We start from the raw sequence: 105,274 nt of genomic DNA on the forward strand, positions 1-105,274 counted from the left end.
TATATGTTAAGGCGACCGCACACCTTACGATTGGTCTGCGACTCAGTTTTGAAATAAAACGTAGTAGAATTTGATGCTAATATTGAGACTTGGAATATCTTACTGTGTAATGTCCGAAATCATCGTACGAATACCTATATCCAAATATGTGACTATGCTATCATTCTTCTTATAACAAAAGCAAATTTAATATCTAGTCGTCATGACGTCATAGCAGTCGTACGATTGGCTACGATTTGAAACTTATTTGGCCTTTACTCCAAAATAAAGGCTTGAAATCTTTCAAAATGGTTATATTAGTATTCTTTCAATTAATTTTAACCTCAAATATAATGATATGTTCCATTCACATTTTCAGAAAATGAGCAAAATGCGATTTGTTCCAAAATCGGATCGCGAACAGTCGTAAGGTGTGCGGTGGCCTTTATACACCTGAGGAAGCACCCTCTGGAAATCAGGTTGGTGGGCTAAAATTTTACTGTAATTTTGAAGCGATTTTTTTTTTGTTAATTGTTCGATCGTGCCCGCCCCATGCCATGACCCACAGTATGACACTGATCTGACCCCAGTCATCGTGTGCATGTGTATTTGAGTTTTGTCAGACGTGTATCAATCAGATATGATTATTTACGTCTGGGACCGACCTTTAACGTCACCATCCGAAAGACGTGACCAGGGCTCGAACCTCGAACCTCGAACCTCTGCATCAATTTATAACTTCCCCACATAGCTTGGATTACAAGCGCACGCCACAACGCCCAGCAGGGCCGTAGCCAGAAGCATTTTGTTGGGGGGGGGGGGGTGTACCAGCTAAATTTGCCAACTAAATTTGGCGTGACAGCGCCAACGTGAGCACAGGGGGAGTCTGATGGGGGATGTGCCCCCCCCCCCCACAATAATCACATGCTAAAAGATTTTGAATTTTTAGAATTGAATTAGTGGCATTTGGTGAATACTTTAAGGTAAATTATACAAAGATATACAAAGATATTTGCACTGCAAAAATAAACATTTTGGATCAAAATAGAAAGGCTAGTGTGCCGTAGTTGCTAACTTGCAGTATAATGCCCTATATGCATTAATAATATCAAAATCAAAGATTTGTTAATTTTTAATTGACCTTCTGTGCAAGATGTCTCAACTAAAATTTCAAGAGTGCTACTGCTAACAGTGGCGTACCGTGGGTCACGGCATTGGGGGCGGCACCAGCAAAAAATTTGATTCATTAAGTGGGCGCGCGAAGCGCGCTCAATTGCCAGGTATACTGACCTAATAGAGACATTTTAAGGACTGTGCCATAAAACGGATACGTATCTTAGTGATCAAATAATGCGAGTGCGAAGCGCGAGCTGAAAATGTTTGATATTCAGTCCTAAAAAGGGACATTATAAGTAAAGTTTTGTAATCACGATATGTACCTGTCTCACAAAACAAACAATGCTAGCGCGAAGCGCGAGCTGAAATTTTTGGTATAACTTAAACCTAAAAAGGGACATTTTAAGGACTATATGGAAAACTAGCGGACAGAAGGTCCTCGCTGCACGCGCGCACCCTTATAACACGCAGAATTCCCTTGCATCATACCCTTTTTTCACAAACAAATGTGTATCAAGGACAAGTGTTGATTCATATAGAATTTCCGCCCCCCTGATATGAATGTTAACAACTTCTTCTATTAGATGACCATAATTTTTTTTAAATTCAATTGGTGGGAAATGTGGCACTTTATTACATTAAAATCACTCAAAACCATCCATAGTCAGGAATATGTATTGGGATAATGGGTTTGGGGGACATTTTTATAGTACCCGGGTGGATTATATCCGTCGTCACATCGGTGGGTGATGGTATCAAGAATTTCCGCCCAGATGATAATAAAGGGCACATTGTAAGGCAAATACTCATTAAAGAACCACGGAGATTGGTTAATAAGGAAATAGTGCACTTTTATCATCAAATCAGAGGAGATTTTCTTTGTGATAGTGATGTCCGAAGAGCAATCCTACACTCGACGTGCATTCAACATATAGGGCTGGACAGAGTTTTTGTGTACGTCGGTGTGTTGTTCGAGTCACAGCGGTTTTCTAGCTCTTTCCATTGCAGTGCTGAACATTTTATTAGGTATGTATAAATATATATACATTGTCAGTCCGAACTATAGATATAAATATATCAGATACCGTTATTTTTGCCAACAAAAATCAAAGTTGGATATGTCTCTGAAAACTGTGACGGGTCAATTATGTATACGAGGGGTGCATCCTAGCTTACCACTGCATAGGTAAGTCTGAAAATTAAGTTGTGCTTATTCCTTTCACTTTATAATTATGTTTTAAATGTTCAAACAACAATAATTTATGAAATCGACACAAAATATTGTGAATCAACGCTGAAACATTATTTGTGTATACATTTTATCCCTCTGTAATGCTATCTCCCCCATAAAGCCACAATGGAACATTCTGCACCGCTAGTCATACGATGATCGCGAGGTCTGCAAACGTCGTCTGCTATGTTTTTACATGTCCGCTACACTGTATGCAAGTTTTCGATATGCGGGAGTGATCTTTTGCAATTTATGAAGTGCGTACGTATCTCATCATAGTCATCTAATGCGAGCGCCAAGCGCTTGCTGATTTTGTTAGAATTACACTGGTACATGAAGCACTTTTTGTGGTCATTGTAATCATGAACATGATACGTATTTCACTAATGAAATATTGCGGGCGAGAAGCGCGAACTGACAATTTTTGAAATTCGGACCTGAAGAGGGGCATTCTATGGCTTGTTTGTAGGAATTTACTATTTCACTAATTAAGTGATGCGAGCGCGAAGCGCGAGCTGAAAATTTGTTATAATTAGATCAGAAAAAGGGACATTTTAAGGACTGTCTTTAGGAATTCGTCTACTGCAAAAACGCCAGTGTTGATTTAACACCACTACCAGCCCGGTATCTATATCGGTCCACACCAATGCGAAGGTAAGCACAGACTGGAAATGTTTTATTATGGCCTTAAAAGGGGGCAATCACTAAGTATATAGTCATGAAAAAGGCATAAGTACATAAAACAATAATAACTTGAAGTGCGAGGAGATAATTTGATGCATAATCTTTATGGACTTAAAATACAACAGGACTATATATCTCATTAGTCATACAATGCGAGCACCAGGAATGATGCAACCCAAACCTGCCCCCACTCCCACCCATCCCCACCCCAAGCACATTCTGACACCATAAATTAAACAAAATTCTTCGGCGACAGAATTTAGTAAAAATAACTTAGAACATTTTTGTGTTTTTTGCTAACTGCAAACTTGTAGACAAGTTTACAAGTTGTAGACTTGTCTTCATGAATTTGCCAACTGCAGAGTTACCAGTTTTTAAGTCTTGTGTTCTGTTCTTTTCAGAGAAACGGGGCAGTACTTGTACATCACTTTGCTGACTGGTAGAGCGTATAGTGTTCTGCCACTTTAATAGGCCCACTTTATTATTTGCCAACTATTCTTTGGCTTTGATTATTTAACTTATACCTTGAAAATTCACCCCACTCCATATTTATGTACCTAGTCTTGCCTCTAATTTTACAAAACTAATGTGTTTGTTAAATCGTCAATAATTGTGGTATAATTTGCAAACTCACAAGCTTGTTTATATTGGGGAAGGACCGGGGGGCTTACTTTGTGTGTTATTATAGCTCCATCTGTTTTGTCCTTTGTATTTTGCTGACTAGTAGGGCTCTAAGCCTGGCTACATGGACTTGGATTTGCCAACTGGTTGTCAAAGTCGTAACCTTCTTCGAAGTTAGTACCCCTATTTTTCTTTCCTTTTTTTTTCTTTCTTTCTTTCTTTCTTTATTTCTTTCTTTCTTTCTTTCTTTCTCTCTCTCACCCCCCCTCTCTCTCTCTCCTCTCTCTCTCTTTCTTTCTTTTTATTTCTCTCCCCCTCTCTCCTTCTTTCTTTTTTCTCTTCCTTTCTTTCCCTCTTTCTTTTTCTCCCCTATCCTCCATTTTGCCAACTGGTACATGATTTTGCCGACTGCCATGAATGTTGGGGGGTGTCACACCCCCCCATACCCCCCCCCCCCTCTAGCTACGGCCCTGACGCCCAGTTACTTGGTCGTATCAAAGGCATGTACAAATACTTTAACTCGTGAAATAATCATAAATCGATGAGCTTCCCCCTTTTTTGTAATTTTTTTCTTGATGCATGAACAAAACCAAATAATCACTACCCCAATGTGATTTAAATAGATGCCCTGCTAGTGCATGCAGTAACAGGGTGTGGTTCATTGTAATCACAAGCTCATTTTACCGGACTTTTCCCTTCTCAGTTTTACTCAGAAGCCGTACGCGAGTCCCGCTTCGCGAAGATCCCTCCTAAAGTTCTTTTGTTATTAAAAAAAAATCACAAATATTTAAAGGTCAAGTCCATCTAAAAAAAATGTTGATTTGAATCAATAGAGAAAAAAATCAGACAAGCACAATGCTGAAAATTTCATCAAAGTCGGATGTGTAATAAGAAAGTTATGACATTTAAAAATTTCGCTTATTTTTCACAAAATAGTTAGTTATATGCACAATTTAGCCACCTGCAAACGAAAGAATCAATGATGTCCCTCACCCACTATTAATTTATTTTGTTTTTTATTGTTTAAATTGCACTAGTTTTAATTTTTACAGATTTGACAATAAAGACCAATTTCATTGAAACATAAAATGTTAAACAATGGTAATTCAACATGTTCAGGGAGAAATAAAACTTTGTTTCACAGGACAATGAGGGGAAGACAAGAATATTTCATATTCTAAAATACAAAAGAAATATAGTGAGAGTGAGTGATGTCATCAGTTCCCTCATTTGCATACTCACTTGGATGTACATAACTGTTTTGTGAAATTAAGCGAAACTTTAGAATGTCATAACTTTCTTATTTTACATCCGATTTGATGAAATTGTCAGTGTTATGCTTGTTGGATTTTTCTATTTTTATTCAAATCAACTTTTTGTTGGGGTGGACTTGTCCTTTAACAAAAGCTCAAACTACTCAACAAGGGAAGCATTTTCCTGTGTTTTTTTAAGATCACATGACCTCTCCCCTAGATGCGTGTCAGCTGGTTGGATCTTCGAGTCCCTGAAATCTTTAAGACTGAAAAAAATCCCATAAGGAAACATCCCATTTAGGACAAACTCATCCTAAAATGTAATCCCCCATATTCAAACCTGACATTGCTTTCACTTTTTCATATTTCAAATGGAAATAGTCTTATCACTGCTAAAATACACAAGTGTGTGACATATTTATATCGGGCCTTTCAGATATTTTTTTTTCTTTTTGAGGGGGAGGGTGAAACTCTCAATTTTTTAATGACATTTTAATGTAATTACATATTTACCCTGTCACTGTTTATCAAGTTGATAATAATTATATATGTTGAAATGATAAACAGGATACAAGGGCTTTATCCTCATATACTTTGTGAAATTAATGTAAACAATAATGGAAGGAGAAAGTGATTTTGGAAGGTGGGCATAAACGTGTAAGCAGAAATTTCTCCCGGGTGAGGGAGCAAGATTGTGAAAAAAGTTTGAAGGGTGTATCGAAACAAACGGGCTAAATACCTTGGATGTCCATGAGTGTATTGCATTTTCAAATTCAAGGATTTTGATATTTTGTTTCCTTTTTTTTTGTTTTTGGGAAGGGGGGGGGGGCGCAAGAGCCTACGTTAAATCCAAAGCTGATCCTGAGACAAACCTAACAAGATGTTGAGCTATCAATAATGTGTCTTTGATCATGTTTGTAACCTCAGATTAGGTCATTGGCGTATGCAGTAGGCAGTTACAGGGGTTCAACCCCCCCTTAATTTTTTTTGATACCCACCCCCCCCCCCCTCTTAAAATCATTTCCTGAAATTCTTCATATCATAAACATATGAGTATATATTTTTTTACAAATCTAGTCAATTACAAATTCATTTTGTAGTCCCGAATTCACTAAGGTAGTTTCAATTGTACCATGGTAGAAAACTATTGACTATAATGCAGATTTTGTGACATTGCATACAATAGGAAAAGCCCAATTATAAATACGCGTTTTGGGAAAAGTGCGCTAAATTCATGCAATTATGCAAGAATTCCGCAATTTGAAACTACCTCAAGAATTCGGGACATACTTTACGACAAATTCTGACAAGAAACGACCAACCTCAATGAAACATAGTAAAGCAGCAGAATGTAAACAGAATGTAAAGGTATATATATATTTTGCATTTATTTCAATTCATGAGCAGTCTTGATTCAAGAGCTGAAATGGTAAAGATTTTATTTCTGGGCTAGGTAACATAAAGACGGGTGATTGATCGTTGGTCTAAATTTCTATGATCATTTGATTGAATATCGAGTACAATCAATTGTAAAAATCACCCTCATTATCAATCGCAAAGTTTTATGTTACAGAGCCCAGGTCATAAACCAAGGAGGCTTTCACAAGGTATAAATATCAAACATGTCTCTGTTAACCTTGAATTGACAGAATATATCGAGTTACTTGATAAGAGGTGGAAATACTTCATTTCATAAATCATGAAATATATGTTTTCAATCATTGAATAATCAAGATGGACAAATCATTGATGAAACACATGGGGGAAAGAGCTTTTCAATAGAAATCATACCAAAAAATATCATTGACAGCAAACAGACTTTTTACTAAAAGTGTTTAAGTCTAATAATGCTAAATTTAACAAAAAGGAAATCCCGAATTTCTGGTTAAAAGGATATTTTTACTTTAACAATATTCTGAAAGGCTACAACTCTGTAATATGGTTAACAAACAATATTACAAGGTATTTGTATTGTGAATCTTTTCTGGTACAGATTTGACTTAAGCATTAAATAATATATGTTGTCTCCTTTTCTGTGACTTTGATATAAGAAAATAATTTAGTACAAAAAATACTTTTATTATTACCAGTAATCAGTCTGAAAATGCATTATGAGTACAATTTTTCTTAAACAATATCTTAATGACAATTCATTTTTAATGTGGATTTGGAAAACAAAAGTCAAATTACTTTTTATCTTCAGTTGCCTTCAAAATTAATATTATATCAAGATCAACATTCATGTAAAATATTTAGCAATTAAAATAGACCATCAGCATGTATTTCTTCATTTTATGCATTGTTCTGGTCTAATATGAATTTCATACACTTAAAACTATAGTACCTCATCCACAAGATTTTTTTTCAAATTTCAATATCATTACAAAATGAAAAGATCAATAATTATGGGAAACTGCATTTTTTCCCTTTTCTTTGCAACTTAACTTACACAAACCATCAGTTAATTTTACTTTTTCATGTTAATAGTTAGGTTCTCTTGCACAAGGTAACTATTTCTTTAGAATCAAAGAGTAAACCAAAATTTTGAGTAACTTAATACAACCAGGACCAATTAAAGATCATGTACATGTATATCTTGATGTATTTCAAAACAAGACATGCACCAATGTTACATCAAGTGGGTGATAAAGACAGTGATGTTACTCAGGGAAAACAGAGCCAGGAGCACAGGAAGGGGGGCACTGAGCCATGACCCTTCCCAAACCTTACACCAATAACATTATCAATTTTCATGAAAAATCCCTCCAAGGTTTAATTTATTGGGTTTCTTTTAGAGCTTAAAATATTTATATATTTGGCCTTTTTAGAAACCCTTGCAAGTGGCACCAGGGACATGTGTCACTCTTGCCTATCCTCCAGATACACCACTGCATAAAAGACAATTAGGAAATGAAGGCTTCCATACTTTTTATTGGGGAAGGGGGAGTAGGTGAGGTGATCAAGTATAGGAACTTCTGTTTTACTTTTTATTACTTATTGACCATCTTGAGAGCACATAATTTATTAGATTAGGGAAATATATAGGATCGAAAGCTTAGGCCCCTTTTGACTTTCTAATTTACTCCATTGGCTCTCTTTTACTAGATAAGCAGTTTTCAGCAGCTTCTTTTTGCCATTGCTAGGGAAATATGTCTTAATGCAGAAAACAAATAGCAGTTCCTAAAATACAAACGAATAACGAGTGCGTGACATCACTGATTCTCTTATCACTGTGTTGTGCAATGTGCTTATAAAAACGGATTGAAAATGTCATGGGAAAATAAAGCTAATGTTAGAGTTTAGACAGCCACCTGATCCTGATCCCAATAGGGTACCGAAGTGATGGTGTCACAAAAAACTCTTCTTTTTTAAAAAGTATTTCAGCATTTTTGATACCATATTTTGGTAGAGCATGATAAAAAAACTCACTACCAAAATTTGGTTTGAAGTGGTCTATGGGGGCCTTAGATATGACCTCATGAATACATAATTAGCCCCATTGAAGTCAGTGTATTATTGGCCTGGTTCAAAATGTTAGGAACCAGGCCAATGATAGATTGGCTTCAATGGGGGCTAATTATGTATTCATGAGGTCATATCTTGGGGCCCCCATGAACTGATTCCAACCAAATTTTTGTTGTGGGGGCTTTTCATCTACCAAAAAATGGTATAAAAAACGCTGATATGCAAAAAGTGAAAATTGATGACATCACACTTCGGTACTCTTATTTCTCTACAGCAACACAAACACTGTACTTTAAATCACACAATGAAAACCATTTCTAGATAAGTTTAGGATAAGTGTCCCAACCATTCTAGCCCATCCGGTTCGAGAGGGGGAGGGGTGGTCATATTTATAAAGCTTCTTGGCACAAGTTCCAGTGTTTGGTCAATCAACAATGATAAAAATAAAAATAACAAAAAGATTTATTTCACTTTCACTTCAAAAGGGTTGATTTGATGCTTGAATCTATTTAAGATACTAAACCCTGAAAAAAAAAATCAAATTCTATACGAACTTACAAAAATAAATACCACACATATGTTCCAGATTTACACGTATTATTTCATCAGCATAATCTCCATTGAAAATTCAAACGCTGGAATTACTAATGGGTTAAACATAGGTCATAATTCATCATCATCTTTGATTGTAAGCTGTCCATCATCATCACTAGAATCACTGTCATCGCTCTCAATGTTATTCTGGGCATTGCCTTTGGGACTCTCTATTTCTGAGTGAGTTCTCTTGCGAGCTGCATTGTCAGTCGCGTTACTAACCACCTGAATCTTGGGAGTGGCAATTCCTCCTTGGCTTGTAGCAGAGGCAGAGCTGGGAGTCGTTATGGTCACGGTGTTACCTGCAGCTTGTAGCACACCCTGCTGAGCAAGAAACGGTGAGAAAAACACATTGCCGGTGTTTGGTAGAAGAAATGGCGATATACCTGCCAGCTGACCTGCAGCAGTGGCATCCACTGTTATAGTCCTAGGCAAGATATTTTTCTTAACGTCCATCGGACTCGAATTCGTCTTCTTCTTTTTCTTTTTTGGTGACGGGGAATGAGAGACATTGCTTGAAGGCACACCAAGCCCGGAAGCAGAGACAGATATCCCAGTGGGAGACGTGATCTTCCCCATCCCAACCCCAGTAAAAGAAGCAGGAAAACCAATACCACCCATAGGACGTTGACCAATCTGACCAGTGACATTTGACCCAGAGAGGCCTCCTATCGTCAGCTTGGTGGGGGCTGGAGCGATGTTTGGCTTGATCAAAATGTGACGAGACTTGCCTGTGGCTACTCTGTTCTTCAACTCATCTCGTAGGTAACCCTAGTAACAAATATGAGGAAAAAAACTTTATGATTAGCATAGACGGATTATCTACTCTTTACACACAAACTGAAATATTTATCGGTGGTTAATATTGCTCTATAACTATCCTCAAATTCAGGACTGGACCATTATCCCAAAATACTTAATCCTGTTAAGATAAAACATGTTATCAAACAAAATTACAATAACCGTTAATGTGCTTGATAAACAATTTCACATAACAGGGGCCCGTTTCATAAAGAATTTTGATTATCATAACTTTGCCATTATGGTAATTGTCATAGAGCCAGATGCACCCGATGGAAAATCAAGTTTTCTACAGCAGTTATCAAAACAACAAAGTTTCCATAATCCTCAGGAGAAGTTTGAAGGTTCATTACTGAGCTCACCTTAGTCTTGACAATGTTGCCCCATTCCATGGCCACGTTGTAAGATGGATGCTTGACCAGCCAGTCCGAGAGGTTGACCAAGGAGGGGCAATGCTTCCCTGCCAGTCTCTTACCAGACTCCCTTGAGATCATCCCAACCTTCTCCTCACCTGTGATGGCACCTTCATCCAGTCGGACAGGATTCTTCAAACGCTTTCTCTTCTTGACCGGTGTGGTTGAGCTGGGTGTGGCGGACGTTGTGGCTGCACCAGAAGCTCCATCGTCCTGAGATTCCTGAGACTAAAGGCAATATACGATAGATTCAGCTTGGGGTATACTCATAGCAGTTTTTATGTCAAGCCTAACAAAACTTACTTCACAGTTATATGTGGTGCTTGTTGCAACTCATTCACCAAGGTCAGGAGCCTGTTTCATAAAAGTTGTTATTATACAAATTTGCAATAATTCGATTTGATTGGCTGATAGAAAAAATTTTAATTTGTTTTAACAAGTTCTTATGAAATTGGATATTCAACCCAGCATTACGAAGTGCCCCCAAAAAATTATTTTGCGACCAAATGGGAAAGGTCTAAGTACAAAATAAACTTTGATTAGTTCTTTGGTATATTAGCTTTCTCATGAATAATGTGCCAAATTCTTTTTAATCTAGCCTCATAACCCAAGTCACATTAAGAGAATGATATCAGGAATGTTCTTCTATATGGCACATACAAATAGCCACCTGACATTTTCTCCTGCGACAGCTGTTTCCATTTTGATTTCTCTGAAGTGATACTTTTTCAGTCAAGGATTATGTGAGGATTAGGGTAGGGAACGTCAAGGTTAACATGCCTATTTTCAATAGAAATTATTGTCGCCATAGCAAATATGGATCTGAATCTATCTATACTTAAGTATCATTTTCACTTTTAAATAGATCAATTAAATCATTTCAAATTCAGCTCTTGCTGCAACTATAATCAACTGACAAACATGATACATACAAAAATACACAGTAAAATTTGAATAACTTCTTGTTTTTTTTTAGTTTTTTTTTTTACTAACTATTGCCCTCTAGAATTAACCTAATCACAAGAACCAGCCAAGATACAACTTGAAATTTTCTCAGCAAGATAATTTTCGTTGTGAAGGTAGCTTTGATGACTCCTAACACAGGTGAAAAAGATGGCTAGTTTTTTGTTTACAACAATTTTCAGCACTGTTGGAGCACTAATTGACATTATAAGTTGTTGAATCAGAGTCTACTGTACTTTGCTTTCTTCAGAACACTTCCAGTGCATTACTTACTTCTGAAGCAGCAGTAGATGTGGTTTGCTCAGTCGACTGGCCACTTCCAGCACCAACTTTGTGTTTGTGTTTCTTCTTCTTTTTCTTCACCACTTTGAGAGGAATGTTAGGATCCTGAAGAGAAGAGATAAACAAGAAATGTAAATTCCACTTCTTTCACAATCTCATTAACATGGATTTCAATATATTTATCAAGTCATATCAGTTCTTAGTGACTTCTTTATGTTACTTGGGTCAATCAACTGTGAATATAAGAAAAAGGGCATACAGTAGGATAGTCTGATCTGATGGTCTGACGGATCTGAATCAAGTGATCCATCTAATTCTTTTTAAACATTTATAATATATAACATTATCATTTGTAATGCTATTTTATCATAAAAATGTATGATTTTTATATTCATGCAGAAAATAAAACCAAAACATATTTATCTCCTTAGGGTAGTCAACTATTATATTTGTATTTTCATCCAAATCAACAAATATGAAACAGTGAGCTCCTGATTTCAGAGTCAATTATTTGCATCCCTGTACTCCAAATTGTGAATGTAATTGTTTAATGAAAGCATTGCAAAAAAGATAATGATGTGATTTTTTGGATTAGTTTCGAATTAAGATGAATTCTGATCATTCAATCATTCTGAAATTTTGTCTAGGACTTAAATGACCTACAAAGAGTTTGCTTTTTACTAAGATTACTGAAATGATTTGTAAAGACCACCCTGCTTTCTGAAAATAAACTATAATACAATGAAGACACCACAGACGTAGCAAGCTAAGTAAGGTCACTTAAAAATAGACTGGGAACTATTCTTTTGTACATGAGTAGCGTCCATTCAATTTTCCTTAAAGTGTGACTTCCCTATTCAACTACATCCAATAGGATACAGCAAACAACAGCACAGAACATAATACAGTCCTGGTTTAATCTGATATCAAACTAAGAGGATGGAACAAAGGATTAGCTAAGCTATTCAAAAGATAGTGCTACTCAGTGTAAGCTTTTGTGTGTGTGGGGGGGGGGGAAGATGGCTAATTTTCTTTCAATATTGACTTTGAATTGATGCATAAAGCAAGATGTGGGCTTAATATGTGAGGGTATGTCCTTTTCTCTACTAAAAAGTAGCATAAATTCCTAAACTCTGAAATAAAGTCCAGGAAAGAGCAATATTCTCATCAGAACTTTCAAATCCTTGTTTTTTACCTCCAATTTCTGACACAACTGCCAAAATGGCATGTGCTTGAGCATGAATGAGCAACCAAAGGATAAAATAGCTTTATAGATGAAATCCACATTGGGGTCACATTGATTTCAATGGAAAAGTGAAATCAACAGCAATGAAAATTTCATAATTAAATCAAATTCAAAATAAGAAGCATATTTGAAGTGTGCATTATTTTTTTTAATACTATGGACTAGGACTATTTTCCAAATGAGAAGGATGACAAGCCCATTTTTTCACCTTTTGTTATTGCGTATGAACCAACCCTCCCCTCTCTATCAAAGATCTTATGAATGCGTGTATTATCCTTGCTATTATGGAAGTTACAAAAGGGAGAGCCCTGCATAGTTTAGAATGTTAATAACTCTCTTCTCTAATTTGTTATGCTCAGCCGTCAGTAGAATGAAAAATATATCACAAGTCTGGTACTACTCGACCAAGGAATGAAACCACAATCTTCTGACCATGAGAAAGATGATCTTGGCCATCTTGCCAAATCTCAACAAACATGATATGAAAGAAAAGTCGTCCACTACTAAATGACTGGAGCAGGAAAATCCAACACAAGACAGAACAGCACACAAATGTGTTAGCAACATACAAAACCTACTATATAAGACTAAACTTCCATTGTTGCTAGTGGTAATGGAATATCTGTGGTTCAAACAACATAGATAAATTCATAAAACTGAAAAAGAAATCTTCTCACCACAGGTTTCTTGATCTTAACCAGCTTGCCATCCACCTTCACTGTATGAACCTTGACTTTCTTTTTCTTCTTCTTCACCATCCCCTTCCCACTCATGTCCAACACGCCCACCACACGCCCCTCCGCTGGGCCACGCCCTTCCCTCACAAAGTCTGGCACTGCCTTGAAGACTGTATCATGGATGTGATAGCCGGAGGAAGGGGTGGCGCTGGGAGGGAGGGAGAGCATGGATGTAGACTGGGGTGGGGTGTTGTTGGCCAAATCTGCGATGGCTGAAGGGTCTTCTTCCATGGATCCAGGAAGAGCACCTCCGCTCGTGAAGGCGGCCATCATGGCTTGGTTCTGTCGCATCAGAGCTGCAAACTGGGCGGCTATTTGCAAAACAAAAACAGAAGCATTATAAATCCTTGGGGGTATATATATATTTTTTTATTATTTATATATTTTTGTTTTTTCTAATGATGTTATGATTACTTGTAAATAGTTCAATTATGTTAGATCTGTTATTTTTGTTTATACTTGGTCTCTGTTGACCTAATTATAAATACAAAACAAATCCTTGGGGTAAAAGAAATGGGATAATACAATAATGCAGTAGTCAGTAATGACAGTAAACAATTTAGATATTAGATCGAGGGTGTTTCACTGATTTGCTTGTACAGCAGAACCATTAGAGTGGTTGGAAAATGGGAAACCAAATGCATACTATAATAAATGCATGACATATAGTTGAAATGTGCATATGCAAAGTACTCTCCAAAGATACAGCAAGGAGTAAACTCCGATAGCTTAGGTAAACCACATGAAATGATTAATCAAAAGCTATCATAAGAAAATAAAATTAAAACTGAATTTTTAAAATCACATGGGTATTCTTCATCCCTTACAATATAAAGAACAGTATCCTGTTATGGGTGAGAAAAGCAATTTGGGAAATGAGAGAATGATTAACATAGTCTCGATATAAGGTTTGCTATTCATGGAAACAATGAATAGTGTGGAATCATGAATAAATTCATAGTTACAGAAAAATTATAAAAACAAAACTCACCTCTTTGTGCATCTAACATGAGCTTCTTCTTCTTTTTCTTCTTCTTCACAGTACCATCAGGATTCTATAACACAAAACATCAAAAACACATGATAAAGGGTAACAACATTCTCCCTCTCGTTGACATGATAATCATCACGATCATTAATCATTATCACCCTCATAATTAGGCAAATCATCAAGATCTAGAACTATGTCATCATCATCACCATCATCAGGACTATCATCATCTCACCAGCACCAGTGTAAGCAGTAGGAGTAACAAAAGCTCAGTAGAGTATATTTATATAGTGGCTGTGCTATAAAAATTTATCATTTTATTTATCATCATAATTATCTTTTTTTAACGGACCCAAAAGGTAGAATTCAAGCGAGATGAAGTAAAGAAAAAAAATACAACTCCTGTGATAAAGGAACATCCTCTTTTCCAACATCGTTAACCACTATTTCAAATGCATTCAATTTATTTTCCACAAGCATAATGTCATACAGATAGAAGTGATACAAACAATTAATTTTTTAAAGTCATATATCAATTGTAAACTATTATAGTCTGCTTGCCAGAGGTTAATGCACGGCACTAACCATAAACAACATTGTTAAGAATCCAATAATACTAACCAGTGCTGGTGCAGCTCTCTTGCGACCAGAGCTCATCCCTCCAGCATAGTTGTGCTCCAGACCTCCCCTAGGACCAGGGGAATCATTGTCATCGTAAGGTGGATCAAATAGGACTGGATGATGATGACTCCTACGTCCTGGCCACTCATCCTTTAACACCAGGTGACTCAGCTGCTCAAGTCTATGGACAATCACACGATCCTGAAGAAAGAACAATAATCATTAGCAAGACGTCTTTGTATTGAAAAAAATTGAGACCCTTTCCGGGACGTGCATTTGAGTTGGGTAAAAGGAGAAAATTAGAAAAGCCATACAGACTGACTGTAAAGTAAGATTATTTGCAATTCAGGAATCAATCGATCATAGGTTTTTGTTTTTTTAGCATTCGTCTCATACATTTCAACACAGACACTGTCACAATGATCACAAGGTAATGTGCCTTAATATCATACTAATGGTCATTTCATCAAGACAAGACTATCAAACTTTAAGGTTTCTAAAGATTATCTCAGAGCCATATCAACAAGATTCTTGCTAACCACCAGTGTAGCTCTGAGAAAGACGAGCTGAGATACCAAAGTATGATTACAGCTTGTACTTTCTAACATATCAACACATCGTTTGTTTTCATATTATTTACCTTTGGCCATCTGAATGTTGGAACAACAACTTTAGGTACACTTTCCTTCTTCTTAGTACTGCTCGGTTTGGCACTCTTGCCTTGTGGCTTTCCTTTGCCTTCTCCACTCTCCTGTTTGACCAGACCAAAGTGGTTCCCATCACCACCTTTCATGAGGACTTGCTGAAGCATAGATAGAGGTGGCGGCTGCATATCCATTGGCTGCTCAGGATCACCTAAATTGCTGTTGTCATCGGACATGTTTTCATATTTTGTTTCTGTCTTAATCAACTGATCACCCACATTGCTATTGTCATCAGACATATTTTCATACTTTTCATCCGCCTTTGCAAACGGCTCACCCAAGTTGCTGTTGTCATCGGACATGTGTTCATACTTCACCTCTTCTTTAAGCAATTGCTCTTTTGATTCATAGTCATCATCAAGGCTTTCCATTTTCACCCCAAACAAGTTTGACCCTTCATCATCTATCCCTGAGACTTTACTTGTAGTGTCAATGTTATCATAAGGAGGGTCAAGAGCTCTGGAGGAGTCATTGATCTTGTGCTCGTCGTCATCGTCATCGCCAGAGCCAAGCCCCTCATCGAGGTCATCATTGATACTGTTGGCATCCTGACTCATGTCTGCACTGTCAGGTCGTGATTCCAGTTCGTCCTTGATAAGCTTTGAGGTATCCAAGCTGTCCTCATTGGTTGCTTCCAATCCTTCCACCTGGCCCCCCGTAGTCCTTTCATCATCATCCTCTAAAAATTTCAATGGACCCTCTGCTGCCTGAGGTGCAGAGTTCCCGTTGTCTAAACCCTCTTTCCCTTGCTCACTTTCCAAAGGGTTGTTCTGACTGGTGCCCTGGGCAGCAGCACTTGCTTCATCAGGTTTATCTGGTGGGGGTTTCTTCTTCCTGGGTACACCCTTCTTTGGACCAGGTTTCTTGAGACCAGGTCTCCTCTGGAAGGGACCCACTGCAGTGCCTGGGGTGGAAGGGTTGGTGACAGGGACAGGCATGGTTGCAGCTGCCTCTGGAAACTTCTCTTTGAGTTCTTTGAAGCACAGGTCTCCATCGTTCATCATAGCATGTTGGGATTCCTGCCTGTTGATGCCATACCTGTAAAGAATGAGAATCAGTAATGCACCGGGTGTTAATAACTAAGAAAACACATCAACTTTAACAGCAGCATGGGACATCCAATAGTGTGAAACTAACATTACTATGAATGACCACCTTTATCTTGAAACAATGTCTCAAGCAGTCATTTACGGCAGCATTACATAAATATCAAGGAATATGCGATCATCATATACTGTTGAATAACTATGGCATTCCAACATAGAATGAGGCTTTGGTGAATAGAAATTAACCTAAGTTCATGGCAGCAAGAATTGCTATTCTAACCTGCATGTTGTGTATTGCCATCCATACAAGTTACTCTAGTATCACAACATTTTTCTGACTTACCGGCAGACGCCTACTATGAGATCCTTGTCATGTCGACCAAGCTGCCACCAATCCGGAAGCTCCATGCTAGGACGGCACTTCTTGAGCCTCTCATCCAGATCAGGGTGGGGCAGGATCTGGGTGCGGATCTTATTGAGGAGGTCTATGCGAGAGAGGCACTTGCTGGCTCTCTCCTCCGTGATGTCCTCGATGGTGAAGTTATCAGGAAGCGGTGTGGCACCTGTACAGATGGAGATTTAAACATACAGTATTACAATGCCTTCATTTATCTAGTGGAATATATCTGTTTAATAGGAGGCCCTAACTGCTTGCAATAATATAGACTAACTAAATTTTATCTTAGCATAGAGGAAGAAAAATCTACATCCTAGCTCAATACCACCATGCAGGATTATGACTGGCACCTTTGGGAGCTCTGACAAAAATAAGCAAATAAAAACACAACAGAAACAAGGAGCTTACTGGCTTAAGGGGAACTAAGGTAACATTTTGTCAACCATCTCCAGCATTAACAATACCATAATGATGATGATGATCACCATCATCCCCATTGTCCTTGCATTCATTATCCTCACCATGCCAATCATCATCAATGGAAAAATAAACAGGTAGGGCACACATGCACCCAAAGGAATATTCAAAAGAATGAAAGGACAGCCAAGAAAATCAATGAATTTCTTTAAAAAAGTAGAGAGACAAGGCACTCATTATTTCATTTTTGTGTTTATATTGATTTCTAAACAGGTAAAATGAGCTGTACTTCACACAAAATGAGATCAACTTGTCATTTACATTGCTATTAAATCCAAACTAAAGTGCCCCCACCGCCGAAAAAAAAATTGTCAGAGCCTAAGGCAACAAAATGTGGGCAAAAAAGCGGGGGGGGGGGGGGGGGAGAAATCAGAACTCACCATATCCTTCTGGAATTTCTTCAGCCTTCTTACACACCTTGAGACACATGGCATAGTAATGCTGATAGAACTCTGTCATCCTATCATCATACTTCCTATCTAGCTTGGCTAGTCTCTTGAAGCGCTCCCAGTTGAACTTTCCAGTTTCCTGGTCCTTGTCAACCCCAAAGGCCGTCAAGATGCGATAGAAGTCAGCCTCCTCTCGTCTCGACCATCTGTAAATGGAAAATGGAATGTAGAGAGTTCATCATAAAATCTAGTGATGTCGGGACTACTCACCTATACTGCACTAAATTAAGTCAGTAAGTTAGAATATGATTAGTGTGCACAGCCACAAAGCCAAGAGTGCATATATTTTTAATGGGAAAGCTAGAATCCCATGATCAGGGTTACAATATATGTAAAGTGCTCATAGAATAAAGAAGTAACTTAAAGGGGAATCCAACCCAAACAAAAACTTGTTTTTATAAGGAAATGAAAAATTAGACAAGTTGATAGGTGAAAATTTGAACAATATTGGACAAACAACAAGAGAGTTATGAATTTTTAAAAGTTGTAAATATTGGTAATCACTATACCCATGGAGACTTCAAATTGGCCGCATATGGGATGTCATAGTGATGTAAGGCAAGGACTACTCTTTCATGTACTCCAATACATATTATGGCTAAAATGTCATTTTTCCCAAAAGTTTGATTTCAAATTATATTTTTATTTCATGAGGACATAAAACAATATACTACCTGGATTATATTTAGATTACTGCCCCAGGGGAATGGGTACTTAGGAGAAAACCACAAATCCCTGATAATAAAGTACATGGCCTATGGGAAAGTTGTCCTTGCCCCTTGTCATAATTTACTTACTCAGTTGCCAATTTGAAATCTACATAGTATTAATGATCTCAATTTTTAAGCAGCTATAACTTTCTTATTGCTTGTCCGATTTCTTTCAAACTTTCACCATTCTTTTTAATTTATTTTTCTCCTTCCCAACACAACATTTTATGGCCAAGGCTGGATTCCCCTTTAATGCATCTAGGAGATTCATGTTGGAAATGTAGATCCTTGTTATTCGATTTCATTTCAGTTGTAAACGTGCTTACAAATTCAAGAAAATTAATCAAATGCACATATCCATACATACATTGCATATTACGTTAGTTGCATATTTTGTATGAAATATTACAAGCATTTTCATGTAACACTGAAATGATAAATGGGGAAATGAAAATTAAAACGTTTCGTACGAAATATAAAAAGCATTTTCATGTAACACTGAGATAATAAATGTGGAGGTGAAAATTAAAACGTTTCAACTGGCATGTACATACATTTGTGTAATCAAGATTGTGTTATTATTGACATGGAGGCATATGTCTACAAATATACTAATACTCACACTAGAGTCTGTATTCAACTTACTTTTGAGCATTTTCAATCTTTCTCAGCTCTCTCTGTCGCATCTGTTCTTGCAGTCTCACCATCTTAACCTGTTCTTTCTGTTTTTTATGAGATGAATAAAAACCAAATAATAAAACAAATAACCAATCTAACTGTACAATTATTAATTCAAATGTCAATACTGATCACAGAAAAGTAATAACAATTAGATATTTCCATTATGAAATATGACAGCATGTGAATATACATCTTTGGACCATTTCATGCAACCAATTATGGGTAATATTTCACAATGAAGCTACAATGAAGCTTACCTTTTCTCTCTTTTGTTCTTTGATTTGTCTTTTCTTGTGTTCTCTCTGGTAGGCAGCGACCAGTCTACGAAGTCTGGTGTTAAGGTCTGGTGCTGTAGGAAACAGGAGCTTGCCAGGCACAGCAGCTAAGGGGGGGGGGGATAACACAACACCAAATGTGATTTCAAGTTTAATATTGGTGTCAAATGCATGAAACAGGCTGTTGGGATGAGATCTGAAATTAACTTTGGGTGTTCGGAAACACAAAGATTTACTTCAGGCTTAGTGTAAAGAGCTTTGAAACCAACATAAAGATAAGAGAAACAAACAATACAACACCAAAGCTAACTTCATATTTGGTGTTAGTATTGAAGGTATGAATCAGACTGTTGAAATGAACTATAAGTGCCTGGACCTGAGGTGAAGTATGTTTTTCACTGGGACTGCGAGTCACTGGCTATACAACTGTAACTGCATTGGCATCAGCAAATCATCTCTACTCTCCATGAAAGCCGACAATAATACATTCTATAAGGTTTCCAGTTAGGATTTCCCCAATACCCTCATTGCCACTTAGTTAATCTGAATACCATGGGCTAACAATAAGCATGTTCTTACTTGGTATGATGATAGAGGATATCTTTAGCTTTGGTACTGTCTTGGCGGTGGAAGTTGGTGAAGAAGGCCGGGTACTTGATGGTGATATAGAGTCATCCTGTATATAGGATTATTAGAAGAATGGTTAGTAAGAGATACATGTACATGTATGTTGATATAGGAATCAACAAAGACTGAGGGGACTATGTCACAAATAGTTCAATCATGGACTTTGGGGATATTGCAAGAACCTTGCAATCATTTGCAAGTTGATTTTAGGTCACGAAACAAAATTGTTATTCTATAGTCAAAAGTGATATTACCATCTGCTAATTTGCAATTGTACTTAATTGCACATTTATTTCTTGGAACAAACTTGATAAAGTTTGACATGTAATTTGTAATTGCATTGGTCAGATCAAGCCCAAGGTTTCAATGATAGAAGAAGTCATTAATAAAATATGCTACTAAGCATGATTTGAATTCAAACGAAACTCTCTGCAGTTAATGAAACATCCACCACCCCCCATAAACAAAACTCTGAATTTGAATGCTTTATCAAATGATTTCTTTTGATTTTATTTTTCATGTCTTAATGAATTGGAGAGAAAGTTTATCTATCTAAGCTCTTGATCAGCATTGCAGAACACCATCATGTAGTCAGTGGGTTGAGATGTAATATGTCATCATTTCAAGAGCTATTCCGTATATGGGTAATAACATCCTTCGTTGAAGGGATAAAGAAAAATTATTTGACGATGAGAGCGATGGTGGTGGTGTAGAAGCTGATAAAGATGAAGTGGAAACGGAAGGTGGTGATGATGAATACCATGAAGATGGCGAAGATGACGATATGATAATGACGATGATGATGATGATAATGATAGTATTGATAATCAAAGAGTAGAGAACGAGATACTTACATCAGGATCTTCCTTGAGATGCTTTGGTATGGCTGATGGAGCAATCTCCATACCCTCATCCTTACTACCCTGGGAGTCACCTCCTTCTCCTTCTCCATCCCCTAAATCATCTCCTTCTCCATCATCTACATCTAAACCATCTCCTCCTTCAACATCCAGCTGACTGTACATGCATCACAGATTAAAAAATGATCCCAGTTAGATCTACAGGCTTACACTCTAAAAAATAACTACACCCAATTGTATAAAAAATTTAGCTGTAACTTTTCACTCGATGGTAACTACCATGATAACATTGATTTGGATTGGCTGTTTGGTATGGTTACCATGGTAGATAGCATTGATGGTAGATTTGCAATTGATGGTTGGTTGTATGCAACTATGCCCCAGGTGTGGCCCTTCATAAACACAGCATTTTCTTTTTAAACCTCTAACCTTGGAGAGGAAAAACAACATAATCTCATATTTGTGAAATCATCAAGTGTATTTACATGATTCTTGAGTCATTGTTCATGGGAAATTCCCCTACAGCATAATTATCCATTTACAGGTGTTTTTAATTAGAGTGGAATTGACTTGTACAAACACCCAAGTAAGGTAAATGGCACTTCTTTTTTCTGCTCTGCTAATTGGATATAGTCATTATCTCCCAATCCCTGGTTCAAAATTGGTCAAAAGGAGCAGCAATGGGATGATTGTGATTCAATTTGATAGTACAGAAGAAATAGCTGAATCCCAATTATGTAGGTGAGTTACATGAATGTAACACACATTGCTTTTCACCAATCTGATGTCATCAAATTGAATTTCTCATCAACAGTCAAGACTTACTGATTATAACTATACTAAGAAATGGCTGATCTGATTTGGAAGTTTGTAGATGGAAAAGGAAGGTAATTACATTTCCCCCGAGAGTGCAAGGTTTCCTAATGCTAAATTGTGTTCTGTGATCAGTGGACCGGAGACTACACGTCTCCTTTTGTATGAAGAGCTTTCAACTCACAAAGTTCAATGAACCCTGGAAAGGGCAACAAACTTTCAGTATTAGCATGGCATATCATCATATCACAGAAATTCTAAAAAGGATATTAATATTAACAAATCTAAAAACAAAATTGATTTTGTATGATCTCCAATGAATTGTTAAATTTTATTATTTTGTAACATTGAATTAATTCAAGTTGAGAAATGTTGCAGTTACCCCCCCCCCACACACAAACATGAACTATTGATACTGAATGCAAAATCACTTATTGTAGTAGGTGGAATACCTTTCATTGAAGTCTTCATTCTCCTTGGCCTGAGCAGCCATGATTTCTCTGTGGTCAGGCACACCACATCTCTCCCTGAAACACAGGCAGGGGTCAAGACGGATTCCTGGGTACTTTTCATAACCTACACACAGAGAGATAAATAACGAGGTTACTACTGAGACTTTGTGGTTATAAAGAAGAGCAATTTAGTAAACCAAACAAGTGGACTTTTGCTATATTGTAAGTTTATAACCTGTTAGAGCTCTAATAATATGCCCTCTAACCGGTGAGGACTAGTGATTTTCATCAATTATTTCAAATTTGTTGTATGATTTGCACTTGATCAGCATTGCAGAACACCATCATGAAATCAGTGTGATACAAAACAATGTCATCATTTCAAGAGCTACATAAAGGACAGAAAAAGCAAATGAAGAAAGAGCAAAAATCAGAGAATGAGAGAAGTGAGGAGAGGGTGTGCAAAGGAAAATGTGAAGAAATGAGTGAGAAAAGAAAGCCTTTCCTACCCCTCCAAGATAGAGAAAGACGAAAATGGTTTTAAAAATGAAGGTACTCTTTGAATAGATAAAAACGGAAAAGCTAATGAAAATGGAACGATTTCTATAGTACTCGGGGGAGCAAATAAAGAGACCAATATAGATCACAAGACAGCAGACAGATAGAAGTGAGAGAGAGATTGAGGAGTCATACCATGTTTGTAGACACCAATCAACAAGGAATGATCAGCTTCTTTATCCCACCAGCCTACAGGTGGGTCACCTTCCGGTACAGGCACCTCCAGTGGTAGCATCCTGCAAACATCAAAAGAACATTCTTAATACCTCCCTATTCAATATCATAATTTTCCATGAACAGATCATAACTTCCTTATGTTAATGGAATTAGGTTTTAGTGTATTAGACTTGGTCATCAATTCCCACTTCTCTAGAGAAGTGCTTCATTGTCATTACTATCATCATCAGTGTTGTGAACACTATGAGCGGTGCCAGTCTATACCTTCTATCACTAAAAATCCTGACCTACACTCAAAGCAAGATCAGTATCACACCTGCCCAATCAGCACTACTTTCCAAACTGACAAAGATTATTATATAATATTGATATTGCTAATGTATAAGCTTTAAAAACGACTAGTTTTTATCTCCCTCAACCCCAGTGGCAAGGCTTCAGTGATAAAACTTCCACCATTCAATGTGTTAACAACACTGATCATCATTATGAACACTGCAATCATAAAATCCATCATCATTAGCAGCAGCAGCAGCACCACCACAACCATCACCAACGCTATCATCAGGACCATCAACACCATCGCCACCATCACCACTTATCAATTTAAGTAGCGTGACTCTTGGATGGCATGCAATATCTGTTTGACTTACTTCACATGAACCATGTTTTCAATCTGCTCAGCAAAATCTCCAATGACTTCTTGTTTCAGGTAGTAAAGTAGTCGAACACGTAGCAGTACCCTGTAGATAAACAATATAATTTCAGGTAAGGTCCACTGAATGATTCAATGCTGTACTGATTTAAATGAACATACAACTATTTCTCATTTTCAACTTTGTATCATGATATCTGAATCTTTCATTTTGCACGAGACATCATAGCAGGATCGCACAATATGTGAAAATTTATGACAGATTTTGAAGTAATTAAAGTAGCTCCTGATCAGCATTGCAGAACACCATCATTAATTCAGAAGAATGTGTTATGTAAAATGTCATCATTTCAAGAGCATACATAAAAAGTAACTTTTAATAAGAAGATGTGTGGAAAAGTCATTTGGGCACTTCACAAATGTCTGGGGCACATCCCATAGCAGAAATCCTACCAAGCATCTTTTAAAATGGCATTCCCGCATTCTTCATTATATTGTGTATGGTGAAGTAGGAGGATTGTGAAAAAATTGATTGCACGATTTCTGCTGAAAGACTTCGCTTAATTTTATCTTGGAGTCATTGTCGATTTCAGTGACATTGCAAACTGTCCGTCCAGGAAGAGAAGTACTAGTTTACAGGAAAAGACCCCATTTGCACTTGGTTCAACAACTGGATCTTGAGAGAAGGCTAGCATAAAATCAGACTTGATATACCAATATAAAATACAATCCCGGTAGTCTGAACATTCAGATCACTATAGATGTTTTTCAACAAATGTCTGGTGGGACAGCATAGTATATGGCCGAGTACGACAGGTGCAACTACACTACAGATACATGTATTCCCAATGCTACTGTGGTCACTGTAACACAACACTTGGCAATTGATTGTAAAATTTACATGATTGATTGCATTTACTACAATGGACAACAAATAATGAAAATCAATCGCACAATCATGTGTTACGGGTCCCAGGTGACAACAAATCATGCTCTACTCCTCCTTGAAAGTTAAAGACAGGCTGACTATACTCACTTGTTACAGTGTCTCTTGAGGTGATTCTTGTAGCCTTGGTCTGTCAGTAGGTTATCCAGGTTATGATCCTTGGCGGTCATGTCATAGCTGATGTGAGCTGCCTGGGGATCCCTCTTGGGTTTCTTGCCCTTCCTGCCTCGAGGAACCGGTGCAGAGAGTCCTAACAATAAAGGAATACATTCCAGGTAAATAGATTTAATATAAATCTTGACAAATCTCAAGAGACAATGTATGAAAACAGTACCTATCAATCAATTCTTCTTATTTCATATTTATAATTTCCTCTCCTACCAATAAATACACAAATCCTCTGTTTATAAGCAATCTCAAAAGTCCCAACAACATTTTTTGTTGGTTTCAGAGTGTTCAGTAGGTACAAATGAGTATTTAACTTGACTTCATTATTTTACTCATATACTCATAATGTTACCTTACATCTCAAATTGATGGTCAAGATTTGACTGTAGTAATGCTTCTGATCAGATAGAAGGTATCATCCAAATTGAATCAGATTTCAAATGTCTGCAAAAAATTACATCATTTCAGAAGCAGCCTGCCAGACTATACCTTGGCCTTCTTTCACAACTACATATACATTGATGGAATCTTTGCCACCAAAAGTACCAATGAAATATCAATTTGCATTCAAATTTTAAAAAGCATTAACAAATGGGATATGTGAACAAAATTAACCATTCCTATTGGTCAGGAATCTGATGACAACCTTTTTTTCTGAACTTTTAATGAATCATGGGAGAATCTGTGATGAATTAAATGAATCTGTTGCTCACTTGCTCTGTGTTGTTCTTTACAGAGTGTATTAGTGTAATGAGGCTACTGACCTTTGTGATTCCTGCAGTCTTTGACCGTTCCATCGGGTGATGGGGTGACCAAGTCCCAGATGAAGCTCTTGATGTTCTCATCACCCTTGTAATGTTGCAGACAGTACATTAACTAAATAGTGAATGGATGAAAGAGATAAGCATCAATAAGATGTTTACCATGTAGAGTACATAAAGGAGGGGATTTGAAAAGATAGAAAAATAACAAAACTTGACAAATAATGCATGATCATGCATATTTATCATAAATCAAGAAATGCCAGACATGCACAAGACCAGGGTGAAATTATATAAGTGATAATAAAACAATCACCGAGTCCACTCTGTAGAGTGCTCAAGGTGCCCATGAAGCGATATAGTTACAAACTGAAAAGGGACTCTTTCAGGTGAGTTTTGATACCAGACATGAGAAAAGGGGTCTTCTAATGGGTGATTGATTGATAAGTGAAAATCAGCCACCTGTCAACAAAGTTAAAGATTTTTAGTTCAGACAAATATGTCACAACCAGACAAACAAAACGTATGCACATACAAAAGAATGTATGATCATTATTTCACAAGAAAACAAATTACCAAAGTTGTGAAAACAAGTGAAGGTTTCAGTTGGCTTACCATAGTTCTTGCAATGGATTCTACATCATTCTCACCAAGTCTTCTCTTGAACCTTGTTGTTGCAAGGATATCGTCCCATCGACCCCAACTAGGTACAAATTCCAGAGAATGATAACAGTATCAAACAAAAGCAATTGCACATTGACAATCTCTCTTTACTTTTTCTTTTGCACAATGTATATATGACACCTACATTCATGTCCTTGTGATGATAAGTGGTTAAAAAATGTATTAATGTTCAGAGCCCAAATTTACAATTTACTATCTTGAATGTTGCCACTTGACGGTAACTGCCATGGCAACAATGTTCAACGGCCAATCAACATCAAGGATTCCATGAAAGTTACCATTAGATGGCAAAGTTACCATTAGAAAATATATCAAGTTTTAGGGCACATGTTATTTCATCAAAGTTCATTTCATACACTCTCGATGACACATCTAACATAAAAAGTGCATTATCAAGTGAATGTAATACCAAATGGAATATCGCACAAAGTGAAGAATGAAATATTAACATCTCTAGAAGTTTCTGATCAGAAAAAAGAAATCATCCAAGCAAAATCAGATTTCAAATGTCTGCAAAAAGTAGCATCATCTCAGAAACAAACCGGCCTTAGTTTAGCAAAAACCCATAACTCCCACACCATCCATAACTCAAAAAGATTTTATTGAATAAATACTGTCAGGGACTGATCCAACTCACAACAGTCCTCCAGTCAGCTTAGGACATAAATGAGAACCACAGGCAATTTCACCCTCATCAAAGTACAAATCACCCCTAAAACTTCCCACATGCCACAATTTGGGGCAAATGTCTTTTCTAGAATTGCCAAAAGATCTGCCACAAACATTATTTAAGAATATTTTAGAAAATCATACTCTAGTTGAATTCCTACAAACAGTAGAATAATATCTGCATTCACCACATCATTTGTCATTACACCAAATTTCTCAATTCGAAATTCCCCCTTACTTCATCCACCACATCTCCCCTCTTATAATAATACAAGAATAATAATATAAGAACAGATCATACCCAAATGTCAGCAATCCTTTCTCCACTCTGAAGCACTCCAGACGAGTCCATCCACATGGCACCTGTTTCTTTGGTGGTCTCTGTGAGGGCTCTCTCTTTTCTTTGGTCTTCTTAGTGGTGTTTGTCTGATGCTTGGTAGGACGCTCATCCTCACTCTCATCTGAGGTCATGTCAAGGACCTCGTCCATGCCTCCAAAGCGCTTGGTCTTTGTACGTTGGCGAGGGACGTCGATAATGAAGTCCTCCTGGATATTAAGAATGTCACAATTACAAAAATGTTATCCTCTGGTATTTATGAAACTGAGAATTTAGAAAAATGTCAAGATTGGTTTTCTTGAAAATTCTTAAAAACCTTCTTATGATTTTTTTTTTGAAATTTCAGTTTGGGGATGTAAGCAGGTGACTTCACTGCAATGGCGATAAAGACTAATTGCTTGTAAAAACAATCGTTCTTGTGTCAGTTGGGTGATCTACATATACAGGTTTGACTAGTGATTGAAAAGGGGCATGTTTGTCCAAATTTCTTGTAACCTAGATTGCTTTGTTGAGGGGTAATAACTTTGAGCAAGCATATGAAGTATTTGACATACAATGTAAGTTTGGACCTTGTTTTGAATTAGGTTTCAAAAAATGTTGTTGCATACGAGTACATTTGAATCCATCAAACATGTGTATCTTTCAATCACTCACCTTGCCTGTTTCAGGATCAATGTCTGCTCTCTTTGCCCACTTATGCCAGAAATCAGGATCATCAATCTTGATGTCGGTATGATCAGAATCTGTAGTGAAGCTTGCCTGCCAGAGGAAACAAGATGTATTATTGAAGCATTTTTCAAAAAGAGATATCAGAGGTCATACACATTTCATCAGCAATTTGATGAAAATATTCTTTGAGTACAAACTGTATCAATACCAAAAAGATGAAATTTGAATGCCATAATTATTCAATTTTCAGTAACTACCTGTGCACACTTTTTTAGAATGACAACAAATGTAAAACTATACTAACCACTGTATCATTATGAAAATAACATGTCTATTCCATAAACAATAAATACTTTAAGGACCATCAGAATGCATCAATGCATATGGGGAAATTACAAACAAAAGCATACTTCACATAGAAGAAAAAAGCTTTATGAACAGTGACAGATGTACATCTGTCACTGTAAAGAGACCTCTCTGATCCATTCAATGTTCATACATAACACAGATTTGAAAATTGAGCAGCTTATTTGCCAGGTTTGTTTTCCTGTATGGTAAGCAGTTCCCTTGCCAAACAAGAGGTTTTGCCTGAAACACTATGCCCTAGTCAATAAAAACCTAGAGCATGTGAACCCACTCACCTTGGCAAAAGATGAACCCTTCTGGCCAGGTTTGTGCTTGATGACCTGGGTACGTCTCTGCAGAATCATGTCAATGTCTTCAGCACAGAACTGTGATGATTGTTCGTCGTCGTCCATGATGGCCCCGTAAGCTCCTCGTCGTAGCAGATCCTCTATCTCCTTCTTGGACAGGGCCTGCTGCTGCTGCATTCAAGTTCAGAGAAACAATCTCATGAAAGGGGAAGTTTCAAATAATGGTGAAGCTAACACCGTCAATCTATTCTAACTCTTGCAACACTAAACATTAAAAAAAGGTAGATAATACAACACTTGCTCTTGTGCCATATGCTCCTCCTCTAATATCTCTGAAAATATAGTGAGGGTAAAGGCAATGATAGGATTTTTGGTTCAAAATGATGTCGAGTATTAGGATTAAGGTTAGGATTAGCTTCGAGGTTCAGCTTATGTTTGGCTAAATGAGAGGAGCACCAAGCTTGAAAACAAAGGTGCTACTGGGAATGAACTCACTAGGTGGTGAGCGATTGATATTATTTCAATACACCCATGTTCAGTGTTCAGGCTTAGTAAGACAACCCAATTCATGCTCTCAACACTACACCAACACTCACACCTACACCCAACTTGTAATCTGCAATGATTTACTTACAGGGTTGTATGATGAAGCTTCTTTATCCCTCATGGATTGGAGCACAGCTTTATCAAGACCAAGTTTCATGCTAGCCTTATCAAACATCTCCCTCTCATAGGAGTTTCTTGTGATGAGGCGATAGACTTTGACAGCTTTCTGCTGGCCGATACGATGACATCTCGCTTGAGCCTGGAAAGGCAAAAGAAAGTAATTTCATTTGTAATTAGTGCATATTTGAAATTGACGAAGAGAAAGATAGAATAAAGTGGAATAGAATACTCATCCTTCTGCTGATTTCCCCATAGTCTTTCAAGGGGTGTGCTTATCATACTCTCAAATGAACAAACTCGCCTTTTCTTCTTTTAACAATTAAATATAAGGCCTTGTATACCTTTTTCTTGACCAATTTACAGGGAGAGTGGCTCTGATGCAATATCTAAGTCCTCTGGTAAACCATAGAATGATATTTCACTTGCTAAAGGTAATACCATCATCCTCATAATCATCACTATCAACTTTTAGTCAAGTCAGGTCATCACATTCATGTCATCATCATCATCATCAAATCGTTGTCGTCGTCATCATCATCATCCCCTTCCCCGTCAACATTTACAGTTATGTCATCACATTCGTGTCATCATCATCATCATCATCACCATCAAGATTTACATTCATGTCATCATCATCCTCACCACCACCACAATCACCTCACCACTGCCATCACTATCATCAAGATCACCATCGATAATATAACACTTTACATGGTTTCTTGTCTTACCTGGATATCATTCTGAGGATTCCAATCCGAATCAAAGATGATACAGGTATCAGCAGCAGTCAGGTTGATGCCTAAACCACCAGCTCGGGTGCACAGTAAGAACACAAACCGATCCGAGTCTGCATGAAGGATAACACAATCGTTCATTTCAATACCAACTGATCTATTGTATAAGCTTTTACTTTCACATGATTTTTATTTTGAAAACATTCAATGTGGGAATATAACAAGACACAACATAAACTGAATGGTAAATGTGTCTGATAAAAATGAATGGTAAATGTGTCTGATAAATTCAACAATAACTGTTTGCATGCTGTAAATTTTAGAGTGTAATGCTGTAATCCTGTCTGGAGTATCCTGTCCATTACATTGAATTGCACGTATACATTGGTCCACAGAGTCAGTGATCAGGTGATCTTTGTTTTCACTATTTGAAAGCATCCGAGAATGCTTTAACCCGACACACAACAGTGCTATGTATGCTTATATTAATGAATAAACAAAACTTATCTGATGTAAAGAAGGTAAATAATATTCATGACTGTGCAATGAACACTGACCTGGTTTGCTGAATCTATCAATAGCAGCTTGCCTCATGTTGCCTCTTACCCTGCCATCAATCCTCTCAAAAAGATATCTGTCAAAAATTAAAATTAAAAACAAAGAATTATTTAAAACACTCCGGAATTATTGTATGTTACCTACATACAAATATTTATATATGCTTGCTAACAACTAAGCAAGCAGGAGACCAATTAATTATTTTTCTAAAGTGGACCTGGGGGCTGTATTACAAATCATAATGCACAACTTTTATGACAGAGTATACCATACTATACCACACCACTAGTGCACCAGCAAAATGTGCGAGGTGTGACTATTCACACATAAAATATATTGAAAACACATCTAAAATTTCTTTTGTTTGTAGTATTTGTTCTTGATCAGATTTGGTGGAGAGTCACCAGACTTGAAAGTAAGGGCGATAAACATCATCATCTCGAGAGCAATATTCTACACAGTACTACATAATAAATTACAGACACAACCTGATACTTCACAATGTACAATTGCAACAGATATGCACTTGAAATAACAAAGTCGCACTTCTTCAGGATGTGGAGGTTTCTATGATGTTCCATTGAAAATAAAGCCTCAGGATTGTCATTGAGGTACCTACGTAATCTGCAATCCCAAGTTTTCTGCTTTTGTCGCGAAGACATTAAATATCCAGTCAGCTTACAGGCTGAAGCTATTGCCTTGCATGTGTTTGTGATCTGCAGCTGGAGCATCTCTCTTTGCGCACATTTGCTTGTTTCTCTATCCAATAGACCTCATGCCGTCATCTTAGAGGCTGAAGCTATTGCCTTGCATGCGTTTCCAATCTGCAGCTGGAGCATCTCTGTTTATGCATATTTCTATATCCTCTAAGGGAGGGCGCTATGAGATTTTGACGTCATACGCACAAGGTCTACACTTCATGTTTAATACATATCTACTATCACACTTGGAAAAATTTAACAATTTCCCATTTTTTTAATGAGGTAGTCTTACAAGACATCCAGAATGACAGTTGATTATCTGGGAAAAAAACTAGATCTTACACCCACCTACTATTATACTTAAAAGCTAAAACCATTCACCTTTTCTGGATGAGGTAGTCTTCGAGGATATCCAGACAGCGGATCATCTGAGAGAAGATCAAGACCTTATGGCCACCATCCTTGAGCTTTGGCAAAAGTTTGTCGAGGAGAACCATCTTACCAGCTGACTGGATCAGAACCTTCATATGGAGCAGGGGATTCACATGAACGCTGATGATGGTTTCATCTGGCATTCGTTCAGCTGTTCTGAACTCCTTGATGATCTGCTCTTCACCACCTGCGAAACATATACAACCATGACATTAGATTTGATACAAACAAATGAATTCTACATGAAAACCACATCTTCAGAAATTAGAACCCTATCCAATATTGGAACAAGCTAGTCATGAAAGGAATGAAGACTCTACCTAACCCCTTCGTCAAACACCTGCCCCAAGTAATCTATTGTACAATTTTACCATATCAGCACCAATATCATAATTTACTTAAGTCAACATTTTGCCCATTATAAAATGTGTACTATAAATATCGTGCCATGACAATAAATTGGTGTATTTAATTTTTTTTCATCAAGAGTGTCTTTCACAACCACATAACCCCAACAACGTACCTTCTCCCTCTTTTGAATTCAGGAACACCTTCCCACATTCTGTATACGTATTTCAAGACCCCTTTAACCTTGTCTTCTTTTCGTCTCATCTACTTCTAGATCCCATGCTGTGCTCATCAGATTATCTTTTGCTTTTCTCAGGAAATTACCAATCTCAAATCCATCTCTCTTTACAACTTCCATCTCAAATGCTTTTCTGATCCATGAGCTTCTTTGTATCCTTCCAATTTTACTTATACTTTTACACATTCTATTTATAACACAATTGCATGAAAGTTATTAACTGATCTCCATCAACCGTCCTGTCAGCATGAACTTCGCTCACCATTGATGAGGAATGGATGATTACAGCATTTCCTCAGCTCCATCATCGTATTCATGAGGTTGGGTAAGTTTGATGTCGACCCCGCCCCTTTGGTCAAGAAGCTGAAGTTCTTCTCCAAGATGGCTCGGTAGTAACGCTTCTGAATGCTCGTCATCTCAACCTACAGACAAATATATGTGACAGACAAGACATATTTTTTACTGTGTCTAGAGTATGTACATACAACAATATCTAAATAAACTTCGTGTGTCTTTCCCATGAAAAGAAAGTACATTTCATATACAGATAATTTTCTACCTACTTCTGTCCATTCACCCCCCCCCCCCAATTTTCTTTACAAAACTTTTGTAATGAAAATAAAATTACACAATAGAAATGTGTGGATTGTTATGTAATTTACATACCATATTTTTTTTTACTTTGAGGGTGAATCACCCTTGGGCTATGTGTATTGCTTGTCTGTCATCTCTAGAAGAAGTTTGGCAGACATTAATCACACTTACAAGCATAGCAACAAAGCATTTTAATTTGTAAATTAGTTGTTATTTCTGACAACCCCATGATTTTACATATTATTTTTTCTCGCACAAACTGGAAGACAACTTGCAACATTGCATAAGCGGAAGAGTAAGGTGGTTAAAGCTTTTTTTTATACACATAATAAAAGCCAAACCCTTCTTTGAATGTTTCCATGTTGATAAGAATAACTATTCATAGGTGTTTGATGGTATCACCATGATGTTATTTTTCTTGAACAAAGAAGAAATAGAGACAGATCTACAAGAACTGAGAATCTATTTATTTTGATCTTCTGTTGGATTTGTAGTAACAATATTTCATTAAGAATGCACTTGCCATCATTAGAAGTCGCATTCTCTAACGCAGCTGGCAAATTCATAATTTTCTTAGAATGGTGAAGCTACAGGGGATTTTAAAGGAGAATGAAACTCTTGGAGCAAGTTAGCTTTTGTGAAAGCAGAAAAATCAAAGAATAAGATCAACAAAACGTTGAGTAAAATAGGACTAGCAATAAAAGAGTTATGAGCATTTGAATGTCGAGATCACTAATGCTATGGAGATCCTCCCATCGGCAATGCGACCAAGATCTGTGATGTCACACACGTACAACTCTCCCATTTGGACACTGAAAATATACCCCAAAACATATCTTTTTGCTCATTCTAATCATATGACAAACGATTCATAAATGATATAATGTTGTGAAACCTCTGTACTTGTCATCTCATAAAGAGAACACCTCACTTTGTGATAGACTCTATAAAAGTGAGAATATACGTGAAATAAGTACTAAAGTAATGAGGGAGTTGTACGTGTGTGATATCACAGATCTTGGTCGCATTGCCGATGGGAGGATCTACATGGCACTAGTGATCTCAATATTCAAATGCTCATAACTTTCTTATTATTCATTCAATCTTCCTCAAACTTTCAACAATATGTTTCTTTGATTTTTCTCTTTGATATGGATTCAGCTGGTTTCAAGGGTTTCATTCTCCTTTAAGCTGTGCGTCGAATGACAAACAATCATTACATCATTCAGTACCATGTGTAGCTTTGTTCTTGATCAGATTTGGTGGAGAGTCACCAGACTTGAAAGTAAGGGCGATATAAATCATCATCATCTCAAGAACAGTGATACATACTATACTGATAGTAAATGAAGAACTGCATAGAAGCATTGGCTTAGAAGTAAGTCAGTATCCAAAAAATTTTCAATCCAGTACCGGAATTCACCTCACACTAACAGCAATTACCCATACCCCATCTCACAATGCTTGGCAAATGAAATTAATATTCATGAATATATTCTCACCTCAATGATCGTCTCTTCCTTGGGAGCCAGATTCTTCTCTACATCTTCCTTCAGACGACGGAGCATCATGGGTCTCAGCAGCTGTTAAGGTAAACATGTATCAGATGTTTCATATTTGCTTACAACAAAAATTAAAGTAGCTGTAGAAACCCATACTTCTACTGGTAGCTATTATCATCACGTAAGTTGGACTATTAAGCAAAGTGACTCATTTATAAGGATTTCATATATAAAAAAAAACTCTTTGAAATAATGAATTCCATAAATATATAACTGGATATCTTCAGTGATGACTCAAACATTATCAAAACTGAAGATGAGTACAATTTTAGCATTTTTAAAATGTCAGATCAGGAGCTTCTTGCAATCGCCCCAAATAGTTTTTCATAAACCCATTCTTTGTATTGACGTTGAAAAAGAGGGTATTTTATTCCCTACCTGTTGCAGTTTCTCAACCTGCCCCTCTGTCTTGAGATCACCAAAGTCTTCAAGGAATTGAGAGCTAGAGCGGAACCTGCCAGGCTCCAGGAAATTTAGCAAGCTGAAGAGCTCATCTACATTATTCTGGAGTGGTGTGCCTGTTAAGAGAACACGATGCTCCTGGAAAATAAAGGAAAGGATTACAAATGGATCAAAAAATGTTAACCCTGCTTCATTGCTTTGTCAACATGTTCCCTATAGAAAGACATTTGTTTAAAATTTAACATAATCATGATTGAAAATAGCATCCTCAAACAATGAAAAGGATTGATTGTGATATGTGATTGATCCTATACAGTGTCTGGCCGTGCTTGAATGCCAGAGATCTCAATGTTTGAAATATATGCTGCAGAGATGCCAACCTAAAGGGATGGTTGTCAGGAACATTTATCATATTTGTCAGGAACAAATGGGAGTTTCTCAAGAACATCCCGCCAAGTAGCATCGTTTATACAGGGATGCCACTAGGTGTCCTCCAAAAATACTGAAACTCATCGCGGGCCGGGACAGTGTCCAAGAAAAAAAAAATTAGGGGGGTCCACCTTTAATTTTGGGATGGACACATGTCACAGGTAAAAAAATTGGACAAGCAAAAAAAAAAAAAAAAAAAAAAAAAAAAAAAAAAAAAATTGGGAGGGGGGTCTGCCCCCACCTCAAATTTAGGGGAGGGGGGGGGGGGGAGGACCAAGTGGCTTCTTACCTTGTTGTGATCGATGACTTTGAATTCAATTAGGTTTGAAAAAACTGACGGTAGTTAGTTGTGTGTTTCTCATAGAACGCTAGACCAAAAGCTTCAGTCTCTGTATTTTGGTTGTTCAGCTGAACCGCGTTGGCTCCACTCACCAATACATAGACTGAAGAGTTGTTGGCCCGTACATTAAGACAACGTATCAGCTAACCCAGGGAGCTCTGGGCTAGCTGATACGTATGTAACCCAAGGAGCTCCGGCCCGCTTTTCGGGCCGGAGCTCCCTGAGTTCCGTATCAGCATGCAGCAGTAACGTTAGATCTAACATTCGGCGGAAACCCGATTTTCGGATCGTTTTTGGTACATCAAATGTCACATTATGAAAAAATAATTACATCCAAACTTACGAGAAAATATATAAAATTCAGAAACATCGTACCTTAGACCGCAGTTACCGCTAATTCCTTTCAAATGATGATAAAAACTTAGTCATCCTCGATTCCTTCGTTGGTCATCGTAAATTGCCATCTTGGATGACGTCATCATCTTTACAGTCGTATTTACCAGTCGCTATTATACCGCGATTCGTGCCGCTGATTTGTGCTTGTCTATGTGCATGCGTTCGGAACTTGTCGCTCGCATTGATTGGCCAGGATATCGATAATTCTAATCAGAAAGCCTTGATAAAAGCATAACTCAATGAACGTAGTAGGCAGTGCGCGCGTTTATAAATTATAGTAGAGAAACTCCCGTTGGTTTACCGTTGGCCACACACACGCTGCATGCACGATACATGTATACACAATACACGCATATACATGCACAATACACAATAGACGCATATATACACATGCACAGCAAAGCAATACACAATACACATGTATTGTAGTTGTTTTTTCCGTAACCTTTTTATTGTTGCCGGCTTGCCGTAACACCGTAATTGGAGGAATAAAATCGGAACAAATACGGCGAATCCGTAACGGTTGGCATCTCTGTATGCTGCATTGTCAAAATCATCTCATATTAATGTGGTCAAGCTTCCCAGTTTGCTGACCACACATACACAATATCACTTTTTCTGTCTGAAATCACCAAGTTGTTCTCTATATTCTTAGCGATATGAACCACAAAGGCTGCCAGATAAATACTTACATGTACCATGTGGAAATCAAAACCTTAGATTATTTATATTCTTGATCAGATTTGGTGGAGAGTCACCAGGCTTGAAAGTAAGGGCGATATAAATCATCATCATCTCAAGAACAATAGTAGTGCTGAGTAACTGAAAAAGAATGTACCCTACTACTAGGATCACTAAGTTACACTTGTCTAGGTTGAACCAAGATACACCTCTATACCATGGAGCAGAACAAGAAAATTATGCAGCATCAAATACAAACAAGTGGAATGCCTCTGGCCGTCTCACCTGCATCACGCGATTCAATATAGCAGCAGTGCTGATTTTTGAAAACTACTATAACTCGCACAAGATGTTCAGTGATACTTGGTTACTCTTATTTCCACGTTTTATGAACTAGACCAATACACTTATAGAGATATGATGGCAATTCAACAAATACCCCCAACGTGGCCAAAGTTCTTTGACCTTACATGACCTTTGACCTTGATCATGTGACCTGAAACTCGCACAGGATGTTCAGTGATACTTGATTACTATTATGTCCAAGTTTTATGAACTAGACCAACACACTTTCAAATTTATGGCTGTAATTCAACAATACCCCAATTTGGCCAAAGTTCATTGACCCTAAATGACCTTTGACCTTGATCATATGACCTGAAACTTGCACAGGATGTTCAGTAATACTTGATTACTATTATGTCCAAGTTTCATGAATCAGATCCATAAACTTTCAAAGTTATGATGGTAATTCAACAGATACCCCCAATTCGGCCAAAGTTCATTGACCCTAAATGACCTTTGACCTTGGTCATGTGATGTGAAACTCATGCAGGATGTTCAGTGATACTTGATTAACCTTATGTATAAGTTTCATGAACTAGGTCCATATATTTTCTAAGTTATGATGACATTTCAAAAACTTAACCTTAGGTTAAGATTTTGATGTTGATTCCCCCAACATGGTCTAAGTTCATTGACCCTAAATGACCTTTGACCTTGGTCATGTGACATGAAACTCAGGCAGGATGTTCAGTAATACTTGATTAACCTTATGGCCAAGTTTCATGAACTAGGTCCATATACTTTCTAAGTTATGCTGTCATTTCAAAAACTTAACCTCAGGTTAAGATTTGGTGTTGACGCCGCCGTCGCCGTCGGAAAAGCGGCGCCTATAGTCTCACTCTGCTATGCAGGTGAGACAATGAGAGGACTTCTTAATTTTGGAGTTCTACTTCATTCAGAGTCCATTGTATTGTAGAGGTGTTGTAGCTCATCCGATAAGTCTCTGAACTTTGAACCACAGGGTCCAGGGTTCGAATTCCACCATGGCACTCATGTCCTTTTTAAAGGTGTTTATCTACATTTGCCAATCTCCATCCAAGGCCCTGTTGCATAAAAGTTACTATTATAGCAACTTTGCTATCCAATGGTAACTACCATGGTAATGATGATCAATAGCCAATCAGAATCAAGGGTTCCATGCAAGTTACCATTGCATGGCAAAAATACCATAATGGTAACTTTTGTGCAACGGGCCCCAGGTGTAGCAAATTGATACCCAGTAGGTAGAATTACCAGATCAGGGTAGTGTGCAGCACTTAAAAACATTGTGTTAAGTGCTATTTAAATAATATCATTACTATTATTTTAAGCTTTTCTCTCACCATATCAAGGATCTTGAGTCCCTCTAACAACTTGCAGTTCCTGTTCTTAAGTCGATGTGCCTCATCGATGACCAGGACCCTCCATTCAATCTCACTCAGTTCCTGACAGTCTGCGAGCAGTATTTCGTATGTAGTGATCAAGATCTGGAATTTGTAGACATCTGGAATCTTCACACCCTGTTGTAAAAATGATTGAAAATGAAGATATCAGTGACTACGACATCTTAATCATTTCAGTAATGTATATTTATATAGTTTTATTCTGATAAGGGAAATAAACATTATTGACACTTTTGACAGGATAAAACTGATCCAAAGATTCAATATAATGCTTCTACATAATATGTAACTTTGTACAAAAATGAGGAGGAATCTGCATTCATATTACAGTCTGCATATTACAAAACAAGCAATTTTGTTCCTAATTTGAGGTACGATTGTTCACAACCCACAACCCCTGGAGCGTTGTGGCCCAGTGGATTAGTCTTCAGACTTTGAAACAGAGGGTCGTGGGTTCGAATCCCAGCCATGGCGTAATTTCCTTCAGCAAGAAACTGATCCACAGTGTGCTGCACTCAACCCAGGTGAGGTAAATGGGTACCGGTAGGAAGTAATTCCTTAAAAAGCTGTGTGCGCTATGAACGCCTAGCTTAGCCGGGTAATATAGGAGCGCCTTGAGCACCTAACAAGGTGGATATGTGCGCAATATAAATACCCTATATTATTATTATTTAATTCCTTTCTCTCCAGAGTTTGCAACTTCTCTCCGGCTACAAATTCTCATCATGTTTTCACTGTTCCGACAAAACAAAATTCACTATCCTATACAGTAACCACTGTATATCAACATCATACATGTACTAAATAGGTTCATTATTGCGGACTGAAATAATCGCTAGAGGGTATTCATTTGTCTCGCAATCTACTTTGGTCAACAAGGAAATTTGTGATTACTCTCGCAAAAAGTGTTCACTAGCTTTCTAGGAAATTTGTGATCACTCTCGCAAAAAGTGTTCACTAGCTTACAAGTTCACGAGCTTTTGAGTGCCGCTGCAACTCTTTATCAAGTGACGTAGTCTATTTATACCAATCCCCAGGACCGTACGCACGAACAATAGGTGGGTACTGATCCGTTGTGTGATTGGTCGGGCGTTTCACCAATCAGTGCGTCGATGTATGGTGCGGCCGGTGATTTGTATATGCAAATAAGCCTGAGGTATATGCAAATACGCCGCGAGTCGGCAATATGCAAATAAGACAAAATTGGCGGGCTCGCTAGTTTCCGTGGGTGGGGGTTGACTAGCTGAGCGGTCCCTCGCTCAGGGCCGGGAACGATCGGGTCGGCGTACACTGCCAGGTAAGGGGGCATTGTGCTGTCGGATGGTTCGCATCCAGAAATCGGGGATGTCGATCCCGCTGTCTCTGTTGAAGTTGTTAGGACAAAGACGTATACTAATAGCCTCCTTAATCCTGCGTGTATACCAATGTCTCTCTTTGGCAATGCAATGTACATCCTCCCAATCTGGGTGGTGTTGCTTCTCCCAAGCATGTTCTGCCATCGCGGATGTGTCGGTTCGCTGTAACCGAACATCGCGCTTGTGTTCAGAAATGTGTTCAACTATCGGTCGGGCTGTGTCACCGATGTAAGACCTGTCACATCCCTGGCAAGGAATGTTGTATACTACGCCATCACGTCTGTGATCAGGGATGGGGTCTTTGGGTTGTACAAGCTGTTTGTGTAGGGTGGCGTCCGAGCGGAAAACTGTTTGGATACCGTGACCTTCTAATCGGCGTTTGAGTTGTGGTGAAAGACCATCTATGTATGGCAAGACTGTGCAAGTCTTGAAAACCTTCTGATCCCTTGGCGGATGTTTCTTCTTGAAAGTGTTCTCGATAAAACAGCATGGGTAGCCTTTGCTGTATAAGGCGCCACGTATGTGTGTTCTTTCTTTCGGGAGTTCAGGTGGGTGAGTTATAATACGTGCTGCTCTGTCGAACAGGCATTTAACAAGACCCTTCTTTTTGCGAGAGTGATCACGAATTTCCTAGAAAGCTAGTTAACACTTTTTGCGAGAGTAATCACGAATTTCCTTGTTGACCATAGTAGATTGCGAGATTGCGATCATACATGTACTTTCACCGACAACATAACCGATAAGACCCTCCACAAAGTTGAATATTTAGCTTTTGACCTACTGATGCATCTTTGAAGAACATTTCATACTCTGCTATCATATGCCTGCTCTGGGAACCACCATGGTACACAACGCAGTTCATGTCGGTCCAAGACTCCACCTCCCGCTGCCAGTTGGTGATAGTAGAGAGTGGGGCCAGGACCAGGAACGGTCCTTTGATGCCAGTCTTCTCAATTTCATGGAGGAAGCCAATAGTCTGGATGGTCTTGCCGAGACCCATCTCGTCAGCCAGGATACAGCTTTGACTGTTACGGGGAGAAGGAATAAATACATAGGGAGTTGACCCTAAGAAGACTGGGGGGAAGGGGGGCTGATTCAGCCCCCCCCCCTCGACTTTTTACTTTCAAGTCTCGCGCAACTTTTGAGACCAGAATTGTGACCCCCGAGTACGTGGTTCCGAAATTACGCAACATTTCGTAAGTGCATGCAGACCCAAAATTGCTCAAAAACGTGAATTTGTGTACAAATCCAATGCAAATAGTGTTTTTAGCCAAAATTCATAAAATGCATCATATTTTTCCTTTTACTGCTTAAAATCAATTAATTTTATCTTGTTTATGGTCAAAATAAAGTCTCTGACAATTTCCATTGAAAAAACAATAAAAACGTAAAGTCGAAAAACAAAGAAATACATAAGAAATTTAGAAAACAATAAAATACATAAAAAAATAAATGTGATGTTAACATTTTTAAAAAATAAATTTAATCAGATGTCTATAAAGAGTATGTGAAACAAAAATCAGCATTTTAGGGGCATTATTTTGTTAATTAGAGCAAACTTACGAATTTACGCATAAATTAACATAATTAATGAGCAATGAGATTTTTCGCAGAATTTGATATTATAGTTTTGTAGATAATGCCACGGGTAATGTGCGTGTCAGATCATAAGGGGGGGGGCTGAATCAGCTCCCCCCCCCCAGTCTTCTTAGGCGTCGAAATAGCCCAGTCTATTTAGGGTTAATGATTAACAATTGGTTGAATAAGACACTCAAGAAATGGCTGCATTTTCTGAGGGTAGAACTCATCAGAATGAGAATTATGAATATAATATTGAATATTTATTACATATTTAATGGAAGTCATACTTATAATTGATTATTAGGGATTTTCCCAGTGAGTGGATGAAAATGGCATGTTCACTGATCATGTGTGCCAATAATGAATACACATACTACTTTTTAGATTTCACTTGATATGTATGGCCACGGAAAGTGACCATTTATAGTATGGAAATCAAGGTTTATGCATTCTCGATTCCAGTATTCAATGAGGGAGAAAACATGCACTGAAATGACATCATTATACAGCGGTTTGCTGTACCAATTATCAAATCAAACAATTAATTGATTTCAAAGTCATTTCAAATTAAATCTACCCCCAATTTAGTTTAAATATTTACTTACCCTGTACACCAACTAAATGTGAGCCAGTTGACCCCTTCTAACTGGTATTCACGCAGTACATTGTCATCCTTGTAATTGGGTGACTTGCTAAGCTTCTTCCATTCACTCTTACCAGGCCTGGATTTGCGCTGCTCAGGAAATAAGGAGTAAAACAATATGAGAATGAAGGAATGGGCAGTTCAACTTGCCAAACAACTTTTGAATATATGAATGCTATGACTGTAGAGCAATACGAGTACACATTTCCTCAGAGGGACCTATATCCAGTTGCACAAACAGCCACGTCAAACACAACTTTCAAATCAAATGCAAGTCCCAATCCATTTTCTGATTTACTGAAAAGTTACTAGCAGTATAGAATTAATGCCTTATCAAAGGCAACGCAGACTTTATTTATTGCACCAGTTGCAAGACCAAATAGACTGCATACATAGCAACCCATGTGGTTAGTGTATCCAGAGAATAGAAAAAGTGATGACTTCAAAAGGATTTGACTCATATCAGAAACCTATTTTATGGAAAGGGTTATAGTAATAATTATGGCTTACCAACTGACAAATTTCTTTTTCAAAACCATAATTTCACTTTGGATGAAACAGTATCTTACAGCTTACTAAATACCTGATACTGACAAAAATCCAAATGCAAACCAAAAAAAGGTCAGCACTAATTATATACCCAACACAAAACAAAACTGCAATTCTAATCCAACAGTAAAATGAGAGAAAAATTTTAATCGATAACCAAATTACAGTCTCTTAAACCAAATCATTTCTTTGATGGATATAACATAATTGATATTGAAATTATCAGGTCTCCTTGAAATATTGCACCGGACCCCAACTCTAATTCATTGAACTAACTCCAGACAATCGCATTAATCACTAAAAGGGACCACATTCTGGGCAGTGGGCAAAGATGGAACAGTATTAAATTTAGAACCTCAATAATGCTAAAGAAAAATAACCGACAACATCCAAGAAATAGTACAAAAACATGTCTTGCAACTACAATGTACATCTCTTTACCTGTCTCTCTGACTTGGAAGGTAGCTTGCTGAACTTCTCATAGATCTTCTTCTTACCCTTGTCCACGTCTTGGGCCAGTTCCCAGGTGCTTTCCTCGTAAGGGAGACTGGCCCACTTGACCAGGTAGTGAGTCACCATTTCATCCGAGTCCTCATCCTTGGTGATAGCCTTGTCCAGGATACGATCCACAACAATGAAATCAGGGTTGAAATACTCCCCTTCATCAAACTGAATACACAAGACAAGATCAAAGTTGTTGATTATGAATTCAGTTAATCACATGATAAATGGACTTGATGTATCACTTACACTAGAAAGATAAGTCAATGTGATATGTACTTCTTTGATAAAAGTGTATAGCCATGTATACTTTCTTGGATGAAACTAAATCACACTATCCTGAGCAGGTAAGGCTTGATCCGATTTGGTTCTGAAAGATAGATACATCCAGATCAATTCGGTACTACATTCAGGGGCCTGTTTTAAAAATTAGTACAGTTAGAAATTAAAAAAAAAAAAATTTTAGTTACTGAAATACTTTGATTTGATTGCTGATAGTAGACTTGTTATTGAAATTGTGTATTTGAAATAGGACCCTGGACGAGCTTTCAGACCTTCGTCTTTTCAACATTACTTTTCATTTACTCAGCAAGCGTTGGACAATGTATCACTTCCCCTTGCTCCTTTTTCCAGTCTAGACTTTTCTTTTAATTACAAACAATATATAATAAGAGGACTGAATTGGTTTCTTGATGGATGGCAATTACCTCTGAAACAAGGCCATAATTGGCCTGCTGCTTGAGCCGGAAGCGTTTGATCTTCTGAAATATTCTAGGATCAGCTGATAACGTTTCAATTGTAGCCCATTCACAATGAAGGTACGAACTGAAAAAAAATGGCAAGAAATTACAACTTATTTCATATATCATTATAGAAAACATTCAGAGCTCAAAATGTACAGTACAACTTCATGGGTTTCACAAAGGGAGAAGGAATTATTTACTTATGCATTATTCATATTTAAAAACAACCAATTTTCAATTTTTTTTCTTCAAATAAACTAACTCAATTTTCCAAGCTTCATGTCTAATAATTCATTCATTCCTAAAAAAAAGGCAGAGGTAAAACTGATTAACCAAATATATTTTTAGATTCCAAAATAATATCCTGATACAACTTTCTATTTTCAAATTTGTATTTATTCTGTTGTACCCTTTCTTGTATTTCAAATGTATTTTTGAATCTTTTTAAACTACTGTTATGTTTATTAGAATGAGAAAATAAATTTGAATTGAATAAATAGGTACATGGGTACTAAGCAAGATTAATTCCTTTAGTGCACTAAGTGCCTTTAGCAGCTGGAGTTATAGCCAGGGTAGTATAAAGTGCACCAATGAATATGCAACTAGGTAATCAGCGCCTCATAAATGCTATATGATATTTGCATGATCATGATATTTGCATTATCAAATTTAATGACTTACAAGTTCCTGTACTTGACATAAAATTCCTCAATCTCTCCGACCTGAGCTTCTCCTGGTATCTGAGGTTTCTTGGTGATCCTGGAAGCCAGGATCTTCTCAACGACATTTGCCTGTGACTCATCAGGGTTATCCTGCAGTTTTAAAGACCACATAATAAAGACATGAGGAAGCTCTTCAAATTTAACCCTTATTAAACGGGGGGGGGGGGGGGGGGGGGGGGTCAATTTGACCCCCCCTAAACAACTTTTGTCACTACGCCGTCACACGAATTTTTTTGACTGCGCCGCTCACTGACTTTTTACTTTCAAGTCTTGCACATCTTTTGAGACCAAATGTGCGACGCCGGGTACGCACATTTGGTCCAAAAGTACGCAACATTTTGTAAGTGCATGTCAGACCAGAAATTGCTCAAAAACGTGATTCCGTGTAAAAAAACAATGCAAATTGTGTTTGTCGACCAAAAATCATAAATGTATGATTATTTTTAGTTTTGTTGGTTTAAATGGATTTATTTTATGCTATTTATGATCGCAAAATGGTCCTTGACAAAATTCATCGGGAAAAACAATAAAAAACAAAGGTTTGAAAAAACAAAGAAATACATAAGAATTAAAAAAACAATAAAATACATAAGAAATTAATTATATTTTTGCTATTTATTTGTAGATATTTGTTAGAAATGTAATAATTGATACTCCCACCAAAAATTAGCATTCTACTCGCTATATAAATTGAGTTAAAGGCAAATACATACACAAAAAACCAAATTTATAGCAAATTTCATATGCTTATTTGCATAATTAATAAAAAATATTATAAATTTTTTTATTTTAATTTTACTATACACTCTTGTAGTTTAAATCTGGCTCTACGCGCTTGCAAATTTTCGTGGCGATTGCGCAATCAGCGGCCGAGATCTGAGGGGGGGGGGGGGGTCAAATTGACCCTCCCAGTATGTACTGGTCCGAAATAGCCCAGTTAAGATAGGGTTAAAGGGGATTGTCATCTGTTTTCATGGGGAATTTGATACCATTTGGGGTGTGTTTATGCTTCCATTGCGAGGACAGAATCTGCATTTTCAAACGTCGATTCAAAACGCCGATCGTAAACGTGGTTCTGGGAGTGCTGTTAATGCTTAACTTTTCAGAGGCGAAATCACGATCTCCAGCTGGCTTCGCATCGTAATTTTCGTTGAGCAGGAAAGCAAGGTCAAATTGGGCGCGCCCTTTTTCGAAAATTTCCGATATTTTAGTCATTGCATGGAGCTTCTTGTTATAGCCATATAAATTCCACAATGGTGAGGGTAATAGTAAGAAAAAATAAAGAATACTAAGTATACAAAATAATAAAATATTTATTTGTTTATGCTATACTGGGGCATCTGGCGATGTCTCCTCATTGTAACTCATGTTCCAGGTTTTATTGTGTAAATCCCTCAACGTGCATCGTGATGACAAATTGGATGAGTAATACTAGTTAAATAGTACTACACATGCAAAACAAGAGAGATGAGAGGTAATTCCGAGGTAAGATGCGATCACGGAGCAATGCGACTGTATTTGCCCGCGGATTTTTATCTCACCAGAAGCATGTACCAAATGACATCATTTAAACACGTTTACGATCGTGGTTCTGTTTATACTTCCCCAGAAAGCCTGATTCTGGTCAAACGACGTTTACAAACGCACCTTTTGTGAGTTTATGATCAGCGTTTTGAAACAGCGTTTAAATGAAAATAAGCATTGACGCAACCGTGTTTTGGACTAATCACGTTTGGAAACGCTGATTCTGGCCTGAAAAGTGGAAGCATAAAAGCGGCCTTGGATATAAATCACACATGGTAAACCATGATAGATCAAGATTATGACTAGCAGGCATTATGTAATGCCACTGGAAAATGGCTTACAGTAAATTCATTTTCTCTGGCCCGACAGTTGCCAAGGCTAATCAGACATAGTTGAAGAATTTCTCGCTGGTAGAGTTTGCTTTCCCAAAAGGTGACTCTGTTACAGGTACTTCTACTGGTTTCCACAAAGTCAGGGGGGTCAGCAAATAATTTAATTTCCCATGAAAGCTGATGCCCCTCTGACCTAAAGGTGCTAAGAGAGGCATATTTTAACCCTAAGAAGACTGGGGGGGGGGGGGGCTGATTCAGCCCCCCCCCCTCGACATTTTTCGCGATAAATTCGCCGCTCGATATTTTTTTACCGCGTCGCTCGCTGACTTTTTACTTTCAAGTCTCGCGGAACTTTTGAGAACAGAATTGTGACCCCCGGGTACGTGGTTTCGAAATTACGCAACATTTCGTAAGTGCATGCAGACCCAAAATTACTCAAAAAACGTGAATTTGTGTACAAATCCGATGCAAATAGTGTTTTTAGCCTAAAATTCATAAAATGTATCATTATTTTTCCTTTTACTGCTTAAAATCAATTAATTTTATCTTGTTTATGGTAAAAATAAAGTCCCAGACAATTTCAATTGAAAAAACAATAAAAAACATAAAGTCGAAAAACAAAGAAATACATAAGAAATTTAGAAAACAATAGAATACATAAGAAAATAAATGTGATGTTGAAATTTTTGAAAAATAAATTTGATCAGACGCCTATATAGAGTATGTGAAACAAAAATTAGCATTTTAGGGGCATTATTTTATTAATTAGAGCAAACTTATGATTTTACGCATGAATCAGCATAATTAATGAGCAAAGAGATTTTTCGCAGAATTTGATATTATAGTTTTGTAGATAATGCCATGGGTAATGCGCGTGCCAATTTTCGTCGCGATCGACGGCCGAGATCATAAGGGGGGGCTGAATCAGCCCCCCCCCCCCAAGTCTTCTTAGGCGTCGAAATAGCCCAGACTATTTAGGGTTAATAAGCATGCATTAACTCTTCGGTTACATTGTCATTTCAATGAACTTGGGGAATAATTTTGCTTTATAAATTTGAATAGCAATTTTGGTCATAAGAGAAAAGTTCTCAACGAATTAATGTAAAGTCCTATGTAAAAATATGCTATACAAAGACTTTATGCATAGCAGTCTTTCAAACATGTGGAGCAAATTGCTATTCGATACCAAGAAAATTATTCCCTGGGACTTACTGTCCAAATAATACAAACTTACAACAAAGAATTTTGCTGTTTCTGATGGCTCAAAAGACACAACATCAATCTCTGAATTGCCTTCCACATCAACATCTTCATCCTGTTTATCTTGCTTTGTTTTTATCTTGATCATCTTTGGTACTACTGGGACCTTGACATCACTTTTAACTTTCTTCTTCTTCTTGTCCTTCTCCTCATCGGATGAGGAATCATCGTTGGATGTGATGTTGAAATCGTAGTCCTCAGTGTATCGCTTGCGGTTGGTGTTGCGGGCGGATCGGCGTTTCTAGCGACAAGGAACAGGGGTAAAAGCCAAAGTAGTCAGATACAACACAATACTACAGCATTCTGGTCTTACTATCCAAAATAATCAGCCCTAGGGTTGGTTGCAAGAAGATTTCTATTTTAAAAATGTCAGTTTTTCTTTTACGAAAAGGGCCCCTGTTGTCCGACATCCATACTCATATTATCTAGTACTGTTTAGGTAAACATTGGGAGAATAAAAGAGGACAACCGGGGGAACGTTTCATCAACAGTTTTGTCTGACAAGTTGTCAGACCTGACAACTTTACTTGATTTTGCTTGGCTGAGAAGCACTGTTACTATGGTCGGATAAAATGGGACTTGTCAGATAAAACATCCAACAAGTCCTTTCATGACACACCCCACTGATGATTACCTAGAATTAGATCTTTGTACACACTAGCACTAAGCACCCCCCACAATAAACACATCAGGGAACTTACCTCTATACCAGGCCCACTGAATTCGTCTGGTGGAGGTGAAGGGGGAGGCGTCTCATCCAGGTCTGAGCTCTCACCACTGAACTCACCATGCTTACGCTTCTGCCGCTTCAGCTTGTTGATGGCCGCTGCTGGTAGCTTCCTAACAATAGAAACATTAACATTGACAGTGATATTGTTACTTGACAGAAGACAGAAAAGTAATTCATGAATTTGTAAATAATATTCACTGGCAACTGTAAAAAGCTCCTGTAAACCTTTCATTTGATCGGCTGAGAGAAAACTTGTCAGTATGAAAATTCACCTACAAGGTTATTCATGAAGCGATTTGTCAATAATTTTCACTAGCAACTATAAAATGATCCTGTAAAACTTTCATTTGACCGGCTGAGAGAAAATTTGTCAGTGCAAATTCACCTTCAAGATTATTCATTGTCACTAAGTATCTGTTGTATTTTATAAAATTCAAATGGGCAGTGTCGAAGACTCACTTGATATGACCGCTTTGAGAGGATTTCTTCTTGATTGTGAACAACTTTTTCTCCTTAGCTTTCTTCTCTTTGGTTTGCTTAGAAGATTTCTTTGACTTGGAGCGATCCTTCTTGTCTTTTTTCTTCTTCTTTGTTTCTGCCTCCAACTCTAATTCACTGATGAGCTCTGCAGATATCTCTTCATTGTCAAGGAAGACCTAAGTCATAGGAGATTTTAAACCAGGATATATAGGGGTAATATAGGGGTGCCTTGAGCACCTACCAAGGTTGATACATGCTCCATACAAATCCTATATTATTATTATGAATAAAGAACATTTTATTTTTAAATACAATCAAAACAAAATCACTATACAGAAGTCAGTGCTAAAATCATTTACACAAATGCATTGTAATATCAACTGCAATCATGAGCTTCATCTTATTCAAAATATGAATTATGAACATGTAACAATTGAAAACAGTAATTGAATGCAGTACCTCTACAAAACAAAAAAAAAACCTAGAATTGTCAACTATTTCACATGATTTATAAAATTATTTAGTTAAAGGGCCATTGTTGCTCGAAGATAATTTTATATTATACACCATTACATTCAATTGCGCTAAGAATTGCTCAGAAAGCCTGGAGTACAACTAGGAGAGGCTATTTTGTACACAAATATGCTTTTATCTGTGGCCTGAAAATATTTGCTAGATTTTGAATTAGACATATGCCTCATATGCTGTAGTTTTGAACTTTGTGTTCTTATATTCTTTTATAATTTTCCATTTTTAGTGATCATTTGCAATGTGGAAAGATGCCTGTAATACCGGTGTCCAAGCTTACTTGAATCAAAATATAAAGTTCTCATTCAGTTGATATCATACCTTAGGAATGTCCAACTTTCCAGCAGCTCTGGCCTTGGCTACAGCTTCAGCAATAATACGATTGGCCTTGTCTTGCAGCTTTCTTTGTTTGACAGCCTTCTTCCTCTCCTTCTCATTTGTAGGGAGAGGCTCATCGGCATCTTGGTTCTGTAAAATTACATTAACAAGAGTAAGGTTATACAATAATAAAGTCTGATAATACCAAAATGCCAAGTTTTAGGTAAAGGTAAGTAAATGTGGGTGCTTGCCCCTCGACGTGAAAGGACAATTTTGAATACAGGGACAGTAGCAGATCTAAGGGGGGGGGGAGGGGGTTAAAACCCCACCTCGGGCTTCCTCAAAATAATTTTAAAGAGCAGTGTGGGATCAAACTCCAACACCCCTTCCCTGTCTAAGAGAGTCGCACAAGCATAACAGTGGCAGATCTACAGGAAGGGGGGAAAGGACACATTACGTCGCAGCTCATCATTACTGAGTCAAACCAACTTGTCGACCCCCCCCCCCCAGCAAAAAGGTAGATTCGCCACTGAGGGACTGGAGATAGACCTTGTCTGTTTTGTCCAAAGCCTTTTTTAAAGAACCGTTTGTTGCCAAGTCAAAAAGGAAAAAAAAAGAAAATTGGAACGGCTCTGGTATTCTTGCTCGCTTCACACTAATCAATATACCAGCAGTGCTGACTTTGAAAACAAATATTGAATAACTATTCACAAAAAACACTGTTCATATAATAAAACTGTTCATTAACCCTCAATGACCTTTGACCTTGATCATGTGATTTAAGACCCATGCAAGACGATCAGTGATTACCCTGATGTCAATGTTTCATGAACTAGATCCATGAACTTCCATAGTTATGATGGCAAATTTTCAACAAATATCCCAAACATGACCAAAGTTCATTGACCTTGGTTATGTGACCTGAAAATCATGCAGGATGTTCACCGATACTTGAGTACTCTTATGTCCAAGTTTAATTAACAAGATCAATAAACATTCAGTTATGGCAATTCAACAAATATCCCCAACATGGCCAATGTGACACGAAACTCACACAAGATGTTCAGTGATACTGTTGATTACTCTTCTGTCCAAACTTCATGAATCAGATCCATAAACTTTCAAAGTTATGATGGTAATTCAACAGATACCCCCAACATGGCCAAAGTTCATTGACCTTTGACCTTGGTCATGTGACCTGAAATTCACACTGGATATTCAGTGATACTTGATTACTCTTATGTCCAAGTTTCATGAACTAGGTCCATATACTTTCTTCTAAGTTATGCTGTCATTTCAAAAACTTAACCTTTGGTTAAGACTTGGTGTTGATGCTGCCGCCGCAGTCAGAAAAGCGGCGCCTATAGCCTCACTCTGCTATGCAGGTGAGACATAAAACAAATTTAGGGCAAATTTCATATGATTATTAGCATAATTAATCAATCAACAAATATAAACAATGAACTTTTTGAAAATTTTACTATCAGCGGCCGAGATTCGAGGGGGGGGGGGGGGTGGTCAAATTGACCCCCCATATATCCTGGTCTGAAATAGCCCAGTTAAAATAGGGTTAAATGACCTTTGACCTTGGTCATGTGACCTGAAACTCACGCAAAATGTTCAATGACACTTTGCTACTCTTATACTTGTTGACGTTGCAGAAAATTATTGTGTATATACAATGGTGCTATTAAAGAACCCCACCAGAAAATGAGCTAGATCCATATACTTTCATAGTTGTGATGACATTTCAAAAACTTTACCTTGGTTAAGATTTCAATGTTGATTCACTCAACATGGTGTAAGTTCATTGACTATCATTGACCCTAAGTAACCTTTGACCTTCATCATTTGACCTGAAGCTAAGGCAGGATGTTCAGTTATACTGGATTACCCTTATGCTCAATTTTCATGAACTCTATCCATATACTTTTTAAGTTATGACATGATGAAAACTTAATCTTGGTTAAGATTTCATTGTTGACGTCGCAGAAAATTATTGTATATACAATGGTGCTAAGAAGTTAGTGAACCCCACCAGAAAACAAATTTTTTAAGCGTTCAAATTCTGCCATCTTTTAGATATTTACTTTTGAAGTCAGGTGATAAAATATTACATTCAATAAAGTTTGTTTCTCTGGGCTCACCGGACATAATAGCGCTGTTGTTTACATTCAACACACAACATGGAGTGCATTTTCTGGTGGGGTTCACCAACTTTTTAGCACATCTCACTGTATACCCTTTTTTATTGTAATGGAATGATGAACCAGGATACCATGAATATTCAAATGGTATTCAAAGGCCTAATAAGACTCAATAAAACACAATTTCCTTGTGATAATCAGGATACCATGCTTCTGATATCAACAATTCCTTGCCCTTTTATGTTTTTATACATTCCTTTGAAAGTTTAAGAAAATTGTCAATGCAGAATTATTCATCATTTTCTCCACTTTAAAGTAGATGGAACATTGGTCGTAAAATGATCATATCCTGGCAAAATGACTAATAAAACACTTTTCTCAGAGACTACACAGAAATCATAGTCAGCATCATCCTTGAGACAGCAAAAAACATACCTTGGCCTTGGCAGACAGTTGTGCAGCTACTTGCAGTTTTTGTAGACGGGCCTGTAGCTGCTTCAGCTTGTCCACAGTCTCTTGGGTCTTTGGTTGGTTCTGAAGTTTGTTTAACTCTTCCCCTCCAAAGAAAATACAAGAAATACAAGAATACATGAAGTGCGACTGTTAGCAACCTGATAAAAGTCAATATTGTGGGCATCATTATACATTCATAGAGACAAAGCTTATAACTATGTCAAATAAAGGTTAAGTGTTCAATTCGTCTTTTCCTACAAAGCATACAAAATTTAAATTTGAACAACAATCTTGAAATCTTTGCAAAACTCAAAACAGATAACTCTAGGACAAATCATAACATGGATTTCAACAATTTTTGGCCTTTCAAAGTTTCAGTGTGGGGGGGGGGGGAGGTGTCAAGCTATCATGAAAATGATCAACAAGACTAAACCCTATCTAGGCCGGGGTATTATGGGAGATCATATGGATGGGGGGGGGGGGGGCCTCCCAGGCCCTCGTTGAGATCTTGGCCGTCGATCGCGCTGAAAATCGGCACGCAGGTTGTCTGGGACATAATCTACAAAATTATATGAATTTATTTCATGCAAATTGTTTTTAATCGATTATGCCAATTTATGCATAATTAGTATGAGAAATAATACTTTTCATCTAACTCCCTAAATAAAGCTCCAAATGTGCAAATTTTTTGTGTAGAAACTATTTTTTGTGTTCTTAGCAAATGAACATAAAAAAAATTGTGATATCAGATCAACTTCTTATGTATTATATTGGTTTTTTTGCAATTTCTTATGCATTTTTTTTTTACCTAAGTTGGTTTTTCATTGTTTTATCCAGGCCTCTACAAATTTTTTTTTTCATCAATTGCCCTGTTGGGCAAGTGATAAAAAAATTTGCTTGCCCGATAGAAAAAACTGCTTGCCCGATTTTTTTTCAAAAATTCCTTTGCTCTTAATTATTCTTCAAAAGTCGCCTATTTTAGTCTGATGACTCATTGTTTATTTGGTTTGAAGTTGAAGCCGAGTCCTGGCCGAGTCAGTCCGAAGCTTGCATGCATTCAGCGTGATCTAGCTCGAGTCAGCTGGCTCGCGATCGCTCATGTACGTACGTACATGTACTGTAGCGCCGATGTATTAGAGCATGCGCTATGAGGGGTTTCCCCAGCTAGCTCCTTTGTCGATTAGTAGCGCATGCGCACAGTATAGTTTAGAAAGGACCGTTGGCGATAAATTTTCGGTAAATTGGCGCTGATTTGACATGTTTCCACTGTTTTTTTACTGGTATGACATTTTGTATGAGATAATTGGCCGATAATTGCAATTTATCGAATTAAAAAAAAAATTTACTGTAATATCGTTTTCATTTTCAAAACAACCACTTGCCCGATCGGGCAATTGACTTTGAGAAATGCTTGCCCGCACGTCATTTTCACTTGCCCCGGGCAAGCGGTTTTGTCGCGCCCTGGTTTTATCGATGAACTTTGTTAGGGACTCTTTTGAGATCATAAACAACATAAAATCAATTCATTTAGACCAGTAAAACTAAAAATAATCATAAATTTATAATTTTGGGTTGAAAACACAATTTGCATTAACTTTGTACACAAAATCACGTACTAAGTATTTGATCAATGTTTTTGGTCTGAAATGCATTTACAAAATGTTGCGTAATTTCGGAACCGCGTCGCAAATTTGGTCTCTAAAGATGCACAAGACTTGGAAGTATAAAGTCAGCGAGCGACGAGGTAAAAAAAATTTGCGCAGCGAAAATATTACATGAATCGCCCCCGGCCTAGTTAGGGTTAAATCTAAATCCTTACCTATCTCTTTGACCTCCTCTCCAATATTGGCAGCTGACTGGTTCACAAGAATGACCAATTGAGTAGGTTTCTGGCCAGCCTTAGTGGGAAGGATCTTAACTAACTTCTGTTGCTGTGAGCTGGCGCCAGCACTAGATGTTGATGCTACTCCAGGCACAGTATTCACAGTCACAGTTTTATCAGTCTTTTCCCTTGAAACACCTGTCTTAGGAAGGACAGAAGCAAGGTTGATCACCTTCTTGTTGATAGTGATTTTCTGAGGACTAGTGCTTGGCACTGTTGAAAGGGACTGGGTTGTGACTGTTGGTGCCAATGAAATGACTTTGGAGGTGACAGTTTGACCAGTGTTAGTCAGTTGCTTAATGCTACCTGCAGCAGTGGTTGTGATGGTAGTAAAAAGCTTGACTGCAGCACCTGAAACAGGTTTTCCCTGACCTCTTGGAGAAAGGGACACCGTCTTAGGTGAAGTGACACGTACTGATTGCACTCCAGGCTTGGGCTGCATGGCTGTTGAGTTTACCACAGTGGCAATTTGCTGGCCGCCAGCTCCGGAAACAATATGGACCACTGTGTTTCCTTGTCTTATCGGAGAGATCCTATTGATAGCTGGTACGTTTGAAGAACCAGGTGACTTTGGAGATGAAGCAATTGCTATGCTCTTTCCACCAGTAGTGGAAACAGTAGAGGGAACTATGATACATGTTTGTCCCTGTGAGCTTTTAACGGTGTTTCCTCCACTACTTTGTATAAGCTTGACTTGTCCTTGATTTAGTGTGCTTACATTAGATACCCGAGGAATTTGCACCTTTTGGTTTGCTAGAATCTGGTATATATTCTGTGCAGTAACTGTGGTGGATGCCTTACCATCTGCGGACTTGGATGCATCACCAACTTGCGATTGAGGGGGTATAACAATGCGGATAGTGCCAGGCTGGGAGATCAGGGATGACTTCCCTGCAGGACTTGTTGTAACTGCAGCAGAAGTACTTGTAGATGAACTGGGTTGGGAAACCACTACTAGACGTGTACCTGCACCGATGCCTCCTGGTTGTTGCACAACAGCAAACTGGACAGGGGCCTTGTTCTGTGGTTGGGAGATTTGAACTGTCTGTTGCGGCTGTGTTTGTGGTTGTCCTTGGGGCTGCATTTGAGCCTGCTTCGGCTGCTGCAATGTTATCACTTTCTGCAAACCCTGCTGTGTTTGGACCAGCTGGATTTGTCCCGCATTGCTATTGCCAGCAGAGGATCCTGGCAACACAAGACGAATAGGTTGCTGTTTCCCATCACCTGGCTTTCCTTGAGCCCCTAAGGTCATCACCTGACCAGATTGTTGCAGCTTTTGCAGAATAGTGCTGTCTTTGACACGCAATTGAACTTTCATTGGTTGTGATGTGTTTGGCTGCTGAGTTGGACTGGTTTTTGTCACAAACTTTATCTGAGGCTGGTTTTGCTGAGTCACCATGATGGGTTTTCCTGTTGCTTGTACTGTACTGGTGGTGGGAACATTGGAAAGGATGCTGGTTCCAATATTGGAAGATGGCTGCTGAACACTTCTGCTGGTAAGTAAAACCTTCTGTCCTGACTGGCCCGCTTGCAATGTGGTAACTAATCCTCCACTTGTTTGAATTAAGTATGGTTTGCCAGCAGATGAGGTCTTCAGCTGTACAGGTTTCCCAACAAGATTTCCTGATGTTGCTGGTGTGGTTATATAGAAGGTCTGAGCTCCCTGCTTAATTGTCTTCCCCTGAATGTTAGAAACCTGCTGGACACCAATAGTGACCTTGTTTTGACCCCTCGGACTAACAGACCCCCCTGATCCTCCGGGTGACATCACAACAGCTGCATTGGGAGCAGCAGCTGGACCTTCACTCTGTGATACAAGTGCAGGAGAGGCCAATTTTGCTAGCAGCTGGAGACCATGTGTATTTGGAACAGTGTCATCTTTGTCTCCATCTCCAGAACTTGATGGGGTCCCAGCGGGTCCTGGGTCTTCATCCATGGTTTGAGAGGGTGTCGAAACTCAATACTAGGACTAGGTGCCTACTTCTAGATGAATGATTATGGCTAGATGCAACAATGAAATGACCTGGAAAAGGAAAATTTGAAATAATAAAAAATGTTAGAAACACGAACAAAAGCAATAGCATAGGTCAGTATTGTCACTATGGTGGTCGGCACCGGGTGGAAATTTCCCAGTCAGACTGCAGGTCCCTATGCCAATGAGCAAAAAAAAAATCCTCTCATAGCTGAATTCACATTAAAGTTTATCAATATTTTGTGAAAACAATTATATGCACATCGTCATGAATATTCATTAGGTGGGCTGATGATGTCACATCCCCACTTTCCTTTTTCTTATGTTATTACATGAAATCATAAATGTTTCATTTTTTCATACATGTGTAAATGTGTCTCCATTATGATGAAATAAGTTACGGCAATAAATAACTAATGCACTTAATCAGTTGTCAATCCAATTGTTTAGTTCTTGGTAGAAATTTTTTAAATAAACCTTATTTCATATATAAAATATAAAAGAACAAGTGGGGATATGACATCATCAGCCCACATGATGAATATTCATATTATCATAAAGACATGCTTAGAACTGTTTCTACAGAATAATGCAAATCTTTAAAATTCAATAACTTTTTATCCGATTTTGATCAAATTTTCAGCATGTTGCTTTGTGAATTTAACTTTATTTACTGAAATAAAAATATTTCCAGCCTGGACCATCACGTTAACAGACGGACGGACAGAGTTTGCAAACTTTATTTTTCTCGCTAATTTATGATCGTATCTTTAAAATTACCAATAAAAAACCAAATCAGAAATTTTTCTTTATTGCAGATATCGGACTTAGCAATTGTTTTAGGAAGTTGCGAGAGAGATCCCAGAGCACATGAGAGCAAATCCCTTGCCACTCTTGATCTTCTGTATTTCTTTCACTTTTCAGCAGCCATAAAAATAGCAGATCTAAATATCAAGAAAATTGATGCGGCAATCAAAAAGGGAAGCGGGCGCGGACGAGAAACATCACTTTTTGATATTTTTTAGACAATATTTGAAAATAGTAGATGATTACTCAAGTCAAAGACTAAATAGTAAAAAATTTCATGTGGCGTCCAAAATAGATGCGTGCGAGGACGATCAACTTCTTTCTTTTTTTTACTTGGCCTAAAACAGTCTATATTAAGAGTAAGACCCCCCCCCCCCCCACCCATGGGTTCATATCGTCTCGCGTGCGAAGGAATATCAGTCATATTCACACGACACATTGAAAATAGATTGGGCTTTTGCCCACATAAAATATCACGCATAATCTGGTATTTCACATTCTGCTATGACACTTACCGAATCATTCAGATCCTTCCGTGACTTCTCCTTGAAGTTTCTTTTTAAAAATATGTATATTTTCTTGATCTTTAGTGAAGATTTCACGGAGATAAAAATTGGTTGGCGTGGGTATCAATTTTCTCCTAAAGAGGGCGCGAGATTTATATTCATATCAAAGACACGACAAGGGAAAGACTAGGCACCTACACTATTTTACACGCAAATCCACGAAAGGCATTACGCGAAGTCCGTGAAGTGTCCAATCTTTTCATTGTATAGACTTTGGTATACCGTATTATTGACGTTCGTTAAAGCTTGTACTGCTGGTTTCGTTCCAGGCATGTGTATTTTTTTCAATTTTATTTTATTAGTCATCGTTTTAAATTAATTGCAAAAAAGTGTTATCATCGCCAATAGTAATCTTGAATTATATTTTTTAAGGTATTTCATTTATTGGTGCCCATAATTAGTAAATTAGTCATAAGAATTGCACATTAAAAAAATTTAGACACAGTTATAAAATTACCGAGGAGCTGAACCAAGGTTGTGAAATTTATTAGCGCCACCAACGGGCTTCCTTGTATTTCCGTAGAAGAGACAAACGAAGTCACTTGCTAGGCCGAGGTAAGCGAAGTTTGCTCTTTTTATCATGAAATCATTTCAAAATCATATGCATAATTTTTTTATGTATTGCTACTCACCGGAAAGAGCCCCGGTGCGTAGCGAGAAGGAGTTTCAGCAAATATTACTTCAGCAATGAAGCGATGTTTGCCGACTACTTCAAATCCAGGGTCAAACACGGTCCCTTGTACGAGGTTACGATATACGAACCTCGTATTAGTGTGAGTGCCCCCCCCCCCAACAAGTCAACTTTTAATTTATGGTAGAGGGTCCTAAAGCTACGCACCACTCATCGCGCATGCAGTTTTCAATGGCAAATGCGCACTCTCTATGTGAAACTGTGACTGCAGATTGACGAACGATTCATATTCATTTTTTATACCGAGGCTGCAGTTAATCTCTAAATATAGAGAAAACCCACAACTCTTTGGAATTTTGGAGTTGCATTCACTTTAACTTCATTTTTAATAATATGAACTTATTTTAGTATTTTATTTAGAGGCACAGGAAGTACATTTTTTTTGCATGACAAATCGAGTGCGTAGACGCCGTAGCTTTAGGACCCCTTCTAGTTCTACATCGGGCGGCGAAATTTAGAGATGTTCGGAAAACACCACACAGCGGGATTTTCGTATTAGTGAGTATTTTGTGATATTTTTTTCTTGCTTAATGATCTTAAGGAGTTAAGGTAGAATATTTGCTACAAATTAGTGAAAGATAATGTGTTCAAATATTAAAATTGTCATACTTTTTATCGTTTGTGAACGAAGTGCGTAGCTTTGCCTTTGGCTTGCCTTTTTATTAACACTAACAGGCTGTTTATTTTATTTTTACTTTTGTTTTAGTTTTGACTTTTTTTTTGGTCAATTTATTTTTAATAATTTTATATTAACAATTCTTCCCAATTATAATCTAGGCCTAGGGTCTAGATTCTAGATCTAATTGGGACAATTGTGAATGGATTATTTTATCCAAGACAAGTATGATGAAATATCAAACTACCAAAATTGGCTTTACCATGCTGTTGCAGTAGTCAGTGTCACTACAGAGAAAGGTACCGTCAATTATCAAACCAGCCGCCTCTCATGACGGCGGGGTCAACAAGCAAGGCACCGTCATCCACGAGTTTGAGTGCACTGTACTGCGCGATGTACTCGAGCCCATGCATGCCAGCTGAACACACACACACACGTCCATTCACGTTAGGGCATTGCACACACAAACGCAGTACACAGAACGTCTCCTTTTCAACACGAGTACTGCAATGCCAAGCATTCATATACGTGTGGTACGTAAACGAGCTCTCCTTCGCTGAAAAAATGTCCGACAATAAAACAAAAATCAACCGTAAATTTCACCATTCGTATTACTTTTTCACAAAAATACGTGAATCAATGAAGGCCAAATTTATTCCAACGCATACATCAACTCTTCACCTCAATAATACGAAATTACTTACAACCATGACATGGAAGAAAAGTGGAATTTACTGTCAAAAACTGCTGAAAGATCGCCAGTAAGTGTGCACATACTGCACACAAAGTACCTGTATCATCTATTTTACGGTCTACCGGTACCTATACCCATAGCAGCAGATATGATTGGACCATGGCCATATGGAGATATAATAACAAAAATAATAAAAACATGAAAGTGTATCATTGATCCGAATCTTTATTCCTATTTTTACGCTTATGGAATAAAATTACATATTCTGAATTATTCAAACAACATTCTTTATACCGTTATCTTGAAAATCATGACGAAATATGCATGATGCATCGAAAGACTTTTAGGGAAGAAAACCAATCACTGAAGAGCTTTCATTACGGAGCATGACATGCACGGCATGGCTATGGATTGTCATCCAATGGAAAACCATTCTACTTATGACGTCATATGACGCTTCACAAAGGAATATCTTGATATTACTAGTAGTACTCGATTGTAGTTCTCTTTTACAGCTCATACAGAAGCTATGCTTTATAGGCAGTACCTTTCGGGTGACTTTTAAAAAATCATAAGTAAATTGAGACAAAATAAATTTATCATGACTTTCATGAAAAAAAGATAGAGCAGACAACTGAATTAGTTAAAAACGAACATGTGGCTATGGAAAGTGGGAGTGAAAAAAATGGTTATTGTTTAAAAAAATGATGGTTATTTTATAATTGGTCCGCGAAAAAAGAGGTTTTCGTTAACAAATGAAAAGTGATTTTGGTGAGAGAAAAAATTGACTAGCAAAAAAAAATCGATCAAAAATTAAGGTAATTTGGTTTTAAAAATGTATTTTTAACATAGGGCCTACCAACCTGATTTCTAAGAGGTGCTACCAATTAATACTATATAGGCAGCACCACAGCAAAAATCATAGGAGGCGGGGTGCTGAAGCACTCCCACTTTCCATAGCCACATGTTCGTTTTTAACTAATTCAGTTGTCTGCTCTTCTCTTTTTTTTCATGAAAGTCATGATAAATTTATTTTGTCTCAATTTACTTATGATTTTGTAAAAGAGTCACCCGGAAAGGTACTGCCTATATATAAAGGGTGCTATATATTATTAATTGGCAGCACCTCTTGGAAATCTGGTTGGTAGGCCCTATGTTAAAAATACATTTTTTAAAACCAAAATTACATTAATTTTTGATCGATTTTTTTTTGCTAGTCAATTTTTTCTCTCACCAAAATCACTTTTCATTTGAACGAAAACCTCTTTTTTCGCGGACCAATTATAAAATAACCATCATTTTTTTTAACAATAACCATTTTTTTTCTTGTCCATTTTATTTTTGCCAAACCAGCATCCCCTACACAAAAAAATGTTCTCAGGGCCCTGTTTTAGAAAACACAAAATGAGTGGCATGTCGATCAGCGCCATAGGGGACTGGTCGGGGGCATGACGAAGAAGAAAACCGACACCTCTAGCATGTCTAGTTAAGTTACATTTCTCAAGTGATTACCAAACTTATAAGAGGGCTATATAGAATAGACTCGGAAAAGAAAAACGACCGTGACTGGAAAGCGTATAAAGAGGAAAAGAAAAAAGAGGGGGGGGGGGTGAAAGAAAATGCTATGTCACAGTGGCGTTTTAAAAAACGGCCGAGATGGGTAGCCACTAGACCTGCCATATCCAATAGTGATGCGAGCGCGGAGCGCAAGCTGAAAATGTATATTCCGACAGTGGCGTACCGTAGGTCACGGCATGGGGGGGGGGGGGGAGCACCAGCAAAAACTTTGAGTCATCAATGGTTGACGCGCGAAGCCGCGCTCAATAGCCAGGTATACTGATCTAATAGAGATATCTTAAGCTAGGACTGTGCCATTAAACGGACATGTATCTTATCTCACTGATCAATTAACTCGAGCGCGAAGTGCAAGCTCAAAATTTTTGATATTCCGATCTAAAAGATGATAATATAAGCATTCTTTTGTAATAATGATACGTACCCGTATCACTAAATGCGAGCGCGAAGTGCAAGCTGAAATTTTGGTATATATTGACCTCAAACATGGACATTTTGAGGACTATTTTTTAAGAATTCATGAAGAGCATGCATAATCTCTCCATAGTCATCTAATGCCAGCTCCAAGCGCTTGCTGATCTTTTTTTTTTTTTTTTTGCACTTAAACACATGAAGCTCTTTTTGTTGTCATTGTAATCATGAGAGTGATACGTATCTCACGAATCGAATATTGCGAGCGCGAAGCGCGAGCTAAAAAATTGAAGTTCAGACGTAAATGGGGCATTTTATGGCTTGTTTGTAGGAATTCTAACCAAAAGATGCGAGCGTGAAGCGCAAGCGGAATATTTTTGATAGGCCTATTCAGACCAGAAAAAGGGACATTATAAGGACTGTTTTTAGGAATTCATGAAGAACATATATCACCAATCCACTTATGCGAACGTAAGCATGGACTGGAAATATGTAATATTCAGACCTTAAATGGGGGCAATCACTTTAAGTAGTCATGAAAAGGAAGCCTACATCAAATGATAAAAACTCGAAGTGCGAGGAAATATACATAGTGTATATTGACTTGAAAATGGGACGTTTTAGTACCATTTAATCCCCTTGAACAGGATTATTTATCTCATTAAACAGACAATGCTAGCACCAGGAGTGATGATGAACACATGCATAGACCTAGCTTAAGCAAATTATGATTCATAAACTAATGAAAAAATATTCAATTTGTAATATAATATAATATAATACATGATATAATATACAATGATTTATTCTCCCCCACTATACGTTTCTCTTACTTTCTCCCTTTTTTTCTTCTACCCCCGTTTTTTTTTTTTTTTTTTTTTTTTTGGGGGGGGCAGTCGATGGGGGAGGGGGGCACGTGCCACCCATGCCCCCCCCCCCGTAATTACACCACTGCTGGACCTGAATATCGGACAGTAAGTTCAAACACGTTTTAAAAAAATCAATAGGTATTTCAATGATGCGAGCGCAATGAGGAGAAAATAAACATATTTCGCCATCACATTGAAGGGGCCTCGTATTTTTGACAGTTTGAAAGTTAGATCTCAACTTGCGACTTATAAAAAGGCATTTTCCTATTATGCGGTCAGTCAGGGGGAATGAGATTATAATTATGTTCACCTTTGAAGTAAGGCATTATAGTATCAGAAACTGCTCTTGTTTTGTTTGTTTGTTTTAGATCATCCTGTGTGTACATTATTTTGTTTTCTGAATATCCCTTTTATAGGTCTACTTCTTGTAAGCACAATTAAGAGCAGATTTTACTTTTTTTCTTCATAAATTATTATTGTAAAACGCTTTGATAATGTTCGATGGAAAAGCACCATATACTGCTTAGGCGGATCCAAGGGGGGGGGGCGGCCCCTCCCCTATTGGCGGAGCAAAAAAAAAGAAAAAAGGGGGAAAGAAAGAAACAGAAGAGAAAAGAGAGGAGAGAAAAAAGAAGAGGAAAATAAGAGGAGGAAGACGAGTGAATAATGCACGCTCGCATTTTGATTGGTGAGTTATAGTATACAGGGGCCGCGGAAGCGGGGGGGGGGGGGGCTTCAGAATTTAGTTCGCGCATCGCGCTCGAATGATCTAATTGTTCCTTTAAAAGAATAAAGCTAAGAAGTGACTGTCATATATAAATATATATATATATGTAAAACAGCTTTGGGGAACCTTGATTTAAAGGGGAATCCAACCCAAATAAAAACTTGTTTTTATAAGGAAAAGAAAAATCAGACAAGTTGATAGGTGAAAGTTTGAACAATATTGGACAAAAAACAAGAAAGTTATGAATTTTTTAATGTTGTAAATATTGGTAATCACTATACCCATAGAGACTTCAAATTGGCCGCATATGGGATGTCATAGTGATGTAAGGCAAGGACTACTCTTCCATGTACTCCAATACATATTATGGCTAAAATTTCATTTTTCCCAAAAGTTTTATTTCAAATTATATTTTTCTTTCATGAGGACATAAAACAATATACTACCTGGGTTATATTTAGATTACTGCCCCAGGGGAATGGGTACTTAGGAGAAAACCACAAATCCCTGATAATAAAGTACATGGCCTATGGGAAAGTTGTCCTTGCCCCTTGTCACAATTTACTTACTCAGTTGCCAATTTGAAATCTACATAGTATTAGTGATCTCAATTTTAAAGCAGCCATAACTTTCTTATTGCTTGTCCGATTTCTTTCTAACTTTCACCATTCTGTTTAATTTATTTTTCTCCTTCCCAACACAACATTTTATGGCCAAGGTTGGATTCCCCTTTAAGCTAGTTCTCTTTATCCATTTCTTTCACAATATTTCAAATAAAAGAGTTGCCAAAGCTGTTTTACGTGTATAATTTCACATATTTGTATACTTTCTCCCATACGTGTTCTGTATCAAAGCAATAGCTTTGATCCAGCTGAGGCATGGCGGCTTGTCATTGTTCAAAACCCACCTACACCCGACAAAGGAAATTATAATTGGTATAGTGTCGAAAATCTGTCTATCTGACGGTCAGTCGGATCGGGGTCGCCCTAGCCATTAACCCGTCTCTGTGGTCTAGTGGTTAAGGCACCGGCGTTCAAAGCTGGGGGCCCGGGTTCGATTCCCGGCAGAGACATTTTTCGGCATTGCCAATTTTTCCAAAGGGCAGATAGCTCTGGGGAACCTTGATTTAAGCTACGCCTATACCATTGTTCTCTTCATCCATTTCTTTCATGCACAATATATATATATATTAATGAGGCAAAGTGGTAATGCATTGTACTTAGTTTATTTTGAATTCCAAATTTTCGACGTTAAACATACGTCTTCCTCAGGGATGCTGTTTTGTGCGCGGTTCCATGACTACCACAATCATGAATGTTATTATTTCAGTTCTTGTCTCTGTGAGCTTTATTGTATCCCTGAGGAAGACGTATGTTTAACGTCGAAAATTTGGAATTCAAAATAAACTGTTGGAACTAAGTACAATGCATTACCACTTTGCCTCATTAATATATTCTATGTCCAACACGCGGAACGTAATATCGTTATATATATATATATATATATATATATATATATATATATATATATCATATATATAGGCGGATCCAAGAGGGGGGGCCGAGGGGCCCGGCCCCCCCCCCCTATTGGCGCAGCAAAAAAAAGAAAAAAGGGGGAAAAAGAAAAAGAAGGGGAAAGAAAGGAGGAAAAAAGAAGAGGAAAAATAAGAGGGAGACGAGTGAATAAAATAAGGTCAGGGGAAGACTTAGAAAATGATTTAAAAATATCTATTTCATGTCACTTTATTACATTTTCGCTCGCGCTTCGCGCTCGGATAGCCTGTTCGATGAGATACATATCTTGCTCACTAGACTGATATGTATATAGCTTAAAGTATCAAGTTTTGAAGTCAATATAAACATATTTCAGCTCGGACATCGAGCTTTTATTATTTTGTTTGATTTACAAATTGATTTTTTTAAGTGCTTTGTAAAATGTCCGTTTTATGGTGTGAATATCATTTGCAGCTTTTTTCGCATTATTTGATTTGCCAACTATGCCTACATAATTCATATTGTCTTTGTTTATTCCATAAGATTCTTTATATATTACTTCTGTAACAAACTACTTAAAATCCCCCTTTTATGATAGTTTATCAAAAAATTCGTCCCGTGATTTGCGCTCGCATTAATAGTTGAAAATATATCAACTCATAAATTCTATTCATGATTACAAAAGTGCTTAAATATCCCGTTTTCAGGCCTCAAATGTCAACAATTATATACTCACTCATTAGGCTTATTACATTAATAAATATGATAATAAAATTTTCATGAATTCCTAATAACTAAATTGTCCCTTTTTCAGAAAGGAATATCGACAAGTTTCATATCGCGCTTAGCAAGAGGAATAAGAAGATAGTCATCATTTTCATTTGGTGACAAAATGTCCTTAGGCCTAGAATGTCCAGATCCTAGGTCAAAATAATAGTAAAGAATATCAGCTCGCGCTTCGCACTCGCATCATTTATTAAGTGCTATCCACATACACTTCACAATTTCCCTACACAGTGCTTTAGATATAGTGCTTAAATTCACCCTTTTCTTACCGGAATATCAAAAATTTTCCGCTCGCGCTTCGCGCTCGCATTATTGATTTTCATGATAAGATGAAATGTATTCAGAATGCCCAGATTCTGTCTAACTCTAAAACACGCGCACACATGAGATACGCAGCTTGATCTTTATTCAAAACGTGCTAAAATTATCCAGTTGCGCTCGCATTATTACTGAATGTAGGAAGATGCAAATTACCCATCCTTTTTCATGATTTACAAAACGTTAACAGAGGCCCATTCCAAAAAATTTCAGCTCGCGCTTCGCGGTCGCACTATTTAAATAGGGCTTATGGTATTATAACATTTTTTATGTTGTTTTATAAGAATAAAGCTAAGAAATGACTGTTAGGAGTAGACATCGGCGTTTTGCCCTCCCCAAAAAATTTTCACGACCGGGGAGAAAAGGAAATAAGGGATAAGTGTGAATTACGCCTATAATTTTTCAAATGTTATGTCAAAATCTATCACAAACTTTGATTTTTGTGATTAAAATGTCAAAATTTTTGCTCGCTGGCTCGCAACTTCTTATTAATTTTACGCAATATGCCGTATCGAGCCCCCTCAAAATTTTGGGCTCATTACGCCACTGAGACAACCCCTCCAAAGAAACAAACAAAAATCAACTTTGAGCGGCCGATCGGGGAAAATATGGGTGAACAAAAATTTCGACCCCCCCCCCTATTGGCGGGAGCTGGATCCGCCCCTGTATATATATATATAGTATATGTGTGTGTGTGTGTATATAATAGAAACAATGGAAAACTCAATTGTGCCCCCCCCCCCCCACCTTTGAGGAGAGATTTCAGCACCCCCACTGAAAAAATCGTTCCCAGGGCCCTGCTTAAAGGCCCGTCTCAGCACGCGCACATCGCATACAATAATGGATGTGAATAAGAATTGTTTAGAACTAGGTGAGATAGTCAATAGTGATAGACACTGGCGTAAATCCGTGTTGATGGGTGGGGGGGATGACTGAAATATTTTGGAATTTTTTTTGCAATCATGTTTTTAGATATGCAAGGAATTGTCCTTGATATGTCCACAGTGGCGTATCGTGGGTCACCAGCAAATTTTTTGAATCACAGATACCGTGTTTACACTTAATCGGCATTTGGTTCTGAACCAATTTGCGTTTACACGTTGTTACAGCTCGCGGTTCAGAACCGCGAGCCGATGCAAAAACCTGAAATTATACGCATACCTACAATATACGTCATAATAAAGACAACGCTGGATCAGTGCGCTTACAATTACGTCACAATGGTAAAGTAATTGAAATGCGCACAAATTGCCGGTGCAGAATCGGCTTTCTGTTTACACGTAGTAAAAAAGCCGTTTCTGCATCGGCTCGCGGTTCTGAACCTACTACTTTGGTGGTGCAAATTGCCGGTTCTGAACCGCGAGCCGATTCAAGTTGCTCGCGTTTACACGCTATGAAAAAGCCGATTCAAATGCCGATTAAGTGTAAACACGGTATGAGTGAGTGCGCTATTGAGCGCGCGAAGCGCGCTCAGTTGCCAGTTATACTGACCTAATAGAGACATTTTAAGGACAATGTCATTAAACGGATATGTATCTCACTGATCAAATAATGCGAGCGCGAAGCGCGAGCTGAAATTTTGTTATATTCACACCTAAAAAGGGACATTATAATCAAATTTGTGTAATCATGATAGGTACCTGTCTCGCTAAACAATGCGAGCGCGAAGCGCGAGCTGAAAACTTAGATAATTCAGACCTGAAGTGGGGCATTCTAAGGTTTCTTTGTAGGAATTTACTAGGACCATACGTATTTCATTAACCAAATGATGCGAGCGCGAAGCGCGAGCTGAACATTTTTGATATTCAGATTAGAAGGGACATTTTAAGGACTGATTTTAGGAATTCATGAAGAGCAGACATATCTCACCAATCCACTAATGCGAACGTAATCACGGACAGGAAATGTTTCATATATAGGAAGACCTTAACATGGGGCAATCACTTTTTTGAGTCATGAAAAAGAAGCATATGTCACTACATAAAACAATGATAACTCAAATGCTATGAAATATATTTGGTTTATATTGACTTGAAAACGGGATGTTTTAGTACAGCAGGATTATATATCTCGTTAAACAGACAATGCGAGCACCAGGAACAATGAAGACGTAGGCCCTGGGCAAATTATGTTTCATAAAGTTATGATAAAAATGTTTCTTATGTATAATCAGGAGACAACGGGGGGGATGAGGGGGATGCATCCCCCCCACCTCACAAGGTGGGGGGGATGGCATGTACAATCATCCCCCCCCCCCCAGGTTTTGGGGAATGATATTTGGTTACTCAATAAGTCATAATGATGATAATAGTAATAATAATAATAATGATAACAATTATAATATTAATAATAATAATAATTATGATGATGATAATAATAATCCTCATCATTATTGTAATTGTGTTTATTGTTATTAGCCGCATTCACACGGTGAAAGCCTATTCAGACGGTAAAAAAAAGAAAATCTTACAAGTATTTACTGGGCAGGAACGAAAAGAGGCGCAAGATATTTGGTTTCTAAGACACAAATTTGCAAGACTACAAAAGTAAAACTGACTAAGAGACCGATATGTTTGTTTGTTGAGCCATGAATGCTCCTTAAGTAAGTTTACCAACTTACCGCATGTCTCTATTATCTGATTAGCAACTGGTAATCAAGCTGTTTTTGGTATGGGAATGAAGCAACAACTTTTTTCTTTTCATCGAGACTACTTTTCAGGCACGAACCGAGTACTAGCAATACCTTCTCATATATGATATGTATTATATTTATTTATTTATTTATTAGTTTATATCAGATTATATTACAGGTATATGATATTTATACATATATATATACATTATATGCATTTATTTATTTATTTTTTTATATATTTATATACACGTTATTTTCTCAAGTCGGTTTTTATTGAAATACATGTGTGGTCTGGCCCACTCGTGTTATAGGCATTATACATTGTGTGCAAAATGCATCAGCGCAATCTAAAACAGAATAGAAAATGAATGTGATACAACAGTATACATAATAATTCGTGACAGAGAGTACCATACTACTATCTTTATAACAAGTATTATTCAAACAAACATATATAATTATGTATAATCATGAATTGTTCAACTTCATGCTCCCACTATATGACTATTGTTACACTAATACTGATATCAGGACTGACTGGTATACATTAGTTTGTTGTTAAGCTTGCAGCAGCTACATCTTTTCTGTATTGTTAACTATTTATTTATTTTTGTTTTATTTAAGATGCACTTTGTTTTGTATTCATTTAAAGTATGTTGATTGATGCATGAAGACATAAGTTTGAAATGTTTAAAGAAGTTTGTTTCATGTAAAGCGCAGTGTGAATTTACCCTGTCTTGAAATGCGAGATAAAAGGAACCTATTAGTATTAGCATTATTATTTGTATTAGTATTATTTTTTATTTGTATTATTATTATTATTATTATTATTATTAGTATTATTATTATTATTATCATTATTATTACTATTATAAGACTGAGATCAAATAGAAGTAAATAATGCCCTAATTTGAAACGATGCAATGCCGTTATGGTTCCGATTTCTTCACAAACTTACAGAGCAGTATTGTTACTCCATGGATCATAGTGATACTGTTTATGTTTTTTGTATCTGTATGTTAATGAGCCGCCAGCCAATATCCATCTATGGATACTATGCCTGTTTCTTTGAGGTAAAAAAAAGCATAGTATGTACGTATTCATTATGCTTTATAATGAACAGACATATTGTTATTTGTTTGTTGTTTATGTGTTCTATTCACAAATGGCCACAGAGGCTGTTTTCATTCATAACCACATACCCATATCAAGACAACAAAGACTATACCTGCGTGTACACAGTTGACATTGGTTTTTTTCTGAAGAGGTGTAACAGCAAAATTCACAGAGATAAATAAATACGTAGTGTGGTTCAATATGCAATATTATGTGTCAGTCCATTCTGTATTCGTATGCCACGGTGTGTATATCTTGTCGATGTATGTCTGTCCATTCAAGGCGTAGTATGTGTGTGGTGCGCGCACCCGTGTGTGTGTGTGTGTGTGTGTGTGTGTGAGTATGTGTGTGTGTGCGTGCGCGCTTGTGTGTGTTATTTTACCTCATTAAGTATGCATCAGATTGCACGATTTCAAGTTCAAAATTGCAAAAGCTCCCTACCGTGGGAGGGGGGACACCCCCCTCCCACACCCTCCCCCCGCTCGGTCGCTTCGCTCCCTCGCTCGGCCGCTTCGCGCCCTCACTAGCGTTGGCAGCCCAGTCATCCCCCCCAGGTGTACGAACCTGTCTACGCCACTGTGTATAATGTAACATAACATAATTATAACATAATGTAACATTATAATGAATAATATTTTCTTCTTTCCCACTACGTTTCTCTTTCTTTCTCCCTCTTTTCTCCTTTTCCCCCTTTCCCCGTTTTTTTTTTGGTCAGCCGATGGGGGGGGGGGGGGGGGATGTGTCCCCAATGTCCCCCGTAGTTACGCCGCTGTATGTCCATATGGCAAATACCCCTCCAATATTATTATATTTTTTACCCCATGATGGTTAATGGTTTTATTAGAGATTACATTTAAAAAAATTTGACATTCCATCTTAATCCCTTCCCAAAAACCCCAACATTGATGAATTGGAAGAAACGGGGGTTTCTCTTCAATAAGGACATAAGTATTTCGTTTGGAAGTGGTGAACTGGCTCTTTATTTGCATTTTATGATTAAATAATTTTGTTTTATTTGTTAAGCGGTATTTTAAGAAGAATTTTCACCAATAAAACAATTATCTCTTGTCATTTTTTTTCATTTCTTTCGTAAAAACCGGGGGGATGTTTGTACAGGCCATCCCCCCCTCCTCGAAAAGTGTGTGGGGGGGGGGGATATATCCCCCCGGGATTTACGCCAGTGGTGATAGAGTAGTAGAAGAAGAAATAAAAAACAAAGTTGAAGATATTTTCAATCGCCAGTTCTTATTGGATTTACGTAATGATCGAGCAAATGATGTTGAACAAAATGAATTGAGAACTTATAAACTTTTTAAACAGAATATACAAACAGAGAAATATCTCTTATCTGTTAAAAATCAGAAAATACGGAAAAACATCTGTCGATTTAGAATAAGTTCCCATAATTTACCAATTGAAACTGGAAGACATAGACGTCCAGATAAAATACCCTCACATTTAAGAACGTGCAATAATTGTAATTCAGGAAGGGTTGGGGATGAGTATCACACGATAATAGAATGTAATGTACACACAACTGAAAGGGTGGTGTTTTTTACAAAATAGCTGAAATGTATAAATAGTTTAAGAACCTTAGCGATGAAGACAAATTTATATTCATAATGAAACTTGATAATGAAAACATAATTGATAATTTTTGTAAGTTCTTCAAAGCGATTATAGATAAGAGGGGTGAGTTTTAACATCAAGTACATTTTTCTTTTTAAATTTCATTCAACATTTCTAAAATCCACCAAAGCCACCCATTACCAAAGATATATCTCCAACGTTATACATTTATTTACTTCCTGATTTGTATTAGATAATTAGATAACTTATGTATATTGCATTATGCTACACCTTCTTTATGTTAAATTTCAATTCGTCATTTCTCTTTGTATATATACCAGTACCAGATGTATATCCTTATAATTGGAAATCTATGTACCGGTATTGATGTATTACTGATTTATATAACATACAGTTATTAATGTTTTTGTTTATGTTATCATTGTATGTATTTTAAAACAAAATATTCATGCCATATGAATGAAGTTTGTTAATAAATTCAATACAGCATTCTTCATTAATTCGAATTCGAACATGCACATGCGCAAGAAAAACGCGCACAGTCTAAGTACGCATATTACGCGCATGCAAAGCGCAAGCTTAAGCACGCGCATGAAATCGATAAGCTGTCAGCGTCGAATTATTATCGAACCAAATTAAACTACACGCGCGCTGACGATCAGAATTCAACCCAAGTACGGTATACGGTACGCGGACCACTGAGGCGTCTGAGATTTTACTCTATTTTCGAATTTCAGCCTAAAGGGGAACAGTGAAAGGAAGAAAAATGTCACTGAAAATACCGCGGTTTAACAACTTCAGTTGCACAAATGAATCGTCCTCGATCAATTGCAATGTGAATGCTTTTCCAGGAAAACTTTGGAAGTTGGTGAATGATCCCAATTATGATTCCATTCAATGGAGCAGCTGTGGCACAATTGTAGTTGTAGATGCACATCACTTCAAAGAAGAAGTGCTCAGGTCCGGCGAATATAGCATTTTTAAGACTCAAAATTTCTCTAGTTTTGTGCGTCAACTCAATCTCTACGGATTTAGAAAAGTTGCTAGGACAACCGCAAATGTCAAATTAACTGATTACAAGACGAGCATGAAACGCAGTTCTTTTTCTAACCAGCTGCAAGCCTTTGCTCACAACTTTTTCGTCCAGCATCGCCCCGATCTCCTCCCGAGAGTCAGGCGTACCAGCTCCGCCAACAAACGTCGCCCCAGTTTCGGCCAAAGTCGAGGCGAGACCGCTTTCTACGACTACGGGCATAACGGACCAAATAATGCTGGAAACATGTTTCAGATCTTGGGTAGATGTGGACAGAGTCAGAGTGTGACACCACCGGCTTCGTTCACTGCCGCTACTGGGACTGTCATTGGCAATGCCAATAAGTATGCCAAATCAAGACCTATACACTATCCACAAACCTCGTCCTACGGGTGCCAGTATGTTTACCCATCTTCGATATCATCTTTAGCACTAGCTCAGCAACATTTTGTGCACCAAACGCCGCACCACAAACTTGGACACTCAGCGTGTGCTGATACTAGACCTCCGCCAGATTCAGAAACAGAGTCATCTGATGCTGACGATCTTGGGGAGGAATCTCCGAATGCTTCTGCTTTGTTGAAAAAATCAAGTGCAAAGGTTCTCTGGGCACAAGGGCAGAAATATTCTCATGTCAAAGGAGACACCTCGAGTGAAAGTAGCCCTTCTTCGCAGTCTTCTTCCAACTCAAAGTCCAAACTCATTTCAAAAGCCAAACAACTCCTCGAGGAAGGTGCCCAGTTGCCATCATTGCAAAAGTGCATGGTTTTCCAGCAAAGCCCAAATTTGGGAATGCCTCCAAGAGTTTACCCAGAATCACCTTCTTTAGGTTCGAATGCACTCAAACTTAAATCACTATTAAAGATTTCCCTAGTAGAAGTGTGCGATCAATCACCAGTTCACTATCATAGGGAGTGTCTGAAAGCATCTCTTGACATTTCTTTTCTAAGCAACTCCCAAAATAAAGTTTATTTTCAATTAGAAACCCTTTCTCTCAATTTGGCAGATTGTCCAAAAAAAGTACAGGTATGAGGATTTAAAAACAATGAACTTTTCTCTCAATTTCATTGATTTTTTTTATACAAAGTAGGCCTAATGTTTGCTCTTTTTCATGCACATTCATTTCATTGTTTTCATTTTTTCTGCTATGCTCCTGATTCACAGATTATGCAAACATCAATCAGACACCCAGCACATCATTTTGGTCTCCTGTCTTAGGATCTAGCTGCTGTTCAAGGCCTGCTGGGATGGACCAAGAAATGTATGGTTATCAGCAGGTCCTGGACTTCTCTGCTCATACAGTTCCATACATGAGTGCCTATCCATCAACTCCTGCCATGCTGTATAGTCCTACTTCTGCCCTTCCTCCAGAGAACATGATGTCAAGTAATCATACTCCTCTTTATTTTATTGGGATGAATTACCAAGCTAAATTGGATACGGATTGAATTTTAAAAGTGAAAGACTGAAATTAGTGGTTGAATGTTAATTATCTAATACTCGGTCACTGATGATTACAATATAAGCAAATTTCAAAATGAATCTACAACTTCTTTGTGTTGGAGCAGCTCTCCTTTGTATATATATCAAGACTTTTTGTATAATTTTAAGCAAGTTCCCATGCCATTACTGAAGTTCACAGGGGGAACTAGTAGATGACATCAGACATTTATGCAGTAATTGTGGGGCACAGGGGGCATGTGCCTCCCCCTTTGAAAAGCAAAATGAAAATTTGTAATTAATTTGTGGTTGAAAACTTTTTTTTTTTGCTTGTCAAATTTTTTCGGATACGAAATATCCTTAATTTGTGGTTGAAAACCTTTTTTTTTTCGGGGGGGGGGCTTGTCAAAATTTTCCTCCAAAAAATTTGCCCCCCCCCCCTTTTGGAAAATCCTGGATCCGCCCCTGGTGACTTGGAAAGTATGCAAGCATTCCCCTCCATACACCATTGTAGCTTACGTCATGTTTAAATAGAATGAGGAACAATAGTAAATTGGAGCACGTATGATCATTTTGCTTTTTCCAAACCATAATGTAATCTACAATAACAGTATATGGAACTTTCATTGTTGTTTGTTTGATACATTGATAACTTTTCTTCATTTTCCAAATCATAACTTGGTCTACTGCTGTGTTTTTCCTTTACTTTCATACTATAGTGTGTTTAAGGATCAATAATATAGTCCAATTAAAGAAATTTGGCATTTCTTAACCCCCCCCCCTCCAGGTTTGAGGTATTGAATGAATTTATTAAGAAAGTTTATTCTTTTTTACAAATTAAAGTGATCATCATCACAACCATCATCATCATCCATCAATCAAATAAATTATGAATAGTCAAATAAATCTGTGATTATATGTTTATCTGCATTAACAGTGTCATATCACCCAAGGTCTCCTGCTATCCATAGGCCTCAGGTCAACTATCCAAGCCCTCCTTTATGTAACCATGGCAACAGCATTGTGAAGGATGATAAAGATGAGAAAAGAGATATCACAAGGGAAACTTTCAAGAAAGTAGTGGTCAAGCATGAATTAGAGGAGATCCCTCGCTCATATTCAGCTTTAATAGAAGAGGAGGAGGAGTCATCCCCAACCCCCCAGCAAGCACAACGTCGGTTCGTGTGGAATGATTGTGATAATGAGAGAGAGAGGGCAGAGATGTACACCAAACAGACCAAACAGTCATTTTACACAACAGAAGGTTGATCATCAAACTTACATTCTTGGCGATACTTGCCATCATTTACATTCATGAAGCTACCGAAGTGTATGTAGACTGTGAATTGCATTTCCATGTTGATAGCAAGAATAGTAATTTGCTGCAATATTTTTACATTTAGAAACATTATAAATAATGTACAGTCAGCCTCATGTGTGGAAGAAGTGAACTAGGTGAAGTTGAATCAGTTCTAACAGAGCTGTGGGCATACTTTTAATTGTCATATTTTCACATTGTTGTTGTACATGATAGAATGCATTAAAACCTTGTATTCTACAGTGTACAGGTGTAGTCTGTTCCATCTTCAGATGAATATCATATGGCATTACAACAAAGGACAGAATATTTTATTTCCATTTATTTCATCTAATCATTAGAAATATTCATTGTGTTTGAATGCTTTGATATTCGCAATGCTCTTTTCTGGAAGAGAATTACATCAATTAGAACCATATTTTTTTCTCAAGTTATATTACAAACATGACACAATTTTAAGCACATTAGTGTTGTATTTCATTTTTTCTTTTCTTTACAAGAACACTGTTATATGTTTCTGTATTTGTTGAATTTCTCTTCTTCTGGGCTTTATTACAATTAAAATTATTATATTGAAAATGAAAAGTAGTTTCCATGAAACACATATGTTCTTGATTAGAATCGTTTCTGAAAATGTGTTTTCAAAGATGTAATCTGTTCATGTTATTTTTATGAAAATTTGTATTCCTTTTTTGCAGTTTTTACACTGATATTACATAAATGATTTAGTTTTACTTAATAGATGACAGGTTAATTTGAAAAATTTAGAGTCAGAGTTAATATTAAACATAAAGAAATATACTATTTGTAGGTATTCTCAAAGCAACATACCCATGTTCGCTAGTGTTATTCATGCAGCTATTAAACTCATATAAGCCTTTTCTTATCATATTTTTGCAAGCTTTATTTGGCCATTTGAGAGTTGACATAGCTACATGTATACTTTTGAGTTGCAAGCAGTTCCTCAAGTGTGGTATGAAAACCTAAATAGCATAAACATAATCAATGCTTTAATTGAGCATTGTGGCCCAGTGGATGAGTCTCTGGACTTTGAAACAGAGGGTCATGGATTTGTATCCCAGCCATGTATTTTGCATTCCCTTAGCAAGAATCCAAGCCATGTATTTTGTGTATTCCTTCAGCAAGAAATTGATCCACTTTGTGCTGCACTCAACCCATGTTACATAAATGGGTATTGATCAAATTACTTTTGTTTTGGACAAAATTCAAAGGTCAGAACAGAATTTTATTTCAGTTTCATAAAGAATACCTTATGGTAACTTAGCCATGATAACAGAGCTCTGCAGCCAATCAATCGGATTTTCTTAATGAAAATGGACCCCAGTTCATCCAATGCCACTATCTCTTTATTGCATGTGGGCCATCCTCGCAACTTACATAAATTTCCCTTGTATTTCGACATTTCAAAAGGGGTGTATTAAATGTTTTAACTCGGTTTTAGTCATAATCTTCATTGCACCGTATAGAGATGTATCTTCTATTATGGGCTTTATTGCATTTGCCCACTATGTCAGATTGCTGATACTTGGATCTTAAAATTCAGAAAATAGTCCTAATATTTTCTTTATACAATCTGGTGTTGGTGTTGTGTGTTCAGACTTCTCGCATAAAGTTGAGAGGTTCAGCAGCTCAGAGGCGTGACGTCTCGAGTTATCGAAAACAAGATAGGTATCATTCTTCTGAACCCAGCTCGGTGTTGGAGCTCGGTTCAGCAGCCTTTCTATGCTCTCAACGCTAACATCACCACTGAATGTTTATCTTGAAATCCCCCATTGTGTACAAGACTTATCTGGTCTGTGACTTAAAAATGGCCTTAAATCAATATTACAAGCAGTAGAGCAATTAAATAAATGACATCTCACTTCAAGTCAATTTTGGCTGTAGCTTTTGGAAGCAAGTCCCATAGCATAATGGTTTGTAATGGATTTCAAATAAGAAAGAACAACTTGAATTGATTTCTGGTCAGGATTTTGAACAAATCGTATTATAAGTGATCTAATTTTGCCATTGTCATCCAGTTATTGATTACAAGCCTTCATGTAATGGAATGTAGGTTTTGTCAGTGTTGAATTTCACCTTGGAATGCTTTAAAATCCTCGGCTATGCAACTTTTGAATGCTATTACCGTAGTGAATGATACTAAATGTAATAAAATTTATATTTCTTGACATTCCAAATTTGAAGTCATCTTGCCTGGCTTGTTATACCCCTTCGCAGTGATCAAGTCGTCTGGATAACCACATGGGCTAAAACCATTTGGTCTATTATCAGTTTGGTCTAATTGGTGTTTGGTGTGCACTACACTTGATATAATTCCTACTTAGTCTAATGCCCAGATGGTGAACATTTTTCCACTTCCATTTTGTCATATGAAAATTTGATTCATAAAACAGCATCTAACCATATCGACTAAATAGTGTTTGACCAAGTGAATATTTAGACAAAACGGGTAGAGCCTAATTGGAAATTAGACAAAGTTATAAATGGGCTATTAAAATAGTAATGTCATGTAGACCAAATGGTTTAGATGAACTGGCTTTAGACAAAGTAGGATTAGACCATGTAGGTCAAGACCAATGGAAAGTAGATGAAGCCGGTGTCAAGACCAATATGCAATTTACCATCCCTACATGTTCATGGCAATATGCCGCCAGTTTAAAATCCACAATGATTACATTTTTTTTCAATATCTAATTGTTTCTGTTTGTCAGATTTTTCTCAATCTTCACTTACTCATTTTCCTTTTTATGGAGAACAAGAAAATTCAATAAGCACATCTAATGAACAAGATCTCTTTTTAACATATCTGGTTTTGGTGACCAATTTTAATCATCTTCCATGCCACAATTGTTATTAATCAGATCAGATATACAGAGAAAGTACATAGAATGAATCAAAATGCATACATCTATCTAATTACTAGAAGAAACAATACAGCACGGGTAAGATGAGCAACAAAGTACTTTTTAAGAAGGGAGGTTTAAATCATCCAGCGCAGTATCTATAAAGGTAGAGCAAACCAACTCTTATTTACATTAGGCTCTAATGTCAATAAACTGAGAACAAAATATAAGCATTTTTTAGATTCTTTAATTTAGTGTGTGACACATATGGTTGGTGGATTGTATGCGGTTGTCTGAACCATTTCCATAAATTGAAAAATCAGCTTTTTCCGAGCTGTTTTGCAAAAATTCTTAAATTTGAGATATGACGTTTTAGAGACAGTGATATAGCTTTCTCTTTTTTGTGTGTACTGTTATAGAATTGCTGAAAATTGTGTTGACACTACTATAAACTGGAAATTAATTAAGCTTAATTTGGTCTTCCTTTTTAATATAAAATCTGAGCCAGAGGATGCAAGTTCTTGTGATGCTGATTAAATCTGATGAGTTTAACTATGGGAGAGACATACTATACATAGAAATATGTTGGCATATATTAATATATATACATATGTAGAAGCTTTAAACTCCAGTACACATATATGCATACATAGTTGTAGACGTTAACATCCGATATATGTTTGTGCAGTGCGCTTAAACCATTGTAATACATGTATATATGCGGAACAGGATTTGAGGATCTAATCATAGAAATTAGAAATATAAAAGGGAAAATACAAAAATTTGAAATATGATATTCTCAAATTAAATTGTCATATATATCTTAGAAAGAGCTTTCATCAAAAGACTGAAAATTAACACAATTACTTTGAGAAACATTGATAAATAATGCATAATCTCCCATGTATGTTCATTATCTTGTTAAGAAGTAATCCACATAATTTACATTTTCAAACATAAGTACAATAGACAGAGTGATGAACAAAATTGATTAGATTTCAAAATCAACATATTCATTTAAAAAAGCATAAATCTACTTTGCCATGAGGCTTATACAAATGTGTGCTAAAGAAAGAAAACAATAATAATACTTTTCTTATATTGATTGCACCTATAAATGTATGACCTTTTTCAGTTGGAGAAAAAAAATCACTATAAATTCAATGTCAGACAAAGCACAGAAGAAATCGTTTAAAGACTTTAATCTTTCAATTCAATTATTTTTCAGAATGGAATAATGCCACTTTGACTGTGAGCTTATGGAAGCTTGATTTTAACGATGATTGAAACAACAAATTTAACTGCAAGCCTGAAGATAGCACAACAAAAATTTGGACATGAAAATATCCATATTGACAGACCATCATGAAATTGTTTAGATATTACTGATTAACTTTCAACTCGGAATGGATGAGTCTTTTTTAAATCACATTTGCTGCATGTCACATTGGGCAAAAAATCCCCTTATGGAATCTGCTTATACATGTACCTACTGAAATACCCCAACAAAAATAAAGAGAAATGTTTTGATACAATGAATATCCCATTTAAGCCTCCTTGTTCCAAAACAATGATCAAGACTCTACATTGTCTAAATATTGTCTTTGGGGGGGGGGGGGGGGTTTAGAAATATGTAATTGTCATAAAGAAATTTCATTTTAATTTTGAATTTTCTTTGCCAGTAAAACCAATCATGTGTACAATTAACTTCTTTTTTCATATAAAGAATGTGCACAACTCTCCATTTCAACCAGTAACCAAGACATAACACTGTATACATACATTTTAAAAATAAACTTGCATGTGTATACCTAAGTGTTTATTTACAAATTAAATTGATGTTACAGTTCCATACAATATGATCAACTACATTGTACTCTTGTTTAATTTGATAATGAAGCTAATAGTTCTCATGAGGGTATACCTATTGCATAAAGGTCTTGAAAAAAAAGGTCAGGACAACAACAACAAAACCTGAATCCATTCCCCCTACCACAAATTCTATGTTCAACAGTACAGGACAATATTTATCATATGCTGGGTGGGTGCAGCGTTTCCAATTTCCATATGAAAATACTTAAGATTCTTGGGATTCTCACTTGGTGTCCTCATGCCATTTCATAAGGCATTTATCATCATTACCAGGTCCCTCGGAGAGGACTTTAATCTTTATATCCTCTGGTTGCTTGTTTACAAGTACCGGTACTCATGCTGTCTTAGCAATCAGGTAAAAAAAATCATTAAATCTACAAATCATGTGGTCACATTAAATCTATATAATTACAAATTGTGGCTCTATTTGTTTGATGGAAGTACATGAAAGAGCTAACCTTGTCACTTGGCATCTGGATGATGTGTGTTGTATGAAACATTGCTTGCTAATGACCAACTTATTTGTGGTTGAGAAGATTTATAAGATGATTACCGGTACTGAAATATCAAATTTTCATACTTTTATGTATAGGGATAAAATGTGGACATTACATTACATGCTGAATCACATGTAGGATAAAAAATAAAATTGGCTGGGAATGGGAGTGGGGTCAATCCATGCACAATGATAATCATTCATATAAAAACCTTGTTGAAAATTAGATGGATTTCATGCTTTCTTGTTGTTTTATGATACACCCTGTACCAATAAACACCATGGTATATATACACAAGGCATTAAGTACTGGTTTAATACTAACCTATCTGTTTCATCATTCAATTCATGAATATCAAATAGAAATTTTTACAAAACATACCAAATTGATGAATGTAAGCCAACAATCCTATATTATTGTAAACATGGAATATTTCACAAAGTGGACATTTTGTTGCACTTATTGCGGTGTAACAATAATGCACCCCCTAAAATAAATAATGAGCACATGAATGCAATAACATGAAATAGCTGTAAAGTGTGATGAGACCAAAAGCATCAACTTTTTTCAGATCAAAGTTCTTTATATGTCGCTGATGCTACACTCAGACTATGTCCGCGGAATTAGAAGAAACAATGACTGTCCAAAAAAAAAACCATCAAACTGACAGACTTTGCTGTCTATGATTTCCAAAGTGTTATCGTCCATTTCCATTTCTTTTACCAGAGTCTAGCCTCGAGCTAGCCATACTAGACATGTAATGCCAACTTCTACCTCTAAACTGCACAGACATTGCACAAAAATTAGGTGCACTTGATCACTTGCCGACTTACCAGTACTCTGTTATATGACTTTACATCAGACCCTATATTTCTCATTCTAACCACGTACAAACAATTCTTTCTGAAAAACTTAATAACATTATTACTTACTAGTATACTCTAGAATATATATTATATTCATTATAATTTTTTTGTTGTTGTCAATGTCTGGGAGGCAAATTTGATATGTTTAACATAACTCTAAAGAAATAATTCATTTGATGATCCACATAACCAGATAAATACCTTTTCCCTATCTCAATCCATTAATATAATAATTTAATAAATAAACACATAAACATCCACGCTATATACTAACTATCAAAGAAGTTCCGACTTCTAGCAAGTCCTACTCTGCGATTCAATACAAGAAAGATTTAACATTTCGAACAACACTTTCATGCCAAAAAAAAAAAAAATTCTCATAGAAAGAATTATTTGAAGCGATCTCAAATTAGTCAATGTTGAATTATAGTCATTTAATCGGGGAGGATTAGCCCCAAAATAAAAAGAAATATATTCAATATATGAACATTTGAGTGAATTGCATCTCCAATAAATGAAAAACCAAAATATCTGATACTTAAAAAGAGTGGCATGAAAATGTAAAACTGATGCTGTTCCATCTCTAATGCAAGGAACCTCGAGTACCTCCTTTTCATTTTATTCAATCATCTATTAACCAGGTAATAACAAACACAAACTTGAGTGAAAGAGATAATCACATTAAAATAAGAAATATATCACTGATAAATACAGAGACACTCTATATGGAATGCATGATAATAATTCTCTGTTAAATCAATTTCATTTCTATTAATTTCTAGTAATCATACACACACGAGTTGACCCCTTCCCCCTTCCTTCCCAAACAAACCCAAAGAATGGCAATTTTTTTGCACTTTCCCAAACCCTACATGAAATCAAAATAATCAACCAATACTGATTGATGATATTGGCATCATTTGAATTTGAAGAAAAAAAAAAAGATAACAGGTAAATTCAGATTTGGTGGAACTTTGGCAAAGTGCTTTAAAGGTTGACAATTCTGCTTTGGGGAGGTGGGGGGGGGGGGGGGGGCACCCGGTAAAATCTAACTCTGGTATTGAAAAAAAAAGAAAAACTAAAATCAAACCATCTCCAGAAAAACATAATCTTGATAGCATGACACCTTACTAATACAAAACACTTTGGTTTATCTGGTTCCTTCTGTAGCAAGATTTTCTACAATCTTCTCTAATTCCTACACTCATCAATATTACACTTGTAACACTTGTGAATAATCATGATCATTTGGCAATCAATCTTTTGCTTAAAAAATGAAAGGATTATAAGGAAATTAGGTTTCATTCATATTCTACAGATGACATGAAGATAGGCTATGGATCAAATAGGATTCATGTGCTAATTTCTTAATATTTCTTGCTAGATGTCGATCCCTTATTCACTTCCCCAAAACCTAAATTGCAAAATGAATACATAAACTGTATCTTTTAGGTTATATAGATTTCAGTATATGGATAGGGTTGCTTTAGAATTACCTTTATTTTATTTTTAAAAGTTTGAAATGATAATATACTGTTTCAGATAATACTTCATTAAATTTGAACATTCATTTAGTGCTTCATAGATGGCTATGTGCCATGAGAACATTATCAATGTGATCACATATTAAAACATACATTTCTTATCATGCTACAAAAAGAATCTAGTAAAATTTCCAAGAATGCACAATATTACCAGACCACTTGACTATTATATCCACAAGTACATGGCTATTTACACGAGAGTCACATCTCCCCAAGAGTATTCTGTTTAATAGGACTCTTCAATATATATTTACTTCTCCCCTTTATATCGCAATAAAGGATGCCATGTTCATCAAATCACATTGTACACATAATCTACATGAAATGTACATTTCAATACATTGCAATTTTAACCCAGGGCCGTTGGCAGACATGTATCAATAACCCTACTCCCTTGGCGCCTGCAGATATGTTGGATACAGCAAGAGTCCGTGGATATGACACGGCCAGGGGTACGGGGAACGGGCGTTTGGTGATAGATAGGAGAGGGGTGGACTGACCTACCTAGGAAAGTTGGAACGGGCGTTTGGTGATAGATAGGAGAGGGGTGGACTGACCTACCTAGGAAAGTTATCTCTTCTACAGAATGGGAATGGCTTGGGCAGTAAGGGATCTTGAGCCCAAACCATCTATTGTCATAGACAGGTACGAAAGGGAGGCTCGTAGAACGGCAGAATGCTAGCAGGCAAGGGCTGGGGACTTGAGGTTATCCTACATGAAGTGAGGAGTTCCAGATTAAAGGGCATTTAAATCCAACCAGAGGGGGTTGGATTAACAACAGCCCTGGCCCCCTTGTTGTCCTCTATCACCCGATGGTTGTGCTGGGTTCACTGTATTATGCTGAGGCCCAAGTTTGATTCCATTAGCCTGCATTGGAAGAAAAATGTATCAAAGAAACTTTATGAATTTTACTCTCTTACTCTGAAAGCCTTTTGATTTTCTTTGGATTTTCATTGTTTTTTTTTCTAACTGATTAGTGAAACATTTCCAATCATAAAAATAAAATCAAGTAATTTTGAATCAGTAAAAGCAAAAATATTCATGCATATATATTTGGCTGAAAGCACAATTGATATTCAAATTGTACACAAAAACATGTTTTGAGCAATTTTTGGTAAGACATGCATCTGCAAAATTATGCAAACTTGGTCTTAATGGATGCAGGATGTAGGGGAAAAACCTCATGAAAAATAGCACCAAGAGCTTTTGGCATTGCAAAAATCATGCGCAAAATGCGGAGGGGGAGCAACCTCCCGCTCAACGGTGTTGGTGATGATCTTCATCTCAGAACTTCTAGAGAACGTTTCATCGAAATATTTATCATCTGACAACATTCATTGATTTTGATTGGCTGAGAAGCACAATTGTCTGACTACTGTTGGATAAAACAGACTTTGTCCATCACTCGGTCATTTCATGAAACGCTGCCAAGTTATCACAATTATTGCTCAAGTTTTTAGCTTAAGAATTTGATGCCACAGCAGTTGCCAAACATTGCTGGATCTATAATATCCTCTTACACTCTGCCTGGGGTATAATGATGTAATTGGTTGGACCTAGTCACACTGAAACTCCTATTTGTGGAAGGTATATCAAACATAACAGCAACTGATCAGATCATGCTCATGAAATGCAAATTATCATGAAGTCTAGCAATACTATCAGATATTAAATACAAACTACTATTGCCACTGAAACTCTAATTAATATTATTCATATTTTCAACCCAATTTCCTGTTTATAACAGTTATGTTTGTGCCCTATATCAAATTTTGTTTCATACAAAAATTTATGACCCAAACAGCATTATAATATCAAAGAAACTTTCCCTTATCTTCTGATAAATATCCTTGACAAATAAGCCCACCTAATTCAGAAATCCTATATCATATGAACCATCCCCCTTTACTTATTCCATGTTAATGATTCCAACATGCATTTGACTATGGAACTGACAGTATTTCTCAGAAGTGATTACCTCATTGTTGATGTCAAAGACACCTTCTTGGATCTTTTGATAGATCTCCTTGGCAGTGTTGATGAAGGCTTCCTCAACGTTAGCAGCCGTCTTGGCTGAGGTCTCCATGAAGATGAGACCGTGTTCCCTGGCAAACGCCTCACCCTCTTCCTTCTTTACATCTCGTCTTGCTTCCAAGTCACTGTCGGAATGAAAAGTCAGTTGTTGTTTATGTAAATCAACCAATAAACAGTACAATGCTGTAACCTTAGTAACAATCCCAGATTCAGCACAATGAAATAGAAACCTTGTATTCATTACTAGAATATTTTTCTCTATAAACATTAAATCAAAAACATGTTACGCATGAAATCTGAGTAAAAATGACTTAGAACATGGATTCAAATTCACCTTTGGAATGATAACTCGACATAAAATACTGACTACTTATGCAGTTAGCTCATACAAATATCTTTTCCTGAATTTTGGCATAACCTTTTTCAGATGTACAATTGGTACATATATACAAATGGTCCTTCACAAGGGTGAATACTGATCTCAGCACATCACCATAATGATCCAATGACATTTCCAATATTATTTTTTGATGGGACAATCGGTAAACAATATACACATAAATACAATGTATATATGTCAGTAAATTTAAGGAGTCTCAGTCTTAAATTTTTATACCTTTCCTCATACCCCTTCGACTTACCTCTTATTACCAATTAGCATAATAACCATGTTTGAACTTGAATGTTGACGAGCATCCTCCAGCCATGTGGTCAGGTGATTGAATGTGTCTCGTCTGCATAATAAAAGAAAGCACAATCATTGAACACTTTCATCTTGGCTACAACAAATATCTTCTCATAGCCTGATCTCAGAGTCTAGTGCATTTCCTCATTTCAGTATTTAGTAGAATAGGCGACAGGAGCAGAATTTATGATAACGAATTCCATCTCAGAGTAAAAGATTTCCAAATCTATTCATTTCAACTTTTTTTATAACAATATCAAACTTCATTTTCGAACAAAATTTTTGTAAAATGAAACAGTGGAAGTAGGATCATATTTCGAATGTGTGATTTTGTTCCCTTTTAATTTTTTTTTTCAAGTTTAATATCGATACCCATGTATGGAATACCGCATTCCAACCAGTAAAACACAATTGAATATCTGGAAATGAACAAAAAAAAAAGGCATGACTAGTAGTTTATGAATTTACTTAGAGAATATTTACCTAGTGATATCATATACCAAGAGAGCTCCTGCTGCACCCCTGTAATAAGACCTTGTGATGGATCGGAATGATTCTTGACCAGCCTACAATATGAACAATTGAAGGAAAAAAAATTGTAATATTGTAATATCTGAAGAAGAAATTGCTGAATAAAAAAAATACAATTTGGATTTTTGTTAGCTTCACATAGTTGTAAATGAAAAAGAAGTTACAACTTGTAGGAAAAAAGATGAAAGAGGAAGAAGAAAGTGGGTAACAGTGATTATGATTAGTTATGATTTTAATGATGATAAACATGATGATGAGATGATGATGAGATGATGATGATGATGATGATGATAAGCATGAGATGATGATGTTGTCGATGATGATTATGATGAAGATGATGGTGGTCGTGATGATGGGATTAATTATGCGAAATGATAATGGTGGTGATGAAGATGATGGGAATAATTATGAGGAATGATAATGGTGGTGATGATGGTGATGGCAATGTAGAGATTGAGAGGATAGTGATGATAATGATTCACACATTTGATCTGTAAATCAGTTTGATCCACCTACACAGTATATCACTTGCTGAAGGAACTATCACTATTCTACTTTGGATGGCTGTAAAATGCCATTTTCAACCAAGTATTAAATGAAGGTATAGAGAAATAGTGTAAATTGAACATAATGATGTTATGGCCTTTAAACTACATGTACACACCAGTAAGATCACTCATTTGATTGCACGTAATCCATTACAGGAAATCATGAAGAATTGTATTCAAATTACATGTTACAACATGAATATGTAGAAAATTGATATTCTGTCAAGCTATGGGAAGTTAGTATGAAATTGCATTTGAGAGTAAAAACCCATTTCTAACAGGAAATCACATTGAAATCAAAATTGAGGAAATATCTTTAATCTAATCTCAAATGATAAAAAATCATGTCTGTTTTGAGAAAACACTTACCGTATCCCATATCTGTAACTTGATTTGCTTGCCATCAATATTGATCATTCGTGCACCAAATTCAACACCTATATAAGAGTAGTAAATCAAATACAAAAATGAAAATGATCATTAATTTAAAGAAATTTATAAATTGATAAACACAAGGCGTCTTAACCCTAATATACAGGGGGGAGGGGGCATAATGGCCTCCCCCTCAAGTTCAACATTTTCTGCGTAAATCCACTGTACAATTTTTTTAACGACGCCACTCACAGACTTTTACTTTCAGGTCCCGTGCAACTTTTTAGACCAAAAATTTGTCGCCTGGTTTTACGTTGTTACCAAATTACACAACACAAAACATGTTAAGGTGCTGAGATGGCCACCTCAGAGTCCATTTAAAAAAATCCTATTGAGAACATATTTAGTGCCTGAAGACCCTGCTTCATGACATGCTCCAAGTGTATATGGAATGCTACCGGGCAAGAAACAAGTTAAACTGGTCAACAGTATGTCAAGGAACGTACTGTCATCAAAGCCACAGGAGGTTCAATAAAATACTAAACCCTCCTCTAAACTAAAGACCAATTTTCTGCACAAACAATATTTGGGCAGTGAAAATTACAAATGGTGGTTCAGAAATTCTGAGATTCACAAGATGTTAGAGATGTAATTGTAAAGGTGACAGTGACATTACCTACTATTTGCTTTAACTTATCAAAATTCTGATTCAAGCTTCTTTTGGTGCAGAAACAATTGGTGGGGAAACTTATCTACGATGCTATTTAACGTCCCCCCCCCCCATAGTAACTAATGAATATATCTCCAGATGAAAACTTGAAAGTGATTTTTGAAGTTCGAACCAAAGGCAAATGGGAGATTCCACGGTCAGTCGCATTACACTTTTATGTGTCCTTTCTGTTACTTGGTGCTGTCAGTTTTTAGGATGAGACTTTCTGTTAAAAAGTTAATATTGAGAATTCCACTTAACAACTAAAGCTTCAATAAAATTAATACATACTAAGTCCCCATGCGGTAGTTCATGACATTTTACAAAGCCTACTTTGTTTGGTAAATCCCCCAAAGGGCATGTATCACAATTGTATTTCATTACTAGATATGAACTTACTAGATATATTAATGCATGACTTTGCTTGTGCCCCAAAACAGTTGAGGTGTGAAGGATATACTAACAAGTGGAATGCCTCTGGCCGTCTCACCTGCATCACGTGATTCAATATAGCAGCAGTGCTGATTTTGAAAACTACTATAACTCGCACAAGATGTTCAGTGATACTTGGTTACTCTTATTTCCACGTTTTATGAACTAGACCAATACACTTATAGAGATATGATGGCAATTCAACAAATACCCCCAACGTGGCCAAAGTTCTTTGACCTTACATGACCTTTGACCTTGATCATGTGACCTGAAACTCGCACAGGATGTTCAGTGATACTTGATTACTATTATGTCCAAGTTTTATGAACTAGACCAACACACTTTCAAATTTATGGCTGTAATTCAACAAATACCCCAATTTGGCCAAAGTTCATTGACCCTAAATGACCTTTGACCTTGATCATGTGACCTGAAACTTGCACAGGATGTTCAGTAATACTTGATTACTATTATGTCCAAGTTTCATGAATCAGATCCATAAACTTTCAAAGTTATGATGGTAATTCAACAGATACCCCCAATTCGGCCAAAGTTCATTGACCCTAAATGACCTTTGACCTTGGTCATGTGATGTGAAACTCATGCAGGATGTTCAGTGATACTTGATTAACCTTATGTATAAGTTTCATGAACTAGGTCCATACATTTTCTAAGTTATGATGACATTTCAAAAACTTAACCTTAGGTTAAGATTTTGATGTTGATTCCCCCAACATGGTCTAAGTTCATTGACCCTAAATGACCTTTGACCTTGGTCATGTGACATGAAACTCAGGTAGGATGTTCAGTAATACTTGATTAACCTTATGGCCAAGTTTCATGAACTAGGTCCATATACTTTCTAAGTTATGCTGTCATTTCAAAAACTTAACCTCAGGTTAAGATTTGGTGTTGACGCCGCCGCCGCCGTCGGAATAGCGGCGCCTATAGTCTCACTCTGCTATGCAGGTGAGACAAAAATGTGTTTTATTGGATAAATTATCAAATTTTACAGAATTTTTTAATTTGTTTGGATGCCTGAATAAAATAGAAAGAGTACATGTAGTAGGGTACACAATTTTTCTTGTATACAAAACACCTTTTAAAGCATGAAATGGGCTGAAAATTTCAGGATATGGCCATGTGTCATGAGGTCACACCTACTTTTGCGTTACATAGTGACTTACTTTTGCATCACCTATCTCATTACATTGTAAGGTTACACCCTATGATAGTAAAAGTATATATTTTCTGAAAGGAAATTTCTCAATTAACCCAAATATGCACTCAGAAATAGCATAATTAGGTGTAAGGCATTAGTGTTGTATTGTGTTGAATAGAAAAATATCAATATATTTTTCAATCTCATATTTGTGATACTGATTATAATAAATTTTATAATCCCCAATTAGCAAAATAATCACATTTCTGTACAGTACAGAGTCCTTTCTAACAGTGTATAATCGTATTGGGTTTATGGTCAAGAAATTACTTCAGAATCAACCAGAATTTATGCAATTTTTTCACAAAAATAAAGACATGTGCTATTTTTGCCTGCCTTACCATTACATGGTGGATGTATCTGCTGTATTCATAAGATTTAAAGTATAAAACTATACAAAAAGAAATCTAAATAACATTAGACCAAATAATACTTCAAGATTCTTCACATATTGTAAGTCTGAATGTCTCTGACATGAGTCATTTAACCTTTAAGACATGTAACAAAACCAAGTATCATTTTCATCCTATAAAATATTAGAAATCTTATTTTCTGTTTTCATACACAAAAGCTCCATTGAAATTAAGAATAACGTGAAGAAAATATTTGTCAAAATAGAAGAATTATTGTGGGAAGTGAACAATTTTGACAATTTTTCTATTTCTTTTCCTATGTTTTTTTTTTTATTTACATGACAATGACATTGCCAAACTTATCATTTCAATCAATTAACAGCAAAGAAGAATGTTGATACCAAATTTGTAGTTGGAAGTAAAGTTTTCACAAAAATATATTGACGTTTTACCCAAAATAGCACAGAATATTGAAAATCCCCACTGACTTTGTACAGGTGGCACGGCTTCCAGCACCACCCCTGGTGCTCCATAGATATATAACTCAAGTTTTATCTATCCTAGAGCAATGAAATTTTCTACATTATTAGCCAATGGATCCAGCTTTAAAATGATACCAAACTTGTTGGCAAAGCTACTTTGGTTTGAAAAAATAACTCAACAAATTAATCAAAATATGTATTAACAGCACCACCCTTTTTGGTGAGCGAACTCATGACACATCGCCATATATACAATCTTTTGTCAGAAGCTATCCAATATCCAATTATCAAATGTATGAAGTGCTCAAACAGATATTTCAAATAAAAACATTACCAATGAAAGGGGGGGGGGTGCTAGATTTCAATTCATATCCTAATGGCCATAAAAATGCCATATCTTAATTGTAACTTGGGTAAAATATTCATTCAACAACTGACACTTTATCAAAGCTAAAGGACAGGCTTTAATGCATAATCACATTGAGTAATATGGAGTGTCCCTAATGCGGTGATGCATTATGGTATAAACCTACCACATATAACTGGAAATTTACATGTCAGTGTGACTTATATTATATATTTGTAACCCCCCCCCCCCCCGATTTTTTTCATTCCTTGAGTATTCTTTATAAACCGACTGCAAATGCATTCTTATTAAAGAGTTGACATACCTATTGTGAGATCATGGACTGGCTGGAATCGTTTATCTGTGAACTGGAGAAGGAGGCAGGATTTACCAACACCTGTTAATGGAATAAAATGTAAAAGAATGCATAATAATTTTATCATTGCATCACATTTCTTTTATTTTTGCTTTATAAAGGAACGACATGCTGATTATACAAAACTGCTCACTACACACCTTTATTCATTGCGCGAGGGTCTCGGACCCTCGCGCATGCAGAGACCCTTGTGCATGCGATGTTTTGAAATCGGCAGCGAATTATTTATACGTGTGAGGAACTTCATGTTGGCTCTAAATCACCAATTTTGAGACTGATAGAAGCATGGGAAAGAAGTGAGACTTTGTGTAAAGTAAGAATATTAGTTTTAATTGTTTTTAAAGATTGTGATGTTGCATGAATTTTATATTCCCCCCATAAAATCCCACCTTTGACACTCGTTCGGGCAGGTGGAGCGATGTGTAGCGGTAGTGAAGTGGAGCCTGCACGAACATCGCTCGAGGTACATGCACGTAAGCCCGTTCCATGGCATTGGGAAGCATACGCACTCACACACAGGCGACCCGTTCCAAGGATCCCTGTTTTCACAAACATTTGTAGCTCCAAAGCCCGTTCCGAGGACCCTCCTTTTTACAAGAAGCCTGCTCCAGAGCCCCCGTTATTTGTCTCGCCCGCGGCACATATGGTTGTAACTACACCATATCGACCACCAGTAGAGGCGCACGGCCAATATGGGAGACTCTCTCCAATAGGGGAGACAATCTCCCACATTGGAGACTTGCTTTGCAAAAGGACAAAAGAAACAACACCAACAAAAGCATGATTTTTTCCACCCAACATTTTGTCTCACTGAGGTCAGAAGCCCATTTGTTTTGTGTGTGATTGACAACAAAAATCCTTATCAAAACAAAAGTAGACGGTGAATTTTTAAAGTAGACGGTGAAAAGGGGTAATTTTTCATGAGGAATCTGCTTATCACATTTTTATTTGCCGCCAAGTTAATCCTTTTGCAGCAAATGTAAACAAAGGAAATTGGACCCCAAAACTGGAGACTGTCTCTGAAATTGGATACCTAAATTCTTTACAAAAGTCTCTGATATTGGAGATAATCTCCCACATTGGAGACAGTCTCCAATATTGGCCGTGCGCCTCTACTGACCACCTAATTTTCTAAGCATCGAATCTGCGAAAATATTTATCAGATTAACCTAGTTTTCATTTCATTTGTGCAGAAAATTGAGCAGATCAGATTCCCATGTTTCGATCAGCAACTCCGATTCAATTCGCGTATATATCGGCGAACAACAAATACGACGGTTTTACATTTGCTCATTTGCACCCTTCTTTTGAAACCGACCACCCGCGATACACTAAGTTACGGCCGATTTTTGTCGCGGTGGCGAAATATTTTGACTCTTCCAGATCATTTCTATGAAGTCCACATGCTAAATGATCGTCTCACTACTTCCACTGCGAGCTCCGGCACATGATTCGACGATTGACGACGGATATTTGTTCTAAAGGTAAAGCCGTTTCGGAAACGGGGCGGGTTCGGGTCTAGTCTGTAGTCAAAACAATTTTGATAGATTCTCCTAAATTTTCACCTTTTCCCCCTTCTTTTTCTCTCGTAAAATTGATTCTTACCGTTCCTATGGACACTGCGCCTACTCTCCCACGCGTATCGTTTGTAATAGTAATACGCAATAATTTTAATGCGCGCAAGGTGGTCGGTTTCAAAAGAGGTGGTCGATATGTACCGGTAGTGGTCTCACTATACCTACCACTTTTTAGTCGAGTACCCCCCCCCCCCCCTCCGGGAATGTTAAGTCCCTAAATGGTGGCTGCACGATAGCGAGCCGTCTGTGTACGAGGAGAAATAAAAATAAATAAAAATGTTTAAAAACTCCTCGGAACAGACGGCTGCCAGCTGTCTACCCATCAATTTTACCAAAAGTAAAACATGATGATTACACTTACAGAAGGGTTGGAAACCCATGCAACTTGGTAGGCATCCAGATTACATGGCATTGGCCATTGCAATCTTGCATTGGCAATGGATCACAATGTCAATGCATTGCCAATTTGGTTAGCATCATGTGCATGTCTATTGCAACGATAACGTTATGCGTTTCTCGTCTTCATTTCAACTACGAAATTTACAAATGCAGTGGGGCTCGACATTTAAACCGTCAATTACACAAGTGTTTTAGTTTAAAAATCAACCAAGTAAAATAAAATGATCAACCTTACCTGTATCTCCTATAATAATGTATTTGAATAAATATGCGTACGACATTTTGATGGAAAAATCGTGATTTTCTGTGCAGAATACAACTCCCAGGCTGTGTTCGGTTTATGACGTCACTAGACGGTTCAACGTGAACATAGTGCATTGCGCCTGCGCACAATCATTAAATCCCAATTTGTTGTTTGTTTACATTCATTCTGCACGATGCGAAAATTGCAAATTATAGATTTTTGAGCGCTAAAACGTCTTCTCCTGTAGGAATAGACTATGACATTCGGTCTCATGAGACTGGCGACAAAGAGAACAAAGAAAAACGTAATGAGCGAAACCAGTTGGGTAATTAAAGTCAAGTCACCATATGCTAGTATTTTACATTTCCATATGATGAACTTGTCAAATAGCAATAGTGGTCTATTAGAAATACAGTATTGTATTTGGTGCCCGATTTGGTGCAATAAACCCCCTGGCGTTTACATTATTTATTAAAAGGATAATAAAGAGAATTGAAAACAAATTATGATTTGGCTGTTTGGGTAAGGTTTTATACCCGCACAGATCATGAACATGTTGGCTATAAATATTGAATGATAATTAATCTGATCTTTATTTGTTTTCTGTTCGAAATTAGGTGGATATAATTTTAAAGCCAATGCATAAAAAAACAGTGCAAAACATTCAAATAGTCATATACAAAGCACATGGTTATACGAGGCAAATTTGTTTTATGTCACCTGTACTGTACGCCTGAAATAAGAATAGTACGTGTATACAGTGCGTTTTAAAAAAAACGGGACAGATTTGAAAAGTCTATAAAATTTTTGTTTCAAATTATGATGTCTATATTTTAGTGTTAATAGGTGCTCTGAAGTCTTATCTTTCAAATGCCATTAAAAAATTAGTTTCGTTCATGCTTGAGCAAACACGGAATGTTTTTGTCTGGGGTTAAAAAGGAGGCTTGCGCCAAAATGGCATAACATGCCGATGATCGGACTTCTTGCTAATCAATAGATTTTTAACCTTTTCATTATCTTTGCCATAATTTTCGAATTATGCGGTCAAAATTCATTTTCAAATTTGTTTATTTGCCTCAATTGTTCTGTTCCTGTTACATTTCAATACGTTCTCTTTTAGCTTTGAATATTCCTTCTTTAAGCAAAAAAAAAAATTTCAACCGAAGTATGGGAGAGCATGTATTTTTTTAAAAATCCTTTCGTTGTGTACTACAAAGGTTATGGTGCCTTTGAACAGTGGCATGCAGATTGGCGGGGGCTCGGGGGTGCCCCCCTTCAATAAAAAAAAAAATGGAAAGGAAATAAAAGGGAAGATAAAAAGTGAACCATGATTATTTTTTGAATATTATGTCAAAATCTATCACAAAATTTGATATTTTAATAAAAAAGTGGAAATTTTTGCTTGCCCGCTTCGCTCGCTCACAACTTTTTGATACATTTTATCCGATCTGCCATATCTAGCTCCTTCAAAATTGACTCAATACATCGTTGCTATTGAAAGACATGAATCCTTACCTGTTTGTCCTGTAATGGACCTATATATGGTCCTGTCAATCACATAATTAAACTTGGTCAAGGAATCAATAACCCCCTGAAAATAGGATTCATGTTTTTTCAAAGGTGCCAGAACATAATTCGTTTCACATAATAAAATGATATGAATAATTACAAGTTTTCCCAAATAATCTTCTTGCTTGGGTTGACAAAAAGTCTTCTTTTCTTACTTATGAAGGAAAATTCAAAGGTAAAACAAGTTTAAATGAAAAAAAAATAATTCAAGTAAATAAATGAATTTGTAAATGAAATTTGACAGCACAATTCGAAAATCGTGGCAAAGAAAATGAAAAGGTTAAGAGGAAGTCTGCTGATTAGCAAGATGTCTGATAATCAAATATCTCATTTCTGCCATTTTGGCGCAAGCCTCTTTTTGAACCCCTTACAAAAACGTCCCGTGTTCGCTCAAGCATGAACAAAATTTGTTTTTTGAATGGCATTTTAAAGATAAGATTTCAGAGCATCTATTAACATTAAAACATAGATGTCATAAATTGAAACAAATTTTTTATAGACTTTTCAAAACTGTCCCGTTTTTTTTAATACGCACTGTATATTATATATAGATGCCCGTGGAAAAAAGAAAACCCAAAACAACTTAGGACTACACATTTCCATTCACCCACGTCAGCTTCCCGCAAGAAGGGACTAAGTGGTAATTTTTACGATTTTTCTTTATTATGCTCTTTTTAATTTGCTGATATTTTGAGTTTTACTTGAAATTCCGAAATAAATTTTGCATTTGATATACGATGTAGTCTTTCTATATTTTGAAATAAAAATAATAATTGTAGATATTACTCCTAAGTCCCCTCTTTTTAAAATAATATTTTATTCTCTTCTCTCATCAAACAAATTTTAACATAGTAAAATATTACATTCATGATCATTAATTCAATACGGTATTAAATCAAATTGACCATAATTACAAAGCTTGGTTTGAACTTACAATAATTGTGATCAACACATCCATACTTTTGACAATTCTTAACGAAAATGAAGTAAAACAATGTCAAGAATAAATTCTATATCAATTCAATTTGTTCTCAAAATACCTGATATACATTTTTTTTCCAAACAAGATTGATTTCATAATCATTTGTTTTCCAAGGAATATATTTTTTTATCTTACATTTATACACATGCGTAATAATATTTTCAATTAAATATAAACATTGAAAAGCCGTACAACCTAAAATCAATTCACCATTTTTTGTATGGTTGTATCACATACGTAAAGAACAAATCTTGAATCCTGTAAATTATTAGAATACAACTATTAAGATTTATAAGAGAAGATCATGGAAATACTATCGATAAATTCTTAATATTATAATTTTGAAATAAAATAAAAATAATTCATAAAAAATATAAGCTTTTGGGTTGCTGGATATGTACATGAAGGTATAGCTATAGATTGACAACGATGAGACCAATGACCTGTGTGGTGACTTGATTTATGAGTTGCATGGCTGTTCTGGCAGGGGCATGGAACTTTTTTTTCAATAAACGTGAATAAAACGTAAAATACTATCGATAATATCGTTTTTTTTTCTTGTATGGCCATTCCCTATATAGTACCCTCTACTCCATCTTATGGCTCAGCACCCGGCCCCTTCAAAACTGTTCCTCGGTCCCCTTATACAAGTTTGGGAAACTGCTGACTGGATTGAATTGTTTTACATGTCAATTATCTAACACTATTTTAATTTAGGTTCTTGAATTTGAAGCTTTAGACTTCCATTTCGATACATTTTTTTTGTTTATTTCACTTAAGTTCAGCATGACTCTTAAACCTTGGTTGCGCATGTTTGTTTTAGAGCCTAATTTGGGCAAAATAATTACATCATGTGCATGTCAACGTGAATATGCAATGAGGGATGTCAAAACCCTAGGCCCTATATCATTCATCTTTGTATCATGATATTCGAAATTATAATTAATCAAAGTTTAGGCTACCCTCCATGAAACAAGTTTGACTATTGAATAATTATGTTAGCTTATTACTGAAATGTATATATGTTTTACACTTATTTGTGAGAATATGAAATAACAAAAGGGGAAATGGAGACATGGTATCATCAGACCGCCTGATGAATTATGACCACATATTTCAATATTCAATGACTACATTGTCTTTCTTCGGATTTCGATGATTTTTTTTTTGCACTTTGCTCATTTATTTATCCCTTTTATTTAGATATAATGATCTTCAACCTAGAGTAATACCCCTTTCATTGTTTAACTAAAACACTAAACCAGTTTAGCTCTATAAAGACATTGCTTAAAAATGAAACAGTAAAATAATTCATGAATGTAGGCAAGCTATGCAAAAAGACCTTCATTCTAATCAATTATTGAAATTGAACAAAGATGCTCTTACAAATACGAATGACCCACGAGGTATTGGCAAAAATGCAAAGAAATGTATTGCTGCGTTACCATGATTACCCATGTCTTCATCCTATTTAGAATTACACCGAAAATATTAAGTTGAAATCGTTTAGACATTATTACTTGCTGATGTTTTTAAAGTTTTTTTAAAGTCTGTTGTTGAAGTTGAGTCTAGTTTCCGATCAGTAACAGGGTAATCATAGAGAGAAGTGGGCCATGATCACGAACCACCCAAGATTTCTTGCATACTGACCTCTATCGACAGACACGTTAAAGGTTCTTGGAGCTTTATCCATTCGGATAATTCATAACCCCTAGTTAGAATAAACTTGTATTTCTATGGATTTACCACATAAATGCATAGAAGCCCGGAGAAAGACTGAAATCCTGCACCTTTAAACATTTTTTTTATCCAATGCATTGAATCAATTGTCAATCCAATTTTTTGTCATTCTTGCAGGACAAATCATTTCAAATAGTACAAAAGAACATGAGATCAAGTTAGGATATATATGACATTATCAATTTGCTCATTTATATATACTAATGCAGATCTTCAAATTGTCATAATTTTGTTATTCCTCGTCCGATTTTGATGAAATCTTCAGTGCTTAGTTTGTCTAAGTTTTCGTCATCTGTTTAAATATACACTTTCAACCCGGAGTACCACTTTAATCGCGACTTTATCTAGTGTGTTTTTATATTTTTCATTTTTTTAATTAGTTTTGGCACATGAGACTTCTTCGGTTGTTCACTACATTCAACTTTTGATTATTTCTTAATTTCCCTCCTTATTTCTCTTTCTTTCCCCTTTTGTTTTTTCTTTGTTCAGCGCCCCCCGAAAGCGACACCGAAAGTACGTGCTACTTTGTCGGCTATAAATACACTATTGAATAACTGAACATTTTTTTTCAGAAGACGGTTGGGGTGACATCATGGGTCTCGTCGCTGTTAATAGTAACCATAGGCGGCGGAAGCGCGGGGGGGGGGGGGGGGGGACGGGGGTCCTGTCCCCCCTAAATTTGAGGTGGGGGGGACGGCCCCCCTAATTTTTTTGTTGATAACCTTTTTTTTGCTTGTCAACTTTTTTACCTGTGTCCATCACAAAATTTCAGGTGGACCCCCCCCCTAATTTTTTTGACTTTCGCCGCCAATGAAAGTAACCCCCTTCACCCCCCCCCCGATCGTATAAGGAAAAAATTCACCAACCTGAATACACTAGACATTTTATATAGAGAAATATTGAGAGAAAGAAAATGCGATAATTTTATATTCAACCATTGTCATATTTCATTATCAATCTTCTGATCTTCCCATTAATGTTCTGCTTTTAGAAAACAAAGTTTTTGCTTTTAATATTGTTATCATGTCAATCTATTGTAAATATTGTGATTCTTGGTGATTTATGATAAAAAAAAACCGTAAAAATAAAAATGTATCTACCAATATAAGATACTGGGGCGGTTCCACATGGGTGGAGCAGGGAGGGGAAAAGTGCTCAGAAATATCAAGGTTTGTATAATGATCTAATTTAAAATTGGATCATTAGTTAAATCTTATACAAAAATTGTCCAACAAGGCAAACAAACAAATTATTTGTTTGCCTTGTTGGCAAGTTTTTTGCCAGGAAATGGACCCATTTTGTTTTAATGACGCCGCGTCGGGCATGCACTTTATGTACTCGTGACTGATTAATATCCTGTAATCAGCATTCTTTATATATTATCAAGTTGACTCTCACCATTTCAATGAAATAAATGTGTGCTTTCATAATTTGAAATCTGCCCTGCGGACCCCACGAGCTTTTGTAATGTTGATTATGTGGGAACGAAATAATTGGATTTTAGATTTTAAAAAGGCCCTACGTTATCAACATCGCTTGAAATGAACTGAAAGACACCGACAGAAGAGACCGACATTAAGATTTCAGGGTTTGTACTCTTATACGACGAGGAATGGTTGTTATGAATTTGTTAATCTCGAAAATTACTTGAGTTAGATGAGGAAGGGATTGAAGTGGTAATGCAATCCATGAAGAAACTAAAAGCGAAGACAAATTCAAATCGAGTCTTCTTCTTCTTCTTCTCTTTAAGTACAGGCCACCGTCTGGCGTATTGTCGTACTGTATCTGCATGAATCTGCATTGATTCGAATGAACTGGTAGCGTTTTTGTAAAACCCAAGGCAGTCGAGGTCTGTGTGACTGTTGAGAATGGGTGGGATTAAGAGGTTGTCCTCTTCATCACCTCTTTTCCTCCAAAATAAACAAAAAGCATGCTTATAACAAAAATAAAAATAAATCTTTCTTACATTTTAAAGACAAAACAGCAGCAGAAACATACACAAACGAACACTTTGGCATAATATTTTCATCATCATCTCCTGATTCATGTAATTGCTATTATGTTGTGAATATCGGTCTCTTTTGCATTCTCATTTAAATTACTGTACTGCGTGTATGTATGCCTACTTGCACATTTTTTTGTACGTATACGTATCTATATAATACAAAGTAATATTAATCGATACACGGCTGGTTGGTTAGTATTTTTCTAATGTTTCTTGGCATGCTTGATGTGTTTTCATTTTGGCCCTGCTTTTACTGTAATTTTCAAATATGGACCTATATTAATGTATATTCAGGGCCGTAGTCTTTCTTTGATGGGCGTCCTTTTTATAGCATTTGTGCTTATGACTGTCCCCTCCAATGCAATGATTGTTTTTATCTTACCGTGAAATACTGTCAATATATTTTATGTTGTGTGTTCATTTTCTGCATGGAAATAAAAGAATCAATCAAATCAAACATTGAATAGTTTATTGGTGGGAAATGATTCGGTTGAAAATACAACACAGTGCTTTTTACCAGTCGTTTGTTATGACCATGGATCCTACTAATTCTAGTAGGATCCATGCTATGACACAGTCACATTCATCAACGCAACTGATTCCAAACCAACCAATGATATGCTGTCCGAAATAACCTTACAACCTTCTTCTGTCTGGAGTCCGTTTAATCAGTTTGTGTGACTACCCCTACTTTCCAAAAAGCTTTTGAATTATGAAAAAGCACAATGTTTGAATATTGGTCGTGATGATATTGCTTGATTTTTAGTTTATTACGTATTTTTTCGTTTGAGAATATTGGATAAGAATGAAGTTTAACACTCCAATACAATTACGTGAATGTGTAATTTGATAGAAACAAATATATCATCTTATTTTGATTACTTGGGCATTATCATTTACCCTTTCCCCGGGAGGAAAATGGGTCAATTTTAAAGAAAATGCAATTCAATCTTATCAACCATTAAAAGCAGTAAAATATTAATAGAAAAAAATACAAAATACAAAACTAGTCTTAAATCAAACAAAAGCATGACAAATAGGGCACATGTACTATGATCAGGAATCTACAAGCAAAACTGCTTATAAGCGGGGCCCGACAATTTTTCAAATTACGGGGGTGGGGGGGGGGGGGGCACAGCCTACATACACAAAAGTGCGCAGATACCTCAGTCACATTTGCACTCCGGCGGCTGTACGGCGAGTTGGAAACAGCTGTTTTATTCATTTTTATTCAAACCACATATTATGTAGCTATATTACAAAAAAACGACGCCCGTCGTATAGAGCAAATGTGACTGAGGAACTAGACACAACACATACAGGATAGAGTAAAAATGAGATTATAAATAATTACAGGAGATCAGAAATTCTGAATATTTTCAGTAGTTAAATAAAAATGAAATAGGTCAGCCATTTTCACCATCAAACTGGGACCTGCCCCCCCCCCCCTTCGTTAGTGGTGTATGATGAGACCAAATTTGCCAGGGTTTCAAAACGGAGCACTATTCTGAGAGAGAGAGAAAGACTATTCTATGTTTGTATTTTTTTTAAAGCGCGTGTTGGTGTGTGTGGAGGGGGGGGGGGTGCTTGTGCATATTATAGAATATTTATTTAGTTATTTCCATTCATTACTAAATGACTTATAGCATGTTTGAAAGCCTGCGAACGTTAATGATTTCTTGTATCCATGGATTGAAACAAATCTCTATGATGTTGTTGAACTGTACACAACTTTAAAACAAATCTCGTAATAGGTCTATGCCGTTGGGGCCTTTTTCATGTGTACGGGGGGGGGGGGGGCAAAGCAACCGAATTTCAAAATTTACAAAATTGATAACAAATAAAAAAGGGTCAATATAAGTAAAGATCTATGGTAGTCTAATATAGTTCTGTGTGGTTAACAAGGGAACAGGAAGCATGTACTTCAAACTCCTTCAAGTGTGTGCCCATTTCTTCTTTTCCCTCTCTCTTGTTTTCTAGAGGCAGAATCCTTTCATCTTAAAGCGGACTTACGGGTGAAAAGGAACTCAGTTAACCCCCTACTTGTGCATACGATTTACATAAGTATCGTCCGCCAGAGCCCCCTTCGCTGCATGTGTCCTTACCCATCACGGACCCACGAACAATAGATGCCCGGATGATTGACACCGGGCTATTGTCCGTGGAACAATACCAGCGATTCACCCCCATTCACAAGTGTCTGCTTCGCCGTGTGTACGGGGGCTCATTAGTGCGACTCAAGTATATTCGTCAAGAAAACAAGCGAATCTCATCAGCTGGGTTCCCTTTTATAATGACCATTCTTTCTCTCTCTCCCTCTCTGCCCACACTTCCCCTGTCTCTTGACCATTCAAAGACGAGAAGAATAGGCCAGCAGGACACTTCAGAAGAAGATAACCATTCATAGTATCACACATATAAAAACCAATTCTACGCACCAGCTTCGCTCTCAGTACATCTTGTGGCGCCTGCAATGTCAGCTTGGAATTTCAGATAGCTTCGTTTCATAAATCGCATTTCATTTTTTTTTCGCTCCGAGTATATATGCAGAGTCAGTTATGTTAGCATAAATTCGCCAGTAAACATACATCCCTCAGTTTGAACCATTCTCTTCGTGGATATATCATCATTCTTTAGAAATGTTTGGATTAGTCGATCGCTCCGCATACCTCTTCATGCTCTCATCACTTCTGGCAATATCATCGGTTTTAGGATATAATGCAAGTAAGTATAGATCAATTTATATCAAATATGTATTTCATCCCCCAAATATCGTCGTTTTCATTATTTTTTTATAACTTGACTATGTAAAGGGTAGTTTGGCTGCAAAATTAACTGAATTTCCAGTAGATCCAAGATCATTGAGAACAATACATATGAAAATATTTCATTTCATTTGTTTTCGTTTATTTCAATTTCCAACGATAATGTTTGGTTTTGTATATCTTGATATCGATAACTTATGAATCATAGAAGCAGACAAAGACTTTGGGAATAGAGGAGGCTGCTATATAGTAAAATAGTCATGACATCCGTCACTAGGTTGATTGTCAAATAACATTTCATACATTTTTCAGGACGTCTCTCGCTCATTACATTGCTTTTTAGTCATCTAGACTATCTGAAATGAATTTAATTTCTTAAGCTTCATTGTTGACCAAGGAGGCTTCCCGGTACACCATGCATTATTTTCATGGACATGTCTATTTCGTGTTAAAAGGGCCACTTTATTAAACTCTACTTATGATGAATGAAATTATGATTAATATCTTATTTCACCATATTAATCATGGAATAAATTTGACAACCTAAACATAACAACGTGATATGAGAACGGCGTTTGTTAACTTAAGCAACCATTTCTCGTACAATTTGCTATAGACATGGCGAATTAGTTTCTGTATTATCATAGTATTATATACACCCGAGATCCAACAAGTATTATGGTATCATTGTTTACTTGGATGACTTGATGTCAGAATCTGCAGAGCTTATTTTCGTGTGGATAAGGCTTATACGTTTTTTTTTAAGAGTACAGCGTTGTATTTAAGTTACATCACTTGAATAAACAAATCCTCTCTTTCCATTGAAACGGATTTGTGATTCGTGAAAATGATAAATGTTTTGACATTGATTTATTTCAGTGGCATTCTCTTTTTGCACCTGCATCTCATGTTTTTTGTTTTTATTGCAAGGATGACTGTGTTTCATCGAATCTATCGCTTATCTTAGTAATAAGTCCCTGGTAACTCCGGAAAAAACAACATTAAAGACTATCAGATTCCCCCCCCATTATTGTGTGCATTTAGCTTGTTTAGAATGACTTTTATTAACCTGTGCTGCAAAAAAGGACACTTCCGCATACAGACACACACAAGCAGCCCCACCTTAGGACCCACGAACAACGCCCCCCCCAAAAAAAAAAAAAAAAAAAATCTTGAAAATTTGAAATTTTGGATGTTCTGCATCGCACTCTCTTTTCACCTAAATGAAAACCTTTAAGCTCCAACATAAGTATTTAAAAAAATGCCTAAGAAGCAGTCTACAGATATCTCCAACAACATGGGGAGTTGACGAAGCACTCTATAATTTGAACATTAGAGTGATTAAAGAACCTTGTCATCGGTGTTTTTGTTACTTCAATGTTCCTTTGAACTAATCCAGTACTAATGCCCTGTCACTTCACGGCTCGGACAATAGGAATGGACATCTCACCGTGGTATATCCGACATGTCCGAAGACTATTGCCCAGTAATGACCCGGTACATACGTCACTCACGCGCGTGAAGAGATGGGTGAAGTGGGTCCCTAGAAGGAGAACTTCCGAGATCGGGACGTTCGTACGGGAAGACAAAAGATTCTCGATAGGCCTTTCTTGCGTTTCTTAGATACGTTCGTATTGTTAGACATAATCATTATCCCAGATCCTTGAGAAAGGGAATAAAAGATACTTTGCCAATCAGCATGATTGACATGTCTTTGATATGGACTAATGGGGTCCTGGATAATGGGACCATACGTGAGCTGTCTCTAGAGTTGGAACTCGGTCTTAGTACAAGGACCAGTCCACGTGCTTCTGTTGGGGAACCGGTCAGTGTCATAAGGCCCCAAATGCAAACTTCTTTTTTAATACTACACTTACCACATGCTTGTTTTTCTTATTTATTTCTTGAGATGGATCTAAAATACCGAACCGACTCGGCATACGAAGTGTAGAGACTTCAATATACACGGTACAAAATATGTGCTTGCCATGAAACCTCGACAGTCTACACCCATGACACCAATAGATGAAGACTGCTTTACATTGTGTTTCCCCATGTCGCGTAATAATGTCCTTTAATGTGACATAGAACAATACCTTATTGAAATATTCATTGATTGCAGTCAGAAAGTGATCCTATTCACCACTTCATTGAAATTCAGTCTGTTAGTGTCATTGGTAGTGGCCAACCTTTATTGGTCCTCGAAATCATGACACAAAATCAATACAGCAATACCACGGACCATCAAATGGCTCGTTGGTCAGCAATCGACGAAAATCGATGGAGACTTAAAATCTACCTATATAATGTGCGCCGAAAACAAGTGTAGACGGTTTTAGACAGGTTGTCGAATTATTTATTTATTTTTACAAGGTAATTTCGTGGTTTCATTGCCAAATTGTCTGTGAATCAATAAAGCCATACCATGAACCATGTGTTTATGACTGATGTTTATGGATGGGTAGGTCATGTAGGTGGGTTGTATATAGGGTGGGCCTACACGTGCCTCAGTTGAATTGACTTTTGCATGTAATGAGAAAAAACAAGTGGAATTATTAATGATTAATGATTAGTCACTTATCATCATCATTATCATTATCATCATCATCATCGTCAACATCATCATCATCATCTTCACCGTCATCATCCTCATCATCACCACCACCACCATCATCATCATCACCATCATCTTCATAATTATCATTATCATCATCACCATCATCATCACCACCATCATCACCATCATCATCATTATCATTATGATTCTTATCAATATCATTGCTATCCTCACTATCATTGTGTAATTTTGATTATCATTACTATTGTATTGTTGTTGTTGCTTTTGTTATTGTTATTATCATTTATCTATTATCATTGTTATTATTATTATCATTATTATTATCATTATTATCATTATTGTTGTTGTTGTTGTTTTTTCTAAGAAAAGATAAAACATTCTAAGAATAATGAATTTTCTTCGAACATCATCAATGCGTTTTATCTTTATGAATCATGATAGTGTTAGTCATATCTTTTCTCACTCATATTATCTCATATAGGTTGCGAAAGGCAATGCCATTTCGAAAACGAGAGAGAGAAAGAAAGCAACTAATTGCAGTACCTCTCATGTTGAAAATGATACACTTCACAGTCCAATTAATTATCACAACAAAGAATAGACTCGGGCGATATTATTAACGAACTTTTTTTTAATCCCGAAACGCTTGCCGGCATTACTGATTGCCATGGTAAACGTACTTATAATGATACCGACAAAGATAAATG

General features: G+C 36.8%; 4 protein-coding genes across 10 annotated transcripts in view; 2 read left to right on the forward strand and 2 right to left on the reverse strand.

Moving 5' to 3' along the window:
- Nucleotides 1-6,247: 6,247 nt before the first annotated feature.
- LOC129268726 (chromodomain-helicase-DNA-binding protein 8-like) lies at nt 6,248-59,911 on the reverse strand. 6 transcript variants are annotated; one of them, XM_064095413.1, is made up of 42 exons: nt 59,675-59,911; nt 54,256-56,341; nt 52,419-52,540; nt 49,840-49,986; nt 48,970-49,166; nt 48,482-48,620; nt 47,755-48,021; nt 44,624-44,754; nt 43,907-44,024; nt 43,140-43,367; nt 42,112-42,239; nt 40,707-40,950; nt 38,511-38,687; nt 34,974-35,135; nt 34,536-34,616; nt 32,702-32,861; nt 31,803-32,040; nt 30,720-30,796; nt 30,157-30,275; nt 29,397-29,567; nt 28,751-28,930; nt 28,095-28,199; nt 27,405-27,649; nt 26,366-26,453; nt 25,754-25,865; nt 24,912-25,071; nt 23,874-23,963; nt 23,182-23,282; nt 22,489-22,612; nt 21,218-21,380; nt 20,316-20,412; nt 19,719-19,843; nt 19,426-19,502; nt 18,002-18,216; nt 17,091-17,310; nt 15,638-16,739; nt 14,998-15,198; nt 14,377-14,440; nt 13,326-13,696; nt 11,394-11,507; nt 10,107-10,385; nt 6,248-9,714 (listed from the first exon to the last, which is right to left on the reverse strand). In XM_064095413.1, the coding sequence occupies exons 2-42, from the start codon at nt 56,252-56,254 to the stop codon at nt 9,013-9,015; spliced, it is 9,840 nt and encodes a 3,279-aa protein (XP_063951483.1). In that variant the 5' UTR covers nt 56,255-56,341; nt 59,675-59,911; the 3' UTR covers nt 6,248-9,012. The 6 variants fall into 6 exon arrangements, with proteins under 6 accessions (XP_063951483.1, XP_063951480.1, XP_063951486.1 ...); XM_064095410.1 differs by having other exon boundaries at nt 28,751-28,933; XM_064095416.1 differs by having other exon boundaries at nt 52,419-52,534; nt 59,675-59,768.
- A 12,217-nt stretch (nt 59,912-72,128) lies between these two features.
- On the forward strand, nt 72,129-77,743 carry LOC129269756 (uncharacterized). The gene is made up of 3 exons (XM_064095417.1): nt 72,129-73,046; nt 73,382-73,603; nt 74,595-77,743. The coding sequence occupies exons 1-3, from the start codon at nt 72,272-72,274 to the stop codon at nt 74,924-74,926; spliced, it is 1,329 nt and encodes a 442-aa protein (XP_063951487.1). The 5' UTR covers nt 72,129-72,271; the 3' UTR covers nt 74,927-77,743.
- Nucleotides 77,744-78,215: 472 nt separating this feature from the next.
- LOC129253790 (ras-related protein Rab-2A) lies at nt 78,216-93,055 on the reverse strand. 2 transcript variants are annotated; one of them, XR_010292694.1, is made up of 8 exons: nt 92,920-93,055; nt 90,658-90,729; nt 86,786-86,853; nt 85,821-85,903; nt 85,294-85,386; nt 84,597-84,777; nt 83,180-83,485; nt 78,216-83,122 (listed from the first exon to the last, which is right to left on the reverse strand). XR_010292694.1 is itself a non-coding variant. In XM_054892217.2 (7 exons), exons 1-7 carry the CDS (start codon nt 92,963-92,965, stop codon nt 83,390-83,392), a joined length of 639 nt encoding a protein of 212 aa, XP_054748192.1. In that variant the 5' UTR covers nt 92,966-93,048; the 3' UTR covers nt 78,216-83,389. The 2 variants fall into 2 exon arrangements, 1 of the variants encoding a protein (XP_054748192.1); XM_054892217.2 differs by having other exon boundaries at nt 78,216-83,485; nt 92,920-93,048.
- Nucleotides 93,056-101,107: 8,052 nt separating this feature from the next.
- LOC129253789 (uncharacterized) overlaps nt 101,108-105,274 on the forward strand; it is a 10,179-nt gene continuing 6,012 nt past the window's right edge. The window contains exon 1 of the mRNA XM_054892216.2: nt 101,108-101,948. Coding sequence (XP_054748191.2) covers nt 101,864-101,948 — 85 coding nt within the window. The 5' untranslated portion in view covers nt 101,108-101,863. The remainder of the gene's footprint in view (nt 101,949-105,274) is intronic.

Source organism: Lytechinus pictus, chromosome 2, assembly GCF_037042905.1.
Source record: "Lytechinus pictus isolate F3 Inbred chromosome 2, Lp3.0, whole genome shotgun sequence".
Classification (NCBI taxonomy): domain Eukaryota; kingdom Metazoa; phylum Echinodermata; class Echinoidea; order Temnopleuroida; family Toxopneustidae; genus Lytechinus; species Lytechinus pictus.

Coding starts and splice junctions, on each gene's coding strand:
- LOC129268726 (XM_064095410.1), bottom strand. CDS start 56,254: ATGGATGAAGACCCAGGACCCGCTGGGACCCCATCAAGTTCTGGAGAT. Junction 48,621..48,969: donor TCTCAAAGCGGTCATATCAA/GTGAGTCTTCGA, acceptor TTCTATTGTTAG/GAAGCTACCAGCAGCGGCCA. Junction 20,413..21,217: donor ATCTCAAGGAAGATCCTGAT/GTAAGTATCTCG, acceptor TCCTATATACAG/GATGACTCTATATCACCATC.
- LOC129269756 (XM_064095417.1), top strand. CDS start 72,272: ATGAAACGCAGTTCTTTTTCTAACCAGCTGCAAGCCTTTGCTCACAAC. Junction 73,047..73,381: donor CCCAGAATCACCTTCTTTAG/GTTCGAATGCAC, acceptor CCTGATTCACAG/ATTATGCAAACATCAATCAG. Junction 73,604..74,594: donor TCCAGAGAACATGATGTCAA/GTAATCATACTC, acceptor CTGCATTAACAG/TGTCATATCACCCAAGGTCT.
- LOC129253790 (XM_054892217.2), bottom strand. CDS start 92,965: ATGTCGTACGCATATTTATTCAAATACATTATTATAGGAGATACAG. Junction 90,730..92,919: donor CATTATTATAGGAGATACAG/GTAAGGTTGATC, acceptor TTCCATTAACAG/GTGTTGGTAAATCCTGCCTC. Junction 86,854..90,657: donor AGTCCATGATCTCACAATAG/GTATGTCAACTC, acceptor ACTCTTATATAG/GTGTTGAATTTGGTGCACGA.